The sequence below is a fragment of the Mus caroli genome, unplaced genomic scaffold (assembly GCF_978045245.1).
Source record: "Mus caroli unplaced genomic scaffold, Mus_caroli_1 scaffold_14, whole genome shotgun sequence".
In the NCBI taxonomy this organism is placed as follows: Eukaryota; Metazoa; Chordata; class Mammalia; order Rodentia; family Muridae; genus Mus; species Mus caroli.
Genome location: NW_028227269.1, coordinates 23,211,664 through 23,355,842, shown reverse-complemented (window position 1 = coordinate 23,355,842; position 144,179 = coordinate 23,211,664). Strand labels below are relative to the sequence as shown.

General features: G+C 43.2%; 1 long non-coding RNA gene across 1 annotated transcript; it reads right to left on the bottom strand.

Annotated features, from left to right (window-relative positions):
• Positions 1–54,585: 54,585 nt before the first annotated feature.
• Positions 54,586–131,040, bottom strand: LOC115032797 (uncharacterized). The gene is made up of 4 exons (XR_003838435.2): positions 130,979–131,040; positions 127,757–127,877; positions 56,859–57,071; positions 54,586–54,983 (listed from the first exon to the last, which is right to left on the bottom strand). It is a non-coding gene; the product is annotated as an uncharacterized LOC115032797 (long non-coding RNA).
• Positions 131,041–144,179: the final 13,139 nt, after the last annotated feature.

Below are 144,179 nucleotides of genomic sequence, written 5' to 3'. Positions count from 1 at the left end.
GCATGGCAGATTCTTTTTTTAATGAACATTCCTTGAAGGCTAGGAAACTTTAAAAAATACCTGGATAGAGTTAGGAACCTGCACTGTCTCCATCCATATGTCCACTGACCCAAAGCTCGAGCAGAAAGCCTGTTTCTGTCAACCATAGACCTCACTGACACAAATCATAGGTCAAGAAGCCATATGGATCGCCCCATAGAGAAAGTTCTCACTTCAGAAGAACAGTTGTCTGCCGCAGGGATAGAGTAATGCCATTCCTATGAAATCCATAAACTCGAAACAGGGACACAGAACTAGTGGCTGCCAATAACGTTAACTTCATTTATCTATATTTGGCAAAAGCTTCACTGCAGCTGGGCACGAAACGCTGAGCTGGGTAACTGCGGAGGCGTGAGCCCCAAACAGCAATTACTAAGCCGCGCTGCCTTGTGGAAGATTTCACTTTTATTTATTATATTTAAAGCAGCACTCTAGCCCGGTACAGTACAAGCCACATTGTCAGTGTCCACAAGGCCTGCCACTCAGAGTGTCTCTGGCTCAGTTTGTCTGGCAAGGTACATAAAGAGTAACAAAAGTTCTCTCTAGAAGCCACGTGCACACAGCTTTGGTGCCAGCCTCACCATCGGACACACCTCTCTTTTGTCCATAATTAGAAGAAACTATTTTCATGTCCAACCCAAACTTGGCTTCCCATATACGGTTCACAACCCCGATGATGTCTCCCCCTTCCCATTTTTTTTTAATCAGTAAAGATATTGATAATTATAATTGGCAGCGGGAGGAAGAGGGCTATAAATATCTCATCAGCTGCCACCAAGTGGGGAAGTGGGGGAGTAAAAGAGGTGGCTGCCACAGCCCTGAAGGGGGCTGGGTGGGCGAGCTGAGCCTCACAGCCATTGTCTCTCCAGCCAACATCTGTTTCTTATGGTGGGTGATGATTTTCATAGAATCACAGAAATTAGAGCTAGAAAGGACCTATTAGGTCATCTAGCACAGCTCTCTGCCAGTAGAGGAGGATTCTCCTGAGAAGACTATCTCTTTGTTCTTTGAGAAGCGGTGGGGCTCACACTCATGGTCCGCTCCCCAATAGGGAAGGCTGAAAGTGGAGGCAAAATCATTCAGGCATTATTTAAAAGCTACCTCTGTACAAAAGGGGCCTTTTATATGTTTACAGGACATAGCAAGATGGAATGTCTTCAATTTACAGAGCCCAGGACAAATTCTACCTATAACTTTAGATAGAACTCATAAAAAATGCATTTTTCCCTCTTCCTTCAAACAACAAGGTGAAATAAATGGATGGCTATGCAGTTCTTTTTTTTTTTTTTAATTCAGTCCTAAAATGGTTCCCTTAACTTAAGTTCCCTGATGCTTGATAGATCTGTGTGTGTGTGTGTGTGTGTGTGTGTGTGTGTGTGAGAGAGAGAGAGAGAGAGAGAGAGAGAGAGAGAGAGAGAGAGAGAGAACATCTTTCATTTTTCCTAGACAATGACAGGATAGCTCAACTTTGGACTAACTAAATGAATTTCTGTTTCTGATATACTTTGTGTCTGGTGTGGCTTGATGACACTGTACACTCATCCGACCTTAGGATCTACCTCGATCTAGCCACACCACAAGAAATGCACAGTCCTTGGGATGAGTAACTGCTGGGTGGGAGCATGAACGTGAGAAGATCGCCAGTGTATAGCCAATTCCTTATGTTTTCTAATCACTAGCAACCAGATTTTCTGTTTTCTATCTTTGACTCTGTTCTGTTATCGTAGGCAATAACTTATGCCCCAACTTCACACACATCTGTGAATTCCTACCCATTAGAGACAGCCCAATAACAGGTGCCAACTCAAGATCTGGAGTCTGCCTTTCAGTAGGGAATGCTCTGAAATAATAGAAAAATAGAGTTCTCTTTATTATAATATAATGTCCTGCTGTAAGTGAGCTAGGCTCTTGCAGGATGGCCTTGGCAATGCACATTTAAGAAACCATGTGTTTGCCGTTTGGGGGAAAGTTGCTTGTCAACTTCTGAAAGAATTTCATACTACAAAATAAAGGTGGGATCCAATATCACCTGGGATATCAAGCAAGGAGCACCAGTTGAGAGAGATGAGAATGGCTAATCTCATGTTTTCTAGACATGGAATGATATCATCTTAAAGATGGAGTCACACTAGAATCTAAAATATGTTGTTACACAGGTTTATAAAGTACACCTCTGGCAATTTGACTGGAACATTTTTAGAACAGTTTACAACCTTTAATGTCATGTTAATAATCCAAGAGTTGTTTTTACTATTGTTTATTATTAGCATATTAATGATGACAAATCTGAGTTGTCAATTTAACATTTATCAGGGAAGAGGGAAGCTCAATTGAGAAGTTTCCATCACATTGGTCTGTAGACATGTTTGTGGAGCATTTTATTGATTGCTAATTGATGTAGGAGCCCACTGTGGGCAGTTTCATCCCTATGTTACTGTCCCTGGGCTGTATAAGAAAAGTAGCAAAGTAATCCAGAGTCAGCAAGATCACAACCAACACTCCTCCATGGTCTCTGCTTCAGTTCCTGCCTTGGGCTCCTGCCTTGGCTTCCCTTCATAATGGGACTGTTAAGCTGGAATAAGCCCTTTACTCTCCAAGTTACTTCTGGTCATGGTGTTTTTCTCAGCAACAGAAAGAAAACTAGGACACCAAATAAGTTATTACAATCACCAAAAATATATGTAATCAGAATTTGTTTTGAGTTATGAAACCATGATTAAATGGTCTTATTCAACTTATGTAATTTGATGCAATAATCACAGTTATTCCACAATAAACTATGTCTGATTATCTATTATGCACAAAGCACTGAGCATGGACTATGGATGGAAATTTGAGGGTGATAAAAGAATGCATGTGATTCCAACAAGGTTAAGATAGCAAGCTCTGGGAATAAGGGAAGATAGGCAGGGACATGGTCTCACCTTTCAGAAATTCACATACCAGCCATGGTTCTCAACAGTGAGCATGGGAGGATGACTACAGAATGGACAAAAATGAATATGGATAAATATGGGATGTCTTACAATTAGTCATAATATAAGCCAAACTCAGAGGCAGATTACATTCAAGTCTTATCAGAAATACATTCCTAATCTTCAAGCAGGTTTCATCTTAAACCAAAGACTAGCTAAGAATCAAGAAACCCCATTTGTCTCTCCTGTCACATGTTGCTCAAGCCACCTTGGCCATGCCATGACTTCATTTGTTGAGGTCACACAATGCAGTCACTTCACACCTGTGAAGACTGTCTACAGATAAAGACAAATCAGACAACATATCTGACATATACGAACATGTTATGCTGAATTGTTTTCTTCTAAATCAGTAAGTTTAATCAATTTGCTCATTTCTTAGGCACAAAAGTGCATTGCTAAAGGCATTGAGTGATTGTATTTCTAAGGTATTTATCCTTTGAAAATATCATAATGCATACAATATATATTAGTCATCTCTACTCCCACTCCCTCCTTCCAAGTCTCTAGGGTCCTCTCAACTCATCTCCCTCTCAACTTTACACCGCCTTTTCATTTTTAATAACTCACTAAGTCCAATTAGTGATGTCCATATGCCCATGGGGGTGGAGCCCTTCCTCCTCTAGTATGCGGACAACCTACCAATGGCCACCCACCTCAACCAAGAAAAGCAGGTCCACCTCAGCAGCCATGAATTGGCATCCGCTCCCAGGGCATCAGGAGCCCCTGTCTTCTCTGATGAAAGTTTTAAGTGGTTTGATCTTGTATAGGTAAACATAGCTGCTATGATTGCTTTGTGAAAAACCCAAGACATGTGCAGATGTCAGTGCTTCATAGCTCTCCTCCCCATCCTCCAACTCTTGCTTTATTTCTGCCTTGCCTCTCCAGCATGTTATCTGAGCCTTGCAGAGAGAGAAGGCATTGATACAGATGCTCCATTTATGGCTGAGCATTCACGGTCACTTATTCTCAGTAATTTTTTAACAGCTAGGAGTCTGTGCATTAAGAAGCTTCTCTAGGATTTCTGTCTATGCCTGGAGCTGATCCTGTGCCACAGTACTCCATACCCAAATACCACCAGGAGAGAGCTGGTCTTCCAGGAGTGCAGACACACCTGTGAGCACAGGGAAGACCACCACTTCTGCTCTGAGGGACACACCTGGAGCCCTCAGAACATAGGAACCAAGGTTTCCAACTGTTCCCAGGGCTGATCTTGTGCTACAGCACTTTATACCCAGATACCATGGGGAGAGAGCTGATCTCCAAGGAGTGTTAACAAGCCTGTGATCACAAGTAAGACCACCACTTCTGCTTATATTCCTGTCCCAAGAGGGACCCACCCAGAGCCATCAAGACACAGGAACCAAGGAACAGCCTGGGACAAGGTCCTTCCAGTTTCTGTCTGCACCCTAGAGCTGACCCTGTGCCACATCTCTCCATACCCAAATACCTCCCAGAGAAAACTGGTCTCCCAGGAGTACTGGCACACAGGCTTGCAGGAGGTACAAGCCACAATTAGAGACAGCAAGACCAGGTAACACCAGAAATAACAAGATGGTGAGAGGCAAGGACAAAAACATAAGCAACAAAAACCAAGGGTACTTGACATCATCAGAATCTAGTTCTCCTACCACAGTGAGCCCAGGATACCCCAACACAACAGAAAAGAAAGACTGATTTAAAATCACACCTCATGATGATGATGATAGAGGACTTTAAGAAGGTCATAAATAACTCCCTTAAAGAAATGCAGGAGAACACAGGTAGAAGCCCTTAAAGAATTACAGGAAGCCGGGCGTGGTGGCGCACGCCTTTAATCCCAGCACTTGGGAGGCAGAGACAGGCGGATCTCTGAGTTAGAGGCCAGCCAGTTCCAGGACAGCTGGGCTACACAGAGAAACCCTGTCTCGAAAAACCAAAAAAAAAAAAAAAAAAAAAAAAAAGAATTACAGGAAAACACTGCCAAACAGGTGAAGGAATTGAACAAAACTATCCAGGATCTAAAAATGGAAATAGGAACAATAAAGAAATCACAAAGGGAGAAAATCCTGGAGAGAGAAAACCTAGGAAAGAGACCAGGAGTCATAGATGCAAGCATCACCAACAGAATACAAGAGATAGAAAAGAGAATCTCAGGTGCAGAAGATATCATAAAAAGCATTGACACAACAGTCAGAAGAAAATGCAAAAAGCAAAAAGCTACTAACCCAAAACATTCAGGAAATCCAGGACACAATGAGAAGACAAAACCTAAGGATAATAGGAATAGAAGAGAGTGAAGATTCCTAACTTAAGGGGCCATTAAATATCTTCAACAAAATTATAAAGGAAAACTTTCCTAACCTAAAGAAAGAGATACCCATAAACATACAAGAAGCCTACAGAACTCCAAATAGACTGGACCAGAAAAGAAATTCCTCCCATCACATAATAGTCAAACACCAAATGCACAAAACAAAGAAAGAATATTAAAAGCAGTAAGGGAAAAAGGTCAAGTAACATATAAAGGCAGAACTATCAGAATTACACCAGACTTCTCATCAGAGACTATGAAAGCTGGAAGATCCTGGGCAGATGTTATACAGACCCAAAGAGAACACAAATGCCAGCCCAGACTATTATACCCAGAAAAAAAAAAATCTCAATTACCATAGATGTAGAAACCAAGATATTCCATGACAAAACCAAATTTACACAATATCTTTCCACAAATCCAGTCCTGCAAAGGATAATATATGGGAAACACCAACACAAGGAGGGAAACTACACCCTAGAAAAAGCAAGAAAGTAATCTTCTTTCAACAAACCCAAAAGAAGATAATCACACAAACATAAAAAAATAACAGGAAGCAACAATCACTATTGCTTAATATCTCTTAACAACAATGCACTCAATTCCCCAACTAAAAAACACATAAACTAACAGACTGGATGCATAAACAGGACCCAGCATTTTGCTGCATACAGGAAACACACTCAGTGTCAAAGACAGACACTATCTCAAAGAAAGGGGCTAGAAAACAATTTTCCAAGCAAATGGTCCCAAGAAACAAGCTGGAGTAGCCATTCTAATATTGGATAAAATTGACTTTCAACCAAAAGTTATCAAAAAGGATAAGGAAGGACGCTTCATACACATCAAAATCTACCAAGATGAACTCTCACTTCTGAACATCTATGCTCCCAATGCAAGGGCACCCACATTCATAAAACAAACTTTGCAGAAGCTCAAATCACACATTGCACTGCACACAATAATAGTGGGAGACTTCAACACCCCACTCTCAACAATGGACAGATCATGGAAACACAACTAGACTGAGACACAGTGAAACTAACAGAAATTATAGACCAAATGGGTTTAACAAATACTTATAGACCATTTCATCCTAAAGCAAAAGAATATACCTTCTTCTTTCTTAGCACCTCATGGTACCTTCTCTAAAATTGACTATATAATTGGCCACAAAACAGGCCTCAACAGATACAAAAAGATTGAAATTATTCCATGCATCCTATCAGATCTCCACAGACTAAGGTTAGTCTTCAATAGCAACAAAAACAACAGAAAGCCACATGCACATGAAAGCTGAACAACACCCTACTCGATGGTCAAGGAAGGAAGAAATAAAGAAAGAAATTAAAGACTTTTGAATTTAATGAAAATGAAAGCACAACATACCCAAACTTATGGGACACAATGAAATCAGTGCTAAGAGGAAAACTCTGAGTGCCTCTGGAGAGAGCATACACTAGCAGCTTAACAGAACACCTGAAAGCTCTAGAACAAAAAGAAGCAAATACACCCAAGAGGAGTAGGCAGCAGGAAATAAACTCAGAGCTGAAATCAACCAAGTAGAAACAAAAGGAATTATACAAATAATCAACAAAACCAAGAGTTGGTTCTTTGAGAAAATCAACAAGACAGATAAATTCTTAGCCAGACTGACCAGAGGGCACAGAGACAGAATCCAAATTAACAAAATCAGAAATGAAAATGGAGATATAACAACAGAAACTGAGGAAATTTAAAAAATCATCAGGTCCTACTACAAAAGCCCATATTCAACAAAACTGGAAAATCTGGATGAAGTGGACAATTTTCTAGACAGATACCAAATACCAAAGCTAAATCAGGATCAGATAAACCATCCAAACAGTCCCATAACCCCTAAAGAAATAGAAGCAGTCATTAAAAGTCTCCCAACCAAGAAAAGCCCAGGACCAAATGGTTTTGGTGCAGAATTCAATCAGACCTTCAAAGAAGACCTAATACCAATACTCTTCAAACTATGCCACAAAATAGAAACAGAAGGAACACTACCCAATTCATTCTATGAAGCCTCAGTTACACTGAGTATTCTCCCTTGGAGATGGAATGGTTTCTGTCTAATCAGGAACTTGTCACAATTTCCTTTCATAGAGGGCTTCATAAGAGATTTTTTTCTACTATTATATTTAATGTCCCAAATAGATTTTTAAAACTAGCTGAGTACATATTACTTTTAGCTTCAGAAGATATCATGTATATTTTTAGAGGCATTTAACTATTATAAATAATTTTGAGGACTTAAAAATGTCAATACTAAATTGTATATTTTTAAATAAATTTTATTAATTTAAGAAGGAAGGAAGGAAGGAAGGAAGGAAGGAAGGAAGGAAGGAAGGAAGGAAGGAAGGAAAGAAGGGAGGGAAGGGAGGGAAGGAAGGAAGGAAGGAAGGAAGGAAGGAAGGAAGGAAGGAAGGAAGGAAGGAAGGAAGGAAGGAAGGAAGAAAAGACAGAAACTTCTCTGCCCACAGTTGAAACCTGCACAAACCTGCTGCTGCTGGAACCTAAGTCTAAGCTTTTTGTACCCTCAGGCTTTGTTTGTTCCATTAATATGTAGTAAGTACTTAGTGTATACTGAACCTAGTCATATCATTTCAAGAATTACAAAACATCCCCAGACCAAGCACAATCTACAAAGGGCTTATACCTTAGAAGGTATTTGTGCTTCTCTTCTTGATACTTTAGGCAGCGTCCATGTCTGGTTCTGCTAAGTTTCTTATGAAAACTTGTTTACCATAAGCCACATGTTCCTATGGGAGTCACTGTAGTTAGACTTGGGGATAACTATCTTTCTTCCCCTTCACAGAAACCTGCTGGCATTATGTCACAATATCAGTGGAGCTGTGCTCTTTGGGTAGTCTTGGCACCATTAAGCTCAACTCATGCTCAGTAAGCTATGTGTTTGCTGCTTCAGAGTCATCTGTCAACTTCCAGAGAGATTTTTCCTCCCCCAAATCAATATAAGTTTGATGGTCGCCTTACATGGAAGATTCTAGGTATCCCTACACAGGGATAAGGAGCAGGGCTTCAAACAAGTGCTTCCTCTTGAGTCTTTTTCTTTCTGTAGAAAATGCTGTGAAGAATTTTGGAGTATTCCAGAGTAATCTAATGGTCTTTAGGGCTTTGGTGGCTTGTAAGTTCTTTCTTGCTGTAGTCTCACCCTTAATTTCCAGAGTGGAAACCTCAACTTGCTTCATTTTAAATGGGAAATTATCTCAAGAGTACCAAATTTTACCAGGGTACTTGGGTAACACACAACTGAACTCTGGATTGGGCATACTAGCCTGCTACCCCAGACAAGAGGCGGGAGGACAGGTCTATTTGTGTGGGACTTTCCATAGCAAGTATTCCTTGTCCTTATTTGTGTTATGTATACTCCTTGGCCAACCAACTTTGAGTTCATGAATAAGAATCATGACTGATTCTTCCTTACAACAACCTAAATGATACGACATGACACTAGAAAAGGTTTCTAAATGTCTTATACCCATAAGACTTTTGCCCTAATCCAAAGACACTTCTTCCAAGAATCTTCCCAGACTATGGGCTGGTAAGCAGCATGGCCCATCACCAGGGAATACAGGGAACCAGCCTATTTCCCTCAAAGGCACATCAACACTGCTCACAAAACAAAGAAGAGGCACATGAGAAGATGGGTGGAATCCTTCCAAACATAAATGCAATTCTAGAAGATATACAATAAATCATTACTAATACCTTTCTTATTGTTGTACCAAAATACCTAGCAAGTACAACTTAAGGAAAGAAGGGTTTCTTTGGGCCAATAGTCTGAGGTTTGGTCCATCCTAGCAGGGAAAGCTTGGTGGTAGGTGAAACAGCTGCTCACTGCATACAGAGTCAGGAAACAGAAGGAAATGAACGCTGGTGCTCAGCTCACTTTCTCCAGCTCATGGAGGGCTGGTCTTCCCATCTCAATGAGCACATGGCAGATGCTCCCTCACAGACATGCCAGGTTGGTCTCCTGGGAGACTCTAGATCCTGTCAAGTTGACAATTTTAATCATCACCAACATCCTCACTGTTTCTTGGGCCATGACATTCTGATGGCCCATATCTCATGAATGTTGTAATTTGGTGTTTCTTTGCAGTTTGCTAGACACCCAAAGCCTCAACTTTCTCTCTCCACAAGGACACAAGAGAATAGCTAACATCCTGAGGTCCTTCCAGAATCCAAATTCTCTGTTGGTATTTCCTTTCCTGATCCCTAGCAACAAAAACTGATTAGGAAAACAATGTACAAAATGTATGCTTTATTTCCAAAAAGTACTACAAATTTATTCTCCAACAAGGAGATAATACCTAGTGCTAGTGGGCTGTACAAAGTGCGGGGTGAGGAATTTTGACACAGAGGAACTGGGATTCTTTCTTTGATGATGTCACAAAGTTTTCTTACAATTGAGTAAAAGATGTGGGTGGAAGCAATGTTATTCTTGAGCAATTGTACCCTGCTTCCCATCGCAGAAGTGTAAGAGTTCCTTTCTCATGAGCATCCTTGCAGCTGGACAGGTCTCACTTCCCTCATCCAATGTTACTTCCCCTCCCTGCTCTCAGTACATAGAGATTAGACCTTCTGCACCACACTGGACCTTATGCTGCTTCCTCCATGTAGGTCATGGGCATTCGTTATTCAGTCTGTGTACATTGAAAGTTTCTTTTTCTCTGTTTTCCCTGGGAATGCCTGCTTGCTGCTCAACCTCCAGGTCACCATCTATAGAATCTTGATCATGTTCCTTGGCTTCTGAGAATTGCGATTATTCCCCTCTCTGGCTCAGACCCTCTTTATAGCAAGCCTACGGCATCAGACTGGTTCTGATTACATAAATTTCCGTAGCTAGGCTCTGAGTTCCCCCAGATAGAGAAACCCTACTAAACCCTTAAGTGCACCAGCTTCAGTGTAGGAGACAACTGCACTGTGCATCCCTATCTCAAGGCTAAGTGTTTCCAAATCATTACTTACTTGACTTTTTGTAATCCCATCATTGAATAGAAATATTCTTTTTGTGAAAAAGCCAGTCTCACCCCTTGCAATATCAGAAGGAAATGAGAAAACAGCTCTGGGACTAATTAGCATTGCAAGATGTCTGGCAGGAGCAAGCAGGTGGTAGTGGGAATCTCAACCACTATTAGGACCCTACTTTTAATCTGTTTCTTCCAGGTATATTAGAATGGACTGTGGACATCCCTATCCTTTCCATGAGATTGTATTCCCCCTAAGGGCAAGGGCCTTCTCTCCAGCTGTATCCTTTGGAGGGCTCATTGACTACAGAGAACGTGCACACATATGTTTATATGATTGACCTCTGGTTAAAGTTCTCTGTGAATTCCATATTTAATAGCTTATCCCATCCTCATGTGACCTATTGTGCAGACATCCCCAGGAACAGAACAGCATGTATATGTGGTGAAGGACAATCGGCTCGTATCCCTGTGATATAGTAAGCCTGTATTCTGCAGGGCTTGCCCACAGGCTGGCAACCTAGGGAAGATCTGAAGAGCAGCAGGAGTCTGAAGGCATCTGGAGGCAGAATCTTGTCTTCCTCAGAAACTTCCAACTTTTTTTTTTTAATCTTGAGGCTTTCCTGGATGAGCCTCATCCAGGACATTGGATGAGACCTGCCTACCCTGGGAATGTCTTCTACTTAAGTAGTGAGGCCATTGATTTAAATGCCATCTTATCTAAAGATCACCTTGACAGCAACTTCCTGACTTGTGATTGTCTGCATATCTGATCCCCACCTAGTCAAGTTGACACACAACATCATCAACTATAGGAAGATGCCATCCCTACCTTCATTCCATAAACGAGGAGGAAACGTCACAGACTGTTTAAATAACTGTGCCCAAGTCATAAAGCAACAAAGGAACAATTCGGATAGTTTGTTTCCTTAAACCCCAAGCTCTGACTTTCCCTATGAATTATAGCCTAGTAGTCAGAATTTTGCCCAAAGTCTGGTGTCTTAGTGATAGTATGGCTGTAATAAAACACCATGACCAAATACAACTTGGGAGGAAATGGTTTATTTGGCTTATATTGTCACACCACTATCCATCATGGAAGGGAATCAGAACGGGAACTAAAACAGGGAAGAAACCTAGAGGTGGGAGCTGATGCAAGAGCCATAAAGGGGAGCTGCTTGTTGGCTTGCTCGCTATGGCTTGTTCAGCCCACTTGCTTTTTCTTTTTCTTTTTTTTTTTTTTTATTTAAGTTTTATTGCATTATGATGAGAAAAGAAACATAATTTCAATTTATCTGAATTTGTTAACATTTAAAAACATATTTTGAATAAATAGTCTTACATCACATTCTTCTTTCCCTTTTGAACTCCAACTCCTCCCAGAGACCCCCCCCTTCAATACCTGCCATACCTTTCATTTTTTATCATATTCTTTAAATTTTATAAGACATTATAACAATAAAAATGAGTATTATAAAAGTTGTGTGATATAAAACAATCAATTGAACAGTCTTACGTAGATGGTTGTCTACAGCAATACTGAAAATATATACATTTTTCTCAATATAAATTTTAAATAACTCCAAATATATTAACTGTATGATACTTAAAATAATATATCACTATTGGTTTTTTAATGAACATGAGTAGATAAAGCCTTTTTGTTTGTTTGTTTGTTTGTTTTGTTTTTAGTAGAGCTTAAAATCTTGGCTCTTACCGTGGTACAACCCCAAAATAAGAACAATTTTTGGACATTAGAGTTCATTGTAAGCCTGCTTTCTTATAGAAGCCAGGACCACTAGACTGAGGATGTCCCCACTCACAGTTGCTGGGCACTTCCCCATCAATCACTGAGTAAGCAAATGCCCTATGGTTTGCATGCAGTCTGACCTTATTATGGAGACATTTTCTCAATCGAGGGTCCCTCCTCTCTGATGACTCCAGCTTGTGTCAAGTTGACATGAAACCAGCCAATACAGGTTGTGTGGTGAGGAACAGTGGGAGATGAACCATGCCTTTCTGACACTGCCAAGTATGAAATGCTATAAGACAGGCATAGCATTGAGCAGAGACGTGCTTGTCCAGGAAACAGCCCAAGAAGATGGTCATATACCTAATTTGGTAACGTGTTAACAACTTGAACATGAACCTTAAACCATTCTCTAGGCTATCCTAGAGGTTCCTAGGTATGTGTTTGCTTTGATTAGGGACCTGGGGTGTGTGTGTGTGTGTGTGTGTGTGTGTGTGTGTGTGTCTATATGCTTCTTGAGGAACCTGCTTCTTTTCCCTTGAAGTTGCTAGAGGTGTATTTTTCTGTTTTGAAATCCACACCTGCCTCCTAGTACAAAGAACTGGACCCTAAATGACCTACATTTGTCTTACACTCCAGAAGAACAGCAAACTTGCTTTGTGTGTAAAGAAACTGAATACAAATTCTGTCTTTATTGTCTGCTCAGTTCTTGGACAGTTACTTAATCTTTCCAAGTTTCAATCTCCTGCAATGAAGCAAGCAAGATACCTCCCTGGGACAGTTGCCATGGTGACCTAGAAGGAACGATGCAGGTAAGAAAGGCAGCCGGGATCCTGCTGTAAGAGTGGGCACTGTGAATGTTAGTCATTATTTTCAAGGATAATTAATGTATAAATTATCTTCAATATTTTCTTACCAGACCATTTTAATTATAATTTTATGACTCTGTTAATTATAAATTATATAATTTATGGGTTACTTTAATTATTTATTATATTAATTATAAAAATGCAATACATAATTAATTATAAAAAGTAAAGATTTTCATTATGACATTTCCACACATGCATATAATTTACTTTGATTATATTTACTTCTGTTAACTCTCATCAACAGCACCTTAAGTTTATTCTGTGTGTGTGTGTGTGTGTGTGTGTGTGTGTGTGTGTGTGTGTGTGTGTAAGTGTACTCATGCATGACACAGCGAACATGTGGTGTTTAGAAGACAGTTTGAATGACTCAGGTCTCTCCTTCCATCATGTGGGCTCCAGGCACCTAATTCAGGTTGTCAGACTTCGCAGCAAGTGTCTTTACTCACTGAGCCCCCAGTGACATTTTTAAAAGTAAATAACACCTAAACAATGTAGCCTACAAGAGTTTGCTTATACTTCAGAGATTTCAAGAATCATTTAAAGGTTGCCCCAGCTAGAATCTAGTTAACTAGATCCTCCTGGCTCTTCTCATTGTCAACTTTTGGTGGCCCTCCTATCTCCAGTCCCTGACCCCAACATGAAGCCTTCCGGACACTGGCCATTCATCCTTCCGTGATCCATTTTTCCAATAGGAAAGTACGTGCAGTCCTAGCTGTGGTCACATGTAGAGTATCTATGGGACCCTGTCATGTCCCAAGGTACCATCACCCTCACCTGGAAGAAACTACAGGGCCCCAGTGACTCCCATTTGTTGAAAATGCTGCAAGGAATCTTTTCCAGGGCACCAACTTCGCCTGTTCTTCTGCAGAAAATTAAACGGATGTGTAAAGTGTCTTCAGGGCTCTGACATCACTTCAGATACGTGAGCATTGGTCCAAGGCTTAATGCATTTCAACCATCCTATGCGCTCAGCCTATACTCACGCCCCAGTTCCTCTGTTTAAAACAAAGCAGCCATGACCCAGATAAAGTATTTTCTCATAGGACATATCCGTCTTTTTCCAGTCTTTGAGCTCAATACTAAACCTCTCTCACCTTGAGGAACCCCCAGGACATAGGAACCTCCTCATCTGCATTGCCCTTGTCAGCAATGACTGGCATTTGCCAGGCTTCTTACAGGACAGTGAAGGCTCCCTGCTGCTCTCCCCATACCACACTGGGAACAGCAGTGGGTACTAGGAATAAGTGAGGAGGCTGCTATGCATCAGAGCTGCAGGGGGCAGGACTCGCTGTATAACAAGTTCCACTGAACACCCAGGAAATACAAAGAAGTGCAGCCACACTCTGGATTTGCACTGTGCAACACACAGACAGATTTCACTCCTCCTGGGTTACGTGTCTTCACAGATACACAATAAATGACCGGAAATACACTGGGGATGGTATTGCAGAAATGGGCAAAGGAAAGCAGACACACCACTCAGGCTGACTTAGTTTTGGAGGTTGGTCCAGGCTGCCCTAGAAAGTGACACCATTGTAAAAATATGGAAGTTTATGAGGGACCTTGGTGAAGAGGAATCCAGAAGCGCTTTACAGGTTAAGCTGAAAATGCAGATGGAAAAGCTGTCTGTGGAGGAATCATTGTATTGCAGGAAATGAAGGCCACACTGCGTGACCAGAGTGTCCAAAGCAAGGAGAAGGGAGAGCCTGGCCGAGTGCAAAGGCACTCAAGGCTGGCCCGGGGTGGTAGGTAGACTTCACAGAAGTTTCTCCACAGAAGTCAGGAAATCTGCTCCAGTCAAGCAAGACAGATCAGATTTGTATTCCGAAAGATTTTGATACACAGAGAATGACGGTGATAGAAGCAAGAGAAGACAGACTCAGTCCACAACATGTACCCACGTCTACAACCACCAAAGTGTGGCACAAACTGAGACACCTGTCAGCACAGATGGGTGACCAAAAGCAGCACTGTACACCAGAACGCTCATGGCATGAGAAACAAGGCAATTCCAGCACACTCCCCAGCATAGCTGACACTCAAAGACATCCTCAGGGACAGAGCCCAGGCAGGAAGGTCTCCCTGTAAGTCAGCTACATCTCTATGGTTTTGAAGTCAGGGTCTCATTGTGTAGTTCAGGATGGCTTGGGCATCATGATGCTCCTACCTTAGGTCTTACATCCAAATGCTGGGATCTCAGCTGTGTGCACCACACTTAGCCTCATGATTTCATTTCTGTGAGATGTCCAGAACAGGCAAAGCTGTAGGGAGTAGAGGAAGCTCTGAATGGTGGGGTGTATTACAGATATGAGCACAGTCACACCAAAGACTCCTAGGCCTTAGACTCATGAGAAACTGGCAAAACCATTTCCCTAGATGGGTCAGGTTCAAGAAGAATAGCCAAGTTTTACACAGGGGTTTCAGTATGAATGTTTAAGGACAATGGGTTAGTGTGTATAAGCACTGGCTTCTGAAGCTTCCTTCTCCTGGATGTCTATAGCCTGAAAGTTCTCCTACAGAAATTAGCTAACCCCTGCTCCAGTGCTGAGAGGTACCTGATTGCAGTGGTAGCAGACTCCTCTCATATACACCTGATGCCCCCTTTCCTGTATGTCTGTGTGTCTATCCCTTCTTCATTCCCTTGCCACCTGTACTCAGGGTTCCAGGACCCAAGCCATGGGGGGTGATATGGCACAAAAATCATAGAGATAGAAGAGACTAGTGGTTGGCAAGGGCTAAGTAGTAGGAAAATCGGGGGGGGGGTAGCTAATGTGTATGACTACATTTGTGGGGAAAGGAGATTAATTGTTGAATAATATGAATGTGTTTGGTACATCACTGTGTGGCAAAACCTTCCCCTAGTGAATAAAGAGTTCACAGAACCAATCATTGGGTGACAAGTAGTCAGGACTTCCAGGTTGGAGAGGCAGGAAACGGTGTCTTTGCTTTTGGATGGGGAGAGCTTAGAGGACACTATGTAACTAACAAGAGGCCCCGGACAGATGGCAGATCTGCCAGGATTTGCCATCAAAGTAATTATAGTTAGTATAGCTTACAAAATTAGAATGCTAGTTGCTGCGCCCAGAGATTGAGTTACCTGTTGACTCTGAGCTAAGTTTGTGTGGTGTTTTCCTTCATGTGGCAACTCAACTGGATTCCAGAGAGAAAGGTATGGTGGCAAAGTGTGGGTTTGTAAGAAATGCACCCTAAAAGGCTATGGGAATTTGGGGCTGGTGTGGTAATGGCCCACCAGTGCAAACTTAGCAAACTGGGTGGAGAGATTTTGGAGCTCCAGATCAGAAAGTCTACGGAGATGAGAGCAAGGCCCACCAGTGCCTTGCCGGCGATAGCACTGATTGCTTTTTTGAATTTCACACTACAACACTGCACAATACACTGTAAAATGGCTAACAAGATGCATTGGCTACTGGTAATTGTCAACTGGATAGAATCTAGAATCATCTAGGAAACTAAGTATGCCTGGAAGAGATCACGCTGATTGTGCTAACTGATCCGGAAGAATCCATCTTAAAATTGTGAGACCATTGCTTAGGCAGGAGATCTTGAGCTGTGTACAATGGAGAAAGGGCTCTGAGGACCAGCGTGCATGCATCACCTTCTGCTCTGACTACAGATGCCTCAAGCTCTTGCTGCCTTGTCCTCCCTTCCCATGAGATCCTTAAACTATGAGGTAAAACAAACCCTTTGTCACTTGTCATTTTTATCAGTATTTTATCCCAGCAACAGAAAAAGAAAGAAAGAGATAGCGGTGCATTTTAAAGCCTTAACACATACAAGCCATGTAAAGACGCCTTACTAGGGCTGAGGGAGAGAGCACTACAACAGGGAAGGGCTTGTTTTAGAAACATGAAGACCAGACTTCCATCCAAGAACCCATGGGAGAAAGCCAGGAGCGGTGTCACTTGCTTCTAATCCTAGCACTGAGAAGGCAGAGACAGGTTGGTCCATGGACTTACTGAAAAGGGAGACTTCTGCCTAATGGTAACAGATATGTCTAAGCATGCAGTGTAGGACACCAACGGACAAGATTGGCAGCAGTTTACCAGCTACACGTACAGCTTGGGAAGGGGGCCTATTATTGACTTTTCTCATAATTATGACAAAATGGATGATGGAATTGGCTTAAAGAAGGAAGGGCTTACTGTGCTCACAATTCAAGGTTACAGTCTATCTTGTCAGGAAAGGCATGGCAGCCAGACAATGAGGCAGCTGAACACACTGCATTCAGGAAACACAGACAGACAGATGAATGCTGGTGTCTAGGACTCCATCCCGTGGAATGCCACTACCCACATTCAAGGCAGGCCTTGCCACCTCCATCAACCCAGGCAAGACACTCCCACACAGATATGTACAGAGATTTGTCACCTAAGTGACACCTGTCAGGTTGACAATCAAGATTGACCATCCTAAGGATGCAGCTGCCACATAGTGCCATAGAGCCTGTGAGCTCAGGAGAACAGAGGGAAACACACTCTATAGTGGCAGGTTGCAGGCACCTCATGCCTTGCAAGGGAGATTCAATTAGCTTTCTGAATAATGTGTCACGCTAGCAGGAGGCAAAACCTGCTACATGGGGAGGGGTAGGTGGAAATACAGCCAGTTTCGAGCCTTCTCTGCACCTCTGGGGTCCCACGAGGATCTAAAACACAGGGGCAATGCTGTAGATATAAGGTATTGTAATAATCTCAGAAGCAACTTTTCAAGAAAGAACAAAGACAACAAAAACAAAACAAAACAAAACAAAAGAAAACAAAATGACAATAATAACATCCCATGCCCTGCCTCAGGCCTAATGTGTCTGAGAAAGCTTCACTGGTGCCATAGGGACATCCCTGAGGATGCTAGGACCCATTTTCTCTCTCTCCTCACTCCACACCGTCCTGCACACTGGGACCTTCAATGGTCTTATCACTAGGATTAGTATCTTGCAGCCTTTTTGTGGACACAGCACATGGTGTTGGAAGACTCCATTCACACCTCTTACAGCATTTCTTCCACTCAGCAATCCTTCAAATCGATATTGCTAACTCCGTCTCGCAGGCGAGAAAATTAGGTTCAGGGAGGTTAATTGACTTCTTTGCAATCCAACTATGAGAAACTGTTACACTGAAACCTGGGTGTGAATCTTTGGTCTGCAAATCTGATGCTTTCCTTGTCATGGTACCTCTTCTGTCCTAGTGAAACAGCTCTTCTCTTGCCTCTGGCCCTACTTCTCTCCAGTCCTGTGGCCATTCTGTATCCAGAAGTCAGGGGACAAAGCAGTAGCACCCCTTCAGCCTGACAACAAATCAGCTAGCAAGTGACCACAGATTTGGTTGGGTTCTTAATCGGAAAATGTCACAGATGCTTTCCTGAGTATTTTCACTATAATGTCTTCAAACCATGAAAAACATTTTCCAAATTCAGACCACAGTGGCTGTGTGTGTGTGTGTGTGTGTGTGTGATTTTAGGCATACATGCACACTGGTCCCTTCAGGGCTGACCATAGCTCTTCTATGAACAAGGATATCAAGGATCTACAATAAATACTTGTTGAAATGTAAGTGACTTAACATGAAAATAGAGTTGTTTGAAAGGGAAATGCCCCCTATAGGCTCGTGCAGTTTGAATCCCTGCTTCTCAGTTGGTGGCGCTGTTTGGAGATGTTATGGAACCTTTAGGAAGTGGAGCCATGCTGGAGGAAGTATGTCACCATAGGCCAGGTTTATGTTTTAATAGCCAATCTCCACTTCTTGTTCTCTCACGCTCTGCTTCCTATGCATGGATAATGTGACCTCTCTGTGCCCAGCTAGGAGGCTGGCCTCCCAGTCCTGCATCCATGCCTCCCTTCCTGTGACAGGCTCCATCCACTGGAACTTAGCTAGAAATGAGCCCCCTTTCTCCTATAACTTGCTTTTTGTCATGACATTTAATCACAAACAGAAAAGTAACCAGTGCAAAAACTAGTTTTTCATTTTACACATAACACTTCTACAAATTCCATAATGTCTTGAGAAAGGCCACAAGTCCTAGGCCTATAATGAAGAGGACTCTGTGAAGAGGACTCTGTAACAAGGTAACCTTTCTTAGAGTAGCTCTGAAAAGCATCACTCTGTCTTAGCCAATGACCTCTGCTCATCTCCAGGCACAACAGGAGATTTTCAAGTATTTCAAATATTTTGTCAGCATTCATAGCCTGTTTCCACAGGAGATGAACTGGAAGTTAGCTCATCAAGAGACAGAGTTACTGAGCCACTTCTGTCTCTGACACTAACGTCTCACCACCTCTGGGTACAAGGAAACTCTCCAGAGTTGTAAAGAGATTGGTGAACTGTGGTGGGTTTGTTTATGCTTGGTCCAAGGAGTACCACTATTAGGAGGTGTGGCCTTGTGGGAGGAAGTGTGTCACTGTGGAGGTGGACTTTGAGAACCTTCTCCTAGGCACATTGGAGCCAGTTTTCTCCTGTTTGCCTTCAGAACAAAATGTAGAACTCTCAGTTCCTTCTTCCCATGCCTGCCAGGACACTGCCATGTTTCCTGCCATGATGATAATGAGCTGAACCTCTGAGCCCTCCATTTCTGGATTGTAGTTCATTCCAGATTAAAAGTCCAAATTAATTAAGAGCCAGACCCAACTAAATGTCCTTATAAGAGTTGCTTTGGTTATGGTATCTATTCACAACAGTAAAACCCTAAAGCAGAAGTTGGTACCAGGGACGAGGGTTATTGCTGTGGTAGGCCTGACCGTGTTTTTTGTTTGGAAGAGTGTGGATTTGAGGGCTTTGGATTTGGAAAGCCATAGACTGCTTTTAAATGGGACTTAATGGGCTACCCTATTAGAAATATGGAAGATCCTAGTGCTGGGGGTGATTTGAACTGTGTAGGCCTGCTGTCCCAAGAGGTTTCAGTGGAGAAGAATGTTAAAATGTGGCCTAGAGACTGTTTGGGGGATATTTTGATGAAGAACATGGCAGCTTTTTGCCATTATCTGAAGAGTCTGCCTGAGGCTAAGACGAAGAGATTGAGATGAATTGTTTTAACAAAGAGAGTCTCACAACAGCCTGGTATAAATTATGTTGTGTAGTTACTAAAGTTTATCCTTATAAAGAGTGTTATAATGAATGAGCTGAGAAAGGAAAAATATACAGTGTATGATTCAAGCAATGATAAAGGAGCACCTGGAAGTGACATGGAGCTGAATCCTGTGTTCAAGGAGACAAATAGATTAAGGGAGTAGTGATCTCAGGGAAGGATCCCACTGAGCTAAGCTTATTGTTTGTGTTTGAAGTTGAACAAGGAATAGTTGGGACTTTTAATCTAGAATTAATTCCAATCCAGAAATGAAGGGCATACATATTATCCATATCTTGAGGCTGGAAGACACAGGCTTTTGATCTGATTACTGAGGAAAAGTGGCCATGAAAAGCTTAGTATCAGGAATGGTGGTACACACCTTTAATCGCAGGGGACAAAGCAAAGTAGATCTCTGAGTTCAAGGGCAACCTAAGACAGAGCATATTCCAAGTAGAGAAAAGCTTAACTCTAGACATGGTGGTACCTGCCTTTGATCTCAGAATTCAGGAGATGTAGCCATTCAGATCTCTTGAGTTCAAGGTCAGTATACAGAGCAAGTTCTAGGACAGCCAAGCTTAGGCAGTAAATGAGTTGGAAAATAGAAAGTTGGTGATAATATAATAGAAGAAGAGGGCCATGTTCAAATGTCCAGCAAGCAGCAAAACTCAGCAGCTTTGGCCATGTGTCTCTGGCTTTATAATCAAAAATAGAAAGAACTACTGGGACAATTGATGCTGGTTAGCTAGAGCTAAGGAATTAGCAGTGATTAAGAAGAGACTAGCATCACTGAGGTAAAATCTGGGAAGTTTTTCTGATAGCACAGAGATAGCCAACATTGTACCTCATGCTGCAGCTGGTCTTGGCAACATGTAAGAATCTCCCAGGTTATACTGGTTTTGAAGGTATGAATGAGTCATGGAGGGCAGTTGAGGCTTGGCACCATGAAGGAAGCATATGGGAGACTATCAGCAAAGCCTAGTTGCAATGAGAAACCCCAGTGTGTTAGAGATGCCAGTATTATGGTATGACCATCAAAACCAGCAGCAACAGTGGAGTGGAGTCATCCAGAGCCAAGAGTGCTACAGAGGGCAGAGCTGGAGAAGTGACCCAATCCCTTTTGAGAAGCCCACAAAATCATGTGTAGACCCCAGACATTGGAACAAGAAGCTTAAAAGTTACCTTGGAGACCCCAAGATATTAGGGATGCTGGAGCCATAGGATACCTGCTAAGGAAACTGCTAACTGAAAGTAGAAACAGCCCAGGAGAAAGGAGTTTTGCAGTCAACAAAGATGAAAAAGGAGTTGGAGATCTGAAGAGAGCTTTGACATCAGACATGTAGATGCAGAGTTTGTTGTTTTTTTTGTTTGTTTGTTTTTGTTTTTTTGTCTTGTTTTGTCTAGTACTTTCTGTCTATGATGTTTTGGACTAGAGATGTATATCTTGTGATGTTTAAAGTATATGATCTTTTTTTTATTTCGACTTTATAGGGGATAGTAGTTAAGTGATTGCATGAATTTTAGAAAAGACTTTGTTGAGACTGCTATACATAGACTATCAGAACTTTCGAAGTTGGACGTATTTTGCATTATGCTATTTTTAGGTATGGCTCCCATAGACACATATGTTTGAACAAGCCTATGGGGACCAGGGAGTGGAATGGGATGGTTTGTATATGCTTTGTCCAAGGAGTGGCACTATTAGGATGTGTGGCCTTGTTGGAGTAGGTATGGTCTTGTGGGAGGAAGTGTGTGACTGTGGGGGTGGGCTTTGAGACCTTCCTCCTAGCCACATGGGAGCCAGTTTTCTCTTGTTTATCTTTTGAACAAGATGTTGAACTCTCAGCTCCTCCTGCCCATGTCTCCCTGGATGCTGCTATTCTCTCACCTTGAAAATAATGGACTGAACATGTAAACCTGTAAGCCATCACCAATTAAATGTCCTTTATAAGAGTTGCCTTGGTCATGGTGTCTGTTTACAGCAGTAAAACCCTAAAACAATGACTGACAATGGAAATGACCCATACTCACAGCCAGGAGTAGTCAAATAGGGGCCACAGTCAGAGAGCAAGGAGGAAATGAAGTATAGGAAACTACAAGAACACTCACAGACAGGAGGTGATCTGCAGTCAGAACACCAATGTGTACACATCCACACAATAACGTAAGTGCATGTGCTGCACTCCTGCGTCTTCTCTCGCTGTACCTGATGAATTGTATGACATGATGGCCATACCACCACCACATGAATGAGGAATAGATTTCACTTCTATCCTGAATAACCCTGACCCAGTCATATCGCTTTAATGACTGGGTCATTAAATGACAACTTTTTCACAGTAGCCTCATAAAGACTGAATAGAACAGAGTATATATGCAGCATATTATCCAAATAACTGTATGTGGGTGTGGCCAAAAGGAATGAGCTAATTGAATAGCAATAACAACAATAAACATCTTAATCTCTTCTCAATAATCCATCTTATGGACTTTTACATGTATTATCTAGTTCACCTGCCACAAAATAACTCCTTGGGGAAGGAGATCTTAACATCCACACTTAATAGATGAAGGAGCCAATTTACAGAGGAATTAAAATATACACCAAGTTGACACACAGCTAAGGAACACTAGAGACAGCTCAAATTTCAGTGATGGGTCTAAAGTCTACATTATTAATCACATGCTAGAAGGGATAATAGAAGGAGAAGAAAGAAAAGAAGAAGAGGAGAAAAAGGAAAGAGACAGAAGCCAGGAAGAGGAGGAAGGAGAAGAAAAAGAAGGAGAGGAAAGATCAAAATGGTTGAGATTTCATGGCTTGTTTGAGCTCACAGTGACCCTCTGAGATAGATATTGCTTCAGCCCATTTCACAGATAAGGACATTAAGGGCCTGGGAGGTTGGCTGAATAAACTTCATTATGGCTTGAAAGAGGGAGAAGAGTGAGTTATGATTCATTAAGACAGATGTACAAGTAGCACAGAGTGGTGAACAAGGAGTTGGCTCATGCAGCAGATGTCAGGAGTTCAAATATCAACTCCATTGGTGTATAGCCCTAAACAAGTCACTTGGCCTTACTGTGCCTCGGTTTTTCTCACTGGAAAATAGAGATATGAGTGATTTACTATGAGGATTAAACAAGTTCACAAATGCTAAGAACCTGCTATTTATTGTGGAATCTCCACTCAGACCCAGCTCCTGGAAGCCTGTTAGAAATGCAGACTCCAGGCTGCCTCAGTCACTGATCTGCTGCAGTCTGACCTCTGAAAAGAGCTGAGAGGGACATGGAAAGAGCTCTATTTTTGTGACTGAGGTAGTTATGATGAGATGTGGGGGAGCCAGGAAAAGTAGAAAATGTCCCAGGTCAAGTGAACTAAATGGTGATGAGTCCAGCCCTGGATATGAAGACATACCAGAGACAGAGACACCATGGGTGGCAGGGGTCTCCAGGCAACAGGGGAATGATGAAGAATTCTCTTCCATATGAGATCAACCAAACAAATCACTGAGCCTCAGATGAGCAAAAACCAGCTAGATTCCCTGACTACAAACCACACTCAGCCAGTTCACCCAGATCACAGGCATCCTTGATGTTCATGGGGACACAGTCGGGACACTCTAAACAGGGCTATGTATCTCAAGTCTGATTCATCCAGAGCTACTATACCAATGAGTTCCTTGCATTCCCCATACCATTGTGAGTCCATACCGAAAAGTGGTCTTGTTTCCATCAAGGTGTGTTACATCCCAAGAAACTACCCAGAAGTAAGGATCCATTTTTGGATATCAGTTACCTTCTAGTAGGAAAGAGCCCTACTTTCCCCATGAGGAGAGTATATGGGGGTGGGAGGGAGGAGGCTGACAACATGAAGGAACAGCCAGCATCTGGGTTTAGAGTGACCCCTCTGTAATGCTAAGAAGAATGGGATTGATGGAGATAGTGCTCAAACACATATGAGCACCCCAACATCCATGTGAGTTGAACTTGCTCCCAAAGCTCCTGAGCCAACAGATCTAGGACATGTCATTCAGCCAGGTAACAGTGCCAAGCACCCACAGTAGGTCTCTAAGTCAGAGTTACTATAGCTCAGTTCTGAGGGCCAGCAGTCCTAGATAAGGATATCTACTGAATTGGGATTTTCTTTTTTTTTTTTTTTTTTTTTTTTACTATTTTTTATTACATCTTTTCCTCAATTACATTTCCAATGCTATCCCAAAAGTCCCCCATAACATCCCCCCCCACTTCCCTACCCACCCATTCCCATTTTTTTGGCCCTGGCATTCCCCTGTACTGGGGCATATAAAGTTGCATGTCCAATGGGCCTCTCTTTCCAGTGATGGCCAACTAGGCCATCTTTTGATACATATGCAGCTAGAGTCAAGAGCTCCGGGGTACTGGTTAGTTCATAATGTTGTTCCACCCATAGGGTTGCAGATCCCTTCAGCTCCTTGGGTACTTTCTCTAGCTCCTCCATTGGGGGCCTTGTGATCCATCCACTAACTGACTGTGAGCATCCACTTCTGTGTTTGCCAGGCCCCAGCATAGTCTCACAAGAGACAGCTATATCTGGGTCCTTTCAGCAAAATCTGGCTAGTGAATGCAATGGTGTCAGTGTTTGGAAGCTGATCCCTGGATATGGCAGTCTCTAAATGGTCCATTCCTTCGTCACAGCTCCAAACTTTGTCTCTGTAACTCCTTCCATGGGTGTTCTGTTCCCAATTCTAAGGAGGGGCATAGTGTCCACACTTCAGTCTTCATTCTTCTTGAGTTTCATGTGTTTAGCAAACTGTATCTTATATCTTGGGTATCCTAAGTTTTGGGCTAATATCCACTTATCAGTGAGTACATATTGTGTGAGTTCTTTTGATTGTGTTACCTCACTCAGGATGATGCCCTCCATCCATTTGGCTATGAATTTCATAAATTCATTCTTTTTAATAGCTGAGTAGTACTCCATTGTGTAAATGTACCACATTTTCTGTATCCATTCCTCTGTTGAGGGGCATCTGGGTTCTTTCCAGCTTCTAGCTATTATAAATAAGGCTGCTATGAACATAGTGGAGCATGTGTCCTTCTTACTGGTTGGGACATCTTCTGGATATATGCCCAGGAGAGGTATTGCTGGATTCTCTGGTAGTACTATGTCTAATTTTCTAAGAAACCAACAGACTGATTTCCAAAGTGGTTGTACAAGCTTGCAATCCCACCAACAATGGAGGAGTGTTCCTCTTTCACCACATCCTCGCCAGCATCTGCTGTCACCTGAATTTTTGATCTTAGCCATTCTGACTGGTGTGAGGTGGAATCTCAGGGTTGTTTTGATTTGCATTTCCCTGATGATTAAGGATGTTGAACATTTTTTCAGGTGCTTCTCTGCCATTCAGTATTCCTCAGGTGAGAATTCTTTGTTCAGTTCTGAGCCCCATTTTCTAATGGGGTTATTTGATTTTCTGGAGTCCACCTTCTTGAGTTCTTTATATATATTGGATATTAGTCCCCTATCTGATTTAGGATAGGTAAAGATCCTTTCCCAATCTGTTGGTTGTCTTTTTGTCTTATTGACGGTGTCTTTTGACTTGCAGAAGCTTTGCAACTTTATGAGGTCCCATTTATTGATTCTCGATCTTACAGCACACGCCTTTGCTGTTCTATTCAGGAATTTTCCCCCTGTGCCCATATCTTCCAGGCTTTTCCCTACTTTCTCCTCTATAAGTTTCAGTGTCTCTGGTTTTATGTGGAGTTCCTTAATCCACTTAGATTTGACCTTACTACAAGGAGATAGGAATGGATCGATTCGCATTCTTCTACATGATAACCGCCAGTTGTGCCAGCACCATTTGTTGAAAATGCTGTCTTTTTTCCACTGGATGGTTTTTGCTCCCTTGTCAAAGATCAAGTGACCATAGGTGTGTGGGTTGATCTCAGGGTCTTCAACTCTATTCCATTGGTCTATTTGTCTGTCACTATACCAGTACCATGCAGTTTTTATCACAATTGCTCTGTAGTAAAGCTTTAGGTCCGGCATGGTGATTCCACCAGAGGTTCTTTTATCCTTGAGAAGAGTTTTTGCTATCCTAGGTTTTTTGTTGTTCCAGATGAATTTGCAGATTGCCCTTTCTAATTCGTTGAAAAATTGAGTTGGAATTTTGATGGGGATTGCATTGAATCTGTAGATTGCTTTTGGTAAGATAGCCATTTTTATGATGTTGATCCTGCCAATCCATGAGCATGGGAGGTCTTTCCATCTTCTGAGATCTTCTTTAATTTCTTTCTTCAGGGACTTGAAGTTCTTGTCATACAGATCTTTCACTTCCTTAGTTAGAGTCACGCCAAGGTATTTTATATTGTTTGTGACTATTGAGAAGGGTGTTGTTTCCCTAATTTCCTTCTCTGCCTGTTTATCCTTTGTGTACAGAAAGGCCATTGACTTGCTTGAGTTAATTTTATATCCAGCTACTTCACCGAAGCTATTTATCACGCTTAGGAGTTCTCTGGTGGAATTTTTAGGGTCACTTATGTATACTATCATATCATCTGCAAAAAGCGATATTTTGACTTCCTTTTTTCTGATTTGTATCCCCTTGATCTCCTTTTGTTGTCTAATTGCTCTGGCTAGGACTTCAAGTACAATGTTGAACAGGTAGGGAGAGAGTGGGCAGCCTTGTCTAGTCCCTGATTTTAGTGGGATTTCTTCCAGCTTCTCACCATTTACTTTGATGTTGGCTACTGGTTTGCTGTATATTGCTTTTATCATGGTTAGGTATGGGCCTTGAATTCCTGATCTTTCCAAGACTTTTATCATGAATGGGTGTTGGATCTTGTCGAATGCTTTCTCTGCATCTAAGGAGATGATCATGTGGTTTTTGTCTTTGAGTTTGTTTATATAATGGATTACATTGATGGATTTTCGTATATTGAACCATCCTTGCATCCCTGGGATGAATCCTACTTGTTCAGGATGGATGATTGTTTTGATGTGTTCTTGAATTTCGTTAGCGAGAACTTTATTGAGGATTTTTGCATCGATATTCATAAGGGAAATTGGTCTGAAGTTCTCTATTTTTGTTGGGTCTTTATGTGGTTTAGGTATCAGAGTAATTGTGGCTTCATAGAATGAGTTGGGTAGAGTACCTTCTGATTCTATTTTGTGGAATAGTTTGTGAAGAACTGGGATTAGATCTTCTTTGAAGGTTTGATAGAACTCTGCACTAAACCCATCTGGTCCTGGGCTTTTTTTTGGTTGGGAGACTATTAATGACTGCTTCTATTTCTTTAGGGGATATGGGACTGTTTAGATCTTGATTTAACTTTGGTACCTGGTATCTGTCTAGAAATTCCTCCATTTCATCCAGGTTCTCCAGTTTTGTTGAGTATAGTCTTTTGTAGAAGGATCTGATGGTGTTTTGGATTTCTTCAGGGTCTGTTGCTATGTCTCCCTTTTCATTTCTGATTTTGTTAATTAGAATACTTTCCCTATGCCCTCTAGTGAGTCTGGCTAAGGGTTTATCTATCTTGTTGATTTTCTCAAAGAACCAGCTCCTCGATTGGTTGATTCTTTGAATTGCCCTTCTTGTTTCCACTTGGTTGATTTCACCCCTGAGTTTGATTATTTCTTGCCGTCTACTCCTCTTGGGTGAATTTGCTTCCTTTCGTTCTAGAGCTTTTAGGTGTGTTGTCAAGCTGCTAATGTGTGCTCTCTCTAGTTTCTTTTTGGAGGCACTCAGAGCTATGAGTTTTCCTCTTAGAAATGCTTTCAATGTGTCCCATAAGTTTGGGTATGTTGTGGCTTCATTTTCATTAAACTCCAGAAAGTCCTTAATTTCTTTCTTTATTCCTTCCTTGACCAAGGTATCATTGAGAAGAGTGTTTTTTAGTTTCCACGTGTGTTTTGGCTTTCTATTATTTATTTTGTTATTGAAGATCAGTCTTAGTCCATGGTGATCTGATAGGATGCATGGGACAATTTCAATATTTTTGTATATGTTAAGGCTTCTTTTGTGACCAATTATGTGGTCAGTTTTGGAGAAGGTACCGTGAGGTGCTAAGAAGGAGGTATATCCTTTTGTTTTAGGATAAAATGTTCTGTAGATATCTGTCAGATCCATTTGTTTCATAACCTCTGTTAGTTTCACTGTGTCCCGGTTTAGTTTCTGCTTCCATGATCTGTCCATTGGTGAAAGTGGTGTGTTGAAGTCTCCCACTATTATTGTGTGAGGTGCAATGTGTGCTTTGAGCTTTACTAAAATATCTTTAATGAATGTGGCTGCCCTTGTATTTGGAGCATAGATATTCAGAATTGATAGTTCCTCTTGGAGGATTTTACCTTTGATGAGAATGAAGTGCCCTTCCTTGTCTTTTTTGATGACTTTGGGTTGGAAGTCAATCTTATCAGATATTATAATGGCTACTCCAGCTTGTTTCTTCCTACCATTTGCTTGGAAAATTGTTTTCCAGCCTTTCATTCTGAGGTAGTGTCTCTCTTTTTCTCTGAGATGAGTTTCCTGTAAGCAGCAAAATGTTGGGTCCTGTTTCTGTAGCCAGTCTATTAGTCTATGTCTTTTTATTGGGGAGTTGAGTCCATTGATATTAAGAGATATTAGAGAGAAGTAATTGTTGCTTCCTTTTTTTTTTGTTGTTAGAGTTGGTGTTCTGTTCTTGTGGCTGTCTTCTTTTAGGTTTGTTGAGGTATTACCTTCTTGCTTTTTCTAGGACGTGGTTTCCGTCCTTGTATTGGTTTTTTTCTGTTAGTATCCTTTGAAGGGCTGGATTCGTGGAAAGATAATGTGTGAATTTGGTTTTGTCGTGGAATACTTTGGTTTCTCCATCTATGGTAATTGAGAGTTTGGCTGGGTATAGTAGCCTGGGCTGGAAATTGTGTTCTCTTAGTTTCTGTATAACATCTGTCCAGGCCCTTCTGGCTTTCATAGTCTCTGGTGAAAAATCCAGTGTAATTCTGATAGGCTTGCCTTTATATGTTACTTGATCTTTTTCCCTTACTGCTTTTAGTATTCTATCTTTATTTAGAGCATTTGTTGTTCTGATTATGATGTGTCGGAAGGAATTTCTTTTCTGGTCCAGTCTATTTGGAGTTCTGTAAGCTTCTTGTATGTTCATGGGCATCTCTTTCTTTAGGTTTGGGAAGTTTTCTTCTATAATTTTTTTGAAGATATTTGCTGGTCCTTTGAGTTGAAAATCTTCATTCTCATCTACTCCTATTACCTGTAGGTTTGGTCTTCTCATTTTGTCCTGTATTTCCTGGGTGTTTTGAGTTAGGAACTTTTTGGATTTTGTATTTTCTTTGATTATCGTGCCGATGTTCTCTATGGAGTCTTCTGCACCTGAGATTCTCTCTTCCATCTCTTGTATTCTGTTGCTGATGCTCGCATCTATGGTTCCAGATTTCTTTCCTAGGGTTTCTATCTCCAGGGTTGCCTCAATTTGAGTTTTCTTCATTGTCTCTACTTCCCTTTTTAGGTCTTGGATGGTTTTATTCAATTCCATCACCTGTTTGGTCTGGTTTTCCTGCAATTCTTTAATGGATTTTTGTGCTTCCTCTTTAATGACTTCTACCTGTTTAGCAGTGTTCTCCTGCAATTCTTTAAGGGATTTTTGGGCTTCCTCTTTAATGTCTTCTACCTGTTTAGCAGTGTTCTCCTGTATTTCGTTAAGTGTGTTATTAAAGTCCTTCTTGATGTCCTCTACCATCATCATGAGATATGCTTTGAGATCCAGGTCTAGCTTCTCCACTGTGTTGGGGTGCCCTGGACTGGGCGAAGTGGGAGTCCTGGGTTCTGATGAAGGTGAGTGGTCTTGGTTTCTGTTAGTAAGATTATTACGTTTACCTTTCGCCATCTGGTAATCTCTGGGGTTAGTTGTTATTGTTGTCACTGTTTAAAGATTGGAGCAGATACTGTGTTCCACTCACCAGAAGTCTTAAGATCCTGTGGCGGGTGATGTGGGTAGCTGGCGGGTGTCAGCCGACCCTGTGCCCTAGCTACCCCGGTGCTGGACAGGCTGGAAGAGGCTTGTGGCCCTACTCAGGTCGGTTTTCTGCCTCCCCAACCAAAGCAGTCTCAGGTCCCGCGAGACTGGACTGGAGCAGAAGCTGTGTTCCACTCACCAGAAGTCTCAAGATCCTGTGGCGGGTGTCGTGGGTAGCTGGTGGGTGTCAGCCGACCCTGTGCCCCAGCCACCCCGGTGCTGGTCAGACAGGAAGAGCGAATTAGATCTTCTTTGAAGGTCTGGTAGAACTCTGCACTAAACCCATCTGGTCTTGGGCTTTTTTTTTGGCTGGGAGACTATTAATGACTGCTTCTATTTCTTTAGGGGATATGGGACTATTTAGCTCGTTAACTTGATCCTGATTTAACTTTGGTACCTGGTATCTGTCCAGAAATTTGTCCATTTCGTCCAGGTTTTCAAGTTTTGTTGAGTATAGCCTTTGGTAGAAGGATCTGATGGTGTTTTGGATTTCTTCAGGATCTGTTGTTATGTCTCCATTTTCATTTCTGATTTTGTTAATTAGGATGTTGTCCCTGTGCCCTCTAGTGAGTCTAGCTAAGGGCTTATCTATCTTGTTGATTTTCTCAAAGAACCAACTCCTCGTTTGGTTAATTCTTTGAATAGTTCTTCTTGTTTCCACTTGGTTGATTTCACCCCTGAGTTTGATTATTTCCTGCCGTCTACTCCTCTTGGATGTATTTTCTTCCTTTTTTCTAGAGCTTTTAGATGTGTTGTCAAGCTGCTAGTGTGTGCTCTCTCTAGTTTCTTTTTGGAGGCACTCAGAGCTATGAGTTTCCCTTGTAGAAATGCTTTCATTGTGTCCCATAGGTTTGGGTAAGTTGTGGCTTCATTTTCATTAAACTGTAAAAAGTCTTTAATTTCTTTCTTTATTCCATCCTTGACCAAGGTATCATTGAGGAGTGTTATTCAGTTTCCACGTGAATGTTGGCTTTCCATTATTTATGTTGTTATTGAAGATCAGCCTTAGTCCATGGTGGTCTGATAGGATGCATGGGACAATTTCAATATTTTTGTATCTGTTGAGGCCTGTTTTGTGACCAATTATATGGTCAATTTTGGAGAAGGTCCTGTGAGGTGCTGAGAAGAAGGTATATCCTTTTGTTTTAGGATAAAATGTTCTGTATATATCTGTTAAGTCCATTTGTTTCATAACTTCTGTTAGTTTCACTGTGTCCCTGTTTAGTTTCTGCTTCCACGATCTGTCCATTGATAAAAGTGGTGTGTTGAAGTCTCCCACTATTATTGTGTGAGGTGCAATGTGTGCTTTGAGCTTTACTAAAATATCTTTAATGAATGTGGCTGCCTTTGCATTTGGAGCATAGATATTCAGAATTGAGAGTTCCTCTTGGAGGATTTTACCTTTGATGAGTATGAAATGTCCCTCCTTGTCTTTTTTGATAACTTTGGGTTGGAAGTCGATTTTATTCGATATCAGAATCGCTACTCCAGCTTGTTTCTTCCTACCATTTGCTTGGAAAATTGTTTTCCAGCCTTTTACTCTGAGGTAGTGTCTGTCTTTTTCCCTGAGATGGGTTTCCTGTAAGCAGCAGAATGTTGGGTCCTGTTTGTGTAGCCAGTCTGTTAGTCTATGTCTTTTTATTGGGGAATTGAGTCCATTGATATTAAGAGATATTAAGGAAAAGTAATTGTTGCTTCTTTTTATTTTTGTTGTTAGAGTTGGCATTCTGTTCTTGTGGCAGTCTTCTTTTAGGTTCGTTGAGGGATTACTTTCTTGCTTTTTCTAGGGCATGATTTCCGTCCTTGTATTGTTTTTTTTTTTTCTGTTAGTATCCTTTGAAGGGCTGGATTCATGGAAAGATAATGTGTGAATTTGGTTTTGTCGTGGAATACTTTGGTTTCTCCATCTATGGTAATTGAGAGTTTGGCCAGGTATAGTAACCTGGGCTGGCATTTGTGTTCTCTTAGTGTCTGTATAACATCTGTTCAGGCTCTTCTGGCTTTCATAGTCTCTGGTGAAAAGTCTGGTGTAATTCTGATAGGCCTGCCTTTATATGTTACCTGACCTTTCTCGCTTACTGCTTTTAGTATTCTATCTTTATTTAGAGCATTTGTTGTTCTGATTATTATGTGTCGGGAGGTATTTCTTTTCTGGTCCAGTCTATTTGGAGTTCTGTAGGCTTCTTGTATGTTCACGGGCATCTCTTTCTTTAGGTTTGGGAAGTTTTCTTCTATAATTTTGTTGAAGATATTTGCTGACCCTTTAAGTTGAAAATCTTCATTCTCATCTACTCCTATTATCCATAGGTTTGGTCTTCTCATTGTGTCCTGTATTTCCTGGATGTTTTGAGTTAGGATCCTTTTGCATTTTGTATTTTCTTTGATTGTTGTGCTGATGTTCTCTATGGACTCTTCTGCACCTGAGATTCTCTCTTCCATCTCTTGTATTCTGTTGCTGATGCTCGCATCTATGGTTCCAGATTTCTTTCCTAGGGTTTCTATCTCCAGTGTTGCCTCACTTTGGGTTTTCTTTATCGTGTCTACTTCCCTTTTTAGGTCTAGTATGGTTTTGTTCATTTCCATCACCTGTTTGGATGTGTTTTCCTGTTTTTCTTTAGGACGTCTACCTGTTTGGTTGTGTTTTCCTGTTTTTCTTTAAGGACTTGTAACTCTTTAGCAGTGTTCTTCTGTATTTCTTTAAGTGAGTTATTAAAGTCCTTCTTGATGTCCTCTACCATCATCATGAGATATGCTTTTAAATCTGGGTCCAGATTTTCGGTTGTGTTGGGGTGCCCAGGACTAGGTGGGGTGGTAGTGCTGCGTTCTGATGATGGTGAGTGGTCTTGATTTCTGTTAGTAGGATTCTTATGTTTGCCTTTCACCATCTGGTAATCTCTGGAGCTAGTTGTTATAGTTGTCTCTAGTTAGAGCTTGTTCCTCAGGTGATTATGTTAGCCTCTATCAGCAGACCTGGGAGACTAGCTCTATCCTTAGTTTCAGTGGTCAGAGTACACTCTGCAGGCAAGCTCTCCTCTTGCAGGGAAGGTGCCCAGATATCTGGTGTTTGAACCTGCCTTCTGGCAGAAGTTGTGTTCCACTCACCAGAGGTCTTAAGATCCCGTGGGGAATCCTGTGTGGGTCCTTGCGGGTGTCTGGAGGCTCCACTGGCAAGGCACCCTGGTGCTTGAGTGGACCGGAAGGGACTTGAGCCCCAGCTCTGGCCGGGTTGCCTGCTTCCCTAGTTAATGCAGTTTCAGGTCCCGCACAATTGGATTGGAGCAGACACTGTGTTCCACTCACCAGAGGTCTTAGGCTCCCGTGGAGAGTCCTGTGCGGGTCCTTGCAGGTGTCCGGAGACTCCTCTGGTGAGGCACTCCGGTGCTTGAGTGGACCAGAAGGGACTTGTGGCGGGATTTTCTTTTTTATTGGTTATTTTATTTATTTACATTTCAAATGTTGTCCCCCTTCCCAGCCTCCCCTCCGCAAACCCTACCATCCCATCCCCACTCTCCTTTGCCTCTAAGAGGGTGCTCCCCCACCTACTTACCCACTCCTGCCTCACCGCTCTAACATCCCTCTATGGTGGGGCATCAAGCCTCCACAGGACCAAGTGCCTCCCCTCCCATTGATGCCAGATAAGGCAATCCTCTGCTACATATGTAGCTGGAACCATGGACCCATCCATGTATATTCTTTGGTTGGTGGTTTAGTCCCTGGGAACTCTAAAGGAAACACAGGGACAAAAAATGGAGCAGAGACTCCAGGAAAGGCCATCCAGAGACCACCCCACTTTGGGATCCACCCTATCTGCAGACACTATTGCTGATGCCAAGAAGTGCATGCTGACAGGAACCTGGTATAGCTGTCCTCTGAGAGGCTCTGCCAGAGCCTGAATAATACAGATGAATTGGGGCCTTCTAAGGGCTATAGGGGAACATCTGTTGTACCTAGGCCCAATCTCAGGAGTTATATTAGTCATCAGTTGTGCTTATTGGCTTGAGTATCATCACCCTTGACTTCCCACTCACATCTGTCAGGTATATGGTAGATTCCTCTCTCTCTCTCTCTCTCTCTCTCTCTCTCTCTCTCTCTCTCTCTCTCTCTCCATTTTTAAAATTTTATTTTATTTCATTTTATTTATATACTTTTTCTCTCTTTCACGGCCTATAGGTCCTGTACATATATATTATTGCTTCCAGTCTATTGATTTTATTCCACTTTTTTTCACTTTACATCCTGATCACAGTCCCTCTTCCATCACATAGTCCCTCACCCATGTTCCTCTCTCCTTCTCAGAGGCCCCCACCCTGGGTACCAACTCAACCTGGCACATCAAATCTCTGAAGGACTAGGCATATCCTCTCCCACTGAGGCCAGATGAGGCAGCCCAGTAAGGGGAACAGGATCCATAGGAAACAGAGTCAGGGACAGCTCCTGCTCCAGTTGTTGGGGCAACAAAATGAAGACTAAGCAGCACCATGTGCTTTGGGCCTAGGTCCAGCCCACATACGCTCTTTGGTTGGTGGTTCAATCTCTCTTAAAAAGGATACTGGTCACACTGAATGTAGGCTCCCACAGTCCAGTGTAAGTTTTCTTAACAATGTATATATGTAACCACCTGCCTTCAAATGCAGCCACATTCTGAAGTGGGGCAGATAGGACTCTCATGTATGAAAAATGAGGAAACACCTTTTAATTTATAATCCCCTACTTATCTCTCATATAAGTCTCAGCCTCACTCTCTAGCAAAGTCCAGGTTAGTATGGTAGGGAATGTGCCTTCACTGCCAGACTCCTGCTGGTCCAGTGGGAAGAGTGCTCGAGGCCTCTGCAGCAGACTGTCTCAGAGCTATGGCCTATCCATATCCAGCTAGTGAAGGCAGCGTTCATTAAGCTCACTGATGCTCCATCTCTCCCAGCCCTTCTTCCTTCCAGGACCCCACCTATTCCCAACAGAGCAGACAATCTGGAATTATCATAGCTGGTATTTCCAGTCAACTGGTACCACCAGTAAATTGAGCCACTGTCTAGAAGTGTAACGAGTCCTGTTCATTAAATCCTTTCATTGACCACTGCATTGAACCATACTGTTTTTCTGCTTATAACAAATAAAGGAAAGGGAGAGGGAAAGGAAGGAACAAAGGAGAAAAGCAAGAGACAGAGCAGAAGAAAAGCCAACCGTGCCTACAAGACTCTGTTGTCATCTGAGACTTTGCAGTTTTGCTTTGAGGGTGAAAGCGCTCGAGACGGATTGCAATGTTGCACCAGCTCTGGCCCCATGAAGGCTTGTGAGATGTAAAGTGTGAAATCTTAATGTTGGTGGCAGTCGCACAGAATTGGAGCTGGAAATCAGAACTAGCCAGCGTCCCAGTCCTTGTGTCACGTAGACACCAACTGCTCCCTTACTTACCTCACTATCACAGTGGGTGCTCGGAGCCCTCTGGATCCAAGGCCCTGCTGTGTTTCTTTAGACCCCAGACCCTCCAGAATGAGTGCTTTGGGGGAATCCTAGGATGAGCCGAAGGGTGCTTAGGTTGGATGCGTTAGAAGAGCACGTGTGCACTGTAAAATCTGTGGCTTTCCAGCTCAAGTTTCTATTTTTAATGATCATGACAAATGGTTTGTTTGTTTGTTTGTTTGTTTGTTTGTTTGTTTGTTTGTTAAAGCTGGAGTCTGCCTCCCTCTCTGGCATTAGAATTCCGTGCTTTCCTCTCCTCTTCCTTCCTTCTCATCTCACCTATAGCTCCTAGAGACAGCCATGTGCAAACAACAGCCTTTTAACTGATACAGAAATGCAAAACTAAGAAAATGTGAGCCGAGGGGCTTTGTTGTAACATTCCAGAGTTCAGGTGTAGAACAGTTCTGGTTTTTACCATCTCACTGAAAGATAAAATATTAGAAGACCTCCCCTCCCCTCTGCATTCACCGCACTGCTACCTGAGAAAACACCATTGCTAGATGGACCTGAGCCATCTCTAGCCTACTTTTCCTCAAAATTGGGCCTACTCCATGCCAGTGGGCAATTATTGGCCTCACATGAATTCTCTCTTCCATACCCAACCTCTACTTATCCCACGGCTTTCTTCCTCCTGCTGTTTCTCAGTTCATACTTTTGCAATTTCCTATAGAACATCCCTTCTTATCCCTACACAGATGTCCCTGCCTTCCCCCAGAGGTCAGACCCCTCTGTTCTGATATGCTGCCCTGCTAATCTCTCTTGACTTAGAGTTATGGGTACTTCCAAAAAAAAAAAACCTTGCTTCATCTCTTGAGAATTTTTAATAATTAAAATTATTCCTCTTATACCCCCAAACCAACACTGTTGAGACACTCTGAGTCCAAGGATCACTAGTGCCCCAAACTTGTGTGTCTGCAGGACTATGGAGCACAGGTAGGGGGACACATCTACATAGCCTTGCACTTTGAATCCAAGGGCACCCTAACCTACATCACATTCTCCAAGATGGCTGACTGACATCAACACAGTAGCTTAGTCCCATCCATCTGGCCCTTCCATGTCCTTGCAGCTTCCACTTTCTTCCCAGCCTTTCAACCCTTGACTCCCTTCCATCCTAGGAGCACTGCTGTCTGACCTCTCTGTCTCACAGGTCACTGTGCCTCTCATGGGTTAACAGCTTCACATAGGACATCACCTTCCCTTCTCCCATCTATGCTTCTCATTTTATTTCCTGTTATAGCCCTATAGTAAGAATGTTGGTTTCTTTAAAAACCTAGTTATGTTATGTGAATATGTTTTTGTTTTAATCCCCAGTATGGGATATGGGGCTGCTTCAGATTGTCCACAGAAGCTAACCATGATTTGACTCATGCAAGGGTGTGATTCTGCCAGATGAAGATAGTTTATGTTTGAATTCTGGAGACTCTTGAGAAGGTATAAAAATACAGGGCCCTGAGTGGCTGTGGTGACAGCTGCTCCCACTGCTGGTGTCTTCAATGCTGCTGGTCTCTGAAGCTGCTGATTCTTGCTGTTGCTGTTTGCTGGATTGCTGATTTCTGGTTGGAGATATACTGATAATAGATTGAACTGGACCTAAGAAATTGGATGTCCCTAATCAGTAGGAAGGAGGCTAAAGAGATCTATGCCTCCTTTCCCCTCAAACCTTCTTTCTCACTTGCCTAGTGTGGGGGTATGAAAGGGATTGGAGTGGAAAGGGGTTGTAGATATAAGAACCGAATAAAGTAGCCAAAAAGTATGGTTACATCGCCCCAACTATTCACCGACCCCTCTCCTATCTCAGGCTATTTGCTCTGGGGCAAACCTGGACTGTTACCCCCAAGGGCTGGAATAAGCTGAGTGAATACATTCAACTCAAGCAGAAGTTTACCACAGGGCAGCACTGGTGCACTTCCCTGTAAAGCACCGCAAATATAGGATGGACATGTACTCAGAAAGTGCACTTGGGTTGAGGCGATGGCTCAGTGGGAAAATCACTGGCTGTGCAAGAATGAGGAGCACAGTTTAGATCCCAGGCACCCACATGAAGGCTAGACAGCTGACTGTAATGAGAGAGAGAGAGAGAGAGAGAGAGAGAGAGAGAGAGAGAGAGAGAGAGAGAGAGAGACAGAGACAGAGACAGAGACAGAGACAGAGACACAGAGACAGAGACAGAGACAGAGACAAGAGAGACAGAGGCAGGCAGAGAGACAGGGGAAGAGAGACACAGTGGTAGAGAGACAGACACCTTCTGAAGCAAGCTGTCTAACTAGACTTATCAGAATCAAGGAGTTCTAGGTTCAGGAATAGACCTTGCCTCAAATAAACAAAGTCAAAAGCAGTCAAGGAAGATACCTAATGTCAACTTCAGGCCTACAAACACCAAACAAACACACAAAGATACCTACATAGTTACACACACACACACACACACACACACATCTATGAACTCCTCTTCTCTAAGAGCTTTGTCCTAGCACAAACAGAAGCACTCTCGTTTTCTAGGATTCAAATCATGCAGTGTACGTGTACAGCTTAGAGACTTGAACATTGTTCCTAGAACAATTTCTTCACTAATGTGTGAACAGTTACTGATGTTCCACACTGCCAGGACCATGTATCTGATGCCTGCCCTGGAGTTAAGGTCAATGACAGAGCTCCTCCAAGCTGGATACAACCCACCTCTGGGCTCTTCTAGTCTTGTGAACATCAGTCTATCTCCATGGTCTCATCCCCTGACTCTATATCACCCTGCCCTCTATGTTCCGTTTTCTGAAACTCTTCTGAGAGGTGGTATGCTCCAGGAATGTGTTCGGGTCCATCTCAACTGCCACCTCTGGAAATCCCACTTGACATCCTCCACCTACTCAGAGTGGGTGTGGCCATGGCTCCTCTCTTCCCTTTCAGCTCAGACTTTGTTTCTCCTCCCCGTTTCTATCTCAGACATTGAGAAGTACCTAATGAATACAATTCTCTTCCAATATACCTCTCCTTTTGCCCTTTAGTTTCTCAAATAAATAACTTGTCAGTGATGAATCAGTTTGCAAGCAAGTTGGGGCCAGGATTATCCTTCCTCCTCCATGTGATATGAAAAGAAACAGATGTAGAATTTCTCAGCACAGACTGGAACATAAAGGGTTCTTAAGAGTCAATGGCTTCTGCCCTTCTTCTAATGTGACAAGTAGTGTGGTGCATTTTAAATTACAACAATGTTGGACTTTGAGTAGATTTCTGTTTTAGCGTTCTCTCTATTGCTGTGATAAAAGAACATGGCTGAAAGAAACTTAAGGAGAAAAGGGGTCATTTGGCATATATGTCTGGATCATAGTCTACCATAAAGGGAAATCAAGCAAGAACTCAAGGTAGGGACAAGAAGGCAGGAACTAAGCAGAGAGCTTAGAGGAATGGTGGTGGTGGCTGTTGCTGCTGCTGCTGCTGCTGCTGCTGCTGCTTTGTTGTTGTTTCTTAGCTTGTCCCCATGGTTTACTCAGTTCACTTCCTCATACAATCCAGGTCCACCTGCCCAGAGGTGGCACCATCAATAATGCTCTGAGTCCTCCCACATCAACTGTTAAAGAAGAAAGTGCTCCCACAGACTCGTCCATATGCCAATCTGCTGGAGGCATTTTCTCAACTCAGAGATGCCTTCACCACTTTCAAGATGCCTCTAGCTTGTATCAAGTTGACAATAACTAAGCAAGACAATATTCAGATAGCTTAGATTCTATGCTCCATTTTCCTGAGTTTAGCATCTCCTTGGGGAACTGTTACAATGATGGTTCTCTGGGCAATTTCGGTGTATTCTCCAATGTTTTTTCAGGCAAAAGCTGCTTTAGTCTGGTGTCGACCCAGAATAAGCTCCAAAAGGAAGCTACCCAGAGAGGCACTGGTCCATTCTTCACATTACAAATGAAGGGAGGTGCCTATCTGCAGACAGGTACAAAGGCGATATGTACTATAGGACTGAGAGAGCCCTGGGTGATTCTAGCACATACTTGGCCTTCAGATCTTCATTTGGCTTTTGTAGTATCCCTGTACTGTACACTGAGGAATTAACCAATTTCAGTTTATTCAAAGTTAATATCTAATGCACTGCTCCATTCAGAATTAAATTTGTGTATATATAATCATTTAAAATGTATTATAAAGTGAATTGTTGCCTGGAGTTTATAACAGAATTTTATTTTATTTTACTTATTCACTTTACATACCACTCACAGTTCCCCTCCAGGTCATATCCCTCCACTATCCCCATATCCATCTCCCCTATGTGGGTGAGACTCCTGGCCATCCTCCCACCTTGGCATTTCAAGTCTCTTCAAGGCCAAGCACCCCACCCCCACCCCAAGCCCAATAAGGAGCTCAGTCAATAGAACACATCCCACACAACCCCTGGGATAGCTCCCTTTCCAGTTGTTTGGGACCCACACAAAGGCCAAGCTGCACATCTGACACACATGAGTGGGGAGGCCTAGATCCAGCCTAGACCCCTACAACTCCTTGGTTGGTGATGGTTGGTGTATCAGACCCTGAGAACCCCAAAGGTTCAGATCAGCTGACTCTGTTGGTTTTCCTGTGGATTTTCCATCCCCTTCAGGCTTGCAACCCTTCTGCTCACTCTTCCATAAGAGGCCCCAAGCTCTATTCACTGACTGTGGGTATCTGTATGTGTCTGAGTCAGCTGCTGGGTGGAGCCCCTCAGAGGACAACATACTCCCGTCTGCAAGTATAACAGTATATCATTAATAGTGCTAGGGATTAGTGCTTGTCTATGGGATGGGTCATAATTGGTTGGCCATTCCCTCAGTCTCTGCTCCATACCCCATGTCTGCACTTTCTGTAGACAGGATAAAACTTTTGGTTGAAAGTTTTATGGGTATATTGGTGTCTCTATTGCTCTATTGGGGGTTCCTGTCTGTATACAAGAGGTAGTATCCTCAGGTTCCACATCCCCAACATAGTGTGTCACAGTCAAGGTCACCCCGTTGATTCTTGGGTGCCTCCCTTATCCTAGGTCTCTATCTGGTCCTGGAAATGCCCCCACATCCCCACCCCCATCAAGCAAGACCTCTATTCACCTTCATGGCCATCTAGTCACACACCCCATTCTTCTTCACACCACTCCCCTCCCCATATCCCTCCCCCAAGCTCCCTTCCCCTTCAACTGCCTCTTATGACTATTTTATTCCCCCTTCTAAGTGAGATTCAAGCTTCTTAAGTGGATATTTTTAGCTCAGTTGTCCCTTCTGGTCTGTAGATTTGCCCTCCAAGTTTCTACTCCCAGAGGACAGTTCTGTTCTTCTGTAGTAGAACAGTATTTCTCAAACTGTGGGTCACAACTCCCTTTGGGAGTGGAATGACCCTTTCAAGGGGTTGCCTAAGACCATCAGAAAGCATATATATTTATATTACAATTCACAACAGTAGTATCATTACAGTTGTGAAGCAACAACAAAAATTTTATGGTTGGGGGTCACCACAGCTAAAGTAACTGTATTAAAAGATCACAACATTAGGGAGATTGAATACCACTGCAGTAGAGGAAAGAACTTATTACAAGGGTGAGAGAAAGAAAAATTGCATTCAGAGAACTCTCATTATAGCGTATAACTGTAATATGATCTTATCACTATTAGTAATGTCTTACTTTTCCTGACTCACAAATTATGCTTTACCAAAGGGATAGGGGAAACAGTTTATGTAAGGCAAGGTGCTATCTAGAGGTCTTAGAAGATATCATAATGGATAAGAGGGAACAATCTAGGTGATAGCTAGATCAGTGCATGCTTGCTGAGCATGTAGGAGGACCTGAGTTCAAATCCCAGAGCCCAGTTAAAAAGCTGGGAGTGGTGGTATATACTTGAAGTCCCAGCCCAGAAGATACACAGAGGAACACAGGTGGGATGCTCTGGCTTGCTGGACAGTCAGTCTCTTACCTTCACATGCATATGCACCCATGTACCCACACACATGTATATACATACAGACGCACTTGCATTGGTACACACACACACACACATACACAGAAGAATGAGGCAGCTGCCACTCTTACAGTGAGAAAGGGAAGTCCTATTTATTATTGAAGACCTATAGGTCCCAAAACTGACCAGGCCACTTGTGCTCCTGATATAACTATATCCTCATAGACATCCTAAGCAATAGACACACTTCTACCAGAGACATGCGTCTCAGCCGCATCTGAGTATTATGCTTTGAGCCCAAAGCTCTTCTGGCTAGTTTTCAGAGGTCTGTGTTTCTCCACGTAGTCAACAAGAAACATGGAAGACAGTAGACTTCTGGGGAGTAGGGACCGGCTGCTCTTTTCTATTTAAGGGAATCTCAAAGCACACACCATAAATTATCCTCTGCTCAGCACTCTTCACAGGCACTGGGTCCCGAGCCAACCCTCCAGCTTGGGACTCGGCAAAACTGGTCTCACCTCCTGTTGGACAGCCACAGTGAGGCACAGATCCAGCATGCCACAAAACAGGGCTTCCTTCACCTGCATCTTCCTCTGTACATGGGTGACTGACAGCACCAGGTTGCTGAATACCTTTTAAATTTTTAAACACATACTCAGACTTTGCAAGATGCCAATTTTCACCCAACCCACTAAGCACTAGCCACCCAGCTCACCAACCATTACTTATTCTTCATGCTCTGTCTTTAATTGAGTAACCCCTGTCCTGAGTAATTCTTACTAAGGACTCCACTTTTTCTAAAGGAACAATCATATACAATATTTAAATAAGCAACCAGTTTTGCTCTTCCTCATCTGGCGCCCAAGGGAGGAGCCCACTGTGGTGCAACACTAGTCCCACTGTCTGCTGTGCCCCAAGACAGCCCTTCTAGAAGCTCCCACAGTGTGGCAGCTCAGTTCTGTTCCTAGTAGTCAGCTTGCCTTCTTCTTAATACACTGACAGTTGCGTTTTAAGAATAGAGCGATTTTCTCATCCTGGGCTTGTCATACAAAACTATTGGCAGAAATATATTCCAGGGACAGCTTTTTAAAGTCTGTCTGCAAACAGCTCTGAGACTAAATTTGTGTCCCTGAACTAGGAGGGACAGAGCTTATTACAGAGAGAGAAGCCCAGAGGCCCAAGAAGGTGGAGTCCTGGCTCACCGCAACAGGAGGTCTAGACAGCAAGTGTCTATCAGTGAATCTGTGCACCCGTGTACACACCCATCTACTCTGCTCTCAAGTGAGTGAATTACACTTCTGAATTCAAGGCAGTTGATTCACTCCTTAAAATTGGTGTTGAAAATCCATACTCACTATATTCATATAGGCCTCGCAAGGTTTCCTACAATATACTTGAAGTAAATGCACTTTGCAAAGCAAGAATAGATTCTATGTGCTTAATTTAAAACAACGGTTTTATTGCTGAGTGATTTTTCACATATAAGTTAGTCCCCCACATTCACTCCCTGCCCCCAGTGTTCTCCTTGGTGGTTCTATGGCCATGTCCGCTAGAATACAGACATGCTTTCCCCTTGCCTGACAGTCACCTCTAGCTGCAGTCTGGATATGTGTTTTTTAAAAGAACAGGTGATCCAGGAAGACAGCTTCCCTTCTCAGACCAGACTGTGTTCATGGTGGTAGCTCATTTGTGAACTCTTTCTGGATTGGTATGAGAGACGGTGAGCTTGAAACTGATGGGTGGCCAGAGTCATCCAAGTATTTTATTTTTAATATAGCAAGTTGATCTGGGGAACCCTTCATATCAGTGCTTGGTGCTTCTGTGGGTAGAAGAGGCAAAGGCCTATCAGTTTTCACCAAAAGGGATTTATTTTTTACATTAAAACAATCACTATTATGAATAAAGAATTTAATATTCTGTTGATAAAATGAGGTTTAATAAATGAGGTATACAGTTATATTTAAAATATCATGAATCATTTTTCTAACAATAATTAAATATATTGGAATTAAATATACAGATAAAAGAAAATTATACCATATTTACACACCATAATACATATGTGAATGTGTAAATATCAATCCATCTAGCTACCAACATGCCTAAACCGTGGTTCTGCCTATGGGAATACTGGGGAGACTTTCACATCTGGGGGCTGGAGAGATAGCCCAGTACTTGCTGCTCTTCCAGAGGATCTAAGTTCAGTTCGCAAAACTCATGTCAGGCAGCTCACAACTGCCTGTACCACTAGCTATAGGACATCTTATGCCTTCTTCTGGTTTCTGCAGGCACACACACACACACACACAAATAAAAATAAATATTAAAAGCTAAAAATAGCCGGGTGGTGGTGGCACACGCCTTTAATCCCAGCGCTTGGGAGGCAGAGGCAGGCGAATTTCTGAGTTCGAGTCCAGCCTGGTCTACAAAGTGAGTTCCAGGACAGTCAGAGCTACACAGAGAAACCCTGTAATGAAAAACCAAAAAAAAAAAAAAAGAAAGAAAGAAAGAAAGAAAGAAAGAAAGAAAGAAAGAAAGGTAAAAATATGTTCTCAGAAATTCTAAATCTTTATGAGATCATCTTGTGTCTAAACAACAAAAATACTAAAATTCCCTTTCAAATAAAACCGATATGTTACAGTCAATCCTTTGTCAGCAGAGGGACATGGCAGCATTGCCTTGTTCTCTAATTCTGAGACTATTTTGGTCTTTTGAATATTCTAAATCTAATTCACACATAATAAAATGGAGATATATTTCCCAAAAGGCTTGAGAATGGCTTCTTCGAAACTGGCTTATGACATAAGACTACAGAGTAGAGCCAGTCAGAGAAGGGTCTTCCTCTAATGTGTGACATTCATTTACCATGCTCTGCTATGCTTTGGTATATTATGAGCAAGAGCTACAAGTACTCTATTTTCTTGTTGGCGCAATTGGTGAAAATTTAAATGATCCATCAATTCAACAAATAGCAGACATAGTGGGTACCAGTCTAGAGCCTGCAGAAATAAGAGGATGGTTGGAGATACAAGAATCAGGACCAGCTCGTCCAAGGACCACCCCACTACACAACATCCCTGCATATTATTTTTCCTTTGCAGGGTGATTTTGCTTCCTAAGGAGTTTTGGGTTTTTTACTTTTTTGGAAACAGAATCTCCTATATCCCAGGCTGTCCTTGAACTGGCTCTGTAGCTAAGTGTGCCCTTGAATATCTAACCTCCTGTCCCAACCTCCCAAGTGCTGGGATAACAGGTGTGCACCACCATAGCCAGTTTTACACGCTTCTGGGATCAAATTCAGGCTTTCCTGCATGGTAGACAAAGACTCTACTCAGTTACCAGTTGCACAACTGTGCCCACTCTGGTGTTTGTTTCTACCTATAGCTTACCTATTGAGGTTTGTCTGTGAAATGCCCCCCACAGGCTCTTGCTTTTAAAAACCAGGTCTCCATCCAGTGGTACTGTTATGGGAGGTTGTGAAATGTTGAGGCCTGGCTGTTTGGCTGGCATGGGTGGAGTCTCTGAGGGCTACAACTGGTCCAACTTAGGATCCTATCCTACATTCTGGTCCTGACATCATATGAGAAGCTTCAGAGAACAGCTCTGAAGCGATGGACTTCTACCATCACGCCTCCTTGCCACAAGAGATGGAAATTTACAGAAACTATTAACTAGAATATATTATGGGTCTTAAAAGTTTTTTCCATGGGGTACTTATTTGGTCACTTATCCCCGACCCTTGCCCTGTGTGTCTGTTTTGCTCATTCTTAGGATAGTAGACTATGTTAAAAGTCTATGGCAGAGCTATCCCAAACATCATGACCAAGACCATTTACTGAAGAAACCATTTGGAACTCATAGTTCCAGAGGGCTAGAGTTCATGACTATCATGGTAGGAAGTATAGCAGCAGGCAGGAAGGCATGGTTCCTGGGCAGTAGCTAAGAATTTACATCTTGAGACATGAGCATGAGACAGAGACAGAGAGACAGAGACAGAGACAGACAGAGAGACAGAGAGACAGAGAGACAGAGAGACAGAGAGACAGAGAGACAGAGATGGAGTCTGAAAATGGCATGGACATTTGAAACCTCAAAGCCCACCCCTAATGACATACTTCCTCCAACAAGGCCCACCTCCTAATTCTTCCTAAAGTTCTACCAACTAAGGACCAAGTATTCAAACACTTGACCCTATAGGTAGCATTCTTATTCAAACTACCACATTCTCTCTTTTTAATATAGAGAAAGTCAAATTGCAAGTGCTACTACATATGATATAGCAGGTGGTTTTCAAGTTCTGAGCTACATTTTTTTTTAAATTTGAAGTGTCATTTGAAATACTTAAATATTAAATCTCTCTATCAAATTACATAAACATTGGAAAAGATAAATTCCTTACAGTGCCAGAACCTAATAAAATAATACAACCCTACAGAACTTCTTATATACAGCTTGAAAAACACACTTGAAATTAATTCAAGCACTGGTTAATGTCATCTAAAACAATATGGTGAGTGAGGTGAAGTTCCATAGAAGGCTGGCACACTTGGGAGCAACCCAAGTCAGGCAAGCAAGGTTTTGTTTAGATTGAAATGTGATTAAAGAGGCGGCACCACTCAGCATCACCATGGCAACTCAACCTGGCATTGACCCATTTTATCATAGTTTCCTGGAGAGCACCATAAGCCATGTCAGTACATGACATCATAAGTGAAAAGCATGTAACTCCAACGGCAGCAGCAATGGAAGCCATGATCAGTAAGCCAAGCTCCAGTCTCATCTCACAATAGATCTATGACACACTCATCAAGTAGTTAAGTAGCCACCAAGGATCCCTGTGCGAAAAGGGGTTTGTTCCCTAACCTTTGTATAAATACACACATGTCTTGAGTATCTTAAAAAAGAAATTTCCCTAGTAGACAAGGAGGGGATGTGTAATCCTGTAACCATCCTGGAGGGAATAAAAATATTCTAAAGATACTCCTGTCACCCTCCCTTCTGGTATTAAGACAATAGAATTCAAGAATCTGGAGTGGATACCCCACGGGGAGGAACAGGTTAAAAGCCTGATGCCAGCCAGAGGATGAACTGGTCTCCCAAAAAGACATTTCACATGACAACTTGTCAGACCATTTTGCAAGAAAGACTAGAGCCTAGACAATGTTGACTATACATTGGCCAGGACTGCTTAATTATTCAGACTTCTTGCCCTCTGAACCCTAGCCTTATGTCAGAACCCAAAGGATGGACTTGATGGGGGTCATTAAGCCTTCTTTTTGTTCCTCTTCCTGATGTGACTGCATTAAATAATGCACTTTCTCTGTTTTCCACTATTATCTGTCTATTTAATAGATATATGGAGCCCAGTCTCCCACCATAACAATTCCTCTAACAGCCCCAGTCACCCAGGGGGCGAAGGGGAGAAGATCATTTGAACTCAGGAGTCCAGGGCCATCACAGACAACATGACATGAGCCTGTCTCAACAAGTGAAAAAAATACTTTTATTATAAAAAAATTACTGTTCACATCATTAAACAGTTAAAGTACAAAAACAACGGTTGAGAAGATGAGTCTGTAGGAGTGCTTGTTCTTCAAGCAAGAGGATCTGAGTTTGAACATGCCGTGGCTCCATTAAAAGGGGCAACAGGATGGAAAACCCAGCTTTGTGGATGGAGGCATAAAGATCCCAAGAGCTTTTGCTGGACAGCCAAACTAGCCAACATGTTCTGTACATGTACATATGAGTATGCTTGCCCACATACTCGGATGCACTTTCTCTCTTTCTCTCTCATGTATACACATACAAACAGGTGTGTACACACACATACACATGAAGAAGCTGAACAAAAGAAAGAAAACAATGCCTTCAGTTCTTTGGTCTTCTCTTTTAACATACTTTTTACATTTTTAATATGTTGTATATGTGTCAACATGCACATGCCAGGGCATGCATGTGGAGGTCAGAGTAACTTAAGTGAGTCAGCTCTCTCCTTCCATCATGTGGGCTCTAAGTGTGGAACTGGAGTGGTCAGGCTTTGTGGCAACTGCCTTTAGCCACTGAGCCACCCCAGCAGTCTCTGGGTCCTTCACTTAAAGTGAAAAGTTAAAGTCATTTGGAGATAATACTTTCTAAGATTTTGTAATTACTTCATCCTTTTGTTTTGTTTTGCTTTTTTGGTCTGTTTTTAAACGAGAATCTATTGCTATACAAAATCCATCTCATACACACAGTGACACATCTTTGCAGTTTCTGTTGCACCAAGAATTGAAGATTAGAAACACAAAATGAAAACACTACAAATAGCCAAGTACAGCACTTTGGTAAATAAACATTCAAACTGTTCGGATGCACACAATCTGGAGAAGGAAAAAGCCTAGGAGAGATGGGCTGCAGACACCAGACAAAGGCCACATTTCCCACCAATCTCCACACACACAGCAGAACAGCTCTGTCTATGGATCACAACTCCACGGAGGTCTTAAGTCTCGGCAACTGAAGCCATAACATGTACAGTGGTGTCGGCAGCAATAGGACAAGACCTTTTGCTGCAGACTCACTGACCCTCCTTCCCAGAGCGACTTCATGTGAAAGTGTTGGCACTGTAACTTTAGCACTGTGTCTCCCCTTGACATTAAATGTTCTTTGGCAAAATAAATCACTCTGTGTTTAACTACTCCCTAGTTCTCGGACACTTAGCCAGTAACCAGTCTTTTGAGATAATAAACAAGATCATGGTAAATGATAAATTTTATGTTATACCATTAAGTTAAAAGCACAACACACAGCAACATAATTCAATCTGGATTTAACCTATCTGATTTTAAACATTGAATAAGATTATCATAATAAATCCAAGGTCTATCCATTTCATCTTTATAATCCCCAAATTTAATAAATGTGGCTTTTAATGCTTTCATTGATACCATCAGTCAAGTTGCTGGGAGGTGCAGATTCCAGAAGGCACCTTGAAATGTCACAAGGGATATTATTTTGATTTGTTTTAAATGTACTGGGCAATGGATTAAAACCCACCTATCTCTCACAGCTCCCAACTCAAACTTTTCCTTGGAATTTAATGTATATAGTCTATAAATGTCTACCAATGGGGCAGAGAGAAAGTTCAGTACTTGCCATGCAAGCCTGAGGAGTTCTGACCCCTAGAACTCACATAGAAGTTGAACAAATGTGGTAGACTGCCTGTAATCCCAGGTGGCAGAGACAGGATGTGCTGGAGCAAAATATCTAGCTAGACATCTCAAAATTGGCAAGCTGTACATTCCACGAGAGATGCTGTCTGACTATATAAAGTAAGGAGCACTAGTGGATGATACCCAGCACCAGAACACACACAGCCGCACCTACATACATGGGAACACACACACACACACTCACACCCTTCTATTCTCAGCCAAGGCCTCTGCTTATAAGCACCCATTGAACACTTGAACTTTTCTCTCTATCAGAGGGTTCTACTTCGCTATCCTATGCTTTGCCAAGTTTTTTTGTTTGGCTACTCTTCTGTCTGTGGTGCTAATCCATTTCTTCCTGACACATTCTCACCAGGTTGTTTCACTCTCCAGCCTGTTCCTAGAAGCCCACAGTCCCCAGATGAGGTCCCCTTGTTTCATGTAAATGCTGCTGCCTTTGACCTTGCCTCTACCACCTCTTTGTCTGAAGTCGACTTTGAGCTCTCTTCTGGGAAAGTTCTTTAATTCAGACTCTCTTCCCTAGAGAAACTTGGGCTCTGAAATAAAACACTGAAACTTCCTGTTACTATTGTGCGTTCCTTATGCTAATTTGCCTTTGAGATTTCCTGGCCAACTTGAACTCCAGCTCAAATGACTGAGAGATTAAAGTCTGCCTCCTCCCAGGTGGGATCTAACTTGAGTAGCACTTTATCCCTGGGAGTTGAGCATTGTCAACCTCTCATCCCTGTGGGCAGCTGGATAGTGAGCTAGACAAAGGGAATTGGACTAAAGAAAGTCTCCCAGGAACAGAAAATCTCAGAGCAGCCCCCAGGGCAGGTCGATTGATATCTAGGCCTGAGTTAATAGCTTGAACATTGATGGCCTTCAAATCAGTGGCTGACTTGGGGTCCAGGGTTCACCGTCTCATTTTCTTTATCAAAATGTGGCACTATGGCTACCTACCGTTGGAAGATCCTGATGAGTATGTGGGCTGGCTGAAAACTAAGAGGCACAGCAGACTGTACAATTAACATTCACTACAGGACTACAACTTAATGAGAGCATTCCCTGTAGGGTATAATTGAAGCCCTGAGCAATTGTGCATGTTGTTGAAGCGAGCATGGCCATGGCAAAGACCCAGTGCCTCAGACCCATGGACATGGCAAGGCTGTCCCTGGGGCAGGTTCAGAGGAATGGCAAAGACTGGTCCATCTATGGTATTTGGGAATGATTGATCCGTGTCTATGAGTCTTTGGGAACAATTGGTCAATGGGAACAACTGGTCAGTGTCTGTCTTAAGTATAGAAACTATTAGCCACAACTTTCTCCTCCTAGATGACTACAACCTGAGACTGATCCCCTACAGAGATCCCTTATAGAAATGCACCAAGCCTGCTTCTTTATTTGGCTGTATACAGTAACCCACCTCCTCCATTTAAATATATAAAATAAATGCATAGAGTTTCCAAACAGTCACTGGTGCATCTCCATCAGAGGTACGCCCCACTAAATCTCAGCTTTTCTGTACATGTGTCTGCCGGTTCTTCATTCCCCATCATCCTAGCTAGGTCAGTCTCTAAAGGCATGCACCATCATAGCAATGATCATGTGCTAAATACTAGAACAGTGACATCACATCCGTCTAACCATTCGACTATTCATGGTTCCTTATCACTAGATGAAATATCAGTTACTTTCTTTGTTCTGTGACCAAATCCCTGGCAAGAAACAATGTAAGGGAGGAAGAGCTTGTTATAGGTTAGAAGTTTGAGGGTCTACAGTACACCATGGCAGGGTAAGTGTAGTATTAAACTATCATACTGCATCTATAGTTAGGAAGTAGAGCATAGACTGGATGTTGGACTGGCCTATCAAACTTCTAAACCCACCACCAGGAACTCAACAAGGCTCTGTCTCCCAAGGGATTATAGCCTTCTAAAAGAGTGCCACTAGCTGAGGACCAGGTATTCAAACACATGAATCCATGGAAGACATTCCATATTTGAATTACAAAGATAGTTACATCCAGACTAGAATAGATGCTGTAACACTAGCTTCCAGATTCAAATGTCCTAAAAGTGAGTACAGTTTTAGTACCTCCAAATTCAAAATCCCCTGAACCCAACAGCAGTAAATAAATTGAGCAGAGCTTCCAATGGGTCTGCTTCAAGGCCAAACATTCACCACACAATTAAAAGCTTTCTGAAGATGGTTCAACTTTTGTAATAAGCAGCAAGAATTGAAATTCAAATACACACCAAGTGCACAGAGCTAGATGTGTTTTGTGTGTAGAGCTTTGGTTACTGACATGACAAGAATAGTAAGCTAGGCAAAGGAACAAACTACCTTCTTCTAAGTCCAGAGGAAAGGGAACTTCTGTCCTTTCCATTCCAAGGGCTCTAAATTTTCTGTAGGGACCACCCTTCTAGGGTAAGGACCCATTTTAAGTCAATACTCCCATGTTTGACCACTTAAAGAACCAGGTATCCTTTCAACAGAACAACTGAGAGGTTTTGTTGTCCTCTGTTGTTTGTTTTGTTGTTGTTTTATTTTGTGTGTATTTGTTTGTTTATTTATATCTCTTCCCAAACTCTGAATATTCTGTTATAACCTCAGAGTGAGCCCAAGGAGTATCAGGGCATGGCCAGAGGGATATTCTCATCTCTCTCTACAGTGAGCAAGCTTTCTTCTCACAATCTCCTCTGCTTCCTTTCCCAGGAGGTCTCAGCTCTGTCCCTGGGGATGTTTTATTCAGTGTAGATCTCCAAACAATCTCAGTAGTCAACATTCCTCCTCTTTTCTTCTACCCTCATGCCTTAGGCCCTACCACTGTATGGATCTGTTTATCTCTCCTCCATTCCACCACCCTCGGCACTAGGCACTGTTCACCCCATGTTCCTGATCATCTCTGTTAACAGATTCTGAAACGTCAGCATTCCTGGCTCTGAGAACTGTCTGGTATGGATCCCCAGGTCTCTGGAAAGGACAAGGAGCAGAAGTATAATCCCTTCCCTCTCCATCTCCAATGACATTGTAGGAATCATAGAAGGGATGTGAGTGAACTTAGCCCTTAATTATACTTAAAAGGATGTACTGACTTTGAGCAAGCTGGAACAGCTGGAGACAGTGAAACAGATTACCCAGTGTCCATATAGAAGAAAGTAAGCCACACTAATAACTTAAAGTATTTCATTAAAACAAGGATGTTCTTAGCTGATGTTATTGTCAAAATCTTCACCACAGTTTGTGAAATGTTGAAAGACCTTATAATGCATAGAGTATTAGGTAGAAACTTCTAGAATATGAGACCTTAATAAGGAGATTAAGTAGCCTTAAACCAGTGCAGGTCTATATAACTTTAAAAATACTTTAAAACAAGCCTTGGGGTGATTTCTACTTTGAGAAATATAGAATAGACACGCTTCTCTTAAATATCTCAAACACCCCCTCCCCCGCCGCCACCATGCAACATATCAAACACAGTAGAACTCTGGCAGCTGCAGAGAAGGGAGAACAAGAGGATCCAGATACCCCTAGGATTCCATTTTATCTCATAAATAAAATGGCCCCAGCAAAGTCCAGTGATGTCCCAGAAAGAGGCAGTCCAGTCTAATAGAACACCTTAGATTCTTCTACTCAAATACCATGAAGAAATTAATGGCCAGAGCCCACCTATGCCAACAAAGACCTTATGGGGCCAACTTCTCCCCTAGCTGAGATCTGATTAGACACATTCCAATCCCAGCTAAGACAACGCTGAGATATGTCTGGCTGCAAGGTGGTAATAAGCCTGATACCTTTGATGACAGAGGACACAATAGAAGAGACTGGCCTTCCATTCCCATGCTCCAGTAGCCAGGTGGTGGCATCTTACCATAAGGGTGGCAGCAGAGGAGTCCTAGAGGACAGACGGACATCTTAGCAATGTCAAGCTAAGATGCCCACTCAGGGAGGATCCCTGAAGATCAGTAATAAATCTTTCTATGTGCTGGCTGTCATGATAAAGACATAGTGTAGTCAAGGGTCTTTTCATGCTCATAGGGGTGACAAATCTTCCAGGAGATGGGACCTAAAGAGGGGATTCCTAGCTCCTACTCCCACCTGACAAGAATAAAGGAGCATACCATCTTATTCTCCTTCAGGAGGTTGTTAGCAGACTCTAAATAAAATAGACGATTTAGCCAGACCTAGATGTTTTATGACAATACTTAAAATGTCCTTTTTAAAAAAAATGACTTGTACTAAGAAACTGGAAGATCTCAACTGGAGTGAGATAACACGACACTGGTCTGCAACCTCACTGAGATAAAGAAGAGCTTCTATGGCTACCATCAGAGCTCATCATTTTAAGAACAGGGAGGAGGGCGTTGGTGATGCACACCTTTAATCCCAGCACTCGGGAGAGACAGGCGGATTTCTGAGTTCGAGGCCAGTCTGGTCTACAGAGTGAGTTCCAAGGACAGCCAGGGCTACACAGAGAAACCATGTCTCAAAAAAAAAAAAAAAAAAAAAAAAAAAAACAGGGAGGAATCAAACTGAGTGAGACACAAAGCCACTACACTCCAACAGCTATGTGGTGAAGCCATCACTGCAACTGTTCTTCAAAGGTATCTCAGGGCACGTCCAGAGCAAACAGAAAGCAGAAATTCTCTGCCATGAAACAGAGGCTGTACAGAGGTGTGTTAACTAACAATAGCACTAATCTAACTCAGTGAATGCATTCATGCAGAACTACCTGCAAGTTTACAGAGAGCCTTGTCAACAGGCTTGTATGGGTTATCACTCCCTAGGGGGGTGGGGGGTGTATCCAAGTCACCTATGTGTCTGCAGATAGCCCCAATAAACCCATGGGTGCACTGAGTAGAATTAATTCTTTGGTCTCGTTGAGGTGACTAGGACTTTTGTAGCATATCCAGTAAGTAATGAACGTGTGACATCTCCGGTGAACTTGGCATACTCCACCCTTACCACAGTAGATGCTTGAATGACAGCATTTAAATATTCTTCTGAACAGCAATAATGTTATGTTTCTGTTTCTTCATCTTGTCTAAAACTTCCATCTTCCTGAGTGAGCCCCATGGATGCAGACAAAACCACCCTTGACCATGTAGTTTTCCCCACTGCTGTTACTGTGTAGCTCTCTCTAGATCTCTTGAAATGCTAGGTTCCTTTGTCAGGACACAATTGCACATCTAATCATTCTTGTGATTTTTATTTATGGAAATCTTTCAAGGTTTGGGAAAAAGTTGAATTCCTCCAGTGAGCATGATTCTATGAGGAGCGTCTGGACCTATTAATTAGTCAAGGATAGGTCTGATTTAAACATTAATCTTGAGTTCTTCCGAACCAACCAGATAAAATAGATTAGGGGTCCAGACCCACAGGGAGCTTCAGGGTGGTCCCTAGGTTACCACATAACCCCCCCCCTACACCCATCCTCTTGTCTTTGTGCTGGTTCTGAATCAATAAATAAGATGATTCGTTCTGAGCTGTGAGGAGTGGGCTCCACTTTCATTTCACCCTTGAAGGTTTGGATGTATCTTCCTTCAAGGCCTCAGGTTTGTGATAAAATAAATTCCTGTTACATGAGTGATCTAGTGTAGGTACAAGTGTGTCTCCAATCTCTTTGCTCATGGCATGGAAACCAACCAAGTTCAAGGGACCAGTTGCAGCAAATACCCTCAAGGAAGGATGCAAGCATGCGAGGAGGCTTACCTACATTTTCTCTCCACAATTGTTTTTCCAACTATCAATAGATAGATAGATAGATAGATAGATACATACATACATACATGTTCTAACCAAATAATTTGTGCATTTAAAAATAAGCTTTTAAACTTTTATTCTAAGTTAGTATATTTAGATGACTCTGAACTAGAAGGACAGCCTGATTACCCAGCTCAGCATTTTATCTCTAGATTAAAGTATTTCTACATACTTCATTACTTCAGGTGTTCTTTGTTTTGTCTAGTTCTGATATTTTCAGGTTATCAGGCATCTCTTTCTATTGTATTTTGGCTGCTATTTTTCATCAATTGCACATGGAAATATTGCAGCTCAGAGCTTAAACTTCAGGGACAGGACAGTATTCCTGTCCCCTGCCCCACCCCACCTCCCGCACCCTGCACCCCAGAGCCAGCCCAGAGCTGCCTTGCTTGTCCCAGATAAAGTGTGTCCCTCTGTTTCCCAGGGAATTCTGGGTAGCAAGAGCCTGATCATTTACTTTATACCTTGATCTCTTACTGATGAGATGGCCATCTCACTAACAAGCATCCTGTATCTCCTCTCTAAGCAGGAAGAAGCCAACATAGAAGTCAGGAAGAGCAGCACTCTATCAGGAAACCTAGCCACAATCTTCTCTGCTTATTTTCAGCATACAGTGGCTCAGCTATGCACACTGCCACCTAAATTGAACACAGGATCTAGGGCAAAGGAACAAAAGAAAAAAAGAAGCAGACAATCAGTGATAGTGTCTGTGGGGTTGTACCCTTCCACTGCAAGGCAATATTAGCTAATATCTGAACTGTGCTTTCAGACCTTTGTACCTCTGCAGCCCAATAGCTGATAGGTAAATGTAAGACCATTTTGTGTCATTGTGATTATTCAACTTTCTTTATTTTGATGTTATATTTACTATCATTAATTTTTATAAATCACAATATTCGTATTTTTAAAACCTTTGCAAATAAAAAAAGGCCCAAAGTCGATGCATCACATTAGATTTTACACTTTCACAACTGAATATGTTTTTGTGCACATAGCCACTACAAAAAGTCAAAAAAGTCATGCTAGAATTAGATCTAGAAAAGCAATTATCTTTATATCCTCTTTCATTAACTCATGCCCATTGCCTGCAATCATTCTTCATCCCATTTAGCCATTCTTATTCTCTTTTTCATATGTTACACTGTACCTATATGTACATGTGTTTGCATATATACATATATTATTGGCTACATTCTACATATGAGGGAGAACATTTTTTTCAGAGACTGTATGACATTACTTAACAATATATATTTTAACTCCATTTATTTTCCTAAAAATTTATTTCATTTTCCTTTAATGCAAAATAGTATTCATATTCACATATATACCAAATTTGTATTGTTGGTTGATCTTTTGGTGGGCAATTAGGTTGATTTCAATTACTTGCTACAGTGCAAGCTGAGAAACTCAATTAAAATATACCTGTAGATGATGGACGTGGTACCATATAACTGTCATCCTAGCTTTCGGGCTGAGGCATAAATAGCATCAGTTTAAGCTCTACTTGAGGTACATAGTAAGAGCCTTTGGTGCCAAGAAGGAAAGAAGGGATGGATGGATGGATGGGTGGATGGATGGATGGATGGATGAATGGATGGGTAGATGGGTGGATGGATGGATGGATGGATGGATGGATGGATGGATGGATGGATAGATGGGTGGATGGATGGATGGGTGGATGGATGGATGGATGGATGGATGGATGGATGGATGGATGGATGGTGGATGGGTGGATGGGCAGGAGGAAGGGTAGGTTTCTTTTTATTTAGCTAATGTTGACATGTTAACCTGCATGGTAGATTTTACCATGGTGTGGTGATCATTTCCATTTAGTACTTTTTAAATTGATGTGGGGAGGCAGGGCACTTATATGCTGCAGCATGTGTGTATGGAAGTCAAAGGACAATTTTGAGGAGTTATTTCTCACTTTCCATCTTGCTGAGTCAAAGTGCATCTCATTTATGCCTCTGTGCTATATGCTCTAGGCTAACTGGTCCATGAGATTCTAGTCAGTTCTCCTGTCTCCACCTCCCTTGTCATAGAACTGCTGGGGTCACAGATAAAATTTTTACCTAGGGATTGAACCTAGGTCATCAAGCTTGGACAGTCAGAGTTTTTATCTGCTGAGCCACCTCTCTAGTGGCAGTACTTTCATATTTTGCAAAAACTTGTAGAATATAAGCTTAACAGCTCCTTATTTTTATTTGTATCCCATCACCACCCTGTCTGTTACAGCTATCCTTTCAGATTCTCTTGGTTTGGATGTGTTTCTTAATTATGTCCATCTCACTGCATTTAAGTTCTGAGGTGTGTGTGTGTGTGTGTGTGTGTGTTTGTTTGTTACTTATCTTACATGCTTTATGGCATTTACATAATACTTTTTGATCACCACATCTCCTCTAGGGAATTCAATATTACCAATCCTCCCTTTGTTCTCTGTTCTCCTTTCTTCCTTCCTCCCTCCCTCCCTTCTTCCCTCCCTCCCCTCCTCCCTCCCTTTCTTCCTACCCTCCTCTTCCTCTTCTTACCTTCTATCTTGGTCCCTTGTCTTTTCTCTCTCTTCCCCTTGATGGAAGGATCCTCAGGTTACTCTTTCCCCAATGTTTGTTCTCTCCAGAGCTGGTTCTGTTTCTTTGTTTTGTGTTTGTTTGCCTGGCTTCTTGGTTTTGTTTTCTCTTTGTATTTCTGGAAGGACCAGGGCTGAGTGTGTTCTCTTCGTTCTTGGATCTGCTCTCTCTGCACTTGGATAGAAGTTAGACTGCTTGTAAATATTTTGGGTTGCAATTCTTGCTCTAAGAACTTCTAGCATTGTCTTCCAATGAGAGCTGTGCAAAGGTCTGGGGATGCCCTGTTTTTTTTCTCCCCAACACCCCCCAGCCCCACCACATGCACACGTGCCACCCCAGACAACTGTCATAGAATTGTCTCCAGTAACTTCTGTTAGAGTAGTTATGCTCTGAGACCTAGAATAATCTTTCAATCTGTAGATTTCATCTTTCCTTAAAATGTCAAAAAAGAATTTAAATATAAGTTTAAATTCTTGCCAGGCATACACAAAGCCCTGAGTTCGATCAAGCACTAGAGATGCTGGATATGGTAGCACATCCATCTAACCCCAGTACTAGAAAGGCAGAGACAGGAGGTTCAGCCGAGTTCAAAGCCATCCTCTTGGCTATATAGTGATTTCAAGGCCAGCCTGGGATACATGAGATGTTGTCTCAAAATAAAGAAATAAAAATAAAACAGGAGGCTTGCCTATGACTCAGTCAGTGAGGTACTTGACATTCAAGCATGAGAACCTATGTTTGGATCTGTTGCACCATGTAAAATCCCCAGGCACAGTGATCCCTAATCCCAGCATTGAAGAGGCAGATACAGGAGAATCCTGGGGCTTGCTGGTCAACCAGTCTAAGAAATTCAGTGAGCTATAATTTTAATGAGAGATCCTATCTCAAAATAACCCTGTCTCAAAAAACCAAAAAATAAATAATAATAAAAATAATAATAATAATGTACAGAGAAATGGAGATATCTAACATTGGCTTCCATAGGCATGCACAAATATATGCATTCTCTTTCTGTCTCTGTCTATCTCTGTCTCTGCTTCTTTCTCCCCCTCTCTCTCCCTTTCTCTCTTTTTCTCTTTCCATCATACACAAACACACATACACAAATGTACATGCATGTTTGCCCATAGGAACACATACACAAACATGCATGCGTGCATGCTCATAGGAACACACATGCACTCACAAACGTGCATGCACATGTGCACATAAGAATACACACACAAAGATGTGTGTGTGGATGCATGTAGAAACACAGACACACATACATTCTGACTTCCTCATCCTGCTTCTAGCTTGTCTTCTACCTTTCCTAATTTAATCCTTTAATAAACGGTGCAGACAGGTAAGTACCTTGTCTCCAGAGAGCTCTGAGTATGTCAGCTCAACACTATCTCAAGTCTCAGAACTGCCTCTCCTCACCTTTCTTCAGGAAGGAGGTTACACAATGCTGAGGGTAATCACGCTCACACAGAAACAGCAGAATGCAGCTAGAAAACAAAAGCAATCTATGAATAGTGTCCTTTCTGAAGTAAATCCCTGTTAAATCCCCCTATCACAAGCAAACACATGTAAGCTAGAAAAAATCACAGCAATTGGAGAACTGAACTGATTGGTCAGATATATATTTAAACGTGGCTTGAAATATACCCAAAAGGAGGCTAGGGAGATAGCTCACACTGCATTTAAGATGCTTGCTTATTCATGAGGTCCAAAGTTTGATTCACACAAAGGTGGTGAGCCTGACTTGCCTCTAGCATCAGACACCTAAGCAAACGATGGTTAATAATCTTAACTATAATAAATTCAACACCCATTATTGCCTTTCAACACAAACTAGAAAACCATTGCATACCATCTCAGGCAAGAGGCTTAGTATATTAACTCCTAAAGTGTCCCAGAAGGCTTGATGGTAAGCTCAGAGGAAAGTGAACATTTAAAGATGGATGTAGAGAGCCAAGATTCCAACTGTTGGATTCCTTCCTGAATCTTCTGTGCAAAAACATCGAGTTTTAAAATAAGAATTACCATCTATGAATGCAAAACACATCAAGAAAAATCAAAAATAAAAAAACCCTACTCTTTCAAAACATACATTGTGTCATTAATTTGCTATGTACCTCAAATAATTGTATCAGGGCACAGCTAACGCTCCAGACCTTGTCCCTTTCTGGCCGCCTGTGTCCTGTCAGACAAAACCTCTGCAGACCCAAGGCTGAGCCCAGCCCTGCTCACCTCAGACACTGTGTGCTCCCAGAACCAGGCAAATTAGCACAGCCAGAGAGGAAATGTCCCCACAGGGTGAATCAATGCGCAGCAAAGGATAATGGGATTCCTGCCCCAGCAGCTGTGGCCTGCCCCTCCCCTCAGCACCTGTCAACCAGGGTAGACAGGGCGGGTCCAGGGCAACAGCTCCGCTCAGCAACCACATTGCTCATTAGCACCAGCCGGTGCCTGGGGGCCCCCCACACTGCCAAATAGTGTAGTTTTCCCCCCAGATGCAGAGAAACAATGGCTTCTCCTAGAAGGGCTGGCACAGTCCTTGTTAATCTTTCCCATTTCGCTTCTGTTTTGCCCTTTGCACAGTGCATATGAAGGGGTGGACTGGAAGGTGGGAATTAGGTCATTCAAGTTAATTTCACCAGCTCTACTTAGAGGCTGAGAACCATGGGAGCCAGCCTGCGTCGCTTAAAGCATGGAAATAATAGGCCAGATCCTGTCAGCCGGGATGATCAATGGCTCCCCTTGGGAGCGGTTTAAAAGCCATTTGCCCCAAAGAGGACTGAGGTCTTTCCATGGTTAAGGTTCTCTCTCCTCCTACTGTGGAGGGGAATAGGCATTGAGAGAGAAACGGGGCGTTTTAAACATCACTACCAGGCTGGAAAGCAAGGAGATTTTGATTCTTGAATGTTCCTGTTTAAGTGTACAGGAACAGTCATATATTTAAGTCTGTTAAGGCTACAAAACCACATTCTGGGACCAGGTGGAGAACCACCACCTATCCTGAATGCCAAGATGCTTATCAGTAGCCTGTGCAGGAAAGGGCCTGGAAGGCTTTTGGCAATGTCCATCAAGCTTGAAAAGTTAGGCCTCTGTTTTGGTACTTGGGTATGAAAATTTGACCCGAAACCATCCCTGTGTGTAGTAAGCTGTAACCTAATTAAGTGCACAAGCAAATTGCAACCTAACTGAAGAGTATACTCTTGTAGCAGAGTTGAGCCCCTGCCAATCATGCAAATTGAGATATATCCAATCACTAACGGCTAAAAGATCCCTCCATGGCCACGTGAGGCAAATGCCAATTTGCCAACTGGAGCCAATCAGCTGGTTTCCTGTTCTTTGACACACACACACACACACACACACACACACACACACACACACACACATATATATATATATATATATATATATATATATATATATATACCTTACACATGGTGCATTAGAAAATTCTGGACCATCTTTGGACTCAAATACAATAAACTTTTCGATTGATTTCTTTAACAATAGAAAACGTTTTCCTAAGAGTCTTGGTGCTGACTCAGGAGACTCTGGAAGGCACCTCTCAACAAACCAGCATCTTTTTCATTCCCCTTTTTATTCCTTTCTGTCCCCTGCTTCTCTTTTTCTGTGAACCTGACCTTGCTCCTCACTCCACAAGTTGCACGGCTACTTAATGCAGCCACCTGCCTTTCAGAGAACAAGCCTATCAGTTTCACTGAAGGGAAATCTGCAGCACCGCAGAACATCAGTAAGCAATCATTAGTCATCTCCCCCCATGCATTCACTATGGAAACCATTCACAAACAGGTTTGGATGCCTACTTGTACCAGCTCCTCATGTGCGCAAGGCTCTATTGAGACTTAGCTATGGGGATGGACTTTAGCCAGAAAGGAAAGGAAATGGGTTCTTCTCACCAAATCTGGATATTTCTAAAGAGCGAAGGAAAGCAGAGCCCCAAAGTCCTCAAACTTTCTAACAGCTCATGTAAGTGCGCATTAGCTGCCGGTGGCTCCTCACTGTAAAAGGCTGAACTTGTATAGCATTAAGAGTGGGTACTGGGGAGCACCCATTCTAGAGATAGAAGTGAGGAAAAAATAAAATCTAATTCCTATAGTCACCATTCAGAATGCTTGCTAAGTCTGTCTCTGTCTCTGTCTCTGTCTCTGTCTCCGTCTCTGTCTCTCTCTCTCACTCTGTGTGTGTGTGTCTATCTGTCTGTCTCTTTGTCCCCCATCCCCATGCACACACACATACACACACGTATCTATGCACCTATATATATTTCATATATAATTTCTCTTGTCCATTGAGCCAGTGCCAGTTGGTATTTTGAACCAAGTGGAATTGCTGCTTTCGAACAATTTTAACATACAAAAATAGCCATTTCACATGACTCAGCCTGCCATTGAAGATAGATTTTTGAGACGAGGATTAGAGTGCATGTTTGCTTCCATCCTGGTGGTTTTTCTTGAACCATGTAGCATTAACACTCCTGACTAGGAACATTGCTCCGGTTTGCTTTCTCCTACTACGATAAATCATTCTGACCAAAAGGAGAGAAAAGGGTCTAATTTGGATTGCACTTTTTTTTTTGTCATAGTCCATTAATGAGGAAAATCAGGACAAAGATTCAAGGCAGGAGCTGATGCAGAGGCCATGGAGGAGTACTACTTACTCTCTTGCTCCCTGTGGCTTGCTCAGCCTGCTTTCTAATTCACTCCATGGCCCTGGCCCATGGATGACACTGCTCACAGCGGGCTGACTCCTCCCACATCAGTTATTAATCAAGAAAAATATTCCATACCTGCTCACAGGTCAGCCTGATGAAGGCAAGTCTTCAACTGAGACTCCCTTTCTCTGATGACTCAAACTTGTGTAAAGTTGACAAAACTTTACCAACACAAACTTTGTAGTGGATTGCAGTTAAACTAGGGCCTGGGAGAAGACTCAGCGGGTCCTTGCTGTCAATACTGACCAGCTGAGTTCAATTCCTAGAACCCACTTAATAAAACCAACTTCTGCAAGTTGTCCTCTGCACAAACACATACACACACATGCACATGTATGCAAGTAAATGCACATGCATAAATACACATGCATGTGCATACTCATATGCAAATGTACACATGCACAGATACCTGTAAATAAGTAAGTACAAAAATTTTAAGCTAAACAAACAATTTCTCACACTTCATCATTTCTCATGCTATGGGTGTAAAATAAATGCTTAAGATTGCCACCTAAGGAGAAGTGTAAGCTTCTCACATTCTCATTTTGTTGTGGAAGAAATCTACATTTCAAACGCATTCCTGTCTTTGGAGCTTTGAAGCCAAACAAGAAGGATGGACTCTCTAAAGCAAGGGTGCATGGGCCCTTTTACCATTTAGTAGATTAAGGCTGGTTTCTGAATGATGCCTATATATCAAAGCCTGAAGTACACACACTTGTCCTTAACCTCCCACAAAGTTAGTTCCTATCATCAACAGCATGTGCTGCCTAAATATTTACCTTTGTCATCACTAAGACACATGTGGCCATCTATTTGTTGGCACATGCTTCCTGATTTAATACCATCCTTTCACTTGGACACGCCTAAAATACTAACTGAGTTGTGTTAAACTGAATGTCACTTGCCGGCTACCTGAATAGGGTGATACACTGATGAATAAGGCCCAGGGATGTTGGGGGTTCGGTGATAGTGATACAAAGCCAAAGTGAGAGAGGAACTTGAACTCAGAAAGCTGCTCTTGGGTCGCTCATCTGAAAGTCTGAAATAGAACAAAGACTGTTTCCTTTGCGAAAGCATCGGCAGGTTACCACTGGGAAATTACAACTGAAGGCATCTCATCCCCAGAAACCTTCCCTGGAGATGAGTCACTACCCCTACATATGCTTCCTCCATATCTCACCAAGTGCACAACAAAAAACAACTTAGAAAATACCCAGAAATGTCACACTGGGGCCCCTCCAGTCCCATTCGTGTCCCAGATGGTAGAATGGGAGATCCAAGGTAGAATTCATAAGCTTGTGATACGTTTTGAAGTGACTAAAAAATAAAGCATGAAACTCCTTCAAGAAATTAGACTATGAAAATCTCCAAAAACTTCTTCCGCCCTACACATTGTTTAATTTTGGATATAAAAGATTTTCTTTGGGGTTAAATCCAAGCTATACATCCCTATACACGGAAGGGTTTTAGCCAAATAGCCTGAAATGCCTGTAGAGGACATAATGTGTAAGTTCTTACTCTCTGAAAGTCTCTCTTCTGATTTCCCACACTCCAGGCAACGTATATAAATGTGCATTCATTGTGGTATCCTTCTGTGTCGCATCCAGAGGTGGGAGCAAGTTCCAGCTGCTTGTAAATAAGGGACCTCAGCTGAGGCAGAGCCAGGATCCCCTTCACTTTGATCAAATCTTCTACTTGCACTGTCAGAGAGCTGGGTGCGTGCCAGGATTTCCCCTTAATTCTACAGCAATGAACACAGGCATAGCCCACCTATGGCAGCAAGTGGCAATAGGTCACACTGGGTAGCTAGGTGTATGGATGGACACTCCTGTCAGACTGCCTCTAGGGAGCACCCTGTAGTCCTCTCCAGTGCTGGAGATTCTGCTGTGGTCTGTGAGGTGATAGATCACATCTTCCCTGTTGGAGATTAAATGGAGCCAAAGATGAAGTGATTGCTACCACTATCCTTATTCCACAAAGAATAGTAACCATGGGATCCCACAGACCAGACCTCCTCCACACGTCCAGCTGCCTCTCCTGCCCACCCTCTACTGGGTGGTTATTGCTAACTCTATTGTGAAATGTCAAATGCTATTTATGTTGACATCAAAAAAAAAAAATCTTCTGAGAGAGAAAACAGCCTTTAAAAATGAGCAGTCCCAATAGTAAGTCTGCAGCTTTGAGAGCCCCTTTGGCATGTAAGGAACCTGTGTGCAGGATTAAAAAGGAACACCAGTCCTTAGAGGTGAGGTGTCAATGTGCTGATCAAATTGAAACCCAGCTCATTCCAGGACCAGAGGACGTCAGACAAATCAACACACAGCTACTGTTGATCTCCTAGGAAAGCAATAATAATATGCTGGATTCATTTTCTGTTTTTTTTTAAAGAGATTTATCAAAACACAAAGTTTGTTTGTTCTATGGACAAGTTTGTATTCTCTGGCTGGATTCTATCAGCCTTATGATCTGAAAACTATAGCATCACTCACTCCCACATGGGACCATGGCTGCTGTCATACTACAGCAGAGCTGACTACAGGAAACAGATACCCAAAGGCCTACAGAAGCTGAAATATCTATGATCTATCCCTTTGTAGAAAAAAAAAGGAGGGGCAACTTCTGGCTTAATCTATGTGTTAGTCACTGAACATGCTAGAAAAATACAAGTGAAGATAAAGCACTAACTTCTGCAGAGTAGGCAGGAGAGGCAGCCTGAGGAACTCGTCTTCCTGGCTGAAAGGAGTGTCTTTGGATCTTCTTACCTCCACTTCCAACTAGGTGAGTAAAGATGATGGGGGGATAGGGCACAGCATGGGTGTTAGTCTTAACACAACCACCAGTGCGGGAGAAAGATGCTGGCTGAATGATAGGGGGTATGGGGAGGACAGAACTGTGGGAATGAACGCCACTGGCAGAGTACCAGTAGAGCAGTCTACCCCTGCCCTCCCGCTCCTCTTTGCCTACCAGGCTCCAGACCGGCACTAGCTGCTCCAAAGTCAAGAAAAGTAAGACCTAAACAACATCCTAACCTGAATCATAGGAAAATGATGGCCACTTGAGTTGGAATCTGTGCAGGGGAGTGGAGTACAGAGAAAACCAGGGTAAACAAACCCTGAGAACCAGAAAATGTGGCGTAGGAAGGTTGTGAAGGTTTATACACGGAAAGAAGTGAGATCCTGGGGTCTCCTCTGAGCAGGAGGCTGGAGGAAAGATCCTGTTTGGTTGTTTTCGACGATGGTATGGATCCTTTGTGTGCTTTTCCTGCCAAAGGTTGAAGTCAGAAGAATAAAACTAACAAACATCCAGGAGGAAGACCTGAAAAGACATAGGACAGTCAGGAGCCAGGTGGTGGCCTGGGACCACCATCAGGACCCCCAGGGAGAACCTGAGAAGCCTCCATTTGTCATATGTCTTGAGCTTTTAAACCTGTGTAATATTCTCATAACTTTATTTACATACAAGACACTGGAAAACGCCATATTTCATAGGAGCTGGAGAACCTGGAAATCAAGAGAACAATTAAGCTGTAGAGAAGGAAACACCACTTGTTTCTGACACTGACTGGCTGTTTACAACAGTGCTCCTTCAGAAAACAAAATCAAGGAATTACTTTGTCAACATGTGCAAATTTAGCCTCTGGGGACTTGGGGAGGGGCCGTGGGAGCATTTCTGTAATTACAAGTCGCACAAAGGTACTTCAAGCTTGGCACTGATGGGGATGTGCAAATTGAAAACGATGTAGTGACAGTTGGTGGCAGAAATCCTAGGAAAGACGGAGCCTGCCAGGTACCAATCCGTGCGTGACAAACTCCTCGAGAGTGCATGATGACTCGAACTTCCTCCGATGACTGAATGCTAGCTCTCAGAGATGAGCCTTCAGAGTTCTTAAAGATGGACCTAACATCACATGCAGTCCCTGGTGACACAAGCAACCTCCTTCCTTCTCTCTCCCATCAAAGACTCGCAGGGATTATTTTTTAATATAGGAAGATAGGACATCCAAGAATCACACTCTTAGTTTTGAATTTCCATCATTTATGAAAGTGAAACAAATAAACAAAGTGAATCGCATGGCATATATAAAGAACCATCGCAGAGGCCAGCAACGGGTCTGGGAACTCACAGGAAAGGCACATTTTCCTTTCTGTAGGCTCTAGATACTTACTGTGTATTTTTGCTTGGGCCTTTGTAACTAAAAGCGTAGAGAAGTGTTTCATTTTCTATGGTGGGAGTCTGTACCACATATGGCTGGGCAGCCACTTTTCCTCCTGGGAGCCAGGATCCGAGCTGCTGGGCTCTAGCTTCTGTGGTCTCCTCTCTGGGCATCTTGGGTAGCCCATGCCTAGAGAAGCCCAGCTGGACTCTAATTGCATGCCCACATAGTACCCTCTGTGTTGTTGTTCCCTTCTTACTGCTCTTAGTCATTCGGTGCCCAACCTAATGACCTCATCCTCTCTGGGAGACCTTCTGGAAAGACCATCTCTAAGGTCAAAACCTAAGGTACCAAGGTTCAGAGCATCAGGATCTCTGTTTCTCTACCCTATCTTATTTGTTTGGGGTGGGGAGGGATGCACTTTAAACCATAAAAACATTTACTTTAGTGTTTTTGTTTTTTAGACAAGATGTAATCCATGCTCACCTCAAACTTACTGCCAGGGATGACTGCTTCTGTCTCCTGAGTGCTAGGATTTACAGGTAAGTGCCCCAGGCCTGGTCCCTAAGGTGCTGAGGATAGAGCCCAAAGCTCTGTGAACATTAGGCAAGCACTCTCCGAACTGAGCTCCACCCCCAATTCCTGGCATGTGTTTTACACTTGGCAACACACTAGGCGTCAAGGTTGTCATTGGTAGTCATAAAATTAGGACTGGAAGGAAAGGGTTAATCCTTTAACACTTGAAGCACTTAAAGAATTGCTTTGCCAAAATTAGGACCAGGAATCTGAAGGATGATAGCTATTTCTATTACCATTTACAGCGGAGGGAGGGATCTAGACAGTCCAGGGTCAAGGTGTGCACCGGAAGTAACCAGAGTGAGGCTGGGTAACGCTGATGGGCGCCTATCAGGGGAGAGCAGCTGCTGAAGGCCAGCGGGCGAAGGCGGGGCTCTTGGCAAAGGGAGAGAGAGGAGACTGCGGAGCATATGTCTGTGAGCTGAAGTCGTGAAAAGCGCGAGGGAGAGCTCCTCATTCCACTGACTGCTCTCTTATCTCCCACAGTCAGTCTTGTTTCCTGGCTACTCCCTCCCACTCCCTTCCTCCCCTCTTTTTATAATGTGTAGAGCTATTTAGTTTGGCATTTTCTTATTTTTCAGCAATATATTCATGAGCAAGGCCAAAAGTCTGTCTCAAGAATAGTGGACTTCCCGTTCCTTTTCTCTAGGCACCACCTTATAACACGCCCCACCCCGGCAACACCCTGCCTCTTTTTCAGAGAACTGGGCACTTCTTTTCATTACATTCCACTGTCTTCTGTGGCACAGGTACTAAGAGCCCAAGTTCTGGAGTCAGATACCACAAAGAACCCAAGGCACATTAAAGGAGCAGTATGTTTGCAGTGCCCCATTCTCTACTACACGATCTATAGTATGGATCAGCAGGGCAGTTCACGGACAAGGCTGAACAGAGCTCCTGGCATGTAACCCAGCCTAATCCATATCGGTGATGAGAGTGCTTGACATACGCATCGTCTATATTCCATCTCTTCTCAGTTTGAGGATCATTTTGCTCAGTACGTAACAACACACATCAATCAAGCATGCATAGAGTGAATGCTCATGGAATTAATTAATTAATTTTTAGTGTTTCAATTTGAAAGTTTCCCTCATAAGCTCCTATGTTTTCTTGGCTGTTACCTGATGGTGCTATTTTGGGAGAAGTTAGAAATCTCAGGAGATCATATCATTCCACCAGAGAACTCCTAAACCTGATAAACAGCTTCGGTGAAGTAGCTGGATATAAAATTAACTCAAACAAGTCAATGGCCTTTCTCTACACAAAGGATAAACAGGCTGAGAAAGAAATTAGGGAAACAAAACCCTTCTCAATAGTCACAAATAATATAAAATACCTTGGCATGACTCTAACTAAGGTAGTGAAAGATCTGTATGATAAGAACTTCAAGTCTCTGAAGAAAGAAATTAAAGATCTCAGAAGATGGAAAGATCTCCCATGCTCATGGATTGGCAGGATCAATATAGTAAAAATGGCTATCTTGCCAAAAGCAATCTACAGATTCAATGCAATCCCCATCAAAATTCCAACTCAATTCTTCAATGAATTAGAAAGGGCAATCTGCAAATTCATCTGGAATAATAAAAAACCTAGGATAGCAAAAACTCTTCACAAGGATAAAAAAACCTCTGGTGGAATCACCATGCCTGACCTAAAGCTGTACTACAGAGCAATTGTGATAAAAACTGCATAGTACTGCATATAGCGACAGACAAGTAGACTAATGGAATAGAATTGAAGACCCAGAAATGAACCCACACACCTATGGTCACTTGATCTTTGACAAGGGAGCTAAAACCATCCAGTGAAAAAAAGACAGCATTTTCAACAAATGGTGCTGGCACAACTGGCGATTAACATGTAGAAGAATGTGAATCGATCCATTTCTATCTCCTTGTACTAAGGTCAAATCTAAGTGGATCAAGGAACTACACATAAAACCAGAGACACTGAAACTTATAGAGGAGAAAGTGGGGAAAAGGCTTGAAGATTTAGGCACAGGGGAAAATTTCCTGAATAGAACAGCAATAGCTTGTGCTGTAAGATCAAGAATCGACAAATGGGACCTCATAAAATTGCAAAGCTTCTTTAAGGCAAAAGACACCATCATTAAGACAAAAAGGCCACCAACAGATTGAGAAAGGATCTTTACCTATCCTAAATCAGATAGGGGACTAATATCCAATATATATAAAGAACTCAAGAAGGTGGACTCCAGAAAATCACAAACCCCATTAAGAAATGGGGCTCAGAGCTAAACAAAGAATTCTCACCTGAGGAATACGGAATGGCTGAGAAGTAACTGAAAAAATGTTCAGCATCCTTAATCATCAGGGTAATGCAAATCAAAACAACCCTGAGATTCCATCTCACACCAGTCAGAATGGCTAAGATCAAAAATTCAGGTGACAGCAGATACTGGCAAGGATGTGGAGAAAGAGGAACACTCCTCCATTGGTGGGATTGCAAGCTTGTACAACAACTCTGGAAATCAGTCTGGAAGTTGCTCAGAAAATTGGACATAGTGCTACCGGAGGATCCAGCAATACCTCTCCTGGGCATATATCCAGAAGATGTTCCAACCGGTAAGAAGGACACATGCTCCACTATGTTCATAGCAGCCTTATTTATAATAGCCAGAAGCTGGAAAGAACCCAGATGCCCCTCAACAGAGGAATGGATACAGAAAATGTGGTACATTTACACAATGGAGTACAACTCAGCTATTAAAATGAATGAATTTATGAAATTCCTAGGCAAATGGATGGACCTGGAGGGCATCATCCTGAGTGAGGTAAAACAATCACAAAAGAACTCACATGATATATACTCACTGATAAGTGGATATTAGCCCAGAAACTTAGAATACCCAAGATATATAATTTGCAAAACACATGAAACTCAAGAAGAACGAAGACCAAAGTGTGGACACTGTGCCCCTTCTTAGAATTGGGAACAAAACACCCATGGAAGGAGTTACAGAGACAAAGTTTGGAGCTGAGATGAAAGGACAGACCATCTAGGGACTACGATATCCGGAGATCCATCCCATAATCAGCCTCCAAACCCTGACACCATTGCATACACTAGCAAGGTTTTGCTGAAAGGACCCTGATATAGCTGTCACTTGTGAGACTATGTCGGGGACTAGCAAACACAGAAGTGGATGCTCACAGTCAGCTATTGGATGGATCACAGGACCCCGAATGGAAGAGCTAGAGAAAATACCCAAGGAGCTAAAGGGTTCTGCAACCCTATAGGTGGAACAACAATATGAACTAACCAGTACCCCCTGGAGCTCGTGTTTCAGCCTGCATATGTATCAGAAGATTGCCTAGTCGGCCATCAGTGGAAAGAGAGGCCCATTGGTCGTGCAAACTTTATATGCCTCAGTACAGGGGAACACCAGGGCCAATAAGTGGAAGTGGGTGGGTAGGGGAGTGGGGGGGTATGGGGAACTTTTGGGATAGCACTGGAAATGTAAATGAAGAAAATACCTAATTAAAAAAAAAAGAAAATAAAAAGAAAGAAATCTCAGGAGAGGGGAGCCTAGTTGAAGGAAGTAAGTCACTGGGGTTATGTCCCCAACCCTGGTCCCTTCTGACACCCTTTGCTACCCTCCTCCACTCTGGTTAAGTGGAAGTGAGCATCTTTTGCTGCAGATTGATACCACAGTAGCCTACCTTGTCTTAGGTTCCGAGTGACTGAGCCAACTCACTAGCAGCTGAAACCTCTATAACTATGAGCTTAATTAACTCTTTCTCTGCTTTCAATTGCTCATGTTTGTTATTTAGCCACATTGATATAAGTGACATTAAGACAAGGGAAATATTCACCCAGCACATGAAGTTCCACAGATGTGGGTTTTGTCTCAAGTAGACATTGGCCAGTTCTAAAAAGAGCTATGAGTCTTTTTCTATAGAAGAAGATAATTCTAAAATAAGGAAAACTGAAATATATAGAAGAAATGCATTTTCCCTCCCTAAGATTTTTAAAGTATACTAGACAGTTAAATAAAAAAGAATGTAACATTACCTGGTACAGTAATTGGAAACCTATGTATAAATCAAACAAAACTTTGTGGAGAACAGCTAAATCAATACTATACTATAGTACCCAATGTTTGAAACTAGTGCAGAAGCAACAAGAGAAAACTAGTTTCTTCTGGTCAAGACAAAAATCTCTGGCCTTGATGGAGAACTAACACTGGGCTGCAAAACCCTCTGGCCAAGGGCCCACACCCTTGGGAGGCTGACAACCTTAAGCCCTTTAGTGAAATACTGTTCCTTTGCTTCCCAGGATTCCCGCCCCTAGTAAAGTCCTTATGAGCCAAGCCTCCATGACGTCCACCAGATCTGTCCACCTTGCTGTGTCCACCAGAAGGTGCAACTCTTCTTTTTGACCTTTTATCTTTCTCATTCTTTCTGATGCCGTCCAGGACCAAAAAGATGCTTTTTCTGGTAGTCTGGATTTCTCTAACTCTTTCTCAGAAACTCAAGGCATTGAAAACAAGACAATAGAGAAAACGAATGAAACAAAAACATCACTTTGAAAACTGCTGGTTATGGCCTCTGTGGGAATGTTCCTGGCAGCAGCATGTGTTTAGGTACCACTTCTCAGCTTATGGCACTGTTTGAGGAGATTATAGAATCTTTGGGGTCTGCTGGCCCAGAATCTGCCTCCTGTTCAGTCTTGTGAAACATTCCTCTACAGGCTTCTACTGACACAAAGCAGGCTCTCTGGCCACCATGCTCCCCACCAGCAGGGCGGAACCCCTGAATCTGTGAGTCACAGAAACCTCTGCTCGCTTGTCTCTGACAGATATTTTGTCACAGCAACAAAAAAGTAACTGATACAGCCAGTAAAACTCACTATCCGCAATAAGAAAAAAGAGAACTCACTGGTAAATGGAACAGTGCATATCTCTATAGACACATAATAAAGAAGCTAGAACCAATCATTCACAACAGTGTAACTGTTGCATTAGTGACTTTTCTGTGGTTGTAATAAAATACCATGACTCAAAGGAACTTCAGAAAGGATGCCTGCATTCTCATGGCATTGAAGGCATGGCATGTTGCAGCAGTGGGAATAAAATGCTGGCTGACCACATTCTGTCCACATACAGGAAGCAGTGTGTGTGTGTGTGTGTGTGTGTGTGTGTGTGTGTGTGTGTGTGTGTGAGAGAGAGAGAGAGAGAGAGAGAGAGAGAGAGAGAGAGAGACAGACAGACAGACAGACAGAGAGACAGACAGAGACAGAGAGACAGAGACAGACAGAGAGACAGACAGAGACAGAGAGAGATGGGGGGGGGGGGGACGGGGTGGAGGCTATAAACCCCCAGCCTGCCCACACAGCACCAAATTTTCAAACGCATCCTGGGGGGGGGGGGTATCGTTTCTCATTCAAACTACTACAATAACAGATTAAATGGACCAGTTTCTCAACAAGCACAAACTATGAAAACTCATGCTTATCAATATATGATTTGAATAATATCATTACCATTAAGGAAGTTTAACTGTATACATTTTAAACTCCCAAATGAGAAAATTCCAGGCCTAGGCAGTTTTTTTTTCAGAGAATTTTGCCAAGTGCTTAAAGAATAATACCAGTTCTGCAGTCTCTTCCAGAAAAGATTTCCTAACTTATTTTAGAAAGTTGCTATTATCATGCTGACAAATATCTAAATCAGACAAAACCAGTTGAAAATAAAAAGACACTTAGCTAAATCTTCTTCATGAATGTAGGTGTAACACCCTTTAACAAAATGTTCACAAACAGAATCCATCCAACAGTAAGGGGAGTTACATACCATATGGAGTATTTTGTTCCCAGAACACACTAGTGTCTCAATACTTGAAAATCAATCAGTCTGATCAGGCATGCTAACAAGCTAATGAATAAAATCCCAGGGTTGTATCTATTGACCCTCAAAAATCATTTGCTAAAAACCAATACTTACTCGTGGTAAAAAATCTCTCAGAAAGATAGGGACTAAAGGGAAACTTCATCCTGATAAAGAGCAGCTACAAAAAAAAAAAAAAAAAAAATTTCAGCTCACTCTCTCCCTAATGGTAAAATGCTGAATTCTTTCCACTCTGAAATTCCAAGCAAGGCAAAAAAGGCCAACTCTCCCTGATTCCATGGGAAATTCTAGATGATACAATAAGGCAAGATAAGGAAGCAAGAAAATATACATCAGAAAGGAAGAAGTAAAACTGTCCTGGTCTTCATACCTCATCACCACCTACATAGGAAATCCCAGGGAATCTCCCCCATCAAAATAGGTAGGCTTCTAAACTCAGAACACTTGGCAAGGTGTAAGATGATCTAAGATAAATATTTCAAAGATAAATATATATATTTGAATACTGTGAGCTGTGAGATTACGAATACAATAGTATTTTTAGCCACTCAAAAACTAATAGATACCTAGGTGTAGATTTAACAAAGCAGGAAAGATGATTGGCTAAAAACCATATGCACTGATACAAGAAATCAAGAAATATGTCAATTAATAAAAAGAGACACAGTGAGATATGTTCGTTAATGGAGAAAAAATGTTCTGGTTAGGTTTTGGATTTTTTTTTTTTTGGCTTTTTGTTTTTGGGGGGTCTTGTTTTGTTTTGTTTTGTTTTGTTTTGTTTTGTTTTGTTTTGTTTTGTTTTGTTCCAACTTGACACAAGGTAGAGTCATCTGGGACAAGGGAGTCTCAACTGAGAAAATGCCTCAGTACTTCAAACCGGCCTGTAGACTCTTCTGTGAAGCATTTTCTTGTCTAATGACTGACGTGGGAGGGCTCATCCTACTTGAGTTAGCCCAAGGTCCTGGGTGACAGAAAAGCAGGCTGAGCAAGCCATGATAAGCAAGTATAAGTATGCAGTGCTGCTCTAGGGTCTCTGCTTTTGTTATTGCCTCCATGTTCCTGCCCTATGTAAGTTCCTGTCTTGGCTTCCCTGCAGGATGGACTGTGATCCAGACATCTAAGCCAAATCAACCCTTTCCTCTGCCGTTGCCTTGGGTCACGGTCTTTATCACAGCAGCAGTAGGATGCACACCATCTCCACGGAATAGAGAGCAGCAGAGCAATGATCTCAAGTCTCAAATTGATGAACTTGCTCACTATAGTTGCTATTTTTCATAAAAAGAGAAAAGATGGCTTTAGAATTCACATGAAACTACAAAGAAATTACAATGTTTAAAATGTATTTTGAAAAATACATAAAGTGGGAAGAATCAGTCGGTATAATTTTGAAACTTCTATAGTTATAGTGCTATGGTCTACGGTATTGGTGGAGGTGCAGGCACATAAAGCAATGGGGCACCAGAGAGAATGTAAAATCAGCACACATGAATACACCCAACTGCTGTTAGACAAAGGGAAGACAACACGGTGGAAGAAACACAGAGCTATGAGCAAATGGGACAGGAGTCACTGGACATGACCCCAGAGGTCCACAGAACTAATGCACAAGTCATAAGTATCCATCCAGGAAAACGGGTCAGGTCAAGAACACATAGAGCCTGTCTATTGCATTGTCTTCAACTGCATATCTAGAAATAAAACATTTCAGTAAAACACAGAACTGTTTTTAATTTCTCTCTCTCACTCTCTCTACCTATCTATGTGTGCACATGTGTGTAACACCCACAGAGAGTCAACATCAGCTGTCCTCCTCAACTGCTCATCATCAATTGGTAAGCCTGGGTAGCCAGGGAACTCTGGGAATCCATCCACTTCTACCTACCCACAAAGAAGATTAAAGGAGTAGGCCATTGTGCCCAGTTTTTATTTTATTTGTCTATAGGGACGTTGGGGACTAGAACTCATGTCCTTATGCTTGTGTGACAAGCTCTTTACCAACTAGGTCATCTTCCTGGTGCCAAAATACTGAAGACTGACAGTCTTACTACTTCCCCATCCTTCAGGCATGATGCAAGTGCTGAGAGAACCAGGCATGAGACTTGGTTACTTGTGTGTCTCCTATGAAAGCACCCTCAGAAACCCGCAAGTGTTTTCAGTAGGTCAACACACTGCATGCTAGTTTGCTAGAGAGGAACTCTGGAGCATGGGCAGGGTCCTGTACAAGGATACGAATGGGCCTCATTCCTATGTGCTGGCTTTATAGTTGGCTGCTTCGGAATTCTCCAAGAAAGCTGCAGACTCGTGTGGACAAGTATATGCCACAGTCCTGTCGCAGGAAACACTCTGCTGAGCCTGATCTGGGCGGGGGTGGGGGTGGGGGTGGTATCATCAAACACTTTGCAATAATGAAAGCAATGACAGTCGGGTTTTGGTGTCTACTTATACATGCTGTCAGCATCCTTGGCATTACCTAGTTTCCCACTGGCGTTCTATAGCCCAAAACCACCGTTATGTTAACTTCAGAAGGTGAAAGGGAAGCAGACACTATTGGAGGGTGGTAGCCAGTGAGTGCTTGGGGAAGTATCCAGACCACTGTCCAGCATGTGTGCCCTCAGCAGGGCTTGTCAACACCATAGACTAAGCCCTAGCACTAGAGACAGCACAAAGCGCTGACTAGGCATTTGCAGAGGTAATTTGTAAATGGAGTGTTGAGATCCAGCCTCCACTTACTCCCTAACTCCTTTTCTCATTTCTCCAGCCTACTTTACAGGAGCTGTTAGTCCACCGAGGGGTGTTAATTCAAAGCATTTAGAGACATTAAAAAAAAAAAACCAATTTCGTAAACCACCAGAAGAAACTAGAAAAAGAATGTCTGCATGTGTCTGAGAAAGTAAAAACAGTTATAAATTCTCTCCCACTCTATTTTTCCAAGTCAAATGTTTTTTTTTTAAACTGTCATGCCAATTAAGGTTTTTCCTCAGTTCCCTGATTTTATATTTTATAACATTTAATGGCTGGGGTCAGAAGATGGCTATTATACCATTTTGTTATCATCAAGATTCTTTAAAATCCTTACCATCTTGAATACCTCACATAGGGGTCCCCAAAAGGACCCCCTACTTCCCAAGGCATGTGGGAGGGAAAAGGTCATGGGCTGAGGGTAAGTAAGCTAATGAAGGAAAGAAAGAACATGGCTATTCTGTTAAAAGCAGGCAGATGCTAGAAAAAAGATCTGGAAGAGGCCCTGCCCACCACACTACAGCGCCTACCTGGGGAAAGACAGGAAAGTACAATGAAGGCCCAAGGAGAAGAATTTTTAACAAAGAATCCGGTTTCTCTATTGTGTAAAAAGAACCCAAGATGCAGCTGGAACTTCGAAGACTTCCTAGTGGTTTTTGCACCACAGAACACAATAGAAACATTTTCCCGAAATTTTTACCTCCAAGAAGATGACTAGAAAATTCAGAGAGTTACTGTGATCTGAAAACCTTATAGATTCTAACTTCTGAAACAGACCAGTGTACCTGATAGTGAAGTCATTTGAAAATGCAAAATGGAAAAGCAGTAGTTAAGGAGAATGACTCTATTTACTTACAGCAACACAAAGTTTGAGTCTACACTCTGGGCTATATCTGAAGCTCATCTAAGTTAGTTCCCTAGGAATCTTTCCCATGAGTTGAACCTTGAACCTCTGACCTAGTATTTCAGAATTTGTAAGAATGGGTCCATAGTGCTGAGCTATTTGGTGGAATCACCACAGAGGCTTCTGGGCCTGGATTTGAGAGATTCTGCAGCCACCCCTCTACGGCCATCCCCCTGCGGCCATCCTCTTGCAGCCATTCTGGCAGGAGTTTTTACTCCTACATTCTACAGATGCCTTCCCTGTCTTCAGCCCTAAGACTTGAAACCCTGCCCCCTGCCCAAGGAATTAAAATTCGCCAGGATCATCACACTGGGAGAGGGAGCAGGCTGGTGCCAGTCAGAGGGAGAACATGCCTCCCAGGAAGAGCTCACATAGTTCTGAGCACTTGCCAGGCCACTTTGCCGAGGACTGGAGCAGAGAGAGTGCATGAGACCACACTTTATCAGGACTGTTCCTCACTTAAACCTAACCCTCTTCTCAGGACTCTAAAATAGACTTCAAGGTCCTTGAAATCCTTCCTTTGTTCTTCTTCCTGATGTGGCCACAATGAACAGGTCTCCTTTCTCTGACTTTCACAATTTCTTATTTCTTTAACTGGTATATTGAGGACAGGTGGCCCACCCAGCCTAGCTTCTTAGGGCTGCCGGGGCCCAGGCTTGGACCTTAACAGTCACCTATCCCAAGATGTTGGGGAGCTGGAGGCTCAAACAATGAGACCTATAGTGCCATAGACAGCAGACCACAGCAGAAACAAAGACAAGACACAGGCGGAAGACTCAGCACTGAGAGCTCTGAATACACAGGTCATTGAAAAATCTCGCAGCACACCATGCTACATTGGCAACTTAAGATCCACCACCCTTACTAGTGCTAATGAGAAAACTTGAATCCCATCGAATCACACTTTCCCCCTGAGAGCCCATTCTACTCCCTGAATGACTCCATCAGAGAAACTGAGTCCCGCAGCACGTCACAGTGTGTGTCAAGCTCAATGGCCTAGGACACAATACAAACTTTTTTGGAGATGTGAACATCACCAGGCCACTTGCCCTAAGATCGTTCTCAGACAGATTGCATGTGAGCTTCTGAACCCATCTTTCTGCTGGGATAAGGGAAAGCCTCCTTGGCCAGTTGCAGCTCACACACTCACCATGTCAGCAACGGCTGGCGTTAGCCACCAATGAACTGGTATTCCCTTCAAAACACATACCAATGAATAGTCATGTTTTTCAACTACTTCCTGGCAGTGGAAGTAGTGATTGTTTAATAGGAAGAAGATGCTATGGAAAACCTCATGGTTTTTCTCTAGACATTCTCATGGCTTGGTGACCTAGTCATCTTTCTCCTGGTAGTCAACTCTAACTCTTGCAAATACTTCATAGGGAACTGTTTTTCCTGTTGTTGTTGTTGTTTTTTTCTTTACCTATGAGTTAACAGGTAAACTAGTAGGCATGCTAATTAATAACTGTAACCTAACTATTTTCACCAAAACCAGAAGCTTAGTTGTGTCCCAACGCACATGCATCTGTTGGTCAGAAGTCAGTATTGATAGGTAAGCTCCAGTCTGTTAGGATTCTCTTCTGTCCAGGCCACGTGAGTTCCCCAGCATCCATTCCTAGCATGGTCTCCCACGCAATGGGGAGAGAGGACTTCTTCTCTCTTCCAGACAATCTATGAAGTGTCACAGGAAAACATATGAGCTCAGGGATATGAAATGTTCCTGGAGGCTCTCAACTGGCCCACAAATGCACTGTGTCATTAGTAAATCAGGAAGCTACCCTGATCCCTCTACACCTTGTCTTGGGCCCATATTCTCCATATACCTCACTCAGGGAACTCTTCTGCACCATCAGAGACCTGAGCTATTGGTGGAGAAGTACTTGGTTGTATTTGTGATTTCCATTTTACATCTCAAAAGCCTTGTATGAAGCCAGCAATTTCACAGGTCATTTTAATGTCACAAGCATTTCAGTTTAGATGAGAGAGAGAGAGAGAGAGAGAGAGAGAGAGAGAGAGAGAGAGAGAGAGAGAACATGCAAGTCTCTGAACTGAGAGCTAAAGGCAATGCTACTGCTTTAAGTTGGATTGGAAATGGCTCTTATAAACCCATGTATTAAAGACCTGATCACCAGTCTCGGTCACTAAGGAGAGATGGTAGGTAGAACCTTTTAGGAGGTTCCTGGTGGAAGGAAGTTAGGTCATCTGTGCAGGGTATCAGTGATGGATATTGGGACCCCACTTCTAATCTGATGAACTGCCTCAGCAGCCCAGCTATGATGTGCAATGCTGCCAAAGGCCCAAACCAACAAGGCCAGGCAACTGAACTCTTAGAAACCATAAGCCCCAAAATAAACCCTTTGTTTATTAAATTTATTTTCTCAGGTATTTTGGGAGAGTGATGGAAAGTTGGCTAATACAGCTGCTGGAGGGCTTCAGGTAAAAACAGAGACCCCATCCCCACACCACCCCCCACACCACCCCCCAAGCTCATCAGGCATGTGGTCTCATTGACCGTATGCTTCTTGCTATAGAGACTTTATCGAGACTTTATTGAGACCTGCATTGCTTTACAACACAGAGATAAAAGCTGATTAATGTTGTGCCTGCTCATTCTCTTTCCTCTTACTTAGCATTCATTATTTAGGTGTTTCTAGATGAGGGGGATACTTCAGTGGCCATGCTCTGTCTTTATCTTTTGGGTCAGCATTTCCTGTATACTAGTTCCTGCCTAAACCACATCACTTTCTATTTCACTTTGCCAACATTCCTTTAATTGTTTTTTTTTGTTGTTGTTGTTTTGTTTTGTTTTGTTTTGTTTTTATTATTCTTCACTAAGGTAGAACTGCTCTCCTGAATGTGTCTCTGGAAGCGTGTCACTTCCACTGGGATGGTATCTTTTATTTTAAAAATCCACGGTTAGCTATTTTGAGATCTAATTGTGTGGCATTGAATATGTGCTGTGCTGGTTTGTTTTCAAGGAGAGCATCCTTAGACTCGGAGGCTGGGCTAAGACACACCTGCATGGAAGCAAGAAGTACCAGGCAAAAGTAAGGGAGGGGAAGAAGGGACTGGGAAGGAACCCAGTGAGAAGTAAGGAAGCAGGTCTACCTTCCAGTGGGGACAGCGCATGAAGTCTTATCTGGGCTTTAGGGTTTTTTTTTTTGTTTTGTTTTGTTTTGTTGTTGTTTGTTTGTTTGTTTGTTTTTTGAGACAGGGTTTCTCTGTATAGCCCTGGCTGTCCTGGAACTCACTTTGTAGACCAGGCTGGCCTCGAACTCAGAAATCCACCTGCCTCTGCCTCCTGAGTGCTGGGATTAAAGGCGTGCGCCACCACACCTGGCTTGGGCTTTAGTCTTTTATACAGCAAAGGAGATGTGTGTTTCAAAAGATGGCTTAGAAGACAGCAATTAGGTAAAGAACAGAAAATGAGTTCCTGAGAGGTCTACTACATGGAGATCAGATTCTGACAAAAGCATTGCATTCGTTGGGAGGAAATGACTTCGCCACCCACAAAGACTAACATAGAAAACAACTAATGTGCTTTCAGACTCTTGGACAACCCTCTTTTTGCCCCCAAACGACACTGAAGACGTGAAACCTTGTGTATCGTGCTCTTATCAGAAACAAATAGGAGGTCTCCTCCTGGAAGAACCTTGTCTTAGATAACTGCTTCCACATGAAAGCCTCCATCAGGGTAGGTTTTTAAGTCTCTCTCAGAAAACCATGCCAGAGGGACAATGATATTTTTTAAGATGACAATAACAACAAAAAGAGACAGTTTGGTTTCAAAAGAATATGATTGATACAAGAACTTGGGTTTTTCTGCCGAGTTCAAATGACAGGATTTAAAATTACATAGAAGAATTTCAGCCATCATAAAAAATAAATATGTGCACATCCCAAATGTCCCCTTAGAGAGGAGCTCCTTCCTCAAAGGTTGGAAGTGAGTCGATCAGGACACTCATTAAGATTGTCCCTTCCGGGACGGTAGAGCCCCAAGCAATTTCTTTCTTGGATTCTCCTCACTTTCCATATTTTTAACATGTTTATTGTAGTTTAAAAATACTTCTGTTTCTTACTCCCCTCCCAAATAATCAAATAAGGAACAATAATAATAGCAACACAAAGATAATGTCCGTCTGCACATTGTCTAAGGATGTTTCAGTGGCAGCATCTATCTTTGCTCTGTCCGCACAACTAAAATCTTTGATGTCTTTAAACCTGTGGCCACCCCCTAGACCCTAGCATAAGAGCACACCCCATTGAACTGGGAACGTTCCATCAGAGCCACACAACAGAATAGGATGCCCAGCAGAGCCACGTAGATTACCAGTGCCTTGTTCCAGGCTCTGACAAAAGCCACATGCCCCCTGCTTGAGAACTCCTCAGCCACTTTCAGCAGCTTATATTCTCTGGATAATGTTCTGACGTAGGTATGTTCTCACGGTCACACAGCCCAGTGAGTCCCATTCATGTATGAGTGGCAAGGAAAGAATATTAACCCAATCCATCCCAGGCCCCAGGACTATGCAAGACTTTCCAAATTATCCTCTTGGAATCTCTACAGTAAAAGTAGCAAGTGCTTCCCTGCAACATCAACATCACTTCCCTGATGTTCCATGCCACAGGAAAGCCTTAGACTCTGTCTAAAGCAGGAGCCTCTCCAGGTCAGGGTGTAGAGCAGAGAAAGTGTTTATCCAACTAGGAGACGTATGCGGAGTTGTTTTGTTCTCAGAACAGCTGAGTCTTTCAAAGTTCTAGGGAGCTGTTAGGGGAGGTTTCTCCACCCTCAACCACCCACCCACCCACCCCTGCCCTGACCCCACTTCAGCTTTAATGACAGACAGGGGAAGAAAGAAGGGAGAGTGACAATGAGGTCCTTTGTCAAAGGAGAGAATGGCCACAATAATGTCCCTTGCAAGCCTCTTGGTCCCCTGGTGTTAATGAGTCTCATTACTATGTGCAGGTGGGTGACCCCGGTCCCCAAGATGCTAGTGTGCAAAGGCCAGACCAGGGGCAGGGGAAGCCTGGCATTCACTGACAGGGATGCTGCAATGGTTAGTGCCCTCTTGCTTTCTTGTTGGAGCCAGAGCTAAGGGAAGGTGCATACCTAGAAGGGATTGTTTGGCTCTGCTCTGGTAAGGCCATTCCAAATGCACAACTGGGTCTCTCAAAACTAGTCTGTTGCACGAGTTAAAATGGAAGTGAGCAGTCTGAATAGATTCAGTATTTATGAGATAAGCAGCTATTTGCCCACTAGGTTAAAAATGCTGCTAAGAACAGAAAGGTAATGACAAACTCTCCCAAATGTTCTTCCAGCTGCTCATAGCACTGCATAAAGAAGCAGTTTTGAGGAGGTGACTCCAACAGTAAAGGGCATAAGCATGAAGACCTGAGTTTGGATTCCTACCACTCACATAAAAGCCTGATGTGGCAGCATGTGTATATGAAGTGCCAGCACAGAGGAGACAGAGATCCCCGGAGCTCACTGGTGACCTGGCATAAAGGGCCCTGTGATGTTCCCCCAGATCATTTCCTGTGCTATTCCTGGACTGATCAGGGTCTTAGTCTGGAAGGATCCAGAATAAGAATCAAATAGTCCTAGCATGCAGAAGAAATCACCATAGAGATGGAAGACATTCTGCATTCAGTGAGTGACGATGGAAATGGGCTGATTTTCTCAAGTTTCCCTTCAACAAATCCAAATCCCAGCATTCAACTCAGCTTTACCTGGTGCTAGCATCTCGGGTGGAGGGCTGTTTGTTCCATTCACACCCCCTAACCACCATGCCACCCTCAAGTCCATTTGGGGATATGGTACCAGAAAGTGGCAAGGTCTGCCGCTTACATCTGAATCCCCATCTCCTTCTCCCCAGTCAGACTCTAAGCTGCCATCTATGATCCCTAAGCAGACTTTAAGCCAGCTACTCTAGACACTCCTGCTCTCTGTCCACCTACTTAGCGAGATGCTCATCAGTACTTTGACAAATTACTCACCAGCACTTGGTGGGGACTGGGGTGTGGGTGAATGCTGTGGTGGTCTCAGATCTACCCCATGTCACCTGGGGAAGCATAGGGCAGAGGAAGGATGAGTCCTGGCCAGAGAACAGAACAGAATGCTCAGGGCTCAGGTGAGTGAGGCTTCAGTGGGAGGAATAGGAGCAGGACTTATGGACCTGGGAATAGAGCTGGTACATCAGAGGGCTCCTAGGCACCCCAAATATCACTCATACCTCCAGCCAGTCATGTTTGGCAGGACAGTACAGGTTCCATCCCTCTCTCACAGTGAGCTAACCAGAAAGGATCAATCAAGCCAGAGGCACACATGTATGTCCCCAAATCACACGCCTATGAACCTGATGTCCCATAATGCTCTGTTCTCCTCAACTCTGCTCAAATCCTGCCCATTTTCTGAGGAGCATCTGGAAGCAGCTTCCTCTGTCAGCTCTGTTCTGCTGTTGGAAAGCCTTTGTGCACTCACCACACAGGCTGTTACATCTTTGAAGGAAAGTACAGCCTGCCTCAGCTCTGTCTTTCCCATGGTGCCTTCCCACCTTGATCCTGACTTACAGCATGTGACCGGGACTGGAATCTTGGGTCTGGAGCAAATCCAGGAATTAGCGACCAATACACTGAAATCATAAGTTAAATAGTTTGTTAAATGGAGCTATAGCCACAGTGGAGAGGGTTAGCAAGGCCCAAGGACATGAGGGAGGTAGTCAGGGAGTTATAGAAACCACTAGTGGCTACTTCCACCTAGTCATAACAGTGCAACTTTGGACACTATGAGGCCATTATTACCAGAGGGGTCTGTGAAGAAAAGTGGAGTCCTGTGTAGACGAAACACTCAGTAAATTCTAGGAAGCCTGTAAGGATTGATTTAATCACTGACAAAACAAGGCCTGAGAGCAACAGTAGAACTGTGCTCTCTCCTCTCCAAATAGCTTTGTCCCTGACACCAGAGCCAGAACGCTTTGCTGACTCCACACTCCGAGTTGGAGTCACTTGATGTCAAATGATAGCCCATGAACTGGCCTGTCATTGGGGCAGTTTGAGAATCTGGGACTGTGGTGGAACTGGGCAATGCTCCCACACTGGGGAGAAGGGTCATCCATGATTCTCTTTAATTCACTGTACCAGTAAAAGCTTGGCCTGACTGTGTCTGGGGCCATTTCTAGCTGAGAATGCACTGTTCTTCACATCTGGGAATAAGCATGCAGGGCCTCTAAGCTGCCCAAAACACACCAAGAGGCCTCAGTGGCTCACTGCCTTTCCTTGGCTTCCCCTAGCTGCATAAGTTGGGTCTATCTTGCGAAGAACAGTCAGTGATCAGGGAAACACCACTAATGGACAGTTTCCCCAGCACAAGTCTGAGCCGCTCCAGGCTTGGATTCTGGACCTTGCAGATGGACCTCTTCTCTGAATGGTTACCCCTCAGTGCACGTACAAAGAGAATGTTCTATATCTCTTCTGTCTCAAGGACAAACGACATCAGCCAAGGGTCCCATCCTGATGACTTTATTTAATCTTCGTTACCCCCCCCATTTCCAAAGACAGTTGCATTGTGGGATAGCAGTAGTTCAAGAGTATAACCAGGTCCATCAGGAGCACTGACCCTGCCATCAGCATTCTCTGTCTTCTTTCCTACACGTACCTCAGTGCAGCCACAACCTTTGTTTTGTCTCTTTCTACAATCTCCAAAGAAGAAATTCAGGATGCATAGGGTTGAGATAGAATGAGGCCCAAGTGAGATAGGTGTCATCAAACTCCAGGCTTGCACCAGAAAAGCCCTGGGTGAGTGGACAGCTAAGCAGTGGGAATTACCAGTGTTCAAGCAGAGAAGTGTCACAGGCTCACTGTTAACACCTACTGGAATATCCCTTCCATGCTCCAGGGTATGGACTACGGGGCCTTGCAAAGCAGGAGCCTGGGAGGATCCCACCCAGGGTGCGTGGGCCCAATTCTGAGTGAATGGTTCATTGCCAAATTTGAGGAGTCCCAATTTCCAACCAAATTAAATCACACTAAATCAACAAACACAAAGGCCACCTCTGCAGTTGGGGGAAGAGACCTCAGGAAGGTGTAAGAAAACTAGAAAGTTCCTTAAAGAGAGAAGAAACTTAAAGTATGTGACAGATTATTGAGAGCCCCAGATCACGTGGGCATCACATCCAAGGTTGATTGTCAATTTGGACAGTCGAGAATCCCTGAAGAGAAGGGAAACCTGCAGGGGGGGATCTACAGGGAAGGCTTCACAAACGCTCCTGCTAGCCAACAGCGAATGGGAATCTAGAGAGAAGAAAATTAGATTCTTCAAAAAAAGGAGGCCACTCAGACACTTCATAGAAGCAAGACTTAACAGGACCTATAACTAGCTCCTTCCCAGGCTAGGGGGCCTCAGGCTGAGGAGCAGGGAAAGTGATTATTTTCAGATCTCACTGTCCACTTAGACAGTTGGTAGGAAAGGATTGAAACATAGGGAAAAAAGCTCTCAAGGGAGAAATGGAGGGAGGCAAGAAGATGCAAAGAAATGGACTCACACCCATAGAACTACATAACCTAGTCTCATGTTTATTGCTATTTTATTTGCTATAGTACATACTAGAATCAACTTTATTGCCATCAATAGATGAATGGATAGTGACGTGTGTGTGTGTGTGTGTGTGTGTGTGTGTGTGTGTAAATACTGCAAAGCTTTAAAGAATAAGAAAGTTGAAAATTTTGCAGGAACATGGATAGACTTTGAGTGTATGATATAAAGCAAGGTCACACAATCTCAGAAAAAAAACAAACCATGTTTTCTCTCATATGTGGAATCTAGTCAATAATGTGTGTGTGTGTGTGTGTGTGTGTGTGTGTGTGTGTGTGTGTGTAATACTATCCATTTGGAGAATTATAACATGAAGAAAATAGAATAAAATAGAGTAAATATAAGGGGCTGAGGAATGACTGAATGCAGACAATGGACCCAAGTTATGAAAGAACATAAAGAAAATTGTTCTTCTAGGCCTAGCTCTGTTGTAAAGCTTTTGTTTCTGGTGGTAGACAAATGCATATTAAATACTAAGAGCATAAAATTTAATGTGAAGACTCACAGTTTCTATTTTGATTGTCAATTCTAATTGTATATGAGTTTATTACACTGTATAGTCTTTGGGTCTGCTTAATTTTGGTTTCTAATGCCTTTATTTATTTCCAAAGGTTTTATTTAATAATAATAATAATAATAAACCATAAAGACTCAGATGGTTGCAGAATGCGGGATCTGCAGTATAGGACCAGACCTATACTGATTCCCAAGCCTAAAGAAAGAGTAGAGATTTAATAGGAGCTTTACAGAGCTCCCTCTTTCTTGAGGGACTCGAGCCTTTTTTCTTAAGAGATTCAACTGATTGCATGAGGCCCAGTCACTGAGTATTTCACAGAGCGCTGGTTTAATTGTTCATCTCATCTACAGAATTCCTTCACAATACTAGCATAGTGTTTGATTCAGCACTTGGTAAGATGGACCCACTTCGTGGCTATGCAACAAACCTCACAAAGGGCCTAGACCTGTCTTTTTAACCCTTCACTAAACAGAGAACCCTGAACTTAGGAAATATTTAGCAAAGGATTGGCATATAGGAAGATGGATGGCTTGTTTGTGGCTCACTTTACACATTGGGAGAGAAGATGTTGTATGCTAGAGATAGCCGTCCAGTAAAAATCCATGATCATGACACAAAACAAATGGACATCATTGGCAAATGAAAGCACTCAGGCTATTTCGAGCCTTCCACTCTGGACCCCAGAGGCCAGCATCATCCACAGTCCAAGCCAGCTGCTCATCCTGCCCTGACTCACACCTGGAAAAGGAACCCCACTTATAGAAGGAAAAGTGAGAAAGGGTGGGAGGGCCAACCTCCTGCCAAGAAAATGGCGGCTGTTGTCTCTGCCTCCAGAAACAGCCTGAACTGAGAGGAAGCCAGCACAGGTGTCCCCAGGCCTCTGGGTTGCGAGTGTCCCCCAGAACCAGAGAAAACAATGTAAGCCATCCTCCTCAGTTCCCAGTAGTCTACAAACTCACTTATAAATGTCACTTATAAATCAGATAGCTTTTCTGCTGGTCCTCAAATCCAAGTGTCCCTAAGAAAGGGCTTCTTAAACATTTTGTGGACTATCACTTCAGGAAGTGGGGAGGCTTAATGGAACCACCTGAATGCTCCTGAGTGTAATTCAGATGAAAGAAATGAAAATAATTTACATTCTCAATAGATATATTCCAAAAATAGAAGGAAAAGCAGAGGCTCAGGGAGGTCAAGGGTAGATTCTATGTCATAGGTCTAAGTGGTAAAGAGAGGGTTCAAGGTCACAGAGCTAAGTAGTCCTGGAGCCAGAACCTCCTTCTGGTCCCGATTCAGAGATTCACAGTTTCCACTGGGTCTGCCATCATGGAGGAAAGTTCCAGCCTGGCACACTAATAGAAGCAAGCAGCTCATCTGTAAGTCTGGGACATATAAAATGCTTTCTGGTCTAACATTTGAACCACAGCTTAGATCAGAGATAAATTCCATGATGTGCCCCTTGCCAAAACCAGTATTTATGGCATCTGAGTGAGTGGTAAATCACCAATTGCCAGCAAAACATGTGCTGTCTCTATGTTCACAAACACTCCATCGCCTCCACCGCTCTTGCTAGAATACAGTAGACAGTAAATTAGTTTATTATATTTGAGGTAATTTAACCAGCAGGCTAATATATATTGCACTAATATGTGTGCATGGTTCCTAATTACAGTGCATTGAGTGGGAATATGTATTAATGGCTTAAGAAACCACTTCAAAATGAGTCCCAACATTATCTCATAATCCAAGTTCATCTTAGAAATGTATGACTATGGAATGCTATCTACCTGAGTAAGACTTCACTTCCCCACACCAGAATCCCTGTGATAATGAACTTCAAAGGGAGCAGAAAGGGGTCAGATCTGCAGAGAACAAAGAAAACACCGTACCTCTGAGCCCCGTTCATCAAACTTGCAGAAACAGAATTTTATTCCAATTAAAAGATCCTTGGTTTCCTAAATAAAAGGAAAATTGTATAGACCCCTAGTGTGGCAGCAACCAGAACAATTTTCTCTCTGTGTCTGGTAGATAAGCATCCAGCTCTGACATTCACACTTGAGCAAGGCCAAGTTGGATGTTAAGAATCTTTAACCCTAACCAGTCCACCATCAGCCCATGTCCCCACCCTCTGGGAAGTCTGTGCAGGACTCTGGTGTGTGAGGCAGCTCAAGGGGAGACATTTTGGAAAGGTGTGTTTGATGCCAACCTACTATTGAGTGTATACATTTTCCTCTAGATCTGGGACAACACCCTGTGGGTTTAGAAACAAGTGGGACAGTGACAGACAGTTGCTTCAGATTGTTCTTCCTGTCCCTTAGAAGGACAGCACCTGTTCCAAATGGTAATCCCTTCCTTCTACCCTGAATAACCACAGTTACAAGTACATCACTAGGGCGCATTTTCCCTCTAGAAACCTCTTTCCTAATCCTCTTCCCTTCCCAGTACATCCTTCTTGACCATTTTTGTTGTTTGTTGTTTGTTTGTGTGTGTGTTTTGTTTTGTTTTGTTTTGTTTTTAATTAACCTGGTTGAGCACAAAAAATTGGAACTTCAAACTTAGGTACTTTGGCATTATAACATAGCTTTCATTGCCTTTGCCTCAAGCCCTACACAAAACAGCACAGAAACATCCTGCCACTGTCAATGAATATCTGATTGTCAAAGCAGCACATCTCCAAGACTGCAGAGGGCAGGCCTCAGTCATCTCCAGCCCCATGGAGTCTAAACTCCACCCAATACTCAGCCAATACCAACAGCCTTGTTTATAGTGGGAATTTCTTCCCTGATAGTCTCAGGAAATGTATGTTTCCCTGAGTCCCAATTCTAAGAAAAAGCAATTATGAGAATGAGAAGATCAGAATATGGTAATACTCTTCCTGTAAGAAAAGACTTAGGGATCAGGATATTATGAGTTCCATGAAAACCACTAATTCACAGCAAAGTGTGAGCTGGAAGTGCCATGCAAGGATTTCATGGTGGAGCATAAAATCTGTGGAAGCCTGAGGTGTCCCTGAGAAGACTACAGTAAACACAGTCGGCCTTTTACAACTGTCCCAGTGCTACATAAAGGTACTCTGGTCTGCTGTGCTCCTGGGGTTCACCATTAATGCTGATCAAATAAATATTAATATGTTTGTGCACAGCCTATGCTACACTTTCCATAAAGCTTATGGAAGCTGTTCCAAGAACAAAGAAGTTCTGGAAGGAAAATAAACCCTTAAATTGGCAGCATCAACACAAAATTCCACATAAGGCTGCCCACCGTGCCTGTAGATGCTTGGGTTACATCATTTGAATAATACCCAGTACCATTCTCTAGTGTTTTCTAGCATTCAAGGATTTGTTGTCAGCTACTTTTTTTTTTTTTTTGGTGGGGGGATAACTTTTCTTATTCAAAAGAAATGGAACGAGAAGACATCACTGCTGTGGAATCCTCGGCCATGAAATCAGAAACTGACAAAGAATTCCAATTAACAGCATGTTATTGATTCCAATAGTAAAACCTGATGTGGGACCAAGAGACACAGCACTGCAGCTACAGCTAGAACAGGCAGTGAGCACCATGGAGTGCAATGCCTGAAGAAAAGGTGTTTCTGTGTGCAAACACACAACTCTCACCTATCAGGGAATAATGATAGCTTACTCTTGGGTCAACAAGGTGGCCCAGGGGATATAAGCACTTGTCATGCAAGTCTGAACACACACAGAGAGAGAGAGAGAGAGAGAGAGAGAGAGAGAGAGAGAGAGAGAGAGAGAGAAAGAGAGAGAGAGAGAGAGAGAGAGAGAGAGAGAGACTAAATAACTACATAGTCCAAGAACAGAGATTCACATTACCCTCAAATAATGTGTTCCAGGATAATATCAGTTTTATGAAGTTTTTATAGTAAAAGAACACAGGAAGTTATAGATCAAGACACTTCCCAAATACATTGAGAGAAACATCACATAGCTTTACTGCCTCTGCTCTTGATCTCAGTTGCTATCTAGGGACATCCTTAATTTTTGGGTTGGTATAAGTTGGGGGTTTGTACATTCCAAAGAGAATGTGCCTGATAGCCAAAAGGATGGATTTTAGGTCAAACTTAGAACTGAGCAATAAATGATAATTTAAGGTGCCAAAGAAAGCCCAAGTCCATGATATCATGGTAGGTAGGCAGGCCGGCAGGCATGGTGCTGGGGCATCCTCATCTGTATGCATTAGGCAGAGAGAGCTAATTGGGAATGGTGTGGGCTTTGGAAACCTCAAAGCCTACCTCCAATCACACATCTCCTCCAAAAAGACCACACTAATCCTTCCCAAACAGTTCACTGAAAACTAACTTGGGCCAAAACAATCAAACATATAAGCCTCTGGAGCCATTCTCATTCAAACTGTCACAGCCTGGAACACTGTGGTGACTGGTGCCTGCTGACCTCATCCTCTGCTACCTCTGCTGGTGACCTGCAGCTGGGCCTCTCCAGGAAGCAGAGTTGGAGTGCAAAGGTTTAGTATGGAACGACACCTGTTAAGGAGAGAAGGGTAAGGGGACCAAAGGAGTGCGAAAGGAAAGTTGGCAAATGACAATGACAAATGACAAGAGGAAAAGGAAGCCTCTGCTCTAGAGATCCAGGGCAAAGGTTACCCTTGTAGGAGAGATGGCTAAGCCCTGTTCGTACCACTGTATGGGGACATGGGTTGGGCAGGAAGCAAGTCAATTTTTAAAAGGAGAAAGATTTAAAAAGGGAAACGCATAGCTCTAGACCCACCAGAGAGCAAGTATGAACAAAAGCATACACACAAAAAGTCAATAAATTTCCTCAAAGTTCTACCCAACTTTGAACATGGTCCTTCTACAACTGCAAGAGGGGTCCCTAGACTCAAGAACATAGCAAATAAATAAATAAATAAATAAATAAATAAATAAATAAATAAATAAATAAAATGTACCTAGCTATCATGCAACCATCCGGAAAGTAGAGACAGGAAGACCAAGAGTCAAGGCCAGTCTGGGAAACACAAGATCCTGTCATAAAAACAGAACACAAGCTAAAATGGACAGAGCCAGATCAGAGGGCATTCATTCTTTGCCCAAATTCTTCTCTATGAATAGTCCAAAAAGTTACAACAAGTTCCACAGAACCATGGGAACTTTTTAAGAATAAAGCCTGCTTTGGAAACTATGTCCTAGTAAATAGAGGTAGGCGTCAGTCTGCAGAGGTCAGTTATATTTTGAAATCCTGACTAAATCTATAATACTTAGATTTCTTTCTAGAATGAAAAAGTACAGAAATGTTGGCCCCAGATTGTTACATGCAGACGTGTGAATTCCCCCTGTAATTTGGGAGCCCAATTAACATAATATAAGCAATAAGCCAAATCCATAACACCCAGATAGCAATCAAAACTATTTATTTTCCATATCTCTTCTTGGGGTTGGGGTTATTTTCTATTTTCAATGGCTCAAAATCAGACTCTATGGCTACTTTCTGAAGAGCACTTCTCATTGCAGGCCAAGAATTAATTGTAAACACAGAATCAGCCCCACAGTAGCCTAATTGCAGGTGCAGTTAGATAGGACCCCTATTCAGAAACTTGGGGACAGGTTATTCAACAGCTGGGACAAGGATTTTCAAGTGCAATTCTGTATTCAGTGCTGTCCACAGTCCTCAAAGTTGATAAAGAGTGGGCAAGACTCTCTTTCCAAACTAATTGTGCTGTGACAAAAGAAGAGATGATGTTAGGGCTCACTCAGGAACTCGCATCAATGAAAAAGTCCAACCTCAGCTAGCCTAAATTTCTTCAGAAGTCTACACAAAAGGGGAGCTAAAATCACCTTGGATACCCTGAGAGTCTCAGTACTTGTCCCATTTAAGCCCGTCTGAAATAGAGCATGCATACATGGTTTTAAAACGTATCACACATACATCATTTCTTCCACCAAGATTAAATCATCTACACGTCAGGGACAGAAACCAGGGCCATGACTAGGACCCCAGTTCCTGCCAAGGAGCTCATGTTCTCTCAAGATGTACAATCTGTAAATGAGTAGATGTGGTGAGGTGTACTCAAGGAAGAGATGTAAGGGCAGGAAAAAAACGGTACCTCGTCCACCTGGAGTAGACGCTAGGAAGGACTTCCTGTGAAGGTAAGCTGTATTAAAAAGATCAATAAACCTTAAGGCACAGGAGAGAACGAGAAAGAAACACCTACCAATCAGGAATAAAGTTCTGTCTACTAATAGTGAATTTCATTTTGTAAGTTGTAGGGGGAGAGACAGACAGACAGACAGACAGACAGACAGGGCATGGTAGTATATGCCTAATCCCAGGAGGAAGTACAGATAGGAGGATCAGTTCAGGATCATTGTTTACTACTTAGCAAGTTTGAGTCTATCCTGGGCTACATGAGATTGTGTCTCAAATATATAAGTAAATAAATAAATATTTTTAATTAAAGTAATTATTTTCTATGTCTTTCATTTATGAACCAAATTTACAGCCTCATACATTCTAAACATCCCCTCTGCTACTTCAGATACAGCCTCAGTACTCTTGACTTTTGCAAAGATTATTCTTCTGTATTAGAGTAAACAAAAGCCAAACATATGTTTTAACTCAAAAGCCACAGAAATGTGAATACCAAGGTAATAGATTTCAAGCTGGATAATCAGTGATTTTATTAAATATAAATAGATTGCATGCTGTAAGCCAAATGCAAAAATTGTCAGACTGAATTTACAAATAGAAAAATCCAACTACATACTTACACATAGGATATTTGTAATTCTAATTTTTCCAAACCTTATTTCTAATGATTGTTAAACGCTTTAACCTACCTGTTAGCCCATCTCCCACAAGAGGTAGAAGGAAAGAAAGGATACAAGAGAGGTGGACCTGTTTAGAAAGATTCTCTGAAACAATTACTGTCTGTGTTGTCTGGAAATCGGCAGTTCAGTTCAGAGGTAGCTCAATCCACTCGCAAACACTTCACAGAATCACCAGCAATCTAGTTCAGTAGAGTCAGGTTGGCAACAGCAGTGACATGTCCTAGCAGAGACAGCCAGGCCTCAGCCTCCACCTGAGTCAGCAGGAGGAACCTGGAGGGACACTAAGAGAAGTTTTTGGCTGTGCCTCTCTCAGGGAAGCAAAGATCAGCGAAGACGGAAGACCCACAAGTATTACAAAGCTAGCTGGACCAGCAATTCCAAGCTCTGTCTCTGTCACTCTGTGGAGTCCTATTTATACCATCCAAACATTACCTGTTCTCCACATGCCTTGCCTCAGTACAGGTTTTGCTTCAGCACAGGTCTTGCCTCAGCATGTGCATCTAATCAGCCTGAGTCCACAGAAGTGGCAAGAAACTGAGGCACAGCACTAGAAGTTTTTTGGTGCGCTTCTCTCTTTGGAGTTCTGACAAATGTGGTTCAACTATGCAATGTAAGGTGGGCCAATTTATACATGTTATTAGCAAAGAATCCTTTATCACATGTCCTTTCATGTGTTTACATTAGCAGAACATCTCTCCTGTGTCTGCTTCAGTGAAATATTCCTTCATGCGTCTGTTGTGGATGGGCCTGGTGCTGTTTGTATTTTGATGCTAATTCTGCTCTCCTGAAAGGGGCTTCAGAAAAGGAGTGAGTCATACTCAAGTGACTTCTTGTGAACCAATCCCCTAATGAATAAAGGAGCCAATCACTGGGTGAGTAGGAGGGACTTCTGGGCTGGATGGAGGAAGAGAGGAAGCAGGAGAGAGTTAGGTCCATTTTGGACAGGGATAGTGTGAGAGCAAGATGTAATTACAAGTGTCTCCTGGTTTCAATGATGGATCCACCTCTGGAGGACTTAAATTTAAAAAGGCTTACAAGTTAGGATTTTAGTAGTTGTGCCCAGCAATTGAGTTACTGTTGTTTCTGAATTAAGTTTGTGTTGCCTTTTCCTTCATGCGGAGGCTCATCTGGGTTCAAGAGAGAAAGGTATGGCAGCAAAGCGTGGGTTTGCCAGATGTGCACTACAAAGGCTGTGGGGGTTTTGAAGCATGAGGCTGGTGTGGAAGCGACCTGGCCCGCCAGTAGGAACTTAGTGAGCTGAGTGGAGAGATTTTGGAACACTGAATCAGAGTCTCCACGAGATAAAAAAAAAAAAAACAGGTCAGCCATTGCCCGCCAGTTTGCCAGCACAAGCGCAGGAGTGTGCCAGTTCATTTTAATATTTCCCTCAACCTGAGTCTGCCTTAGACTTTCACACTTGTGTCTACTTCAACATTCCTTCATGTTTGCTCCAGCAAAACACCACTCAACTGACTTTCTCAAAGAACCATTAAGTTCCCACGTCAGGTACTGATGTATAAAAGTAAAAAAGAAAGTACTATATTCCATGTAGACATGAGGGAAAACACAGCCACCTGACCTCAGAAATGTTGGTCCACATGAGGCTGGCTTCCTGATGACAAAAGAAATCAGAGTTATAAATAGCTATTAGAAGGGCCTGGAGAGACAGCTTAGCAATTACGAACACTCTGCTCTTACAGAGGACCCCAGTTCAGTTCTTAGCGCCCATGTTAGTTAGGCTGCTCACAATTTTTGCAACTTCAGCTCCAGGGCATTCAACACCTCCTTCCTTGAACATCTGCATACACATGCAACTACAAACACAGGCAGACATACATGCATATATGCATAATTAAAATTAAACCAAATCTGTAAAAAATAAACACCATTCAGGGATATTGATGATGGACGGCTATGAATAACATTAGCAGAGACAGCTAGGCCTCAGCAATATGGTATGAGCAATACTAGCAGAGTATATAGAATAACATAGCCTGTGAATAAAATATATGTTCACTGCTACTGCAGAGCAATGTATGTGGTAACTAGGTACCCAAGTACCTACTCCAGGTACACACACACACACACACACACACACACACACACACCCATACCTAGGCCTCAGCAGGATTTCAGGATTACATCTTCCATTTTCCCCATCCTTATCTGACCCCCAAGATTAACCATCACAACCATAGAGAACACATTAATTGGCATAGAAGCTGAACCATGTGTCTGTGTTCTTCATCTTCATTTGCTATGACAAAGTTTATTGCAAACGTCCCTCTAATACACTGGTTCTCAACCTTCCTTATGCTGCAACCCATTAGTACACTTCCTCATGTTGAAGTGACTCCCGACCATAAAATTATTTTGTTGCTACTCCATAACTGTAAATTTGCTTCTGTTGTGAATTGTAAATATCTGATATTCAGGATATCTGATATGTGAACCCTCCCAAAGGGTTCTTAACACATAGATTGAAAACTGCTACTCCAATGTATATCCACTCACTTCTAAAGCAAAGAGATTGTTGGTGCCTCATGTAGGTGTCTCTGGGTGTGCCTTGCGTCCTCCCTTGTCCTGCATGGTACTGGGAATGTATGCCACTCATGGTTCTGCCTCTATGCCCATTAATGTATTCTTCATCGACATTATACCTACTTTCCTCTGACTTCTTTTGTAATATTCTTAGGCTTGGCAATGGGACCATTGCCATGGTGGGAGAGGACATGAAAAGTGTCTATACCACAGACTTACATGGAGCAAATGCAGTTGCCTTGTAGCAGAGAACTTCAGAGTATTAAGTTGCCACCTCCGCATGATTACAAATGACACGCTTGCTCTGCTGTGATGACCTAACTGGTGTCAGGACTTTCCCCTAAGGGAGACCACTATCCTGAACTCATGTCAGTCCCTGAGGACATATAGTCATATGGAAATAGGAAGCCAGAAGAGATTTCTAATGCCTGTGGCCAAATCAGCTGTTTCTGTGCCCTCTGCACTCGCACCTGTCAGGCACCACCAGTCCCATGGAAAGTCCACCCTCGGACGATGCTCCCAGGGTTATCATGAAAGGAAGGAAATAAATCTTTCCCATCCCACCTGACAGGTGTGGGGTACAATGTGTGCAAGATGACCCCTTTCTCCCTTCACTATGGAAAGGAACTCTCAAGTCCTGTGATGACAGGCACCCAGGGGTAACACTGCAGTACCCTTCTGAAATTGCTCATATATCCACCATGCTTGAAGGTAGGGTGTGGCCGTGAGTGCCAAGTCAATCAACTGAACACTTTCACCCCCACCCACCCACCCCCTATTGCTAGCTATTGTCAAAAGAGGAGTGCAGGTGCCCAACTTCCTGTGGCCAAAATGACTGGGCTGCTAGAGATGACTCAGTGACATGTGTCGTGGTTGTCTGACACAGCCGGTGTGCCTCAGAGCCCAGGAAAGGTCCCTGCCCACAAACTAGTCAGGCTGCAGCCAAACAGCCCTTGAGTTCCAGGCACCCGGTTCCATTCCCCCCACCCCGTACCCCCTCCTGGAGCCAAGATGGACTCTGTGCACAAAGCAGGTGTGGGAAGGGAGGGCAGGGAAGTAGGCCCCATTGTTTTTATAACAATCCTTTCTCATTTTCTATACTGCAGCCTTCAGTCCATTACAGGCAATTTCCTGGCATCACCCAAGCTTGAAAGGCCAGATCAAAAGTACAGGGTGTCCCAGCTGTGTGGGCCTCACTCAGACTGAACACTAACCACAGCCCTTGCAGATAATTTATTCCACTGGAGATACCCTGTGCTTCCTCCCTGGGCGCCTGGCCCTCTGGTCTCCTCCACACTCCAATTGTGGAGGTACTCATCTCCCCTGTGACAAAAAAAAAAAAAAAGGCTGCTGGCTTTGGTTTCACACCTGCTGGGCTCACAGGATTTGAAGCCACAGTTGGGACATACAAGGGCTCAGAAAGCTGAATTTAGGTTAACAAACTGTGTTCGTTTTAGTATGTTAGAGGAGCCTGAGAAGAGGATGTTGATGTTTGATGCTCAGTAGGTGATCAAGGAATGAGAGCAGAGGCAGGAGCAGAACTTCATGAGGAGGGGCCAGGTGAGTTCTGGGATGGAACCAAAAATCAGGAGGATAACTACTGCATAGAGAGATGACACAGGGCGAAGATCAAGGACAATGGCCTCTAGATTCTTTAAACAACGTGTGTGTGTGTGTGTGTGTGTGTGTGTGTGTGTGTGTGTGTTTCTTTCTGACTGTCTGTCCGAGTGTGTGTATGCACATGTGTATATATGAAGGTATACCTGTGTGTACATGTGTGTGTCTGTCTTTCTGTCTGTCTGTCCGAATGTGCATATGCACATGTGTATATATGAAGGTACACCTGTGTGTACATGTATGTGGAAGCCAGAGGTCAACCTCATTCCTCAGGAGCTGTCCACCTTGCAGTTTGAGACAGAATCCCTCACTTCCTTGGGCCATGCCAAGGCTAAGCAAACTGTCAAACGAGCCCCAGTATCTTCCTATTTCTGCCTCCTGGTGCTGGAAATGCAAGCCCAGCATTTTTCACTAGTTCCGGGCTGGAAACTCAGAGCCTCCTGATTCTATGGCAAGCATTTTAACAGCCTAGTTATCTTCTCAGCCAGGAAGAACTTTTACCAAGCAAATAAGATAACCAGAGAGTAGACTGGACACTGGGAAACGGCTATGCCTGAAGGCTTTTATCTGATTTTATTCTGGTTCATTTTTATTCTATTGAGGTAGGGTCTCAAGTAGTCCAGGATGGCCTCAAACGTCTGGTCCTTTTGTCCCCATATTCTAAGTGCTAGGATTAGAGGCATAGGTTACTACAACTTCCCGTGAAGGTTGTGTTTAAAAACACAAATAATATAGCTGCAGGGTAAGGTAGTTTATTCCTGTAATCCCAGGACTGCGGAGGCTAAAGCAGGAAGACAGAAAGATGGCTTTAGGTGTAATGTCAGCATGGGTGACATAGTGAGTTCCAGGCCAGCCTGGACTGCACTGTGAGACCTTGCCAAGAGAGAAGGAGGAGGGAAGGAGAAAGGAAGAAAAGAAAGAGGAAAGGAAGACAGGAATGAAGGGAGAGAGAAGAAAGGAAGGAAAATAAATCAACAAACAACAACAAAAAAAAAACAGGTCTAAGATGATAATTTTAGATCTGAGAATGTAGTTCAGTAATAGAATCCTTGCCTAGTTTATGTTAGGCTATGGAAGATGGAAAGGGTAGGGGGAGGGAGAGAGTGGGAAGCTTTTTGTTTTTAACAGCATTCTGGGCCTCAAGCTCTGCCACAAAGCCTGCCTCTCCAGAGAGAGTCAGATGCAAGCGCAAAGTTCAGCATTTGAGTTTGGGTTTGAGGTTTTAAGGAATTTGATTTTTGCCAGCTACAAGAGGAGCTGTAATCCATGAAATACAGCAGGTACCTCCTGGGCCTAGTTCTGCATGCCTGCTAACATTTAAAACTGCACTTGTGGTACATAAAAGATTTATAATGATCTCACTCACAAATATAAATTTTGCCCCACACAGCATAGAAAGACCTAGAAGCAGAAGTGGTGAGCAGCTGAATATGAGCCCAGGGCCATAAATCCGTAACACTTGCGGGTTTTTGGGGTTTTTTTTTCACAGCTCCATCATAAACGTGACCAATTTCAATTTAATTTATGGGATTTTACAGCTAGGTCTAAGAATGTCCTTTGGAAAGTTAAACTTTAGAAACAACAACATGTATTTGGGATTTCTAAGAAAAACATCTACCAGGTCAGGTGACACTGATGGGACAACCTTGGGCAGCCCCTGGTTATGCAAAGTGACTGGGGGAGGTCCCTAAGACTACTACAGCCAACTCAGAGTCCTGGAGGCTCAGAACCACAGGCACATCCACCCACTGTGCACCAAACACAGGGCTCTGTGGAGAAGCTACGAGGGAGACTGACCTCCAGCACGAAAAGCCTTGACTTTGTTAAAATACACAAATCTGGGTTCAAGTTTAATCATGGCTCCCGGGCTGAATGACCATCACCGCACCAAGGCCTCTGAGTCTCAGTGTCTGAATACGGTTTGGAAGACGCCAAACAAGGTAGCACTAACTCTTCTCAAATATCAGACCACTGCACCTTCCCTAGAACTTCAGGTGCTTTTTAATATTCCATTTTATATCCAAGGAAACTGAGAAACCCAGAGTTCATGGCTGTTCTTAGCATTTATTGCGTGTGTGTGTGTGTGTGTGTGTGTGTGTGTGTGTTGGTGAGATTAACTTAAGGACAGTCCAACTGGAACACTACAGTCATTAGCAGTGCACTTCACTCTACAATACAAGAAAAGCTGGGCGAGGTGATGCATACCCACCATCCCAACACTTGGGGAATGGATGCAGGAAGAGCAGGAATTCAAAGTCATTCCCCACAACACAAAATTGAGGTCAGCCTGGACTCCAAGAAACTCTGTGTCTTAGTCAGGGCTTCTCTTGATATGATGAAACACCATGACCGAAAATTAAGTTGGGGAGGAAAAGGTTTACTTGGCTTACACTTCCAGATCAGTCCATCATTGGAGGAAGTCAACGCAGGAGCTCAAGCAGGGCTGGAACCTCCAGGCAGAAGCTGATGCAGAGCCCAAGGAGGGGTGCTGCTTACTGGCTTACTCCTCATGGCTTGATCAGCCTGCTTTCTTCTAGAACCCAGGACCACCATCCTAGGAATGTCCCCACCCAAACTGGCCTCCCCCAACTCCCAATTGGTCACTAACTGAGAAAAATGGATTTCGTGGAGGCATTTCCTCAACTGAGGTTCTTGTCTTTTCTGATGATTCTAATTTGGGTCAAGTTAACAGACCAAACCAGTCAGTACTTCCTGCCTCAAAAATAAATAAATAGAACCTGCAAAGTGGCTCAGCAGGTAAAGGTGCTTGTAACCAAGTCTGAGGACCTGAGTTGATCCCTGGAATCCATATAGTAAAAGGAGAGAAGCAACTTCTATAAGATGTCCTCTGATTTCTACATATACACACTGGCACAAAAGCCAAAGTGCCCACACATTTACATTTCCTCTCTCTCTCTCTCTCTCTCTCTCTCTCTCTCTCTCTCTCTCTCTCTCTCTCTCTCTCTCTCTCCACACACACACACACACACACACACACACACACACACACACATATTTAAAAATAAATGCAAGCTGGGTCTACTTCAGACTATGGCACACAGTGGATGGAGGAGCCAGGATGGGGTACTTTCTTGTTCCTGTTTTGGAAATAATGTACCATTTTGTTTCTCCCACTGTTGCTTTTAATAATTCATTGTATTTGATCACAGTAAGAAATTAGAATTTTAGTCCAGTTACCTGTCATTAGTACACCTAAAATGTCATCCATTCAGCCAGGCACACACCCAGATTTGAACATAACAGCCTTTGTCCGAGCATCCATCATGCTGACCCATCCTCAGGACTTTTAAGATCAGTTATCCTGGGATTTCAGAGGAGGTGTGTCTCATTTTCAAAGCGGAGTCTGCATGGATGTCCTCTGAAGTCTCTCAAAGATACTCAGATATTATTCTCACAGTGAGAAAACTAAACCACAGGAACACACACTCTGTCAGTTGTCACCTGTTGGCGACACCAGTACACACCTGACCTTGTTGATAGTTCAGGATGGAGGTAGCCAAGAAGCAGCGTGGTTGGAGACAATACTATGGGGCTAGGGTGAGCTGGGGGTGAGCTGGCCAAGAGTAGACAGGGAAGGGGTACCTGGATTGTTGGGTAGAAGGCTTAACATGAGGAAGAGAGTTCTGAGACAAGGGGCCTTGAAACTGGCATACAGCAGGAAGTAGAAGTACAGGGTAGCCTAGAGAAGCTACCCAGTAAGTCTCAGAGGGGATGCAGTGTGTGAGGAGGACAAGAGCACAAAAACTAGGAGCTTCACATGCTACGAACTGTCCTAGAGAGGTGATATGTTTGGGGACTGTCACTGGGGACTGTCACAGGCTGGGGATGAAGAAACAACACAGAGAATAGGAATGAGGAGGGAAAGAGCCACGACAGGAACCAAACAGCTCACCAAGATAATGAATGCATTGCTTGTGAGCAAAGTCTCTCAGCATATTCTTCAGTTTTACTACTGGTCCTAGAAGCAAAAGAGGCACATGCAAAATGACTGCCCATTTCTTTGTTCTGCAAACAACCCAGGGAGTGTTCATAAAAAGACTTGGGAATCAGTGAGATTCCCAATATGCTCATTGAAACTTCTAGCATCATATTTGATTTATGGTAGCAATCACACAGTTCCAAGGGTCTTCTCTTGTCTTCTCTTCCAACTTAGCCCACATGGGGTAATCATTCTAACCACCAGAAATGGCTTTCAATGACACTGCTCCTGAGTCTGCTAACATGGCTAATGTACCCGTGAGTCTGTGCAAAGCAAAATCCATTGAGTAAAAGGTGCTTGATAACTTGAGGTAGAGAGAGCAAAGAATAATAACTTTCCTACTTGAGACCTGGGAGTTAATTTCCATGTGGAACAACTTTTTAATAATGTTGGCTACACAGTGGAATTTTCCGGAGTTCGTTTAGTTTTGAGTCCTCTCGAGTTATCATCTTCCTCCTGGCTTAGATGGATCTTTCATCCGTGGTAGCCTTAATATCCCCGCTAATCTTAGCAGAGAAAAGCTTCATAATTTGAAGAGAAGAAGTTTAACAAGACACGAGGCTGATTGTTTGCACAATCAGAACATCTAATTGAGCTATAGTATTCTAAACCATGCTTGCGTGCAGGGAGATAATTTTTTCTTCATTTCCGACTTTATCAGGAAATTAACCTTCATTTAAAACACTGTAGTCTGAAACACTTTTATAGCTGTGCTCTCTCCCTGCTGTTGCTATGAATTTGAATTTTAAATTTGCCATTCCGCTCTTTAAAAATGAAATGAACTACGGCTGCTTTAGGGACCAGGTGTTTATGATCCAACAGACATCAGAATGTGACCCGGTTCCAAAACATTGCAACTACCAACCAAGGAGACTATGTCACCCTCTCTCTTCCTTTTGTACCAAATCTTGGTGAAATGAGGATGCTCTGATTCTGCATAGCAGCCACAGATAATCCCACTTAACCCTGTGGACACTGAAGCATTGGTTCAATGTGACTCAGTGTGTAGAACTCAGTCTGGCCCCAGACAAGCTCTCAAATCCTGAAGGATGACATGCACTTGGCCTCAGTACCAGTGACATTAGGTAATGCAGTTGATGAAGAACACGCCAAGGACTGACCGCTCATGACACATACGCAAGAATGGCCCCAAGTTCATCTGGGGTCACCTCATCCTGTAATAGCCTAACAAAATACCCAAACTATAATCTCACAGACTGCTGATAGCTCTCCCAGAAATACCATCTCCCAAACATCTTCAAAGCTTCTGAGCAATGGTGGAATTACAGAATGGGTGCATGCTCACATCTGGCATTACAGTGGGTTGAGCTATGCTGCCCTCAAAGTGGAAGTCTAAGCTCTAAACACTTGGTGCCTGTGAATGTGACCTTATTTGGAAATAGAATCTTCAGAGATGACACTAAGTTAAAAGGAGCCATTATTATTAAAAAGGGGGGACTTGGTCCAATAAGACTAATGACTTTATAAAAAGAGGAAAATTTGGATGTGACTCATCGGAAAAGCAATGGGTCAGCAGAGACAGAGCAGAGTGAGGCTGCCACAAGCCAAGAGGCACCATGGATGTCTGTATAGAACTTGCTTTTCTCATTTGCTATGACCGAGCATGGGGGCAGGGCAGCCAAATGAAGGAAGAGTCATTTACTTTGGCTCACAGTTTGAGGGCATGGTCCATCATGGTAAGAAAATCATGGGAGCTGGAATATAATGTTGCTGGTCCCGTTATATCAATAGTGATGAAACAAAGATATAGATGATGGTATCACTTCACCTTGTTCTGTTTCCCCATTTCATTCAGTCCCAAGCCCTGTAGTATGGGCTGATGCCACCCACATTCCAGATGGGTTTTCCTCTCTATAATCTAAACCCCTCTGGAAACTGCCTCAAACACACACACAAAGATATGTCTCCATGGTGATTATAAGTGTACTGAAGTTGGCAGAGAAGACTGCCAATCATAGCCAGACAACACTGGGAGCTGGAAGAGACTTGGAAGGATCCTCCCTAACCTTTCAATGTGTAACTCTGCTGTCACGCCATTTTTGAAGTCCTGTCTTTCAAAGCTATGACAGAACATATTTATGTTGTTTCCAACCACCTAGTCTACAGTCCTATCATCCTATTCTTGTCTCAAGAAAATGAAACCACCAACACATCTGTCTTTCTTGCCACTCCACTCCAATGTAGACAGGACTCCAGACTATGAATACTCCCAAATAGCTCAGATCTGGTGCTTTGACTGAAGGGCAGGGTATAAAAGAACAGAGCTACTTCCTAGAACCAGAGATTGATCAGTAACCCCATACTAAGGAGAGTACTGATGATCTAGGGCAGTGTCCTCAACCTTCCTAATGCTGCAACCCTTTTAAATAAAGTTCTTCATGTTGTGGTGACCCCCTCAAGCATAAAATCATTTCATTACGACTTTATAACTGTAATTTTGCTGCTGTTATGAATCACAATGTAAATATCTGACATGCAGGATGTCTGATATGTAATCCATGTGGGGGTTGTGTTCCATAGATTGAGAAGCACTGGTCTAAGAGTTGCCTAGACTGTAGGGATAGCCAGATCTCTCAACAGACTCTTAACCCAGCTGCTATAATTCTTGACTGAAATCTTCACTCCTTGGGTTTGTTATTACTACATCCAAATGATCTGCTCTTCCTATTTCCTTTCCTACTAAATGCTTGTATCTTTTGACTTCAGTGTCTCAGAACAGTCCCCCAAATCTTGCCCTGAACTCACAGCCTGAGAGGAGATTCCTAGGCTGCTCTGAAGAAAGAGGCAGTGTGTCCTTGCAAGGCTCTAGGAACTAGTTTATATAGAAGCTGTTGCATCAGAATCACCTCCTGGATTCTTCCCTTGGCCCACTGTGCTACAGCTGCTGTACGGGGAGTTCAGAGACTTGCATACAAGGATGTGGCTGACCAAGAACCACAGCTCTAAAGCCTAAAGCCGCAAGTGCAAACTGCAGCTCTCCTTTAAAATAGCACCTCTTTGCTTCCTCCTGTGTAAGCACTCTGCATGCATGAAGCGAAGAGCCTTTTGCACCTCTCTGCAGGTCCAACTTTGTTCCACTGCAGTTCTTCACAGTACAGCTTCACACCTAAGGCCAACTCTCACGCTCCCCCAACCCAGCCACCAGCACAGGTGGAGCTTCGGAACTCTCCCTCACTTTCTGCAGCCCTTGATGTGAGAAGAGAGCCTTCATCTCAGGAAGTATCCTTCTGCCACTTCTCAATGAACACTGGATGTTCTCAGTCAGGACAGGTCACACTAAGACTTCTGTTTCCCACTGTCTTCGTTTCTTTTCCTATTGCTGAAAAAAAAAAATGCCCTGACAAGAGCAAATTAAGAGAGGAAGGATTTATGTCAGCTCACACTTTGAGACACAGTCTACCATAGTTTGGAAGTCAAAGCAGCAGGAGCTAAAAAGACATTATGGCCCCAGTCAGAAGAAGAAGAACTGTATAAGTGATCAGTGTGCCCTTTTCCCACAGTCCATGGTCCCAGCCAGAGAATGATCCACATCAGTCCCAAACCAACATATCCAGAAACCCATCTCTCAGCTGGTCTTGATTCTGTCAAGTTCACAAGTAACACTAACCATCATACCTTGTATGGCGGTTTGAAAGGAAATGGACTCTATAGACACATAGGGAGTGGCACTAAATTAGGAGGTGTGGCCTTGTTAGAGTTAAGTGTGACCTTATTGGAAAAAGCACTTCACTGAGGTGGGCTTTGAGATCTCAAATGCTCAAGTCAGCCCTAGTAGGATGGTCTCTTCCTGTGACCTGCCAATCCAGATGTAGAACTCTGTAATCTTTTCAGCATCATGTCCGTCTATGTGTTGCCATGTTCCCACTATATTGACAACAGAAACCCTAAGACACCTAGTATCTATGGAGATATGCAGATACTCTGTATCAGGTAGTTCATGTGTACCGATCGATATCTATTGCTCCATGGAGACAGATTCTGTAGGCCAGATCGAAGCAGCAGGCAAGTCACAGGGTGACAGCATAAGGTGATTTATCTATCCTACCCTTTGAGGATATTCTAGACCAGGAAGTTAACAAACTAAAATCTTATGGACAAGTCCAAGAACAGGGTGATGGAATAAAAAGGATTTGACTTTAACTGCTGAGATAGAAAAGGCACTGAGTGCTCTTCTCTGGACCCCAACCTCTGGGAATTTTTAGAAGGCACTGTCAAGTATTCAGCTTCATAGAACACACCCACCCTCCCTCCTCTGAGCCACTCCTCTAAGCGAAGTGCAGCCCACCAGACACTCTTGTGTCCTATGAGATGTCAGTAGAGGTGTCTCTATGCTCATCCAACATAGACCCAGGCCACAACCTTCTACAGGTCATTTCTACATGGTGTCCTCTTCTCTATGTACAATAAGCCACACAAAGAACCCAAAACCCAATACTGTTTCCTAGCGACTCAGCCTCCAAGTTCAGTAGGAGCAGCGCTGTATGAGTGTGTTGCAAATGGTCAGTGCTGATGGATACGGTGTCCTTACTATTGTTTTTTAAGGGTAAAACCTTTAAAAATGAATAAGTTTGTTTGCTGTTAGGCTGTGTAGTATTCTGGGTGGGTGTAAACACTACAGCTGAAACCACAACGCTGGCATTCTCTTTGTAAGTGTTTATAACTGAGCCTCAGTATGGTATATATGGGGACAGCCACCATGATCCTCTGAAAAATCCTAGCAGGGACACTGGCAAGCAGGGGCCCATCCACGGGCAGATCTGAAGAGGACCACAAGTTTCCATGGGTGATTTCCCTCTGTGAGAAATGTGACTGAGTTTTGTGCACACCAGGCCCAGGTGCCAGATATGGCTTGTCTATCCTCATCCCTGACATATCCTAGACTTTGGTACCACACAAAACCATCCACTGTGGGCATCCTACATGCCCCCAGGCTATTTGATATAAGCTAAATTTGCACCAGGGTTGACTTCCTAAAGTTCTAAAGTGGGAACTTCCAGCTCACATCAGCTTAGACCTCAAGCTTGTTTCTTCCCTCCAGTGCATAGCTGCTCAGAGTCTAGGTATGATGGTCTCTGGCAGCCTGAGACTCTTGCCCACCTTCCTGCATGATCAGGCTACACTGTGGGCTTTCTGCTCTATCCTGCCCTGCTCTGTTCCCCTCCATCACAGAGCAGAGGAATCCACGTCCCATCCCACCAGTTCCCCACACACAATCGAGTCTACATGTGCAGAACCCTGAATACGCTGAAACTTTATTCCATTATTCCGTGGAGGGCGAGAACAAACACAGATTCACAGACTGCATATGTATCTCCACATTCCTGTTTCTATCCATACCAGGAGGCTTTGTCAGGACCTGCCCTGGAGTGCACCATCATGGCAGGACCCAGAACTCAGGCTGCCTGGCCCCTTTCCATTAGGTGAACTCCCCACCCCCACATACAGATTTCTATTTGCTGTTGAGTTTAATTTGCAAGTCCCTGGCCTCACAGAAGCTAGTTTCTGTTACCAGGAATTTTCCAATGTATTTTAAGTTCTGATCTGATTGTTGTTTTCCTCTCTCCCGAACATCTGTATTTGGCATCAGGATTCACCAGTGATACTCTCTCAAAGCAAAACAGACTCCGTCTGACAGGATGTCTGTTTCAGAAAGGAAAAGGTGAGTACTTCTTCCTTTGAAGCTGTCTGCTAGTCTATAAGCTCAGGGGCTTGCTACCACAACCAGGATGGGTTGGAGGGAAATGCTAAACTTGAGACCTCCCTTCAGGCTGGTCCAAACTGCACAGTTAGTAGAAGGCAGCCTCTAAGCTGTTCATCCAGTACCTGACCATCCATGCCCACTCTGGAGTGTAGCCACCAGCAGCACTGGGCCTGGTTTCTGGAAAAGAGCCGCTTTCATGAAGTCTGGCCATCCTCTCCTGACACCATGGCACGGAGCAGCCAGCGCCAGCTAGACTCTACGTGTCGCGGGTAACGTGCTGACGGGCACACTGCTCTGAACCACAAGCTTTCCAGCCAGGTTGCTGGGCCAGGCTGAGGGGTGATGTCAGATGTTCCTGCCCTGAGCTGAGCTGGCTTCTGACTAGACAGTAACGTGTGTGAACAGAGCACAGCTTCCCTGGGAATCCTGGAACCCTTCAGGAAGCTTTTATCAACTTTTTCCAATGGTTAAAAAAAAAAAAATAGCTGACCCCACTCATTGCTGCTCACATAGGAATGAAGCAGAAGAGGTGGGGAGAGGATGGCTCAGTGCAAACACTTGCCATAGGCACCAGGACCCGAGTTCAATCCCTTCAAGCCCAAAAGCCCACATATAAATATCAGGCATGACAGTTTGAGTTTGCAAACTCAGTGCTGAGGACTCAGACACAGGGGAACCCTAGGCCTTGCTGGCCAGCCAGTCTCACCTAATCATCCTGTTAAAGAAAAGCTGTATGACCCCCAAGGAATCATACTGAAGGTTAGCTTCTGGCCCTCCAAGCACATGCACATATGTGTATCATGCAATACAGACATAACCACACATATACACATACTTGTAAGAAGGCTATGTAGAGTCCATGCTCCCATCTACCCTGATGAGTATAGTTCTTGCCCTTCATCAAAGAAGTTTCATTCTTCAGTAGGTGAAGACGGTGACAGAGATTCAGAGATTATCAAAAATGCAGAGAATAAGTGTCTGTGTGATGCTCAAGTCCAATTAATAAAGCAGCAGTGTAGGTTCAGAGGAAGTCATGGCAGAGGGTACAGGAAGATTGTAAGAGCCAGGGGACCAGGATGCCTGCTGCTAGATGGTGGACCCATAGACAGGACAGGAAAAATGCACCCATGAAATTCTAACTATGCAGTCACCTAAACAAGAACAGCATAATGCCAACACCAGTTGTCATGCTAACATGGGCAAGGGAAATTCCACATGGTCCCACCCCTAGATAAACAGCTACGGGAGGTCAGTGCTCCTGAGAGAGGAAATCAGTTTCCTCCAGGGACAATTCCTGCATAGGTAGTTAAATCCCAAGTGGTCAGCTACAGACACATGTATATATGAACAATACTAAATGTATTCAGTCATTTGAATATGCACAATATACATTGTACACACACACATATATAACACATATATGCATGTATATGTTTTATATGTATACACACACACACACACACACATATACACACACACACACACATACATACATCAATAACTAAGGAGGAGGCCATGGGCTTGGCAGAGGAACACAGGAGGTTTGGGGAGGACAGAAGTGTAGGAATGATTACACATAATGCTCATGTAAGGAATTCTCAAAAGAAAAATAATTAAAAAAAAAAAAAGAATGTAATTTGAGCATCCTGCTGCTTAGGCCATGGCACACAGCTACAGCAGCCCTCTCTTCTCAGGATACCCATAGGCACCCACTAACACATGGTCTGTGAGTCCCCAGGTAATAAACACCCTCCAAGTACCAGCTCAAAAGTGGTATCATGGTCACACACACTGCTCCCCACACTACTCCCTGCTTGGGTATCAGCAAGCCTGGCTGTAGATTCCTGCTGTGAAATGTTTGAGCCCATGCCATGTTCCTATCTGTCTTTCTGACTGTCTGCCCATGGCATTAATAACTTCTGAAGAAACTCCTTACTCCCAACACTCAGTCACATGCCCCTCTTAAACTCTATCACTCAAGTCCTTTCAGTACACGGAGGAGGAAGAAGAAGAAGAAGAAGAAGAAGAAGAAGAAGAAGAAGAAGAAGAAGAAGAAGAAGAGGAAGAGGAAGAGGAAGAGGAAGAGGAAGAGGAAGAGGAAGAGGAAGAGGAAGAGGAAGAGGAGGAGGAGGAGGAGGAGGAGGAGGAGGAGGAGGAAAAAGAAGAAGAAGAAGAAGAAGAAGAAGAAGAAGAAGAAGAAGAAGAAGAAGAAGAAGAAGAAGAAGAAGAAGAAGAAGAAGAAGATAAAAATAAAAGAACAAGACAGGATCAAGATAAGGAAAATTATAAGGCTGTGCAGTAAAAAGAGCCCACCACTCCTGAGTTGGGTAGCAGCCTCTTGCCAGCTGAGAATGAAGAATTCCAGCACAATTCACAACCTTGGCTGTAATGGGTGGCAACAGAGAGACAACTTTTCATTTGTTCAGAAATCAGAATGTGAAATAGCAATACCAGGCTTAAGGCCTGAGTGTGCTTGACCTCAGGCAGGGCCTCCCTCCTCCCAGGGCATGATTCGGGAATCTTACAAACAAAACTATTAACTTTCGTTTACAGGAGTGAGATCCTAGCTCCCAGCATCCCTGGGATATAGAGTATTATTTTATCAAATATAATCCTGCCAGATGCACCTCAGGAAACACCCCGCGATGTTATTTAAATTTCTTGGCAACCATGTGAAGAAAATGGCTTCAGAGCTCACAAAGACTCTCTCTATGACTTGCAAAGACAGTAATGTACAGCTGTCCCTTGAGAAGCCCACATGTGCTTCTTATGTGTGCCTTCTTGTGCTTCCATGTGTACCTTGTTCCTTCTCTGACCACCCCTTTGTATATGTGTATATATATGTATACATATATGTATGTGTATATGTGTGTGTGGATAGATAGTACATTTTGTATGTTCATATGTGTACCACAACACATGTGTAGAAGACAGAGGACAACCTGCAGAAGTAAGTTCTCTCCTTTACCACTGGGGTTCCAGGGATGAAACCCAAGACATCGGTTTGGCAGCAGCCTTTATCTACTGAGTCATCTTGCCTGCCCCACCAACTTTCTATTAACCCCTCTTAAATCTCTTAAACAATGCCTTCTGAAGATGGCTAACCCACACATCAGCTCACAGCAGCGGTGACTGCCTGTACAAAACCTGCACAAGGTCAATCCAGACAACATTCCAGCATGGGTGGGGGAGAGGCACACATGTCTCCACCCCTAATGGAAGGAGCTGTTGGCAGAAGATGGCTGCTGAGGAAGGGAGAAACATCTTTTCTCTGGGGATGAAGCCACTAGTGAGCTGCCCATTCCCAAGAAGATAGCACCAAAGCCATTCATGTATGGCCAGCACTACAGTCAGCACTAGTTGGACTCAAGAGGCTATTAATAACAATGATGATGATGGTAATAATGATGGTGGTGGTGATGATGATGATAACAAGGACATAAAATCATGAGAGAAGGAGGTGTCACAGCGTAAGTTGAGGGAGTTACTGGGTAATAGATATAATCAAAACAAACTGTATAAATCCATGTACCTTTCAAAGAATACATTTTAAAATTATTTTAACTGGTTTTTAATAAACTCCACCTTCACTTTGGGCTGGTTCCTTCTGACATTCTTCTATGCCTCAAAGCCAAGGATATAGCTAAGACAGAGTCCCTAAAGGATGACAGGAAATCCTCACACTACTGTTGCCAGCAACATATAGCCCTTTATCTCTGCCACTACTGAAGAGAAGAGTAAGCGCTGTCATGCCTGCCTTAGAGCCCTCACTCTCCCTTCCCCACTCTCTTTCAGAATTTATTAAGACGGAGGAATGCTGTTATTATAGAGAATACAATAGAAAGAGGTGAGCTCCAGATAACACCAGACTTCATCCAGCACCTTTGAACCTGGTCAGCACTAGAACTAATTTCTAGTAGAACTCAGGACCACTAGCCCAGAGGTGGCATCACCCACAGTGGGCTGGACCCTCCTCCATCCATCATTTAAGAAAGTGCCTACAGGTTTGCCTACAGTCTATTTTATAGAGGCATTTTTTTCAGGGGTTCTCTCCTCTTGAAATGACTCTAGCCTATGTCAAGTTGGTGTAAAATTAGTCAACATACTTGTCCCCTTTTCAACCTGATAAACAATACTTTTAAAGACATAACTTTTCCTTGTTTGGTTCATTCCCAAGATCTCAGACTAGAAATATCACAAACATGAAATATTACAAACTTAAAAGTCCCATAGTCTTTACCAATTCAAATACTTTCAAGTTCAGTCTCTGTAAAAATCCAAAGTCTCTTTTAAAATATAAAATATTACTTTAAAAAAATCAAACTCTCTCAACTGTGGGTACCTATAAAATAAAAAATAAGCTGAACACTTTTGAACTTCATGAGCAAAGAACCAGGGCACAGTCACAGTCTGTACAAAGCAAAACCGAACTCCAACAGTGCAAATAACACAATGTCCAATGTCTGAGAATTATTTATGATTTTTGGGTTCCTCTAAGGAGCTTGGGTCATTTCTTCACCACCATGCTCGCTCTGCAACACACACAGCTGGCCTTCTAGGCTCCAGCTGGTTCCACTCCACAGCTGCTTCTGCTCTTGGTGCTAATCCCATGGTACTCGCATCTCCAAAATGCTGAGGTCTTCTGCCGCAACTAGCCTGTACTTTCACCAGTACAGTAGGCTCTCATAGGCTATCTTCATGGTGTGAAGCCTCAGCTTTTCTCCATGTCTTCAGTCCTGGGGCTTCTACTGTCACTGAGGCTGCATCTTCACCAGTGGTCTCTCCTGGCCTCTCATGGGGCCGAGGCTCGGCTGCTCTTCATAACCCCATGCCTTCAAAATCAGTACCACCTGAGTGACTCTTACACATTACTAAGTTTGGCTGACAGCACAAGATACAACCTTGGCTACCTTGGAACAAAGCTTGCATGTGCGGACCCTGAGTAAACACTTGCCAAAAGATGTCACCTCAGTGATGGTTCTTAATCACAGCTGGTTCTTCAGTCCCAGCTGACCAGCATCTATGGCAGCAAAGCAAAGTTTACTTCAGTGCTTTGGTCACTTGTTAATCTAAGCTACTTCTTCAGCTCCTGCTGACCAGACCCCATAGATCCCTCACAGGAATGGCCAAGTAGAGTCTTTGCTTCCTTGTGAATCTTTACAGCCCAGCCCTCCATTGTCACTCTGCTCTCCACATTCTTCTTCATAGCTCCCACAGAGTCACCCACTGAGCTCGCCACTCAATAGCTTTCCTAGCCAAAGTCCCAAAGTTCTAGTCAGTCTATCGCAGCACTGTCTCTCAATCCTGGTATCAATTTCTGTCATACTTAGGGTTACTAATGCTATGATGAAACACCATAACAAAAGCAATTTGGGGAGGAAAGAGCTTATTTAGCTTATACTTTCACATCCATAGTCCATTACTGAAGAGACTTGGGATAGGAACTTATGCAGGGCATGAACGTAGAGGCAGAGACCATGAAGGGTTGTTGCTTACTGATTTGCTCCTTGTGGCTTCCACAGCCTACTTATAGAACCCACAACCACCACCCCAGGGGTAGCACAAACCACAGTGAGCTGGACCCTCACTCATCAATCACTAATTAAGGAAATGCTCTTCAGGCTTGCCCATAGCCTGATCTCATTGAGGCATCTCTCAATTACAGTTCCCTCCTCTCCAATGACTCTAGCCTGTGTCAAGTTGACATAAAATTAGCCAACACATTCTTTCTTACTATAACTTGAGAGAGTGGCTCATTTTATTTTTAACTTTGTTTTGATCAGAGATAAAACATTTTATTCAAAAAGACATTGTTGGTTAAAGAATCTGCCTAACTCGTAGCATTTTTTTAAGGTGGGAAGAGTGTGGGCTTGTAGCATACAACAAAGCAGCCCGAGGCTCCTGTCCATCTGGCCAGGAGTTGGGCTGTGCTGGTACGCACTACAACCGGTAGAATCAGAAGCTTCGGATTCATGGGTCAAGGCTTCCAGCCTAGCTTGCTATCACCAGCTGGGGCACTACAGTGTCCTGGAAGCATGAGCAGGTGCCTGCCCTTATGTCAGGGATCCTACACCTGCTTTAAGACCCTGGGGTCTTCTGTTTCTGTGGCTGGCCTTTCCTCCCCAGATTTCCCACCATGAGAGAATCTACAAGGACGCTGGTCATCCTGAATTAGTGCTCACCTTAATAATCACATATCTCCAGCCAAAACATTTCTTCCAACTACCATCACCCTACAAGCTAACAGAGGTGAGGATTCTAATGTGTGAATTTAGATAAACCCATTTCAGCCCCAGATTACCAGGGCCTTTCCAGCCATCTCTAGCTGCTCAGAGCCTACCCTGAGCTAAGGATGCTGCTTCCTGCAATTCTACAATCCCCAATAAGTTCTTCACTGCCATCTCTCTGTCCACCTAGGAACTGAACTCCCAGGCAAGAATTAGATCTAAGCTCATCCTGCTCCAGCACTTCCTGGCCTCCAGTCTTCCTCCAGATGCCTCACCTAATTCCCCTGAATACCCCTACATATGTAAACTTCTGGGCTACACCTCCCTCCCACTGGCCAGTTCATCTCACATCATCACCCTTCTGGCTGGTGCAAGAGCAGTATTCTTTCATCAACAGCGTGGATAACAGAGGGAATGGAATTATCTTCACACCAAGCCCTCCTGTCATGGAGAAAGACTGTTTTCTCCACCAGCTGGTGATGAACAAGTGGAGAGGAATTTACTCATCCTGAGGACCAGACATTGTCTCCATAGATTTGATAATGGGCTTAGCAATTCTGAGCTGTTCTTGGGAGTTATTTGTCAAGGAGGGAAGAGCTGTAGCTGGACGGGGGGGGGGGGGTAAGATCCTCCCAACTTGCACTCATTTCTGCTCATCTTCTCACTCTTACTCTGGGCTGTGCAAACCTTCATACTAACCCTGAGATTGTCTTTCAAGTGGCAAAGCATATGCCTGAAGTCTTCCTGCTATTCCAGAAAAGGCAAGATGCTAACGCTCTCCAGCCTCTTCCATCCCAGTGGAAGCACTGTGCTCTGCTGCTCTGTCCCTTTGAACTTCAATGGCCCAGAGGTCAAGGGTTCCCTTGGGCTCCTTCACTGGACATGGCAAACAACTGTTTTAATGCCAAAGTCCAGAGGATTTTGCTCCAACCCAATCTTAAAGTGGCCAATTTTTACCTGCTGACTGCTCATTTTACCTCTTGACCCCTCATGACAAAGAACACATGATACAAGGAACAAACAATTACGGAGTTCATGGGTGTCTAATGGCAGGTGTGCCTCTGCAAAAGAAAGAGGAAAATTTTTAAAAAAAGAAAAAGAAAGAAAGAAAGAAAGGGAAGGGAAGAAGAGAAGAGAAGAGAAGAGAAGAGAAGAGAAGAGAAGAAAAGAAAAGAAAAGAAAAGAAAAGAAAAGAAAAGAAAAGAAAAGAAAAGAAAAGAAAAGAAAAGAAAATGTGAGAAGAACTAGCAATAGGAGGTAGGCCAGGTGCCTGTCCAGGCATAGAGCCATGGAGAAGAAGCCAAGGTGGTTGAATGTTGTTCTAATCTGTGTGTGGCGCTGCCAGCTGAGGACATACCTGCTAGTTTTGCTGCCCTTTGAGCTGCATGCTTCTTCTCACATCTCACTTTCTTCCCCTGTGAGGTAAGACATGTATCCCCATGCAGATAAATGCTTCAATGATCCCCTGGGAGTTGTTGATGTGTTCCCTTCTCCCACTGGGAGTTGGAGCCACATGCCAGGTGAGTTCACACACTCCCCACTTGCATAAAAGCACTAGAACACAGAAATCAATTTCTAGTGACCTTGATTTGTTTTGGCCCTGGCTTTCTTTCTAATTCCATCTTCTCAGGCTTTCCCTCTCTCCTCCTCCTCCACCCACAGACTATGCTCTGGGGAGCTGAAATTACATGAAAAGCTTGGGCCAGAGATGCCAGTAGCATTTAAAATGTATATAGGAGCCCACTATGCAATGCCATCCAATAGAATATACCATAGAGAAGAAAAGATGCAAGCAGGACAACACAGACTTATTTGAAATTCAAAAACATCAGACTTACTCTTAGCTCTGAGAACCACCCCCTCCCCATTCATCTCTGTCATAAAGAGAGCTATTTTAGAGGTCATTGTGCGGAAGAACATTGCTTTAATCTTTTCTACACCCAAGGAAACCATAAATATATCTTCTGCTGGGAGGGGACAAGAAAAGCAATGATGTTGCCTCTTTTCTTTACAGAAAAAAAAAAAAAGAGGCAGCTTTTTATTTTTATGTAAAAGAGTTGTCAAGACACTTATATTTTTCCTAGCATTAAAAGTTATTTTTTTATTCCACTTAATTGTTCATTGAGATTTCAAAACCAAATCTGCCTCCTTGCCAAATATCTTTGTAATATGTACATTTCCCACTGGCTTATTATAATAGGGTTTCTCATAGGATTCAGCCACCCGGCATCTGCTTTGTTATGATATTATAACAATAATTAACATTTCGCACTTTTACTGTATAGCCAGCCTTTGATCCATATTTTAACAAAAATGTAATAACAATGCTCTTTCACACAGCATCCTTCATCCCAGAGCTTCAAAGTCGTTGGCAGCATCATATTATAACCAGAGAGAGTTGCATTCAATCCTGAAACCCTCCCGACACCCCATGGGGTCCAGAAACAGCAGGCAGCTTCCCTAGGGGAAAGGGGGGGGGAGAAAGGTCAGTGAACTGCAGTTGAATGGATGATGACAAAGCCTGGATAGAAAGGGTCAGCATTCTGGATTGGGGATCAAGAGCTTCAGTAGTATATGTGTTTAAAGTAAAGAGAAACAAGAGTCAATAAGCTTCCTGAGATGGGGATTTGGACAAATATCAAAAGTCAAGCACCCTCCCTGCAATAAATCCTTGGGGAGAAATCTGGCTCCATGCAAGGCATTTCTTTCACAGATGCTGCCGATCACCTACTTTCTGCTTGGTCCATTTCCCTGAGACAGGGCCCAGTCAGAGGCTCCTTAAGCTCCAAAAATGATGGTCCCTCTCCCTCCCAAGGGCAGCTGACAACCACCAGGAGGCACTGTTTGTACTCAGGCCAAGAGTAATCTTTCTTCAGAGAACAGTGGCCTCACCACTCCTGCTTCCTCCAGTGGGCCCTAACCCCCTAACTTTCAGGCTTCTTTACTGAGAACTTCTTAACTTCCACAGGGTTAAACTCTTTCTGAGGCTAATTCATTGTGATGACAAACAAGAGAGGCCAGGGGTCACTCTCAAAGCCAGAAAAGATAAGTGGAACTGTTACAGGGACATGAACTGTCTGTCTCTATTCCTCTAATGCCTGGTTAATGCAGAACACTTTGTCTTCTCTTAGCTTCACTCTGATTTACAAAATCTCAGGCAGATGTAACGATGGAACTGCCAGGGTATACAAGATGGAACCAGTATGTTTACTGCAGTGAAGAAATTCAGAAGGTGCCTGATGCAAACAGAAACAAGGGCTGAAGAATGAACAGGAAGGACAAGCGGGTTCAGCATGAAGGAAGTACCTCCGCAGCCAAGGTTTCAAGTAGCCACTCCTGTTCCATGATGTGTGCTGAGACACCAAATGTGGCAACAGCCTTATGAGGCCATGTTGTCACGTGTGTTATATGTTCATAGAAAAAGGAACTGAAGTCTGCAGGTTTAAGATTTCCTAGGATAAGGATAAGGAAAGGGGACATTGGTGTGCTTTGAGTTGCACCAGAGCTATGGGTTCAAATAGCTTCCAGTGACATGCATGCAAACTCCAAAATGATTCAGATATGATTGAGGGGAAAAGAAGAGAGAGGAGTAGGAATTGGAGGAGGTAATTTTATACGGGTAAACTGGGAGAGAGAGAGAGAGAGAGAGAGAGAGAGAGAGAGAGAGAGAGGAAGAAGGAGGAGGAGGAGGAGAGGAAGAAGAATGGGCTTCACAGGAAGAGTGTGGCAAATGGCATCTTACATTCCATCTACTGTCTAGCTCTCTCTGTATCTATGCATTGTCATGATGCCAATCCCATGAGGCCACACTACTGTCCCCTATTACAGGAACACAGTTCCAAGCTAGCTTAACTAAGAGCCATGACCAGAGGAGACATAGAAGTATGAAAACATCTCTTGTGCCCTCCCATAAGAGAAGAACAAAAGGAGAATATCCGTTTGTCTGAATTGATTCTGGTAAAGTAGAAGTCTGTGTCCACTCCTGCCAATTCCTCCAAGGGCCCCTAACTCACACACCAGGGACTTTTCACCAATTTTTCACCTCTACTGAAATAAGGACAAACATCATCAGGGTACAAGTAATTAAATAAAGAACATTGCAAGCTGGTCTATAAAGCAAACATTCAAAATTTTAAAACCAATTTAGCCTATCTCTGCACTCCACCATGTGTCTCAGTAGGTCTCTCTTTCAGTAGATTTTCATTTCATGTGCAAATAACAGTCACAGAGTCTGGCTGAGAAGCCAAAAAGAACATCCCTTACAACAGAGAGCACAGTGAAAAGGTGTCTGGCTGTCCTCCCAAGCCTGGAGACTGAGAAACCCATGTCATTGTGAGCTTCCAAAGTCACTGTTCCAGTTTTATTCCTGTTGCTGCAAAAACACCATGGCCAAAAGCAACTTACAGGAGGAAAGGGTTTACCCTGCTTCTATGTCAAGGAGGTCACATTCCATCACTGAGGGACATGAGAGCAGGAACTCAAGCCAAAACTCGAAGCAAAAGAAAAAGAAAAGAAAGAAAGGAAGGAAGGAAGGAAGGAAGGAAGGAAGGAAGGAAGGAAGGAAGAGAAAGAAAGAAAGAAAGAAAGAAAGAAAGAAAGAAAGAAAGAAAGAAAGAAAGAAAGAAAGAAAGAAAGAAAGAAAGAAAGAAAGAAAATCATGAAAGAATGCTGTTTGCTGGCTCACTCCCAGCTTAACTAGCTTTTAATACAGTCCAAGACCACCTTCCTAGGGAATGGTGCCACCCATAGCAGGCTGAGCCTTCTTGTATCCATATCAATCAAGACAGTCTCCCCAACAAACATGTCCACAGTCTGTTCTATGAGGTCCCTTCCTCTCAGAGGCTGTACTGAGTTGACAGATATAATACGCCCCCCCCCCCGTCCTCTCTGCTCAACAAACAAAAGTCCGTAGCATCGAAAATCTCAAGTTCTTTCTCTTTTGTAAGTTGGGACAGGAGGCTAAAAAGTGTTGAAAATATGCTAACTTACACCCTGGCGCCAACAGGGAAGGTTGAGCTGAGTCTGTTTTATTAGCAAAAAGCATGCTTTTCATTTGCCTAAAAATGATTCCAATGTTGCCGGTCCCCATGGGGTGAGTCTTCAGCTCTCACCCTCCTCAGCCCCATGGCCTGCCTTCAGATACTTTTTTTAACAGAGGGCTTTTAAATACCATTGTCTTTCTAGAAAAGGGGTTAATCTAATGAACAATGCTTGATCTAAAAAGCTTTACCATAAAAGCAACGGAGGGAATTGAGGATTGTCTAAATAAGAACCACATGCTCTCGGCACAGCTATGCGGAGAAGGCCAGTCCTAGAACACATTGGTGATTAATTCAGTCAGAGGAAAATAAAACCTGCCACAAAGCCGCATGTTGGAATGTAGGTGGTGTCCTGGAACACGGAGTCCTGAGCCTTCAAACATCGGAGGGAGCTTCCTGCATTTGCCGCTCAGATACTCACCCAGCTCCTTCCAAAAGGTGTGAAGATTCGTCTCCCAAACACACACCAGGGAGACTGGCTACATATGCAGCTGGCAGTGCCTTCCCTGGAGCCTTCCAGGGCTGAGCCCTGTCTTCCTGGCTGGATAAGTGAAATGAATGCATGCAGAGAGTACTCAAAACACTCGCCGTGTTTCCCTGGCTGCTCAAAAAAAAAAAAAATCCTATGGGGAAATGCAAGCACGTTCATGATTCTCTCAACTTCCTGTGGGTGTCAGAGAGCAAATGCTAGCCAGCAAGGAAAACGAAATAAAATAAAAGACAAGGAACAAAATGATAAAACAAAATCATCTGAGGTTCAACCCTCCCTGAGTATCTTCAGGAGCTTAATAGTGCTGGGTAAATGGAGACATTTTCTTTAGTAATATATCCACTGGCACATTGTCCATGCTCCTGTAAATAGTAACTAAACTGTAACATGAGCCGGTAACCAATCCTAAGAGATTCATTGTGTCACACACACACACACACACACACACACACACACACACACACACACCATGAACATGAAAGTGGGGTTATTGTCGTGGTTAGGGTTTTGTGAACAGACACCATGACCAAAGCAAGTCTTATAAGGACAACATTTAATTGGGGCTGGCTTACAGGTTCAGAGTTTCAGTCCATTACTATCAAGGTGGGAGCATGGCAGTGTCCAGGCAGGCATGGTGCAGGAGAAGCTGAGAGTTCTACATCTTGTTTGGAAGTCAAATAGAAGAAGACTGGCTCCCAGGCAACTAGGACTAGGGGTCTTCAAGCCCATGCCCACAGTGATACACCTACTCCAACAAGGCCACACTCTGACAAGACCACACCTTCTAATAGTGTCACTCCCTGGACTGAGCATATACAAACCATCACAGTTAGTTAGGGAAGAGGAAAGAGTCATTGGGAGTGAGAGAGGACAATGAAAAGAGCATAAATCAAAGCTCATTATAAACACCCATGAAAAATGTCACAATAAAACCCAGTATAATGTCTAGTTAGTAAGACATGCTAATAAAGCTTTAAAAGAAACTGAAAATACATACATACATACATACATACATACATACATACATACATAAAACAAAATAGCAAAATAAAAGCAAGCTGTTGCCTAGCTGTTTGGACAGGAAGTAACCCAGCTGGAGAACCAGGATTATCCTTTGGCCCCTGGTAATGGCTCTAAAGAAAACTTCATTTGTGGTTGTGACCCCAAGCCTGGAACACTGTTGCTCATTCAGATAAAACTTCACTAAAATTCGTTAAAAGTAAAATGTTGGAACAAGGTCCAAACTGATTGTATAGTACAGGAAGCTCTACTTCAAGTTGTTATCTGTAAACAACATGGGAATTTGGTATTTTTCTTACTTTCCAGTGTCCGCTTGTGTTGTCTAGACAGTGCCTGTGGCTTTGTCCCAGGAAACAACAGTTCCAGCAAAGCCCAAGTTAGCTAGGGGACACCCCATATTCGGCAGCTGATATCTGAGTGGTTAACTACATGGCTTAATTTGGGGATGGGAAAGCTCCTGCCATACCTCCTCAGAAGGTAGCAGACTCAAAGAAGAGCATAGTGTGGCAGAGGAAGAGGAGGAAAAGGAGGAGGAGAGGAAAGAGTTGGAGGGGGAGGGGGAGGGGGAGGACCTACCAGCTCTCCAACATAGGACCTGTTAATAAGAAACACTGTGCAGTGTGCGAGGAAGGAACCTTGAGATACTATTTTGTAGAATGATATGGCTCCCTAATCTGATTCATAACCCTGGGGAGGCTGGGGGAATACAGCTTCTGATTTGAGCCATAATGAACTGGTAAACGATGCGGCTTCTGGCTGTATAATGAACGGCTGCATTAATTCTCCAGCTCTGATTTTAAGCCTCAACATAGGCCCTGAAGTGACAGGATAGTTATCTCAGCAACAATTAATATTCTGAAAATGCTGTTTAGAAATAGCCTCATTGCTCATTCTATTACCATCAGAAAAAGTTTTGTTCCTCGGGCATCTTTATAACCTCATAAAAATGTGGGAAATGAAATATATATACATATACATATATATATATGTGTGTGTTTATCTATCAATTACTATATTATATGTGTATATATATATACATATATATATAGGGAGAGAGAGAGAGAAGTTTCTATTTACAATAAGTTCCAGTTTCATTTTAATTTCTGATCTCCATCTTGAAAATCACATTGAAAGTAAGAAGACATTTCTATATTATTTTCTGGCTTGGTAAAAATGCCTTGGCTGTGATAAAGAGATTAGGTGTTTTGTCACCTGGTAGACCCTTATCTGTTAATTTGCCCGGAAGATTATCTCCCCCCACATAGCACATTTTCCTCCCCGCAGTAAGAAAAACTGCTTTCAGGTTTAATTTGAGAGTTGAGAGACAGCTGCCGAAGATGCAATTGAACTTAGGCATGGTGAGGATTTATCACACTGTTGGCCAAGCTTACAGAGTTAGTGTAGACAGGGCTCACGGGGTTCTTAGAATTTGATATAACTGCTGTAGAAAGACACCCTGACCAGTTCAAGGGGCTGCCTCAGAAGCAGGTGGACTGCGGCCATGTGGGGTAATTATTCCCTATTAGATAGAAGGGGTTTCTGTCACTTCCCGAGTATAGTTGCATTATGTTAAGACTCACCCCTCTGACTCACAGCACTGGGAACATGGAACCTGAAGAGGCCACCTCCTGTAGACAGGCAGTAACCCCAGAGGAGCAGTGGGACACCAACCCACCTATAAAACTTTCCCCCCAAATGTTATCCTGTCTACAAGAAATGCAGGGACAGGGGATGGAGCAAAGACTGAGGGAACAGCCAACTTGAGACCCATCCCATGAGCGAGCACTAATCCTTGACACTATTAATGATACTCTGTTATGCTTATAGACATGGATCTAGATGGCTGTCCTCTGAGAGGCTCCACCCAGAAACTGACTTAGACAGATGCAGACACCCACAACAAAACAGTGGTAGAAGCTTGGGGAGTCTGATGGAAGAATAGGGGGAAGAGTTGTGCCCCCAAAGAGGATCAGAACTCCACAGAAAGACCAACAGAGTCAACTAACCTGGACCCTTGGGACTCTCAGAGACTGACCCACCAACAAAAGACCATATACAGGTTGGACCTAGGCTTCGCAGCACATATGTAGCAGATGTGCAGCTTGGTGGGTCCTGAACAACTAGATCAGAGGCTATCCCAAGAGCTGTTGCCTATTCATGGGATATGTTCTAGCTGGGCTTCCTTGCCTGGCCTCAGTGGGAGAAGATGCACCTAGCCTCGCAGAGATTTAATGTGCCAGGGTGAGGGGATACCCAGGGGGTGGGGACCCACCTGCTCAGAGGAGAGGGAGAGAGGGGGTGGAGGAAAGGATTATGGGAAGGTGTTAGAAGTTAGCTCATGAATTGAGCCCCACTTTCTGCTTCCAAACTCTTGGCAGGATCCTGTTTTAGAAGCCTTGCCAGTCTTCAGGTCCCCAGGCTGAAAATAATGGCCTTGGCTATTCACTACACTCTGTCTGCCCACCTCTGTGCACCTCTCACAAGATGCACTCTCTGCTGACCTACCTTCTCTCTAGAAAGATCCCACCACAGCCCTGGAGACTCTTACCAGGACACCCAAGGACATTGTCCAGGACAGTATATGCTACAATGATTGGAGACCACTCAAAATCTGCTTTCCAGTGACATGAGCAAAGACAGCATTGTCCTCATTAGCAAATGTGACAAAAATGATCCTTACACTTAAAATCAACTTCAAGGTCTGTCATGATATCCAAGTTATTGCTGCTCATTCTAAGGTGAAAAGTCTCTCGTTTGGTAATAATCTTGGGAGACAGTGTGTCTTCCACAGAGCCATGCATAGAAGCAGCATGGAATCTTTGAAGTTAGAGTCCCTGTGAGCTCTGGACAAATGGCGAATGAGCTTTGTCTTGAGTCAGCTGGTTTGGCACAGTGGTTGTTCTGTGTTACAAATTCTGAATTTTGCATTTAATTAATTGACTCTGGCAATTGACATGATTCTTATTTCTTTAAAAAAATCTTAAACAAACAAACAAACAAAAACTTCATTTGATAAATGTCCTTGAAGTGCCACTCAAAGCACAGATGTGATCACATGATCTGACTACAATGCCAGCCTATGGGGAACTGCTTTAGAATGTACAAACCAATACAACACAATATTGACTAGGAAATTCTCATCAGATACACACAGTATGCCTGGTCAGAGAGCTGCACCTGGGTCCTATAAACCATGAAACATGAAACCGCTTAACATTAATAAGCAAATAAAGCAAAATCCACCCAGCTTATAAGATAAGCACAAAGGTAAGCAGAGATAAAGCATGTGTTTCCTCCTGCACAAATGCTGAGCTGAACAGGCGCTAAGGCCTACTCTTCTTTCCTTGATGAACGGTCGAGTTACAGGAAAGGAAAATAGACTAGAATATGATGCCTTCGGCAACCAACTTCAGGTACCATCTGTATATACTCCTGGCACTATTAATTTGCAATTAACAAGGGCCTTATGCTTTATCCCCTGCAACTCCCTGTCTTAAAGTGTGAGGGAGGGAGCTGAGCGGCGGGGAACAGGCAGGTGGTGGCAAGCCTGCTCAACAACACATGATACTGAATCACTGGTCTGTGAGCTGCTCTCACCAGCTAATAAAAGGTCATTTGTTGATGGGAAATGGAAGTTTCCGTTATGCCGAAACAACTCTTCAAAGTGTGGTAGAGTATTGTAGAGGTAAGTGATACACGGCACCACACAGGCTGAGCTATATCACACACAAACCTGATGAAAGTCTAGGCGTGTATCTAAACTCCTCCCCTTACAGGTCTGTGGATGCCAGAGAGGGATGACTGAAGCTCTAAACTCAGTCACCCTGGCTTCTGAGCTTCTCTGCCATTGGACCAACTGCTTGACCTCCCTCGGGGTCTATTTCTCCATGCACCCAGTCATATGAATCATGAAGAGTCTACCACAGAGATGAAGCAAACTTGTGAGCTACTGCTGCCACTCACATCGAGAACCCTATCTGATGGCCTCCAAGTGTACTTTGTTTTAAAAAAAAAACACTCCAGTCACTTGAGAAGGGCACCCATGGCATTCCTGCCCCTTTAACTGAAAAAGAAATGGGTGCCAAGTAGCCTCCTGACACTGCTTGGTAAGCCTAGAGCTGTGAACACTGTGCAAATCTAGGCTTGTCCACAGAATCAAGCTCTTAAGGTCAAATTCCTTCACCAGAGTGTCAAAAGGATATAGGGAATTCCTAAATTTCAGCCAAATTTATCAGGTTTCTAAAAAAAAAAATATATATATATATATATATATATATATATATATATATATATAAATTTGGAATAGGACTTATTTTGTTTAAATTTATTTTTCATTTACATATATACATATACATATTTTGTGTGTGTGTGTGTGTGTGGTATATGTGTGTGTAAGAGTGTGGAAGGCAAAGGTTGATGTGGGGCATCTTCCTTAATGATGGTCTACTTTAGTTTTGAGGTAGAATGGCGCTTATCCACTGAGCCAGGTTGACTGACCACTTCCTCAGGGCTGGAATTAAAGGTGTAATCCAGGCCTGTTCTAGGGATCTAATGTGGGTCCTCATGGCTTCTTGGCAAGCATTTTATCAACTAAGTCATCTTCAAGATCCTAGGCTAACACATGCTAAGAGAAATCTATGCTGAACCTAGCTGATCTGTGACCTAGAAGTGGAGAATGGATAAAAAACGATCTTTTTTTTTCCTTGAACATTTGCTCATAAGTGTAGCATCAGATGCCTGGGGGAGTTGACTGAGTGTGATATAAAGCAAGACAATTCATAGAGTCTAGAAAAATCATAGCCAACTGTGAATTTCAAGAAAACAGAGATCCCTTCAATGTAAGCCCAGAGCTGAGGACATAGCTCAGTGGTGGAGTACTTGTTTAGCACATGCAAGGTTCTGAGAACCATCCGCAATACAGAAGAAAAATAAAGTCATTTGTGCTAGGTTCTGGAGAAGCTGCGAAGCCTCTTGCTCTGGGTGTAGCTGGAGCTTAGTAGTGGAGTGCTTCTGCAGCATGAACTGAGCTCCATGTCCAACCCTCACCACTGTGCTGGTTTGGATAATAGTCCCCATTGGCTCATATATGTGCATGCTTAGTCCCCAGTTGCTGAACTGATTGAGAAGGATTAGACGGTATGGTCTTGTTGGAACATCCATCTCATTGGCAAGGTGGGCTTTGAGTTTAAAATCCCATACCAGGGCAAGTGGCTTTCTACCTGTTGCCTGTGGGTCAGGATGTAAAGCTTTCAGCCACTTCTCCAGCACCATGCCTACATGTGGGCACCTTCCCTGCCATAATGATAATGAACTAGCCCTCTGAAACTGCAAGAAAGCCCCATTTAAATATTTTATTTTGTAAGAGTTGCCTTGGTCATGGTGTCTCTTCACAGCAATAAAAACCCTAAATAAGGAACTCGAGAGAGAGAAAGAGAGAGAGACAGAGACAGAGAGAGAGACAGAGACAGAGACAGAGACAGAGACAGAGACAGAGACAGAGAGAGATTGAGAATGAGATCAGTTAATTTTCAATGGGAGGAGAGGCCCTTGGTCCTGTGAAGGTTCTATGCCCCGGTATAGGGGAATGCCAGGGCCAGGAAGCAGGAGTGGGTGGGTTGGTGAGCAGGGGGAGTGGGGAGGAGATAGGGTATTTTTGGAGGGGAAACCAGGAAAGGGGATAACATTTGAAATGTAAATAAAGAAAATATCTAATAAAAATTTAAAATTAAAAACAAAAAACAAAGAACATACACAACAAGAAAAACAACAACAAAAGAAGGGCCTTCTGCACATCCCTTAATCCTACCACTTCCAAAAAGAGCATTTCATGGTTGGAAGAAACCAGGGCAGAATTCCCTGGAACATCCAACTGTTTGCTCCTGGGCCAAGACTTAGAGACATGACTCATCCCAAGTGAACGAGGCCATATTCTGTGGGCAAATGTCTCCACACCCCAGATGTCAGTCAATTTCTGCTTAACGACCTGAGACTCTGTGCACTGGCAGACATCATTGCAAAAGCTTCCAGTTTTGTGACAGTCGTGAGAAAGACAGGGAAGGCAATGAGGGATGCTGTGGGTTTCACACTCATGGGGATCCCACATAGCTTATGAGTTTCTAGGACTTACATGCTGATCTTTGATCAGAAAGTTTGCATTCACTTAGTGAAGGATTTTATGTTTTACAAAGAGGTCAGGAGAATTCAAAATGTGTTTATTTATCATCTGCTCTATAAGAAGATTTGAGAAATAAAAATTGGGGGTATAAAGAAAGGAGACAAAAAAAAAACAAAAAAAAACAAAAAAACAAAAAAACAAAAAAAAAAAAACAAACAAACAAAAAAAAACTCAGTAAAACAATCCTTGAACCAGAAAGGCTAAATAATAGGGCAGAAGAACTGACTGCAGGCAACAGAAGTGAGTTTTGAAAACGGATGTAAAGCTAATTATTTTTCCTGGGATAATTCTGCCATAGATTTTGCTGGTGATGTTTTGGTATTGGATAAGTTCATGCAATAATTCCACAGTGAAAGTGTGAAGCTCAATGTAAATCTCCATGGCTTTGGGATGGTTATTCCAACTGTACAGGGGTTTATTGAGATGCATAGTCTTTGGATCTGGTTAATTTGGGTACGTGGTGTTCCTTATTTGCAAGTCTTTTTTTATAATAAGGTTTATAATAAAGAAATAAAATTATTCTTTCTACCAAAGTTTCATTTTTTTGTGAGAATCTATTATAGCAAACATTATACACTCTCAAGTAAGGGGTAAATGAAACTTGAAAGCTTTCCCCAGAAGAGTAAAGGAAGAACCCGTTAACTGTCACCAGAAAGAGTTGAAGAGTGTCAAGGAGAGCATCATACAAATAAGGCCTCTACTACTTGATGTCTTTAAAATTTATTCGTACTAACTCATGATTGCAAGCATACAGCATGTTCAGATAAAATGTTAGATGACTCGGGGGTTAGGAACAAAGAGCCTCCCTCAACAAAGATATACTGAAATGCCTGTCTCCAGGGCCTATGATTTGTCTTCATTTGGAAATAATGTCCACAGAGGGGTACAGTTAAAATGAACTATTTAGAGTGGATCTTAATAGAAGATAGCCTGTATCTTTGTATCAGTCAGGTTTATCTAGAGAATCAGAACCCATGAAATTAAGCTATAGTCAATGGGATTTATTAGATTGCTTATGCAACATGGTCTAGGCAGGCCAACAATAGCTGTCTTCATACTAGAAAAGCTGAGAACCCAGTAGCTGTTCAGTACACAAGGTCAGATGCCTAAGCATGCCCAACCTGAAACTGAAAGTCTAGAGGATTTGGGGGCAGCCACTGGTCTTCAGTCCACATTGGAAGGCAATGAGACAAAGAAGAGAGCTTTTCTCTCAGACTCCCTTTCATCTGGGATGCTATCTGAAGGGCCACCTATACTCAAGATGGGTCCTTCCACTTCAGATAACCTGGTCAATCAAATAAATACCTCCCAGGTGTACCCAGAAGCTTATCTCTTCCAGATCCCATCAATTTGACAACCAAGATTATTGATCACAGTCCTCATGGAAGGGAAATCTGAACACCGGGTGAAAGCTGTACAGGGGGATGCTGGTGAATGAGGCAGGAAAACCTCATGAAGATGAAGGCAGAGAATGAGGTGGTGTTCTACAGTCAACCACCACCAGACATAGCCAACAAATCAGCAGAAGCTAGGAGACTGATGTGTAATGGGGTTACCAATGGGGTCTTTAGAAAGAACCTTAGCAGCTCTTGACTTCTGACTTCAAGCTCCATCCTGTTGCATTAGTGACCCAATTTGTGGCCCTTTCTGTGACAGAACTAGCCAACTAACACAAGAGGTTTGCATTTTGGAAGCCCATCCCGCTATGAGTGAAGCACATACAATGTGCTCCAAAATGGTATGAGGAGAGTCATGGAGGTCTCCCCAAGACTTCTGCATATCTAATGGGCTTACTATCTCTACTATCTCTACTACTGCACTTTTTAGTCCTAATTTTCCCCTTTGGTTATGGATTCTAACTCTACATTTTGTTTTTGCAGATTGCAACCAAATTATTGTGTAAAAAAAAATCTGTCTCATTTCATCTATGGTGCCTATATTTTTCTTTAATTTCTTTAACAAATTGATTAACGGTCCTTTAGTCTTCATACATTCTTTCTGACAACTGATTATTTAAATCTTGATTTTTGATTCCTTCTCCTGTTTTTGGTTTTGGTAGTAGTGGTGGGGGTGGTATGTGTGTCCGTGTCTGTTTCTCTCTCTCTCTCTCTCTCTCTCTCTCTCTCTCTCTCTCTCTCTCTCTCTCTCTCTCTCTCTCTGTGTGTGTGTGTGTGTGTGTGTGTGTGTGTGTGTGTGTGTGTGTACCTAGAAACTGGTTCTTATGTACAATGATACTCCACAGAGGACTGAATGAAATCCCTTCCTAGTGAGGTAGTGTGTTGCTCCAGTGGATGATCAAACACAAGCCGAGCAAGCCTTGCTTGGCAAAGTCTATTTCAGTCATGGCTCAAGTCCTAAGATATATCCCTTAAACCTGACCCCATGACCATCTTTTCTCAGACATTATACAAACATACAAACATCTGGGCAAATTATCCAAAGTCTTATCTACAAATAACGACAATATCATCTACTTTGTATGTCTATGGTAAATTTTATTGAACAGAAAGATTTGCTTAAGCACAAGAAACCAATATATGTCTATTCCTTTGTCTTTTAAGTACCAATTTCTCCAAAATATAAACATCAACCTTCTGCCATCTTAAGCTTTCATATTTATGACCCTAGAGTCTATTATGATTATGCTTTTAGTGGCCAACATGTATTAGCATTACCTTCAGGAAGACCTAAGAACATACCCCAGGATGTTCCTCAATTTCTGAAATGAAAGACTCATAACACCTGCCTTGGGATAGGGCTATAAGAACACATGGAAAGCACCTCCATAGTGCCCAGAACAGGCCCTCTCTACCCAATCTAAAAAAAAAAAAAAAAAAAAAAAAAAAAAAAGCAGACACTACCACTAAGTCAAACATTCTGGATCTCTCTGCAGTCCCACAGGCTGCTATGAATTCAGACTTAAGTCCATATATCCCAGCACTATCATATTGTGACTGCAAGAACCTCAGCTCTCAGCTGGCCTCAAAGTATTGAGAAACAACTGTGACTAGACAAAGCTGTCTCCTAAAAACTCTACCAAAGGAGTAACATCATTCCATAATTTCAATTGAAAAAAAAAAGTGAGCTACATACAGGATGAAAGGAGGACATTTGCGCCCCCCCCCACCACCACCACCACTTACCTGACTCAGGCATTCACTCAGACATCTGCCTCTACTGTTGACTTCTGGAAAATGGGACTGAGCATCATGGGCTAGAGGGAGATATTCTTTGATCTTGGACTGATGTTGATATAAACAATCTCTGCAAAGGAATAGCAAGTATCCCCTTGAAGAGGCTGCATTCACAATGTGCTTTGAGTTTGATGTAAATGAAACTAAATCGTGGTTGTTTTCTTGTTGTTGTTCTATTTGTTTTTTGTTTTGTTTTTTTTTTTTCATCAAGATACGGGGCCAAATCATTATTTCAGAATATTAGCAAGTTTTGAATTAGCTCTGAAAGACACAAATCAAAAGGTCTGAGATCCAACAGCTTAGCAATTACCAAGCGACTAGTTTACACTTAATTTTAGGGAATCAAAAATATAAATTAGACCCAATTCCAAGACTGTCCTAAAGAGTTAGGACAGCAATAATGTATAAAGATGCTAGTAGTCACCAGAGGACTACTTGACTGGGTGCTTCTCTCCCTCTTTCCTGTCACCCTGGGGAGCATGTGTGGATGTGACTCACCATCTTGTCTTCCATGGTAGGTACTTGAGCCCAGGGAATAAGTGACCACTGAGGACAAAGGACCTCAGATAGCTTGTGGAGCAGACAGAAGGAGCTATAAACTTGAACATTTTACAGCTGGACCACATCGTCTTGAAGAGACTCTTCGAAAGATTTTGTTTTGAATATGTGTATATGCATGAAGGGGAAATCCCACATGATTAAAGGTGCCTGTGGAAGCCAGAAAAGGCCACCGAATCCTATGGAGCTGGATTTATAGGTGATTGTAAGCCACCCAGACTGGAGGCTAGGGGTGGAACCCTTGTCCTCCACAAGAGCAGTATACATTAACCTCTGGGCCATCTCAAACTGAGTCTTGACAGCTATGCCAACTGTTGCTTCAGTTTGGGGTCACTTTTCATTTCAGCTTTGGGGCCAGATTCTCTGACCACCCCTGCTGCCATCAACATGGCCTTGCGACTTAAAAAAGTCACATTTACCAGGAGGATGGTTGGTGAATAGGAACCCTTAGTTTACCTCAGGATTCTGTCACGTGCACACCCTACACACACAGCCATGCAAGATCAACCCAAAATATTCAGGACCAATTTGATTGAGAAAGCTCACCTACTACCAGCTCACAGAGCCCACTTCCCTAGCTCTTGGGATCTAGTATGGTGCCCCTACACTCCAGCTTCCCCTTCACCATGTCAGTGAGGAATTATTTGGGGAAGAGGGAAAAAAAAACACTCTTCTCAACTCCCGTCAGAACATTAACATTTTTGGAAGAGTTTCGTCCTTTTTAAGACTTGGAGTGAGTGAGAAGCTTTTAGAAAAGCTAAAAATATCTGTTAAACAAGAAGAGAACACCCGCCAGCCCACTGTTCCTTCTGAGCAAAAGGCTCGCCAACCTGGGTGTGAAGTCCTCTGCTGGGACTCAAGGACCTTGAGGGAGAGGTGTCAGCTGTTCAACAGCTTAGGAACAAAGATAAAGGGAGGTGAAGTTGGAGGTAAAGATAACAGAAAGCCAGGAGTGGCTGCCACATCACATACGCTATGGCCTATGAAATTCACCCTATGTGAATTCCTCCTGCTATAACCAAGAAAGCCAAGACAAGAACCGACTGAGACACTTGTCCAGAGTCACTACACAGAGAACTGCACCCAGGGGAAGGATGACCAGGCTACGCTCCGCTGTGGGTCTCACCATCATACTGGGGTATCCACGGCCCTCAGAGTATTTAGTAGAAGGAGGGGAAGAAGTAGTCCTAGATCATGGCTCTGATCTCAGGCAACCTGAATGGACCCACAGTCAAAAATCTGACTTCCAGGGATCACAAGGGCAGATACTTTCAAACACTTGAGGTCTTCCTCTGGCCTCAGCATGGCTACCCATAGGCATGGGCAGCCTTGAATATGCACATATATGAACATGCAATATACATGCACACACACACAGACACTCACACACTTTCACAGCCATGCCCTAAAATGATGTTTTATCATTTATCTGTCCATCCTCTAGTCTAACCATCATATCCAACTATCCTTTCAACTCTAAGTATTAGCAGAAGCCTAGGAGCACCTGAATGACTACCCAGCATTGCTCCAAGGTGACAGAAACATTTGGAAATGGTGCTTTGGGTCTGGGAAAATAGCAAAACAGAGAGGTAAGAGGAAAAGTCATTGAATTCAGCAACAGCCCATGTGCCCTTACTGACAGAGCTTACCACATTTAAGTTCCTCATGACAGACTGGTTCATGACCCATTCACCAAGCATACAGAGAGAGAAAGAGAGAGAGAGAGAGAGAGAGAGAGAGAGAGAGAGAGAGCGCTTAATCCCTGTATCATTGGCTACCACTGGTTTTCTAAGAAGCTTAACGGGGCATGCTCTGACTTCAACAATGACCCACTAATAGCTTTACATTTCTCCACAGTATTACAAGCTCCTATCTCCTAATGAAATCAAGAAATCAAGGAGACAGCAGACAGCAGGCGAGTGAGCAAACACGGAGCAGAGCCAAGGACACCCTGGGACTCTCTGAGCTACAAATAGTCACCTGCAAGCATTGATCAAACCTTAACTTCCACCTAGGAAAACTGAGTTGCTTCTCTCTGGGTGAAGCAAACTTCTTTCCCACTGTACTTGAAAAAGCATGACATGCCCAATATAGCTGTGATCTTGTCGAGGTTGATCATGTTCTCCTCTATAGGGAGGGTGACTGTCAGCTTATAGCATCTGATGTCCAGGTCCTTCCCAAGAGTGTTCCTATGACCAGTCCTCCAAGAGAGAGTTTCAATGTTAGTTAATGCTAGATTTGCCTTGATTGTATGTGGCTTTTATTTCATGTCTGTCCCTCTAGGTTACACTTTGGCACTTAAGTTCTGGATATTGAGGCATTTGTGTTTTCCCAATTTCCTTAGCCATGTGACACATCTGGTGAGGGCTGCTGGCCACCGCCTTTTGCTTAAACTCCCTGGGTAGCTGCTTGCTACTTTGAAAGTAAACAACAACGGTTTGTAATATGGCCCTATCTACTTCCCCTGTCCAGTTCCCCTTTCACCCCAGCTGCATGTATACTGTCCACTTCCATCAGCATGAGACCTGGCTAACTGACACTCGCTTCTGCCCCTACACCAGGGCAGCTCCCTGTGTTGTCTCCCAGCCCACTGACCCTTTCTCCCACACTCACCCTTTCACCATTCTCAACATCCATAGCTTCTCATTGGCTTTATCTTCTATATTGGACATCCAAGTGAACCCATAGACCTATAGACAGATAAGATATAGATACAGATTTGGGCTCCAATATAGATAGTGATTAAAACCTTAATAGCCCTTAGTGAGTCCCTTTTGTAAAATTTGGCTAGAAAAGAAAATGGGACGAGGAGCCAAGGGCCAAGTCTCAAATGTTCCAAAAATTGACAGAATAAAAAAAAATAGCTGTCTGAAAAATGAACCATCAAAGAGTGTGGACACACTCTCATCCTCAGAGCTTGTCACTGTGTTATTTCATAGGGCAAAGGGACTTTGTAAACTCATTGAAATTAGGGATGCTGAGACATGCATGGTAGCATAATCCTAAAGCCCTGGCAACATGGGAGTTGAGTCTGAGGCAGGAGGATCCCAGGTTCAAGTTCTCTGTGGGTTACAGAGTAAGTTCAAGGCCAGCTGGGCAACTAAATAAAGAACTTGCCTTGAAATAAAAATAGAAGCTGGTGGCTGGGGATACAGGCCAGTGGTGAGGTGCTTGCTGAGCACTGATGAGGCCCTGGGTTCAATATCCAGTTCTATAAAATAAATAATAAGTAAATGAAATTCAGGGTAAGGATATGGAGATATATATGGGCTTCTATGTGGGGCTCAAAATAACGGCACTACTCTGAAATCTCCTGAAATGTGAGCCAAGATAAACCCACCGCTCCCAAGTTGCTTCATTTAATAGTCTGGTCATAATGGCATAAAAGTAATATAGTCAGGGTGAGCAGAAAATAATGACAGAGGCAACATGGAGACTTGAGTGTCATAAACAGAATGACAACAAGGTGAACAGAAGCAGCAGTGAGAGGGGAGAGATGTTGGTTGCGTCTATATGGAGCCCTGATATGAGGATGGACAGTCCTACAGAATTAACACCTATAGCACACTCAGGCTACTCTGGGACAGTGTCAAACACTTTAAACTTATTTTTTAAAATAACAGTATTTTTAAAGTCAATATAAAACATGGCCATCAGCTGTATAAAATTTGTTAGGATTTCTTATGCTTTGGAGACTCCCTTTATTTAGATGTTGAACCATATTCAATTCCCCTCATCCTGCATAGCTGATCATATGCTTCTTGAGGGTAGGGTACCATTTTCGCTGCCTCCTCGACTTAATGAACTATTTTACAAGCTGGAAAATGTGATTAGTTTATTTATATTTAAGCAAAATGTGTCACAAAAACTCACTAACTTACTCCCAGAAGTTTTGCATCATTGATGACAGATGGGGGAGAGAGGGTCAGCAACTTAATCTGATTTTATCCATCATAAATATTCAAATCATGTATATTTGTTCCATAAAACAGTTGTTTAAATGGCTTTAATTTATTTTCAATTTTATTGTCTCAACTGTATTGTGCAAGGCAATTGTTGAAATAGTTTGGTAACATCTGATAAATGTCTCTCTCTCTCTCTCTCTCTCTCTCTCTCTCTCTCTCTCTCTCTCTCTCTGTGTGTGTGTGTGTGTGTGTGTGTGTGTGTGTGTGTGTGTGTGTGTGTGTATGTATGTATGTATGTGTGTCCATCCTTCTCAACTAAACCTCCTGGAGTATCAATACTTTCCTAGCTTAGTTTCTGCTGCTGTGATTAAACACTGACCAAAGGCAAGTTGGAAGAAAAAGGATTTCTTTCATCTTACAGCTTCTAGTCTTCTATGATGGGACATTGTGGCAAGAATTCCAGGCAGGACCCTATAGGCAGGAACTGAAGCAGAGGTGACAGAGGAAGGCTGCTTAGTAGCTTGCTTCCCCTTGCTTGTTCAGCTTGCTTTCTTATACAATCCAGGACCCTGGGGTGACGCTGCTCACATTAGGCTGGGTCCTCCAATATCAAACATTAATCAATACATTACCCCCATAGACTCACTTATAGGCCAACCTGATGGAGGCAATTCAGTCAGCTGAGGTTCCCTGGGTGACTCTGGTTCATGTCAAGGTGACAAACACTGACCTATTGGTCAGTGCATCCATCGTGTAGTCCATCCTCACAATTTAAAGTGGTTGTTATCATGAAACCTACTCCCAGCAGAGTCCGTGTACAGAGATGCTAAATCTCAACATTATCAATAATTGGGAAGGGGGGGACTAACAACTTGCCTCTGGTAATTCTATGTCATCATATGCAAGGCTAAGTACTCATAATAAACACTATACACATCTAATAACTTGGAGATTTGTTTTGATTATTGAAATGAGGACTTAACAGATCACAGTCTAAGAGGAAACCAGAAGCAGAAGTGAAGAGCTGCCTGAGGTCACTGTTGTCTCTCAAGAATGACTGGGAACCTGGTATTTTGAGAAAATAAAACACTTATTTATTGTTTGTGTATGTGTGGGAACACTTGAGTATCAGAGTGCATATGTGGAAATCAAAAGACAGCTTTCAGGAGTCATTTCTCTCCTTTTACAGTGTGGGTCCCATCAGGCTTGGAAACAATCACCTTTACCTACCATTTTCATGGACGTAGTCGCAGACTATGACTATGACTATGACTGGCAGATTCAATGGTAACCTGTCTGCTACCTTGATCTCCAAGCTCCATCCAGTACTCATCACCCCCTTCTCCATAACTGATTCACGATCCCTCTCCCATGGACTGGGAAGATGGCTCAGATGATGAAGTGCTTGCTGCATAAACAGGCAGATCTGAGCCCACATGAGAAGGGTATTGTTGCAAGTAGGTTGAAATCCCAGTGCCAGGGAAGACATGGGCAAAGCCCTGAAACTGGATGGCCAGTCAAATTGGCGTACTTATCAAGTTCAGGCCAATGTAGTGACAACTTTTGGAATTTTTGTATCTTTAAAAAAATCATAAACTGGAGAGAGAACCTGTAGAGACCATATGTAGAGGTTAGGCACAGCCTCTGGTTTGAGGTATCAGGCCACCCACTCATCTCAAAAAATTTTAACCCATAATTGCTCCTGTCTAAAAGAAATACGGGGACAAAAAGTGGAGCAGAGACTGAAGGAAAGGCCACCCAGAGACTGCCCCACCTGGGGATCCATCCCATATGCAGCCACCAAACCCAGACACTATTGCTGATGCCAAGAAATACTTGCTGACAGGAGCCTGATATTGTTGTTTCCTGAGAGGGTCTGCCAGAGCCTGAACAATACAGATGCAGATGCTTGCAGCCAACCATCAGACTTAGCATGGGGACCCCAATGGAGGAGCTAGAGGAAGGATTGAAGGAGCTGAAGAGGTTTGCAACCCCATAGGAAGAACAACAATATCAACCAAGCAGACCCCACCCACCCCACCCCACCCTGCCCAGAGCTCCCAGGGACTAAATCACCAGCCAAAGAGTATACATGAAGGGGCCCATGGCTCCAGCTGCTTATGTAGGGGAGGGTGGCTTTATCTGGCATCAATAGGAAGGGAGGAGCTTGGACCTGTGAAGGCTCAATGCCCAAGCATAGGGGAATGCTAGGGCAGTGAGGTAGGAGTGGGTGGGCTGGGTGGGTGGAAGAGCACCCTCATAGAAGTAGGGGAGAGGGAGGGGACAAGGGGTATGCAGAGGGGAAACCAGGAAGGGGGATAATATTTGAAATGCAAATAAATAAAATAACCAATAAAAAACATACACCCCCTGACCCCCTATTTTTCCTCTCCTATCTAGTGTTAGGGGGTTGAAAGGGTGGGGAAAGGATGGAGAAGGATGGAAGAAAGAACCCACAAAGGAGCAAACACCAGCTACAGGCCAATGAGAAATTCTGTCTCAAAATATAAGCTGGATAATGGCAGTAAGGAATGATACCTAGGCTTATCTTCTGTCCTCCACACACATTGTAGACACTTGAGTGTGTGTGTGTGTGTGTGTGTGTGTGTGTGTGTGTGTGTGTGTGTGTGTCCAATCACACACACAAAGATTCCTCCTCTTTCAGCTTGCACTACCTACCGCTAGTCCGGAACATTTACCTAGTGGTCTATACCCATTGTCTGACTCTTGGTTAACATTCTTATGTTACTTTCTTTCTGCTGTGACCAAAAACCTGAAAATACAAAGAAAGAATGATATATGTTTGTTCATGGTATAAAACAAGAAGGACAGATCCTTTACTGCCATGGTGGGATAACAGCAGGGGAGGTCATAGGCTATGCTTCAAGAGTGTCAGGATGCTGGTTCATATCTCAGTGAAGCAGGAAACAAACGGTGAGCAGGAAGCAGGGCAGAGATGTTAACCTCCGGGGCCTCCCCCGGTAATCCAGTTTTCCAAAATGTGCCACTAGCTGGGGACCAAGCACTTAAACACATCAATCTGTGGTGTCATTTTCATGTTCAAAACTCACTTCCTCTCTGCCACTGTGACACCCAGACCTGTGCTATGGTGGCTGATGACAGATAAAATGGTGTCAATACCAAAGTCATCCTGTTTTCTTAATGGCTTATTGGCACTTCTACAGAGGAGGTACTGTGTGGCACGTGGGTCTTCACACTCTACTCAGTTCCAGGAATCTTTCCCGAGATAGCTTTGCCTTCTGTATTCTATGGTGTTTTCTCTTCAGAAGATTACACTGACAGTAAGTTTTGCTATAAACACCACATACCTTAGCGTTAAGGTACTTTGTTTCTCCTACAAAAGAGATGACCAAATGCCCTCCTCCAGACACATGTCCCCAGAGGGTCTCTCCTAGTTGCTGTCCTTCAAGACAGCCCCTGAGAAACACTGCCTGCAGTCAATTTCTTCATGGACAAATGAATCAATCCATCATCTCCATAGAAGATCATGGGGAAGAGCTGATGAGGAAATACCAGAACATGAGTGGGTGACATGAGGGAGGATGGGCCTAGTGTCTGTGAAACTTCCCTGTTCTCTCTGGCTTTGCTTGTGTCCAGTCTTAGAGAACCTACTTCTCTTTTTGGTGGACCCACCCAATCTTTCAAGTTAGTGATTCTGACAGAGCCAGCCTGGACATGTGCTATTTAATATCCCAAAGTAACATGCTGCATGACTGACATGGCCAAAAAGCATGGAAGGGGCCACTCCTCTCATGGGGATGGCACTGATGGCCTTTCTCAGGAAAGCAAGCCATTCCCTGAGGTTCTTCAGGCCTGGCCGCAGCTCCCTTTGGTGCTTGTCATAGTTAATATTGGTTGACAGATTAACAGAAGCTAGAACCATCTAGGAGACAAACCTCTGGGAATGTCTGTAAAAGAGTTTCTAAATTAATTGAAATGGGGTGAGCCACCCTAGAAGTGTCCAGCTATTCCCCAGACTGTTGTCTCTGACTTAGCAGAAAAGAAAAACCCACATTCATCTCAGTTTACTTCCTAATGGCAGATCCAATGACTGAATACCTCTAGTTCCAACTGTAATGACTTTCCTGTCATGGCAGACTATAAGTTAACACTGTGAAAAACAAAAAACAAAAACCTCATTTCTTAAGTTATTTTTCAGTGTGTTGTCACAGTGCTGAAAAAAAGGTAACTAACACACTGTCTTCCCTAGTTTACATATCCTGAGTACCACTGGGATCTGCTACATCATAGCATAGAATCCAAACAGAACTATGGCATCCAAATGATGTCACTGCTTGATTGACACAAATAACAGGCTCCCTGTGCCAATGGTGGGAAGGGGTGATTTAACCTGTTCAGCCTCAGGTTTCCTTGTGGCTGAAGCTGTCAGAAATGTGGAACACCCTAGATTTTTCTCAATCCTTAACACAGAGAAAGAGAGAGAGAGAGAGAGAGAGAGAGAGAGAGAGAGAGAGAGAGAGAGAGAATGAATATGATCAGACTTCTCACCACTGCTTGCTTATCTGTTCCAACTGCATAGTACACTTATGTTCTAGACAACTATGATATACAGTATAATGTCCAGACGGTCCCCATGACTACAGATGGAAAACTACCAGAATCTATGAGAGTAAAAAGCTATTGGTAATCTCCTACACCTCAGAGACAATCAAATTTGTCTCTTTTAAAAACCAAAGGCAAATCACTTAGAAATGTGATCTCTCCTAATTGACAGCAAATTGTTAGGGTTTTAGTTGTTACATAGAGTCTATAAAAAAAAAAAGATGAGGTTTTTAAAATTAATTTATTAATACCCCGAACACTGACCCCCTCCCAGTCTCCCCAAGACAGTCCCTCCCCACCTACACACACCTCTGCTCCCTCTCCTCTGAGAGGGTGGCCCCCCTGGGTATCCCTCCACACTGTTGCATCAAGTCTTTGCAGGGTTTGGTGTATCCTCTCCTTCTGTGGTCAGACAAGGTAGCTCATTGTGTCAGGGGCCTTAGTCCAACTGTGTATGCTCTTTGGTTGGTGGCTCAGTCTCTGAGAACTGCCAAGGGACAAAGTTAGTTAACTCTGTTGGTCTTCCTGTGGTGATCCTATCCCCTTCAGGGCCTTTGATCCTTCCCCCAACTCTTCCATAAGAGTCCTCTAACTCTGTTCAACATTTGGCTATGGTTATCTTCATCTGTTTCAGTCAGCTGCTGGGTAGAGCCTCACAGAGGACAGTTATATTATAGGCTCCTGTTTGCAAGCACAACAAGGTATTATTAGTATTGTCAGAGATGTGTGCTTGCCCATGGGCTGCATCTCAAGTCGGGCTGGTTATTGGTCGGCTATTCCTTCAGTCTCTGATCCATCTTTGTGCCTGCCTTGCTTTTAGACTGGACAAATTTGGGGTCGAAAGTTTTGTGAGTGGGTTGGTGTCCTTATTCCTCCAATGGGGTCCTGTCTGGCTATAGGAGGTGGCCCCCTCTAGTTTCATGTCCCAACTGTTTGACATCTTGGTTAAAGTCACCTGCATTGACTCCTGAAAGCCTCCTCCATCCCAGGTCTCTGGGGCTTCCTAGAGATTCCTCCATCACCCCAGTTCTCGGCAGCTACAGATTTCCATACATTCTCCTGGTCCTCTCTCCTGTCTCTCCCCACACCTGATCCTCACCCCTCATTCCCCTCCCAATACCCTCTCCCATATAGTTCCCTTCCCGCCTCTGCCCCTATGACTGTTTTATTCCCCCTTCTAAGTGAGATGCAAGCATCCTCACTTGGGCCATCCTTCTTGTTTTGGGTGTGGGGGTCTGTGGGGTGTATCATGGTTATCCTGTACTTTATGACTAATATCTGCTTATCAGTGAGTATATATCATGCATGTCCTTTTGGGTCTGGGTGACTTCACTCCAGATATTTTCTAGTTCCACCCATTTACCTACAAAATTCACAATGTCCTTGTTTTTAATAGCTGAATATTATTCTATTATGTAAATGAACCACTTTTTTTGTATCCATTTTTTGGTTAAGGGATGTCTGGGATGTGCCATTTCTGGCTGTGATGAATAAAGCTACTATGAACATAGTAGAGCATGTGTCCTTGTAGTATGGTGGAGTATCTTTTGGGTCTGCACCCAGGAGCCATATAGCTGGATCTTCAGGCAGAACAATTTCCAATTTTCAGAGAAACTGCCAGATTGATTTCCAGAGTAGTTGTACAAGTTTGCAATCCCACCAGCAATGGAGAAATATTTCCTTTTCTCCACATCCTCGCCAGCATCTGCTGTGGCTTGAGTTACTGATCTTAGCCATTCTGATTGGTGTAAGGTAGAGTCTCAGAATCATTTCCGGTTTGCATTTCCCTGATGACTAAGGATGTTGAACATGAAGTGCTTCTCAGCCATTCAAGATACCTCTGCTGAGAATTCTCTGTTTAGCTCTGTACCCCATTTTTATTGGTTTACTTGGTTTGCTGAAGTCTAACTTCTTGTGTTAATAATGGAGAAAGTAAGAGAATTTATGTGAACCTGAAACAAGGCCAGAGAATTACTGTTTGGTTCAGATCAATTCAGAAGAGTCTGACCCTCATTTTTTTTCAGAGACCTTCAATAGCATTGTTTTAGTTACTTTCATTGGGACAAGATACCCTGCAAGAAGTGGCTTTGAGAAGGGAGAGTTTATTTGGGCCTCTAGTCCATTATGGTGGGCTAAGCATGACATCAGGAGTGACAGGCTACTGGTCATGTTGCATTCACAGCCAGGAAGCAGAAAGAGAACAGGATGCAGAGTGGGGCTATAAAAGTTCAAGGCCCACCCCCAGGAATCCTTCCCCCAGGGAGTCTCTATCTCCTTACCTAAAAGTTCCATAATCTCCCTGCATGGCACCACCAGCTGGAGATGAAGTGTTAAAACCCAGAAGCCTGTGGGGAACACTTCACATTCAGATCACCACAACCACAGACCTGCCAGCTACCATTTCCCCTTGTCCTAGTCATACAGTGAGTTTACATCCTGTCCCATCATGCAGCAAGTTTATATCCTGTCCCATCATGCAGTGAGTTTACATCCTGTCCCATCATGCAGCAGGTTTATATCCTGTCCCATCATGCAGTGGGTCTATATCCTGCCCCATCATGCTCTTCCCTCCATTTCCCATTTTCAGTGGATTATCAAAACTACTTTTATAGTCTCTTCTCCAGATACAGACTCTGTGCAGAAAGTGACAATATGTATGTGGCTCTTCAGGACCACCAGAGAGACTTATCCCTAAGGAAATAAGAAAAGCGGGGTGTAATAGAAGTTGAGTGACACCCATTGAGGACATCTGTCAGTCTTCAAGTGCTCTCTAGAGTGAATGCTCTCAAATCATTGCCTCGAGCCAGGTGAAGGGCTTTATACAACTGCTACAGCCAGACCCTAAGCCAGAAGAGCCAAGGCCATGCAAGAACTTCTGCAGAAGGTGACAGACAAAATACAAGCAGGAGCCAGGGATTTGAACTCTGAAAAGAGAGCTGGGTAAACTACCCTAGTACTCACTACAAAAAGGGCTTTTTCTTCCCACCATCTCTACAGAGACTGCACAGTTCAAGAACCTGGAAGCAGAGGAGCAGCAAGGGTTTCAGAGGGGTCAAGTGAGACAGAAAATCTCCTAGCTTCAGTTTCCACAGAAGGCATACCCTCTCTGGGTTCCTGACATCTCTGTTTTGTTCCATACCCTCTACTACCCTGCCCATGTCTCAAGGGCTGTGCTGGAGTCTCACATAGCCCTACACAGAGTGCCTAGCCCGGAAGTATCCAATGAGTACTGAACAACTAGATCAAATCATTGGGTAAGTCATCCATTATGGTCATTTACACGGTCAGCTTGACCTCTGAGGCCAGCTGTTAACATCAGGCAGAGGCAAAATCCTCAAGGAAAACCTGATTCTTTTAAAGTAGAGAACCCTCTTGTGCTTGAACTACCCCAAGTGGCACAGCAGAGTCCCAGGGAGCCAGCTCCCAAGGGACCCACCCAAAGGTTGCTACATCTGACCTATCCAGAAACCAAATGGAACCCTGCTTCTGTGGCAAGTGACAGGAAACTAAAAAGACACACAGGCCTTGTCGAGGTTGGCAGGGAGGGTCCTGTTGAGTCCAGACCTCAGGTTTCTGTTCCTCCCTGCCTGAAGTCTCCCCTGGGTGAGTCAGGACTCACAGCAAATGCAAGAGGCAGATTATACACAGGGGCTGCTCTGCAAGGAAGCCAGGATCACATCTGTTCCCCTTTCTCCCCTGGCCCACGGTGAGGAAAGTACTGCTTCCTTCCTCTCGAGCCACTGGATCTTGAAGTGAGGAGCCAGGCCTGGCAAGGCGGAGGAACCAGGGGATAAGCCACCTACCTGATCAGGTCACTGTGGTTGAAGCAATATATGAATTATAACCTCGTGTTGTCACATCCAAAAGGAAGCTGGCCTCTTCAGGAACTTTGCCAGGACCTCCTGGCCATGCCCAGGCTGTTTGTGTCCCCATGTCCACCTGAGCATGTCCACCTCACTGTGCCTCCCCAAGCCTGTGACTGAAAAGGATGGTGAAAGGCAGTGAGGGCTCAGAACTCTGCGCCACAAAGCTCAAACTAATGAACTATGCACCAAGAAGACGGGAAGAGGAAAAAGGAGACTAGTATTTTAATTAAAATGAAATGCAAATTGTTGTAAAGAATAATCATCAGGCTATTTAAAAAGCAATTTATAGGTTGCTATCAAAAGCCTCTAGCCCAAGGGACTTCATGCCCTACTAACAGGCTAGAAGAGGTCAGATGAAAAGAAATATTGATCTAGGGATGAACATGTCAGGTAGAGGCTTGCCCTAGAAGGCGTGTGCACATACACACACACATAAACACAAACACACATATACTAAATTCCACACATATAATCACACACATGCATATCTCATACATAAGCACACACACACACACATACATACCATACACATACAGATATACACATACATACACAAGGCTCAGAGTCCAGGAACACAGATCCACTGTGGCAAACCTGAGCATTACTGAAGGGCAAAGATCTTGTTTCATGTTCCATGAGACAAGCAAACTCAGATAGGCTAGGATATACATTTGGGAAAAGCAAAGACAGGCAGACAGACACAAGGACAAGTGGTTTTGTACATCAAAATCTTTACAGACCTTCACTTTGGAGCCCTGACTTGTTTACTTACTAATCATGTCATTTAGATGAGTTTCTTCAACCCCTCAGAACCTCTGTTTGCATCTGCAGTGTCCTTAACAGCAGACCTTCCTGCCTCGTGGCTTTGGGGAGAAGGCAAGAAGAAGTCATCCTCAAACCCGAGGCTTGCTTCAGTGGCTTAGTCAGTTGCTCCAATTTCGAACATAATGAAGCTCGTGTTTAGCTATGTCCACCCTCCAGCACTCCTCCTTCAGTGTCACCAGGCAGTCCCACATTCCTAAACCACAAAGCACAAGGGACATACCCTGCCTGGAGGCCAGGTCCTAAGGTTCTGGCCTCTGGCCTGCCACAGAATCACATTGTGAAGACTTTAAATGTCACTTGGAGGAGGGAGATGGGGCTGAATAGCACTGTTATATCTCCAGATCAAGCCAGGCCACTTTAATGATCCTCCAGGTAGAGGACAGCCTAGAGTTGCTTCTCCCCTGCTGAGTCCTGGTGAGTTCACGGTGTGTCTAACTTTTAACAGAGCTTATGTTTCACAGCTGAGAGTGAAGGGCAGTCAACACTCATTGATACATGGAAAACGTCCATCTTCTTCAAGAGTTCTAGGAAGCCAAGCCACCAAACCAAAGTTCTCCTGGAGGCCTTTCCTCTCTGCTCCCCGCCTTGGCCCTCTGTTCTCTGTTTTGGGAGTTATCAACCAGAATCAACTCATACAAAGGGGCTGTAGTAAATTATTATTAAAAATGCCAGCCCGGGGTGTCTTTCCTACCTTACACATTTATGTTCCCTTATATTTTTAAATAGCCTTAGGCAGTACAATAGTTGGGCAGCTGCCTACCCTTGATGTTGTTAGAATCTGCTTTCCTATCAATAATCCCAAGTTATTGTTTACAATTTACTATGTTCTATCTGGGCTGTACTTGACTCCAATTGGGCAGCCCTCTTAGGCCACGTTCTCATGGCCTAAGCCATTAGCCCATGGCGGCTCTCCTTCTCCCTCTTGTGTGTTCTTCTTCTTCCATCCTCATGGTCCTCTCTCCAAGCCCTTGAAACTCGAACCCCACCTATGTGTCTGCTGCCCAGCTATTAGCTGTTGGCATCTTTATTTACCAATCACAATTAACTGGGGGTCGGGGGAGGGTCGGGTCACTCATTCCATGCAAAGTGTGGACTCTCTCATCTATGGAGCACCAGTCTTGGGAACCCCAGATTAGCATTAGAATATAAGCAACACTAGGCTTATATCACTACAAGAGGTCCCAAGTGTGGAGATTCCGTGGCTGAGAGGAACTACACTGGGCATTCCCATGAGTCGGGATTTAATAGAGTGAAGGACATTTTCTGGATGGTCCTATAATAGAAAATGAGAATAAACTTCAGAGAAAATGACTCAGAAAGGCCAAATGAACAACATCCAGTTAAAGCCATCTTCACACCATTCCCACTGTATAGACACATCCCCCAGAACTCCATCTGCAGTGAGATGAAGAACAATGGAGGGTGTCTCTGTTCATGGGCAGTATGAAAATTCAAATCTTTGCCACATGTGGTTCCCGTTTTTTTTTTTTTTTGTTTTTTTTAATTTTTCCCTTAGAATGTCTAGGACCTGCTACACACCAAGTGGGGAATGATAGAGTAAGGCCAAGTTCCACAGTCCACATCTTCCCTCTAGTTGTCCAGGCCCTGGTGCACACAGGACAGAAAGAATGAAGCAAAGTCTAGAATGTGCAGGTCAGCAGGATTCCAGTTTGGCAGTGAATGGGGAAGGGGGGGGGTTAAGTCTCTGAAGATTTCACTGTTACAGATTTTAGATATTCAAGCTCTTAAAAAAAAACGGCTCTCTTAGGCAATTGTCATCAAAACAGCTTGTGCACATATACTTCATTGCGATGAATCAAGGGCTGTGTGTGTGTGTGTGTGTGCTCTGGAGAGTGGGGATGGGTACTTCTTAGGGTAAAAGTTTCATTAGCTGAGGTTTAAGGTTCTGGGGATATTTCATTTGCAAGGAGAGGTGTTCCAGGAGGTTGAACCTGTAATTTCATCAAGGATTACGTGACATTCCTCAGAAGAGTGGAGCTGGGCTTCCCAAATCAGGCAGAGAAGAGGAAGCCCTGTTAAGAAAAGGGCGTCCTCCATTTTGCATGGAGCTATCCAGAGGTGGTAGACTACAGCCTTAGTAGTGAGGTGCAACACCACAAGCTGCCCATGTCTTTTGCTGTTTCATTTCCTTGAACTGGGGGAAATGATGTCACCTCTCCTCACTTTAGTTTCTTCATCCACAAAATGAGTTTCAGTGAAGAAGCATGTCAGGTTTGGGCCAGTTTTGAAGTCCTGAGAAATTTTCACTGACCACTCATGTCTGCAGAAATTATCCAAAAAGTTCATAAGCATAGAGGAGTGTGTGCCCAGTATGCGAAAGAGGACTCAGCGATGCCCTGGAGCCTGGCTTAGAGATAAGATGGGCTCAACCTTTTTCAGCTCTAGAACACTCTAAAGATGGGGTCTTTGGAAGAGAAACAAAAAGAAGAGATCGGCAACTGGGGGTGCAGTAGAAATGGCAAACCTCCATGTGGGAATAAACCTGACCCTAAGCTTGTGAAGACTGGGCCACAGTTCCATCTCAGCCTCAGAAATAGACATGATGATCAAGAAGATTTCTGTCTATGATCAGCTCCTCGTTCTGCTGGGGAGGCCAGGTAGAAATACAGAGGC